Consider the following 117,956-nt stretch of genomic DNA (forward strand, 5'->3'; position numbering starts at 1 on the left):
CAAAAGACTTAAATAATAGCTCAAGATAATGTTATAAAATAGTGCATATATGCCTAATTGCTCACTGAACTAGATAGTTGAAATGATACAGACAAAAATCCCTTCAGGAAAGAATGGAAGAAAAGACATTACATTATTGGCAAGTTGAGCCTTGGAAGTAGATAGGATTTGGACAAAGTGAGATTTGGTAAGTTTAAAAAGATATTAGGGAGTGTCTTTTTGCATAGTTTTCTGAGTGGTAACTCAGTAATCTTGGAATCTCTTGCCAATTCTAAATATAGGCAGTGAAAAGACAGTTATTGGCTTCCAATGGATTTGTAAACAAGGGCTCAAAGACTTGTGAGCAAATAAATCAGATTTCCACTTTGAAACCACTTTCTCTAGGAATTATTCTAGATTCTCTCTATTCTGAGCTTGTCTTCTACCATGCAGTTCCAAGTTGATATGTTTATTGATATTTTGCCTTTTAAAGTTCACTTCAGTTGTACATATCTGTACATTCTAGAAGGTGATAAATCTCTAAGCAGAATCTATGTCAACCAGCTGTTGTAAGAATCAGATTTAGGGGCGCCTGGGTGGCTCAGTCGGTTAAGCGTCCGACTTCGGCTCAGGTCACGATCTTGCGGTATGTGAGTTCGAGCCCCGCGTCGGGCTCTGGGCTAACTGCTCAGAGCCTGGAGCCTGTTTCAGATTCTGTGTCTCCCTCTCTCTCTGACCCTCCCCCGTTCATGCTATGTCTCTCTCTGTCTCAAAAATAAATAAATGTTAAAAAAAAATTTAAAAAAAACAAAAAACAAAAAAACAAAAAAAAAACAAACAAACAAAAAAAAAGAATCAGATTTAATAGTCTGTGGCTTGGGTGATGTCACAGCACATTGTAAACTGCAAAGGACGGTGAACATTAGATTTTTAGATTTAGAAGCAATCTGAAGGGTGTTCTAGTTTTGCAAACAAGATTAAATATGGTCCAGGATGACAGTGCTAGAACTAGAACCCAGGTCTTCTGATTATTAGCAGTGCCTGACATCTTTTCTCAATACATTTGTTAATATTTGAGTGTCTGCATGTATTAGGTACCTGGCTAAGGGCTAAGGAAATAACTACATTCAAGACAAATGATTCTTCCCCTTTACAAGCCTATACGGAGGACAGGACAAACAAATACAAACAAATCAAGCTATGACCATTTGTTATAATTAATATGACAAAATTAGTTTGCTTTAGATAAGTTAGTGAGGGAAGACTCCTCTGGACAATTATCATTTAAGCTCAAACCTGAGATTTAAATCAGCCAGAACTGAATAGGGAAGGAGGAGGGGAAGAGGAGAGCCTTCTGGGCAGAAGCAACATCAAATACCGAGCCCTAAGGAAGAAAAGAGCTTGACAATGTCCACCAGGAGTTGACCAAAGGCTGGGGTTAAGATGGTACCAAGTTGAAGCAGTAGAGAGGGGTTAGCTCATAGGTTACGACCTCAAATGCACAACTGGGCTGACAATGTAAGTGGAAACACTGGTGAGGTGTTAGCGCTTCCCCAAGTGATAAAGCCTGTGAAAGACCAGAGCACATCCTGCCCCATCTATAGGGTCATATGTCCTTGTTGCCCAGTTCTGCCAGATCTTCTATTTAAGAGACAGAAATCTAAATTCTTAAGGTGTCCTGATTTTTATAAGTTTGTTCAAATTTGTTTAAAAAAAACCAAAACACTGTAAGCCAAACAAAACACAATATGTTATCCCCAAAGTGTGCTCAATAGCCCAAGCCACCTCCCTGTGCTCACTTTTCCTTCCTTGCAGCAGATCCCAGGACCCAACCAGCGATCTTCATCTCTTGGTAACTACCCCCTCTTCCCACTGATGTTCTCTCCACCCTAAGCTTAGTTGCTAAGAGGGAAATCAACTCCTTAGCTCCTCTCATTATCTTGCTGTCACCAAAGACAGATGTGTGTGTGTGTGTGTGTGTACACACATATATATTTGGCATGTACACATATATACAAGTACATTAATTTTATTTCCCAAGATCCTACTGCAAATCACTGGGCAAACAAAGAAGGGACAAAAATGACTTGCTCCAGAGAAGTTAACCAGGGTACAGAATTCAGCTGTTAATTCTGGCCTCTGACTTTTGCTCAGATAGTAACTGGATGCAGACTAGACCGTTACAATCAGGCTCTTTTTCTTCAGTGGGGGGTTTTTGCAAAACTCAACCCTTCTTTTGAGTTTCCCTTCTCCAATTTAGAGGATGAGTTCAACTCCATGAAGGTGGAACTTCCCAAACAGTGCATATTCCAAGGTGGCAGGAAGAGAACTGGCATTCCTTAATTGTGTGACCTTGGGCACGTAACAACTTCTCACCGTTTTCTAATCTCTAAAGTGCTAATCACACCGTCCTCTGAGGGGCTGTTGTGATGTAAAAATGAGATAGAAGTCTGTAAGGTGAGTGGCACATAGTAGGTGGTCAGCTAACATTTGACTCAGTCCCATTCAGCAATGATCCCGTGGGCATTTCCTCACAAAGTTTCAGAAGATATTTCTGTGGTTCTCTATGCAGTTTTCTTCACTATTTGCTCCAGCACACACTAGGCCTCCCACAAAAGTTACTGAGTGAAAACTCCTGGCTGCGGAGGGGCCCCACCCCAACATAAACACCTTTTCGGAAAATGCTGCTACAGGCCTTGGGTTACTGGGCTGCGGTACCTTTCAGAACCCCCATGGCGCTCTCCCATCCTGCCTGGCTGGCCTGGTCCAAATGGGTCATTTAACCACGGTCAAATTCAAATCTTGGTTGCTCGGGCAGTGCGAGAAGAGACCTCTCTGAACAGCAGGAGCTGAAGGAGACAGTTGTTTAGTTTTAGAACTGGCACTGTTAGGGCCCCAAAGATCCCGCCTCTTTCCACGGGGCGAGCCTATCAGCGTTCCTTTGGCGATGAGCGGCAGCTCCTTAGGAGCCAATGAACTCAGCTCGCTGGAAGAAACTGCCCACCCCTTGTGTCGTCAGTTGGTCTCCAGTAAGATAGAAGCAGCACCTGCGCTTCCTCGTAGCAGGCTTGTTGGCGGGTGTTTGCGTTAAAGTTAACTGAGGCCGGACCTTAAAGGGGAGGGAGCAGAGGGGGCCAGGGCCCTTTAAAACCAGGCGCCTGGTGCCTGCCCCTTTAAGGCGTCCGGACGACTGAATCTGAGCTCCAGATTATCCCGAGTTTCCGTCGCAGGCTGCGAGGAAAGGCTCCCTGGCTGGGTCCGGGTGCGTGGCGGCGGCGGCTTCATCCCCGCTCGTCCTCCCCGGACCCGGAGACACCCCCGCCCCAGTCATGCTGAGCAGAGTATGGAAGCAGCTGACTACGAAGTGCTATCCGTGCGAGAGCAGCTATTCCACGAGAGGGTTCGCGAGTGCATTGTGAGTACGGGACCCGGGCAGGAAGGGTAGGACCAAGACGGGGAGAAGCACGGGTGTCGCGGGAGAGGGAGAAGTTCGGGTTGGAGTGCGACCACCTAGGCTCAGAGCCAGGTCCAGGGGCGAGCGACCAAGGGCCCCGGCCTGACAGAAGGAAGGACCGGTGCTCCGGCTGGTGAACCCCCAGATCGGATCAGTAGGGTAGCTGCGCGGTAAACAAAGCCGCGGGTCGGTTTCCGTTCCTCCCCTCTACACGCCCCTCCCCCCGCCCGCCCTCCTGCCTCCCCCCACCCCTGCTGGGGTTCAGGGCGTGGGCCTGCAAGGCTAGTGAGTTTTATCTTCGTAGTCGGATAGTCTGAGAGGGATGGCTTTAATTGAGGGAGGGCTTGTTTGCATTACCCGCAAACTCCACTGATGTTTCACGAAAAGGAGGACGTCCAAACGCTGAACTAGATTCCAAGAAAAACTTGGGAGGTGTAGGGGTGGCTTGTCAGAGGAACAGGGGACTTTGATGGGTCTCCCACTTCGGAAGAAAGGACTCTTGCTGGGAGGGATTCTGTGTAGAGATGGAGAACAATTAAGTTTTCCCCTTCTTTTCCTTCTCATTGGTGTTTGTTAGAAACCCCCACAAGCGTAGGTTCCTAGCTCTCCGGCCACGCCGGGATTTCCCCTGTGAATGTCCCTCTCCCTCCCCAGTGCTCCAGAGAGCCGCAGGCTGCGGTTCCCTACTCCCTCACTGCCACCTAGAGCAACAGCTGAACCTGCCACACTGTGATGGACGCCTCACTCCTGGGCCCCAGGGGAGACCGGTGGCACTTAGGGAGCTGCATCTTCCTCAGGCCTGCTTTCAATTCTCATCCCTCCTCTATCTCCTTCCTCAGACTTCCTGAGAGTAGCCCTCACCCCCAGATACTAAATAGAAAGCAAAAAGGGAAGGTCTGGAAGAACAGAAGCCTTAATGCGAAGGGAGACCCACTGATGGGGTCATCCTTTATTTTTCACAATCTGCCCTGGGCAGCCTCAGACTGGAGGAGAGGTAAAGTGAGCCATGACATAACTAGGTCTGCTCTTATCTGTGAGGACTGAAAAATAGGGAATGTATCAGTCCACGTGTGGAACTCCAGATCAGCTTTCCTTGGGTGATCCTTAGTGGATAGTCCCACGTGGTGAGGTTGGGCATATTGTGGAGACACGCCAGGCCTTGAAACAGTGTAGGGATAGAGGCCCACATTCCTAGAGAATGGGGAGGGATGAGACCTTGGACAGAGAAGCAGCCTGCTAAATATCTCCCCCACTCTTTAGTACTGTTAGCTGAGGACATCAGTGCTGGCCAAGGGCAGCCCGAAGGCTTCTCGTGCCTCCCCCACCTGGCTCCCATGCACTGCTCTAGAGAATGACCTAGCTTCTGCTGGAACTGCGTGGAACTCCAGCCTGACCTTTTGAGCCCTCCCACCTTCCTGGCTGTTACGCAAGCCCAAGGGCAGAAAGAGCACTAGGCAGTAGAAATCTTCAGTACAATCTGAGTAACTCATTCTACTCAGCTTCCCTAATATTAAAAGCTAAAATTTTATTCTAGATCCATTGCTCTCCTTGGGTCTCTTTGACTTCTTCCTTCCTTGTATAGGTCACTGTATGCAGATTCCCTGTAGGGTCAGCTCCTCTTGGGAACTGGAGGACCCACAAGACTGATCCTGCTTTCTTTGCTTACTTTAAATGCAATTAACATCTCATGGTGCCTGGTTGGCTCAGTGGGAAGAATGTGTAGCTCTTTTTGTTTTTAAGTTTATTTATTTTGCGAGAGACAGAGACAGTGCAAGTGGGGGAGGGGCAGAGAGAGAGAGAGGGAGAGAGAGAGGAGAGAGAGAGAGAGAGAGAGAGAGAGAGAGAGAGAGAGAGAGAGAGAGAGAGAGAGAGAGAGAGAATCCCAAGCAGGCTTCTCACTGCCAGCGCATACATAAGCCCCATGTGGGGCTTGAACCCACAAGGCCATGAGCTCATGACCTAAGCCAAAACCAAGATTCAGAGGCTTAATTGGCTGAGCCATCCAGATGCCTCAGAAGAGTGTGTAACTCTTAATCTCAGAGTTATGAGTTCAAGCCCCACATTGGGTATAGAGATTACTTAAATAAATTAATTTTAAAAAATGCAATAACATCTCTTCTCAAGACTCTAGCACTGATTGCAGAGCCAAGCTGACCAGTGGCTCCTTCCCTGGACAGCAGCAGATTACTTGGGGTACGGTAGGGATGCATGCATGTGCAGAGTTACCTGGCCAAGTCCTGCCATAACTGGTGATTGGAGGGCCAGTTGCCCAGGGGCACTGAGAGGCCTGGCTCCGGAGCTGGAAGTCACTTGAAGTAGGGACCAGGAATTAACAGCCTTTAAAGGGGCTGATGTGAGCCCTGGGTGTTGTATGTAAGCAATGAACCACAAGAATCTACCCCAAAAACCAAGAGCACACTTTACACATTGTATGTTAGCCAATTTGACAATAAATTATATTATAAATAAATACATACATACATACAGAGGAAAAAAATAAAATGATTATAAAAGAAAAAATAAGTAAAAAATCAAAATAAAAAAAACAAAGGGGGGGTGGTGTGGTTCTAGAAATGTAGATTTTAGATGTTGGGCCTCAACTAAGGTCTATTCTGAGGGACAGGGGATTAAATGAGGCTCTACTTTAGCCCAGAGCAGATCTGATCTTTCAGGTCCCCTGAATAAACACAGAGTAGAAATCCTGAAGTAGTTTAGGAACATGATTCCTACTTATTCTCTCCTGGAGCTTGGGCCAAAGTGGCAGCAGGGGAAGGGGAAGAGGGAGGAAGAGTGAAGTATCAGGACAATGCAGGCATCCCCTTCTTCCCTGAAAGCTGCTATTCTTTCCTGTAATGTACTAGGAGTAAATTCCCTCTGGTTCTGTGGCCCATTTCAGGCATGTGTGTACGTGGATCTCTAGGAGTTTTCTCTGCCCATTTACCAACCAGGGTTCAGCTGAAGCTATTTTCTCCCAGACAAAACTTCATAGGGCTGGACGTAGTACTGTCCCCCCATCCCCTTTCTGGTGCTTCTTAGAGGCCCCTGGGGCCCTGACCAGAAGAAAGTACTGGGGAGAAAAATGGAACCCCGGGAAGTATGGTGCCTTGTTTTGGGAAAGTGACCCCATAGAATTAACAGGCCGCAGGGGCTGTGGAATATGCTGGGGATTAGAGTTTCTCATCCCAGCTCACACTCTGCCACAGATCTCAACACTTCTGTTTGCGACACTCTACATTCTCTGCCACATCGCCCTGACCCACTTCAAGAAGCCTGCTGAGTTCACCACAGGTATGTGACTTTCCTCCCTCCTGCCTGTCCTCTGCCAGGGATCCTGTTGCCATGGGGCCATCCTCAGGGGAATGGGCCTATGGTGCCTGCTGGGAAAGGAGGGTCAACTGTTTCGGAGCCTTTGCCTGTTCTGCTTCCCTTCCACAGGCAGGGGCAAGGTGGTATAGTGGAAAGTCTAGACAGAAGGGCCTGCAACTGATAAAGCCACTGGGCAAGTCATGTAACTTTTCTGACATTCAGTTCCATCCCCTACAAAACAGGCCTAATAGTCTCTTACCAGCTCATTGACATTGTGTGGACCAAATGAGATGGTTAATATGAAAGCCCTCTGTGAACCTAAAATGGGTATTATGGTGAGTGTTACCATGGGTACAATCTGTTCTCTCCACTAGTGCATCCACACCCAGTAACAGAGACCTGCTGACCACTGGGACCCCAGGACCTGGTGAAGGTGGACTTTCTCTTTATAGAGAGCCTAAGTGTGCTCAGATTGGAGCTTTCCTTCCCGTAGGCATTGTGCGATTCGGGTGACACACTTGCCCCAGTTCCCTCCACCTGCCTGTCCGGATCATCCTGTCCCGGCCCTAGCCTTTCCTTCCCTCCAGAAGGCTTCATGAGCCCCCACCCTAGAAGACAGTTACTCCTCAGTGTAATGCTCCTGAGGGCTTTCTCTGTGACTCTCCCCTCCCCCTCCCCTGTTTTCCCTTTGCTTAATCCAGCCACTGATGTAACCAGCCTTACAGACCAGTTGTTTCTTACGTGTTCAGCTTGCAAAGAGGAACCTGCAATGAGAGATTGTGGGGAGGGAGGGAAGTGAGAGAATTTCTGGCCTGTATTCTCTCTGCCTGGGACCACAGATCTTAAAGCTGCCACCTTGGCCAGAGAATAGGTTGTGGGTTCATAGTGTGGACTCTGCCAGAGCCTCCTGTCCAGCTCTGCCTCCGGATAGGGAGGGGGTGGCAGGGCCCACTGCAGCACAGATGGTTCCCAGAGCTACCCACTGATGTCCTACCTCTTCCCCTTGCCCCCCGTCTCTCGTAGTGGATGATGAAGATGCCACAGTCAACAAGATTGCGTAAGTGTTGCTGCCTCAGCACCTGGCACCAGGAACCTTTAGAAGCTGGGATCTAGTGAGACTCCTGGAGCCAGGGGGAGAGTGAGGTGTTGTACAATGAAGAGAGGGCTTCTGCTTCCACTCCATTTCTGGCTTCTTCCGGCTTCACCCCACCCTGGAGACGCTTGGAAAAGCTGTTGTTCCTGTCTTCCTGGTTAGGCCAGGAGTTTCTGGGAGCCTCTTGGCCAGGGACTGTGATCTGGGGCCTGAGTCACCGGAAGTGGTTCCAGCTTGGCTTCACCTCCCAGTGGCCATCAGGGAGGGAGTACTGTGGGGATGTAAACCAATGGAAATAGAGCAGGGGATGTGGAAGGTGGAACCGTCAAGGGCAGGGCATGCTTGGTTCTGAGAGGATAACCCTTGCTCCAGGCTGTTATTATTCACCAGCACATATAGGGAAAATAGAGAGATGACCCCTCCAGGTCAACAGTTTAGAGGAAGGCAACCTTCCCCTCTTGGTGGACCAACTAGATAAAAAAGTATCTCTTCTTTTCAGCTGAGGCAGTCCTGGACACAGGCCTTGGCTATCAAGCTGGGTTTCAGCTCCTTATTTTCCTTTGCCTAGTGCCTTCATGCAGGGCATAGCCATATGGGGTGACCCTGCTCTTATTTGGGCTGGAGAAGGCAAGCTCAGAAATCCACATCTCTGAGCAGAGAAGAGAAGAGAAGACAAGCCCCTTAGCTTGGCATACCTGCCATACCCAGCAGGCATGTGTAGGAGGACCACATTCCTGGGGACAATCTGGGCAAGTGTCATGGCAGATGACATGAATGCCTAAGGTGTTCCCATTCTTTGTGCCAAGGCTTCCTTGGAGGGGGTGTTCAGGGGGGCAGTGGTAGTGCCCTAGCTGGATGGCTCCTTCCCTCAGTCTGTCACTGCTACATGTAGTTCACAGGTGCCCATGGGGACAAATAGGGCTTCTTGGGCCAAGGGGAGTAAGTGCCCGAGCTAAGCAAGGGCACCACCCATTCTCTGCCCAGGCTCGAGCTCTGCACCTTTACCCTGGCGGTCGCCCTGGGTGCTGTCCTGCTCCTGCCCTTCTCCATTATCAGCAATGAGGTGCTGCTCTCACTTCCTCGCAACTACTATATCCAGTGGCTCAACGGCTCCCTCATCCATGGTACGTTGCTCCTGGTTGCAACTTGGGGTGGGGATAGGAAACAGGTATGTTCAGACAGACACAGACAGCCTAGGCTAATTAGTTGTATATCACCCCACCCTTGCCCCCTCCTCTGCCACATGATCAGTCCCCAATGGGTCATTCCCATTCCCCCACTGACCACCTCTGCTTTTCCTTTTTTGCTCTAGGCCTCTGGAACCTCGTTTTTCTCTTCTCTAACCTGTCCCTCATCTTCCTCATGCCCTTTGCATACTTCTTCACTGAGTCTGAGGGCTTTGCTGGCTCCAGAAAGGTGAGTGGGGTTATACCCAGGCAGGAAACAGAATTCCACTCAGATGGTTCAACTGAAGAGATTTTAACAAAGACTATTGGCAGAGGTTTAGTCAGAGTTAAGGGGACCAACAAAGAGTTTGAAGTGCTACTGGCAGCAGGAAGTCATTACCACCTCTAGGCCTATGAGAGCAAAGGGAAATAGTTTCTGGAACCCACTGATACTTGAAGCTGGAAGGTGCTTCACAGCCACTGCCAAAACCATAAAGCCAAAGGTAGGAGGAAACAAGAAATACCCTGATCCCTCTCTTCCTATTTTCCACTCTCCTGCCTGTTCTTCCCAGAGGGCAAAGAGCTTACGTGATGCAGCCCTCAGGGGTCAGCCTCCCAGGGCAAGGCAGGATAGAGAAGGTACCTGAGGAGGGGGTTCCAGATGAAGCCTATCCTGTATAATGAATGTCCCTAGATGTTCCCTGTCTCCTGAACCCAGTCCTCTCTGGTTTCCCCAGCCAGGCTGCCATCCCCAGTGTCTCCTACCTTCCCCTGATGTTGAACCTGACCCTCATCTGTTGTCTCCTTCTATAGGGTGTCCTGGGCCGGGTCTATGAGACGGTGGTGATGTTGATGCTCCTCACCCTCCTAGTGCTAGGCATGGTGTGGGTGGCCTCGGCCATTGTGGACAACAACAAGGCCAGCAGGGAGTCACTCTATGGTGAGAGAGCCAGCTTCCTCCCCACCCTCCAGGCTGCGTGACTCTGCAGTTGGCTGATGTTCCTCTGCCTGGAACAACTGTATCCCTCTAAAGTGGAGAAGGTTGGGACCATGTTTCTTAGACTGAAGTTTCAAACAGATGGACTTCAGGCCAAGTCCAATTTGCAGGAATGATCCATTGGACCCATGCAATGATTAAAAATATAAAGGGGTCAGTTGCTGAAATGTAAAAGTTGGGAGATTTCACATTAAATATCTAGATTTATGGCTTTTTCTGACAAGGTTGAGGATCCAGCCACACTAGACCCCAGGGACTGGGTGGGCCTAATAGCAGTTGTGTTCTTTAGATATGGCTTAAGACCTCCAGTTTGGTCCTATGACTTAGGACCTGCTTCCTGTTCTGCTGGCACTAGGCCAGCTTTCCTCATTCGTATTACTTGCCTAACCCCTATAGGCTTGTATATGGTGTCCTTGCTAGTCTCCGAAGCTTGCTAGCCCTCAGGAAGCTGGAGGAGAGACGAGCTGACTTACTTCTTTTTTACCCTTAGACTTCTGGGAGTACTACCTCCCCTACCTCTACTCCTGCATCTCCTTGCTTGGGGTCCTGCTGCTCCTGGGTGAGTGTTCGGGGTCTTGGAGAGCATGGGTAAAGTCCATGGATCAGAGTAACCAGGATGGAAAGAGAGGGAATGGAAGGGTGGGTAGGGAAAGTGGTTGAGAGAAAGGTCTGGCAGGTAACTGGCTCCTGTCCCCACAGTGTGTACTCCACTAGGTCTCGCCCGCATGTTCTCAGTCACTGGGAAGCTACTGGTCAAGCCTCGGGTATGTAGTACTCTTTGCCCTTTGATTCCTGAAAAGCTGGGGCCAAACAGTGAGGCAGGCCTACAGTTGTGTGGTGCACACCTTGCAGAAGGTCCCAGCCTTTGCTGCCTTTGTGCCTTTCACTTCCATCATCTGGAGCTGGTCACCAGACATGCAAGGCAGAACACAGGCAGTTGGGAGGGACTAGATAAAGCCACTGGCTGCAGGGTGATGAATGAGGGTTAGGGGAAGGAATGAGACTATGGATCCTGGGATGAGCGGGGGGTCTCCTGGGCCTTTGGGACCAGGGAACCTCTGACAGTTTCCCCTTTCCCCTCCCCTCAGCTGCTGGAAGACCTGGAGGAGCAGCTGTACTGTTCAGCCTTTGAGGAGGCAGCTTTAACTCGCAGGATTTGCAGTGAGTCACGGTTCTCCCCAGATGGGATGGTGGGCATGGTTTGGGCAGGGCCCTCAGGACTGGGGGGCAGCACCATCTTCTCTGCCCTCAGATCCCACCTCCTGCTGGCTGCATTTGGATATGGAGCTGCTGCACAGACAGGTCCTGGCTCTGCAGACACAGAGGGTCCTCCTGGGTACGTAGGTTGGTAGGGATTGATACCTATGTGTCCCCAAGGAAGGTAGCCCTTCATTCTAGGCCCTTGCTAACAGCTTTCCATCCCTGTACAGAGAAGCGGCGGAAGGCTTCAGCCTGGCAGCGGAACCTGGGCTACCCCCTGGCCATGCTGTGCTTACTGGTACTGACGGTAGGTATTCCGTTCCTGGTGGAGGTGAGGAATAGTAGGCTCTTGAGTACTTTAGGTCTTCTCAGGGAAGGGGGAGGAGATTCAGGGACCTGGTTATCTTCAATAATAGTAATTGCCTCTCACTGATTGCTACTTTGTGCCCTGCCCTGTACCGAGCACATCAGCCCCATTTTGTAGATGAAGAAATAGAAGCGAAGGGGTTTGCCTAAGGTCATACATGGCCACTGAGTAGTAGTCACATGGGTTTTCTCTGGGATGAAAATAGGGGTTGAACTCTAGTCCATCCCCTCACTTACCATGTTCTGGACTTGGAAATAAGTCTTATCAGTCTGGAGGAAGAGGTACATTTTTCTCTTTGACCAGAAAGGTGTGTCTTATAATACCCTCAAAGGTGCTCTGTTGCTCGCAACAGCCTTGAACAGTCCTACACAGCTAATGGGAAACTGAAAATGTTGGGCCAGAGTATCTGCTCCTAACATTCAGCTCTGAATACAGCTGTGGGCTGAGGCAGGAATGGAAGTCCATGACCTTGCTTCACACAGGGCCTCTCTGTGCTCATTGTGGCCATCCACATCCTGGAGCTGCTCATCGATGAGGCTGCCATGCCCCGAGGCATGCAGGTACTGGGCCACCCTCCCACCATATCTTTTGGGGAGAGCCTAAGAAAGGCTAGGGGTGAGAGACAGAAGCTGAGGCCAGAGTGAAGGCTGGGTGCTGGGTGGTGCTCCTGGTAGGGAATACTCTATAGTGACACCACTCCTTCTCTCAGGATGCCTCCCTGGGCCAGGTCTCCTTCTCCAAGCTGGGCTCCTTTGGTGCCGTCATTCAGGTTGTACTCATTTTGTATCCTTCTGGAAGCCCACCATTGCCTCTGTTCACTGGACTTGTCTCCTGGGACTGTGGTGGGAAGGTGTGGTGGGAATGTTGGGGAAGGGGGCAAGTCTTCACCAACCTGGGGTTCAGAAAGAAGATTTACTTGAAAGGAGGGTTAGGGGAGAGGTCCATTTCCTTTGAGATGATGCTAATCCTTGGGAGCTGGCCAGTTCTTCCTTAACCCACTGGCAGTTACCTGATGATATCCTCAGTTGTGGGATTCTACAGCTCTCCACTCTTCCGGGGCCTGCGGCCCAGATGGCACGACACAGCCATGACGCAGGTAGCTGGAGGCGGGGTATAGTGGAAGCCTCCCGGGGGCATGCATGGGTGCTAGGTGCTAGCAGCTCTGCTACCCTCACCTCCCCTTTTCCTTACTCCCACCCAGATAATTGGGAACTGTGTCTGTCTCCTGGTCCTAAGCTCAGCACTTCCTGTCTTTTCTCGAACCCTGGGTAAGTAGCAAAAGGAAGTAAAGGAATTAATTGGCTTTTTCTGAGTACCTACTCATGCTAAGCTTATACTTTCTATACATGCTGTCTCTAATTCCCACAACAAACCTTCAAGGAGGTATTACCCCCATTATACAGATGGAGAAATTGAGGCCCTGTAAAATGCCTCTGTTGAGCTTCAGAGTAGTGTTGCTTCAAAGCTCATACTTCTCCCATTAGCTACACCCCATATTCTCTCCCTTTTACTTCCATTTTTTGGTGGAGAAGCACCACTTTTCCCCAAATCTTCCTTTGGGCTGGATCCACTAATAAACATTCTCATTTTGTAAAGACAAGAAACAGAGAAACTAATTGACTTAGCGAGTTAGACAACTAGTTTGAAGCAAGGCCAAGTCAGGCTAGAACCCTTGTCTGTTTATTATTATTATTATTATTATTATTATTATTATTAATGTTTATTTCTGAGAGAGAGAGACAGTGAGACCGAGCATGAGCAGGGAGGGGCAGAGAGAAGGAGGCTCCAGGCTCTAGGCTCTGAGCTGTCAGCACAGAACCCGACGTGGGGCTCAAACACACGAACTGCAAGATCATGACCTGAGCTGAAGTCAGATGCTTAATCGACTGAGCCACCCAGGGGCCCCAAGAACCCTTGTTTCTTAAACCCCAGTCCAGTGCTTTTCCCCACACACTGGGGCATCAGATAATACACTCAATCCTTCTCCCATCTTTAGAGCTATGATCTAGAATTACCTGGTAAGAAGTGTTCAAAAGTATAATAGTTCCCCCCAGGGTAGTATGGGAGTTGCATAGGTCATCCCCCCATCCATCATACTGTCATCCGTGTCTCCTAAATGATTTAGTATTTACATCAGTTCTGTTTGGTTCTTCAGTTTGTGTTGTCTCCATTACACCCTTTGTACTACTAATGCCATGGGGATTTAGTAGGACACTAGACTTGTGGCCCACTAGTTAATTCCTTACGTGGGTTGGATGCAGGTAAGAATATGTTTTTAGGTAGGAGAGGGCCCCAATATTTGGACTTATGATGACACTATTATGATGGTTATGGCTCAGTAAGTGTTTGAATAGTGCCTGGCATATATGTAGTGCCTTATGTGTGTTGTCCCATTTAATTCTCACAATCCCGTTATTTTCTGTATTTCTGATAGTTAAGGACACCGAGGCACAGAAATTTAAAGAATTTGATCCTGATCACACAATTAGCTAGGGGTGGAGTTTGGATATGAACCAAAACAGCTCTGAGCCTCCACACTGCTCTGTCCCCCAAAAAAGCACTGAGTGACCAGCTTTTAGGTTCCTGGCCCAGGAACAAGTAGCAGGCCCAGGGAGCTCCTAGGGACATGTGGAGCCAGAGGGGGGCCCCATTGGAGGAGAAGATGCCAAACTCTGGAAGGGAGGTTGGAGCAAGCCTAGCTGCTGACATTTTCTTCAACATCCATGAACTCCCTCTGAGACAAGTTGAGAGTGGGAGTCATTAACGCATAGGGGAGTCCAACCTATGAATTGCAGTGTTGAGATGTGGCCACCAGGAGGCAGCAGAAAGCTGGGCTCTGAGCCAGGGAGGAGCTGGGGAGCCCACTCCCATCCTGGCCTTTGTACTTCAGGGCTCACTCGCTTTGACCTGCTGGGTGACTTTGGACGCTTCAACTGGCTGGGCAATTTCTACATCGTGTTCCTCTACAATGCAGCCTTCGCGGGCCTCACCACTCTCTGTCTGGTGAAGACCTTTACCGCAGCTGTGCGGGCAGAGCTGATCCGGGCCTTTGGTGAGAGGGAGTGTGGGGGCAGGCTAGTGGGGTGGTTGTGAGGTGGGGCCCTCTGGAACCATGATCACTCATGCAGGAGAGATGGCATGCTCTCTGCTTTGTTTGTAACATGCCTCAGACACCCATTCTGTGGCTCGGTTTCCTTACCCCCAAGACTGGACCTATGTCCCGCTTTTGACCGCCCACCCTCCCTCTTCTCCAGGGCTGGACAGATTGCCTTTGCCTGTCTCCGGTTTCCCCCGGGCATCTAGGAAGACCCAGCACCAGTGACGTCCAGCTGGGGGTGGGAGGGAGAAAACTGGACGCTGCCATCTGCTGCCCAGGCCTGGAGGGGCGCCCAGGAGTGGGTGGACCTCAGGACCTGGAATCTGAGAGGGTGGGTGGTAGAGGGGAGCTGGACCGTCTGCACTGTTGCATAATCTGAGCCAGAGTTTGGGACCAGGCCCCCCTGCTTTTCCAGATTTAACTGTGGGCCTCAGCATGGGATGGGGCTGGGTGACTGGGTCTGGCTCCTGGTCCCAAATCTGTTTACACATCAATCTGCCTCACTGCTGTTCAGGGCCATGCCCGTAGCCATGTTTACATGATTTGATGTGCAATAGGGTAGGGTGGGTTTAGGGGAGGGACTGAGTTGGGGGCAGACTTGGGAGGCAGATTGTCTCCTTTGCCTCTGGCCCAGCAGAGCCTAAGCACTGTGCTATCCTGGAGGGGCTTTGGACCATCAGAGAGAGGAGGGCATAGGGAAGAAGAGACCACAACCATCAGCAATAAAGTTGATTCCAGGGTTTGCTTTGGTTTTTCAAATGGCCTGTCTCTGTGTCTGTCTCTGTGTCTGTTGAACAGCCTTATTCCCACCAGTTCTGAATCTACCAACTGAGAAAAACAGATATCCTGCCCACCATCCTTTCTCTTCCCCCTCCTTCTGCATTCTTAGTATCTTTTAGAGACTTGGGTCTAGTATTAGGCCATACAATTAAGCAGTGGGAAGCTCCTCCTCCCTTAGCCTTGCTTAAAGCTGACTGGTCCCTTGACTCTTTCTTGTTTTCGTGGTTTGTTTCTGGGCCTTGGTTATTGGGGGGTAAGTGAGCATGGGTGTAGAAATAGGGTAATTTCCCCCTATATGCACATGTCCTCAGCCCTGTCCTCCCTGACTTGACTTGGATATAAAGTAAAAGAAGTGGCTGACTAACCAGGGTTTGCAGTTCTCAGGAAATAATGTAACTCCATCTTTCCGGAGGTTATCAGTGCCTAGAATACGATGCAAGGCCCCTGATATGTTGGGGGGTAGGGACAAAGTTTCTGCTCAGGATGATACAGATTGTGCATTGTACAACTTCCAGGGGCACCATTCACCTCATAGTCTTTATGTGACTACAGCCATTTTCTTGCAAGTGGCAGTCAGGTGTCTTGAGGAAGGAACACTTTTTTCTAATGTACAGAGTTGCACTGAGTGCTCGTCTTGGAGCTGAGGGAGGGGGGAGTATAGAACACACACGAAAAGTGTAGATTCCACGAAAATTTGCTGAGTGCCCTACTCTAGGCCAGGTACTTAGCCACGGGGATTCATGGTAAACAGTTTTGTACTTAAGAACTGCTTTGTCTAGTAAGGGTGACATAATTCTAATACATACCACAAAGGTTGACAGTTAATCACTGGTTCTCAGGGAAACAGATGGGCAGTGTCAGGACATCAGGCAAGGCTTCTTAGAGACAGTGGTTTCTAAACAATAATAGATTGGTGGGTGAAGTGTTGCAGGCTCAAAGCCTCTGAGATGAACCTAGATGGCTGGAACCAGAGCCCTAGGGGGTCCAGAGAGGGAGAAAGCTATAGAGAGATGCCTAGATGGAAGGTGAAGGGAAGCATCCATTAGCCTGTTAGAGAGACTGTACCTGTACTCACTTTACCTTCCAGCAGCTTCCACCTGACAACGTTATGCATTAGAAGAGAAGCAGCCTTTGGGTGTTTGACAGGGTGGAAGTTTGAAGTCCAGAGCTAGATAATAACTACAAAACTCTGTCCCTGATTCTGGGGGAAGCTCTCAGAAAAAAGCTGCAGAGTTACCAGAGAAAATGGTCCGCTGGTACCCACCTCTTCCAGTCCTAGTTACTGCTGAGGAGAGATGAAAAGTGGGGGACGTTTGGGGAGGACCAGTGAGAAGAAAGGCTCTGGTTGTATGCCCAAAGGGCTTGGCTGGCCTTGGGTAGAAACTGGAACCCATACTTCCTGGATGATAGCAGAGGACAATGGCCTGCCAGGATAGGCTTTGGGACAGTAAAGATCCAATTCAAGTATCAGAGGAGGGTGGTTTGGTGCCAAGCTTAGGTTTGGGAGTAGAAGGATGCTTATTCAGGCAGCTACGGACTGAAAAGCTGCTAGGAATTCTTAGACAGGTGCCTGCCCAGTTTCCAGGATGGGACACACTTCAATGGGCCAGCGGTGACCGACTAGAGCCCCCGCCCCGGTGGGAGGGGGAGGGACGGTCCTGGGAGAAGGGCGGGGGGCGGGGCCAGGGGCCACTTAAGGCGGGGCCGGGGAGTTCTGGCAGCGCAGGAGCCGGGCAGCAGAGCCAGGCTGGGCTGGCACTCACCCACGACCCCCCTTTCCTGCTATGATGGCCCATCAGTAGCAGGTTCCAGACCCCCCGGGGGCATGTGGGCAGAGCCAGCGGCAGCCAGGTGCGCAGAGCCACAAGAGCTCTAGGGCACTCTGGGGGCAGCTCTGCCTGCTGGGCTCTCTGGTGCCTAGGGAAATGCCCAACTGACGGGCGAGCTAGTGAGGACAAGAACGTTCCCTGTGGCCTGAGTCCTCTGCATCCATGGCGCTGCCGGCCAGGCTGGTGCCCCTGTGCTGCTTGGCACTTCTGGCGCTGCCTGCCCAGAGCTGCGGACCCGGCCGGGGACCAGTTGGCCGGCGCCGCTACGTGCGCAAGCAGCTCGTGCCATTGCTCTACAAGCAATTTGTGCCCAGCATGCCCGAGCGGACCCTAGGCGCCAGTGGGCCGGCAGAGGGGAGAGTGGCAAGGGGCTCCGAGCGCTTCCGGGACCTGGTGCCCAACTACAACCCGGATATCATCTTCAAGGATGAGGAGAACAGTGGTGCAGACCGCCTGATGACCGAGGTAAGGAGGACCTCTCCCCACCTGCGCCCAGGGCACTGCCAGTTCCTGCGGCAGCCCCGGAAGGGTGAGCTGGGTTTCATCTATAGGGACCTTAAACTCAAAATCTCTCCCCACCATTCCACCACCCCCCCCCCACCAAGAAAAAAAAAAACAACCCACCTTTGCTCACTGGACTAAGTAATCTGGAGGGATCCCAATAGGGAGAGGCTCGAATGGGGAGGGGAGGAGGGACTAGTGAGAGTGAAGCTGGGAGAGACAGAGAGGGCGGGGAAAGGAGGATGGCGGCAGGCGAGACGGGAAATGGCTGAGGCGTGGACCGGGGGTCAGCTACCGAGCCAGGCAGGAAGGGCTGGGGTGAGCTGGGGGCCAGGAGCTGGCTAGGCAGCAGACAGAAAGCTCTACCCTTAGCCTGGCTCCTGACCTGATTGTGGAAAAGATCTGTGGGCTTTGAAGAGATTGAAGAGGTTGAAGGAGAAAGGGGTGGTGAAGGGTTAGGTCACCAGGTCATCTACCTGAGAAGGGGGTGAGCAGGAATTGTCTTCAGCATGGGAGAGGCACCCTAGAACCAAGGCAAGGCTATTCTAGAGTCTAAACGACTGTCTTGGGTGAAAAGTAGTCCTCAATGGGAAGAAGAGATGGGCCCACCTGAGAATCAAAGTGTTCCAGGCATCCCTCAAGCTCAGCTTAGCTCAGGGGTTTTCCTTGAAATTGAAGATTAAATTCAACTACCATGCAGCAAGCATCTGCTGCAGACTGGAATCTAACTGACCTAGGATGAGGTGAGCAATACCTTAGGGGTGAAGGACCACCTCTGGCCAGTGATCTTAAATGTCAGAACTGGAAGGAAACTTGGAAGTCACATTTTTCCACCTCCCCGCCTCAATTTTGCAGCTGAGAACTGGGCCCCAAGAGGAAAAGCGATTTAATCAAAGTCTTAAAAACTAATTAGTGGCATGGCTGGGACTAGAATTCAGGACTCCTGATTCTAAGTCCTATACACTTTCCATTACACCACCTAATTGTGTATGGAGTGGGGAGGTGGGGGGAGAGGGAGGGGTACGGATTTCCTCCGATTAATTGCCATAGTTTTCCAGGTTACTTTGTTAGGAAAACCTGTCCAGGGGAGAAAGAATTCCTTCTACTTCTACTCAGAGATTGGGAAGGGGACACTCCTTCCCTCCTTGGTCATGGAATATTGTGGCCTGTTCCTCTGGCTGCCACCTGCAGCAGAGGGGCCAGAGCAAGGGACAGGCCCCAGGAGGGGCTCTGACGGGCCTAGGAACCCCTCAGTCCTGCTTATCTCCCACACCCTGGCTGCAAAAGGCCTCCATTGAGTTGGCTCTGCACTGGGCTGCTGCCCCCGCAGGTCAAGGCCTCAGGGCCTCCTTAGGGGACAGAACGACAAAAAGTTGGAAGGAGTTACCACTTTTCCTGTCTTCCCCTCCCCTGCTCTCCAACCCTGCGGAGGTGTAGAAAAGTCGGGAAGAAGGGAAGGGGGAAAGTGCCCCTCTGGCACTTAGGAGAAAACCAAGTCCGAGGTGAGAGGTCGGAGCGAGGAGAAGAAAAGGAAGCTGTCCTCTCCGAGCCTCCTCCCGCCGCGTCCGTGCTATGGTGCGTGCCAAGGTCTCCGGCTCCCAGACTAGAGCCGCCCAGATAACCGTGGTCTCACTCCCCCGGGTGCAGGCTTCCAGCCACTGATGCTTTCCCACCTCTCCACTCCCACCCTGCAGGGGGCCCCCCAGTTCCGCGCAAGGGCAGCTCCTGCTAATCTCAGGTGCTACTCCCACGCCTTTCTGGGATGCATCTGGAACAGAGATGGAAAGACGGGGCTCTCCGGGCTGGCAGAGCCTGAGTTGGAATTGGGAGGGCTGGTCGCGCTGGGGGAGGGGGCCCGGCGGGCGGGAGCAGGGATGGGGGGCGCGGCTTTCTGCCCTTTCCTCTCCCTGAGCCCGGGCGGCTGAAAAGCGCCTTTGTGGATGGAGCTGCTGAGTCCGCTTCTCCCGGCGCGTCCCCGGCCTCGGCCCGGGATTCTCGCTCGGTTAAGTCATCCCGGAGAATGGCCATTGTACTTCGCGCAGCCCCCGCCACCCAAACCCTTTTTCCAGCAGCCTTGATCCCCCACGGCTCCGCTTGGGCACCTCTGTGGGGGGCACTCGCACCACGAAGGGGTTAATGCTAGGGGCCGAAAGGAGGAGGAGGAAGGAAGGAAGGAAGCGATGCCCGGTGCCAGGGAAGGCAACGAAACAAAAGATGAATCAGGCGGAGGGAGGGCAGCCGGGGCTTGGGGCGGGGGCCAGGCTCAAACAGGGGCTCCTCTCCGGGAGCCAGGCTGCTCAACCCCTCCCTGACCGAGCTTCCACCCGCCCTCTCAACTCTTGCCCTCTTCCAGGTTGAGCCGAGGTCCCATAACGAGTGAGGGGCGGGCGTCGAAAGTGGGGAAAGAGCTAGGTATAGGCACCCCCTATCAGTCTCCGAGGGCACCCCACAGTTCTCCCATAACGCTCTGGAAAGGGAGTGCTTACTGACGACTGCACCTATTCGGATTCTCACCTCTCCGGGACACTCAAAACCTGGGAGGGAGTGGAGTGAGGCCAGGAAAACAATCGACCCTCCCGTCCAGGTCCCTTTTGCCCCTAAGGTGAGAGTGGTAGTGAGGAGACTGACTCCTTTATTCCCCGCCAGCGCTGTAAGGAGCGGGTGAACGCGCTGGCCATTGCCGTGATGAACATGTGGCCCGGAGTGCGCCTACGGGTGACCGAGGGCTGGGACGAAGATGGCCACCATGCTCAGGACTCACTCCACTACGAAGGTCGTGCCTTGGACATCACCACGTCCGACCGCGACCGCAATAAGTATGGGTTGCTGGCGCGGCTGGCAGTGGAAGCCGGCTTCGACTGGGTCTACTACGAGTCCCGCAACCACGTCCACGTGTCGGTCAAAGCCGGTACAGTAGGGGGTGGGTGGTGAGGTCCACCCAAAGGGGGCTCCTGCCGGGAAACTGAGGCTGCACCTCTCCGGTGCGACCCTAGGGGAGACCAAGTGGGCGTTAGGGTTGTAAACCATCCTTCCATTTCTGCCCAGGTTGGGGCCAGATCCATGGGAAATTACATTCTGTCCCAGGACGGGTTGAGGTCTGCGGCTGGGCTCGACCCGTGTCTTTGAGAATCTGTACATCCTGGAACCGCTGGTCTTGATTCAGTCATCTCTGTGCATGTTCCCTGCAGATAACTCACTGGCGGTCAGGGCAGGCGGCTGCTTTCCGGGAAATGCCACCGTGCGCCTGCGAAGCGGAGAGCGGAAGGGCCTGCGGGAACTGCACCGCGGCGACTGGGTGCTGGCTGCAGACGCGGCAGGCCGGGTGGTGCCCACGCCCGTGCTGCTCTTCCTGGACCGGGACTTGCAGCGCCGGGCCTCTTTCGTGGCTGTGGAGACCGAGCGGCCCCCGCGCAAGCTGTTGCTCACGCCCTGGCACCTGGTGTTCGCCGCTCGGGGGCCAGCGCCCGCACCGGGCGACTTTGCGCCGGTGTTCGCGCGCCGGCTGCGGGCGGGGGACTCGGTGCTGGCGCCCGGCGGGGACGCGCTTCGGCCGGCACGCATAGCCCGCGTGGCGCGCGAGGAAGCAGTTGGCGTGTTCGCGCCGCTCACAGCACACGGCACGCTGCTGGTCAACGACGTCCTGGCCTCGTGCTACGCGGTTCTGGAGAGTCATCAGTGGGCGCACCGCGCTTTCGCTCCTTTGCGCCTGCTACACGCGCTGGGGGCGCTGCTTCCCGGCGGGGCCGTCCAGCCGACTGGCATGCACTGGTACTCTCGGTTCCTCTATCGCTTGGCGGAGGAGCTGCTGGGCTGAGCGCGGCGGACCCAGAAACCCAGAGGCGCCTGCTGAAACCGGGGCGTTCGGGCTGAGATCTGGGGATGTGGGCAGCAGAGGAGGCTGACTGCGGGGGGAGGAAGGGATAGGGGAAAAAAATGGAGTCGAGACTGGACTGCTTGGTTTAGGGGCAACCTCCAGCTGAGAGGAGATCTCTGGTCCTAGGTAGACGGGGTTGATGGTGGGTACTCCCTGACGAGGACTATTTCACCTCTTCCCGAGTGCCTCGGCCCCACCCGATTATTTTATTTTATTTTCTATTTATAAATTGTAATATAATGATCTGCTTGCCCCGCCTGGCAAGGTGAGGGGCCAGGGCACGGCGTTAACACTGTCTGACACAGCCAGCCAATCTGACGTCTGACATTTTCCTACAGGTGGGCTAATAAAGGGAAGGCTTGCAGGAGCTTATTGGAAAATATCTCTATTCAGAGAGTAATTCACCTCCAGAGTGGAGAAAGGGAACTCCGAGGCAATACCTTCCTTCTGACTCCTCCTACCCCACCCCAGCAGGTCTTCCCACCTGCTTCCTCCCCTCAGAGGGTGGGGCCCAATTGATCAGCTCCGGAGACCAGGAGACCAGATGAGTCATACCCTTTTCTAGACTGTTGGTCCCTTCTCTCACCATCCTTCTGCCCCGACGGTTCCATACAGAATGTTGGAGGGGACAGGGTTGTTGAAGGAGCAAGAGGGTCCAGGAACGTCCTTTCTCATTCATAGGGGTTCCAGCAAGGTCTCTGGCCATTGAGTTACTGATGCCCAGAGAATTCTGGTCCCTGATTGTTAGCCTGCAATCCTGGTCCCTTCCCAAAGGCCATGAATCAACCTCATTCCCAGTCTACCCTAGTGTCAGGGTCTGGATGGGTCCCGTGTTTTATTCTGGGATGCCACTGGACCAACTGATGGCCCTTGGGAATCCCTGGCTAATTTATAACTGATAGTTCCCACACACTCTTGGTCAAGAGAAAGAACAGGCGCAGAGGGCTGGAACCTACCTCTCCTGAAGGGCTGTGGGCAGAGAACAGCTTCAAGCCCTGGTGTATGTGTTTGGGGGTACAAGGGGAGGCTCTCCAAGCAAGAGCATATAGGTATTACAACCTGAGTCCCCTTCTTTTTTAATCTTATTTATTATTAGTAGTAGTAGTAATCTCTACACCCAAAGTTGGGCTGGAACTTGTGGCCCTGAGATCGAGAGTCTCATGCTCTTCCGACGGAACCAGCCAGGCACCCCCCCCCCAAGTTCCCTTCTTGATCACCTGTCCTAGTTGTTTCTACTGGCTTCCTTCACCATCTCCTCTTCCTCCCCCTGTTTTCTCTCTCTCTTGGCTTTCTTCCCTGACCTGGGTGTTCCTGGAAACTTCAGGTTCCAATGCAGCAGACAGGCAGGAATTCAGGTGCCCCTGAGTTAAGAATGGAAGCTCTGAGGAAGCTGGGCCTCAGTGGAAGGGTAATGTCTGGGGTTTGGGGGATGGAGGGGTTTGGTGGTACCACTGAGGAGCCAGCCCTTGCCTGTCTCAGCTGTGCACTCACAGTCCACAGGGTCCCTGCTTTATACCGCCCCCTGGTGGCTTTCAGGATCAGTTCTCTTCCAGACCACAGGAAAGAGAATTATATACTGCAGGGATGGGTGGACTGACATGCGCAGAGGAGCCTTATCTCGGGAGGTGAAAGATGGTGTGCAGGGCTTGGTAAGTTGCCAGGGTTGAGCCACAGGTGTCAAGGGCTGGTGAGGAGTCCACACGCCTCACCTTTTGAAAAGTCTTCCAAGCCTGGCATTTTTGCATCCCTTGTGCCTGGTTTAGCTCTGTGGCTCCCAGTTGCTGAAGGTATAGTTGTAGCCAGATTCTGTGAAGATCCAAGTAGCCAGCTCATCTCCCTCACCTTGTGACACTTGAATTCAATGTCTGGAGGTCAAAGCATACTTAGGGTTCCAGGTAGTGCTTGAGAAAGGCAACATTTGGAAGCAGAATACGTTTACTTTTAATGTCCTTCCACTCAGTATTTCCTTCAATCCATACCAGGTACCCGTTGCCACCTTCCCCTCCCTTTTCCTGATCTCAGAAACATAATCCAAGCTGTGGATCTTTCCCCAGAGCATGGCCTCGAAGTCAGGCAGACCTGCAGGTAATGATACCACCCCGAGAGGATTGTTGACAAGATGAGTGTATGTGCCAATGTGGAATAGGCACTCAGTCCATGTTTTCCATGATCTGCTCCATTTCTCACTGCCTTTGCTGCTTTCTATTCTCTGTCTACTTCTCTACTCACCACTCCACCAGAAGCAGGATTTATCCATGATTCCCAAATATTTTGGGGGTCGTGTTGCCCCTATAATGGTTTCATTTCATAACATTCTTTCAGAAGGTGCTGTGTGAAAGATTTGGGTTTGCTTTAAAACTAAAGTATAATTGGCTCGGTCAGTTAAGCGCCCAGCTTTGGCTCAGGTCATGATCTCTCAGTCTGTGAGTTGGAGCCTCACATCGGGCTCTGTGCTGACAGCTCAGAGCCTGGAGCCTGCTTTGGAGTCTGTGTCTCCCTCTCTCTCTCTGCCCCTCCCCTGCTCACACTCTGTCTGTCTCTGTCTCTCTCCAAAATAAATAAACATTTTTAAGAAATTAAAAAAAAAAACTAAAGTATAATTAAAAGTAATCTTGTTTTGAGAATTTACAGAGCATTTTGTAACCTTGGCAAGACCTCTCTGCGTACTGGGAAACCAGAGTTGAGAACCACTGTTTCAAGGTTCAGATGACCTTTATAAGCCCTCAAATCCAGACATTTCACACCCCCCCTTTCTTCAAGCAGGAGTTACTTAACATCTACAGTGTAGTGCTGTATTACGCATGAAAAACACACAAAATATTAAGAAACAGCTTCCTCCATGGAGGAGTACACTTAAAGGTATAAGATGGTTAACTACCAAATCAACATTGTTACTTAATCAGGATGAATTGAATGGGTGGGAAATGTCATCAAAGTACAGGGAAGACCTTGTGAAGACAGCGAGGCCTGGATAGAACGTTAAAGCGTGTAGGTGGTAGAGACCAGAAAGGGCATTCCAGGCAGAAGTAACAACTTGAGCAGCTACTCGGAATCTGGAAGGAAGATGTGCAAGCTGGCTACATGTAGTTCCAGTTGGGGAGTGGAACTACGGGTAGCAAATGTTTCTTGAGAACTTACCATGCATCAGGCCCTGTTCTAGCCCTTTACATGCATTCTCATTCCATCCTTAAGATAACCCTGTGGGGTTATATCACAGATGAGGACACCGAGGCAAAGAGAGGTTTAAGTCACTTGCTCAAGTTACCACAGCTGGTAAGTAGTAGAACGGGAGCAGGAATAACAAGAAATAAGGTTGCCTTGATGGATGGGGCCACCTCCTATAGGCTCTTAAGAAGTTGTTGACTCCTGGGGCGCCTGGGTGGCACAGTCGGTTAAGCGTCCGACTTCAGCCAGGTCACGATCTCGCGGTCCGTGAGTTCGAGCCCCGCGTCAGGCTCTGGGCTGATGGCTCGGAGCCTGGAGCCTGTTTCCGATTCTGTGTCTCCCTCTCTCTCTGCCCCTCCCCCGTTCATGCTCTGTCTCTCTCTGTCCCAAAAATAAATAAATAAATAAATAAATAAAAAAAAAAAAAAAAAAAGAAGTTGTTGACTCTTGGGGCGCCTGGGTGGCTCAGTTGGTTAAGCGTCGGACTTCAGCTCAGGTCATGACCTCTCGGTCCACGAGTTCGAGCCCAGCATCGGGCTCTGGGCTGATGGCTCTGATGGCTCTGATGGCTCTGATGGCTCGGAGCCTGGAGCCTGGAGCCTGCTTCTGATTCTGTGTCTCCCTCTCTCTCTGCCCCTCCCCCGTTCATGCTCTGTCTCTCTCTGTCTCAAATATAAATAAACGTTAAAAAAAATTAAAAAAAAAAGAAGTTTTTGACTCTCATTCCCTTCCCTGAGTGACTAGTAAGTCCTAGCATATTGACAGTTCTATTTTCCTCTCATTTTCATTGGCTCTTCTTTCTCCTGCCTGGATGGCTGGCTTCCTTAAACAAATTTTTTTAATGTTTATTTTTGAGAGAGAGAGAGAGCACGTGCCCATGCGTGTGTGTATGTGTGTGTGTGTGTGTGTGCATGCACATGTGAACGGAGGGGAAGTAGAAGAGAGGAAGACAGAGGATCCCAAGTGGGCTCCAACACTGAGGGCACGCTGGGCTTGAACTCATGAACCCAGAGAGATCATGACCTGAGCGGAAGTTGGATGCTTAACCCACTGAGTGGCTGGCTGGCTTCCTTAACTAAAGTTACCTAGCCAGTAAACCAGTAAAGGATATTTATTTATTTATTTAAAAAAATATATATATATATTTTAAAGTATATATTTAATTAGAGGAGAAGGGAGACTGAGTTTTGTTATAGACTGAATGTACACATCCCCCTCCAAATTCATATGCTCAAACTCTAATGCCTGTGTGACTGTTTTTGGAGATGGGGCCTCTAAGGAAGTAACTGAGGTCAAATGAAGTCATAGGAGTAGGGTCCAGATCTGATGGGATTAGTGTCCTTATATGAAGAGACACCGGAAAGTTACTATCTCTCTCTTTGCATGCACCAAGGAAAGGTCCTGTAAAGACATAGTGAAAAGGCAGCCACCTGCAGGCCAGGAAGAGAGTTCTCACCAGAGACCAAATTGTCCAGAACCTTGATCTTGGACTTTTCCAGCCTCCAAAACAGTGAGAAAATAAATGTTTGATGTCTAAGCCACCCAGTTTATGGTATTTTGTTATGGCAGCCCCGACAGACTAAATACAATCCTTCAGAAATGTTGGCAGTAAGAAGAGGCCAGTGCTAAGATGGGGTCTTAGTGAAAACAATGTACTCTGCTTGAAAAGCGAACATTTCTGACCTAGAGCTCTGACTGCTTTCGTGGTGTCCACCATATTGGAGGAAGCTTTCTTCTCTGTCTGGGAGACTGAAGCAGCTGTCTGTGGGAAGAAGGCTATGGCTGGTCAGGGTATCTCCCTGTGGGAATTGTGTGGCCAGTTAGCACATGCAGACTCTCTTCTCCCTGTGATTGTCTCTATATGTGGTTTGATTGATGTATACAAATGAACATCAGAGGGGGAATATCTTGTCAGGTTTTACTGAGTGCCTGCTTTGTGCCAAATACTGTGCTGTGCCATGGGGGGGGGGGGGGGGGGAGGACAGTGAGTCAGGCATGGCTCTTATAGTTCACCTGGCAAGACAGACACGGTGGTCAGAATTTTGTTGGTGAGTGCAGTGAGATAGATGAGGAGTGACTTTCAAGCTGAGACCTGAGGATGGGTAAGAGTTGTTCGAGCAGGGAGAATGGCATATACAAAGGTCTGGAGTTGGGGAGCAAGAGTAAATTGAACCCAAGGAGCATCAGTAAGTTCAGTTTAGTAGAAGGGAAATGTGAACTATTTAAAGATTTTTCAATTTTGTCCTAAAGATGAAAAGCAGTTGTAGGATTTGAAGCAGATGGGGGGGGGGGGTGTCAAACTTCAATTAAAAAAATTTTTTTAACGTTTATTTATTTTTGAGACAGAGACAGAGCATGAACGGGGGAGGGGTAGAGAGAGAGGGAGACACAGAATCTGAAGCAGGCTCCAGGCTCTGAGCCATTAGCCCAGAGCCCGATGTGGGGCTCGAACTCACGGACCGCGAGATCGTGACCTGAGCTGAAGTTGGACGCTTAACCGACTGAGCCACCCAGGCGCCCCAAACTTCAATTTTAAACAAGAAATTGGAAATCAGATGGGCTTTTTAGGTCATCTTTATCCTTCAGTATGTTGGTCATCCTCTGTGCATGTGAGTGTTGCTAGGTTTTTAAAAAATTTTTTAAAAACGTTTATTCATTTTTGAGAGAGAGAGAGAGATAGAGTGCAAGCGGGGAAGGGGCAGAGAGAGAGGGAGACACAGAATCTGAAGCAGGCTGCAGGCTCCAAGCTGTCAGCACAGATCTGTCAGCACAGAGCCTGACGCGGGGCTCGAACCCATGATCCACAAGATCATGACCTGAGTGGACACTTAACCGACTGAGCCACCCAGGAGCCCAAGTGTTGTTAGTTCTGATTGCAAGTGGCAAATGCCCCCATCCCCGTACAGAATGTGTTATGGGAGCAGATGGTGGGGGGCAGTGGAGGGATGCTGGAGCAGGGCAGGAGAGGATAGGGACAGATCTGAAGGTGATACCTCCATCCCTGGCTTTGCTTCTCTCTGAAACCTAAACCCAAACTGTCTCTCAACTTGTCTCCTTGGGACCACATAACCTAAGAACACAGTTATCTGACTCCAAACCACATGGTGTCCAAACGGAAGTCCTTGGAACTGGGGGCTCCTTTTCTGCTATTCTCTTTTACTTTCTAGCCATTCTTTCAGCAGAGTTTGGCTTAGCTAGGAGCTGATGGCCCTAAACTGAGACAGAGCTGCCATCCTGAGAGCCAGGTCTGGGATGAACATTGCAGCTGCCCAGGGAACAGCTGGTTAAGCCCTCAGCAGCTGCAGCAGCTGGGATTCCACCCAACATTTGAGCTGGGATTAATCCCATTTCCTCCACACACATCCCTTCCCTGTTCTAGTCCCTGGCCAGTCTACAGTATCTCGTAGAATTTTTGAGACTAAATTCATGCGCCTCTCCCTGAACTAAGTGAAAGCCAAAGTCATCCACCTTCCTCCTCTTGGGGGCAGGTGACCCAAAGCACTTCTGGACCATTGCAGGAATGAGAGCCTCCTTGCTCTCATTCCCTCAATCCCTTGATAAACTGGCTAGGATGGATTATTCTTTGAAATGTCTGATTTTCAATAACCATTAGAATTGGTGGGGTGAGGAGGTAGATTTCCTTTATCTTTGAAAGACTCTATACCAAGGCCTGGAAACTTGGTGGGAGTGTTACAGGAGGATCAAACATCATATGGGTATTTGTCACTTTTCAACCATGATTGCTTCTCCCTTAACTGTGATTCTACAGTTGTGAACAACAGGGCTGTTTATTCCATTTGGTGCTTATGCACCAGCTGTGTGACCTTGAGGAAATCACTTTGTAAGAGATGCCAGAGGCTACAACGAGGTGCTTCCAAGAAGTTGGAAAGAAGGGGGTGCCCTGAGATTTGAACAAGGCAAATTAACAAAGAAAGGAACAAGGCATTTCCTCCCAGGCCTGGAGAGTTGACTCCCTCCTTTCCACAAATATTTATCAGGCCCCTGCAAGTACTAACAGGTATTTTACTATGCTGAGGATTTCTAACATTTTTCTAGGGAAACAGACAATCATTTTAATAGATTAAATTAATTTAATTAGGTTTTAGCTTGGTGAAGCGGCCTGACCAAATTTGGATTTTAGAAAGATCACTCTACTTGCCGAGTGGAGAGTGAACTAGAAAGGAGTTAGTGAGTCCAGGGAGGAGAGCAAAAGCAAAAAGGATAGTGCAGTGGTGCAGACGAGAGATGGTGTTGGTAAGGTAAAGAAGTGGCAATGGAGATGGAAAGAAAGGACAGTTCTAGGAAATATTTGTATTCGTGGGATTGATAGGACTTGGTGGTTGATTGAATGAAGTAGGGAGCAAAGAGTAAGTAGGAGGAGAAAAGGCTTTCTCTCAGTTTTCGCTGTGTGATATTAATGTGCCTGAAATGAAAGAGAAAGAGTAATTGACCAGCCAATATCAATCTATAATCCAAAATGGAATGTGGCAGATGGGCCATTCAGTCAACGAGAGTTGTTACTGTGTGCCCAGGGAGGTGCCATATGTAGTCACTGGTGGGGCAGGAATGGTTCTTCAGGCCTCCAGACAATTGGCTGAAATCCCTCATAGAGATGTAATTTTCTGCTCTTCGGGCAACAGTCTGGTACCTCAAAGGGAGTGCCCTAGATAGAGGACACAGGGATCCTGGGTGGTGGGAAGGGAGCGTGATGGGTCCGTTGGAATGGTAGGACCCAGATCAGGCACTCAGGACTGCTTGTAAGGCTTCTCTAGCATATGAGGATTTGGAGGTGTCCTGAGCAAGTCCAGTTCCCAAGTTGGCTAGACTGAGTGTTCTTCCTAGGATCTTCTTTCTCAGTGGTGTTCAAGGAGGGAGCCAGACCATCTGCCTTCCTCTAGGCATACCTCTCTGGCCAAACTGTCAATTCACTTTCAAACCAATAATGATAATTATTCTGATGGCTTCAATTCACTGAGTACCAGCTCTTTCTTTTCTTCTTTAATGTTTATTTAATTTTGAAAGAGAGAGAGAGAGAGAGAGCAAGAAAGGGGCAGAGAGCAAGGGGGACAGAGGATCTGAAGTGGGCTCCACCTTGACAGCAGAGAGCCTCATATGGGGCTCAAACTCACTAACTGTGAGATCATGACCTGAGCCGAAGTCAGACAACTCACTGAACCACCCAGGTGCCCCTCGTACCAGCTCTTTCTTAATAGAGTACCTGGGATATCACACACATTATTGCATTTATTTCTTGCGACAGTTATGCAAAAATGAGTATTTGGTTCTAGAAGGACTTAAGCAAGTGACAGGGACTGCTGGAGACCTGGGTTTTGAGGCTATGCAGCCAGAAACATTGCCTCAAATCACAGAACCAAGCCAGTGCACCGTGGCACCTGCCACTGAACACTAGACACTGCAATTTGCAGACCAATGCTGACACTGACATGGATACGGGAAGTCACTGCTGACACGGCCGCCACGGGCCACCCTGGAACTCGATCTTTCTGCCAGCAGCCAGAAACAATGTCAGACATCTGCTACCATGTTGTTCCAACCATTTCATAGAGGAGAAACTGAGGCTCAGAGTAGTGAAATAACCTGCTTAAAATCACACAGTGAATAAGCTAGGGGTTGACACCAGGTCTGGTTGACTGCAAAGTCCATGCTCTTTCCTCTGTGTTTTGCAGTTGTGACTCACTTTACTTCTCCAGGCTGTGGCTTCTCCACCTGTAGTCTGGAGAAAAAGTCTGGACCAGGTGATCACCAAGGTCCTCCGTCTCTCATAGGTTATAATTCAATTATTTCGTACATTGCTGTTTATGGTCCCTGGATTGGGAAAGGTCCCCCAAGAGGAACTAAGTACTTCCCATTCTTCTGAAATGGATTGGTGTTTATCATCTCCATACTAACAGAAATCAAGAGTAGGTGTAGGAGCGAGAGGGAGGACCGGACGAAGGGAACATGCAAGGAAGATGCCTGCAAGTATATTGTGGTTATTTTTCTGTGGAGTGCCTAGAGACACATATCCTTCAGTTGCCCATCAACATGCGAATACCTGGGGAGTGCCCCCAAATCCACATGTCACAAATAAATGCATTCATTCAGTACTTTTCCTTAACCCCACTAAAAAATTCCTGTTCTTCCTCCCATGTCTTCTAATCCTACACATGGAATTGCCGTCTTCCTTCACTCTGCTTTAATCAGGTCATCAACTTCACTTCCGTCTGGAGTGCCCTCCCTAAGAGTCCTCGCTATCCTCTCTGTTGTGACCTGGTCCAGGCCCTCATCTTCTCCTTTCTGGGTATTGGCTTCCTATTAGGGCTTCCCCTCCAGCCCCAACATCTCTTGGTACTACCTTCTCTAAAGGGCCACCAGTGTGACCCTCATAAAGCTTCCCCCCCACACCCACCAAGTTAACAGCAAAGATTCCACTGTTTACTGCAGTGCTACCCAAACCTTGTACTGTTTTCATGACTATGGCCATAGTCTCTTTCTACCCGTATAAGGGTTTAGTATTCTTCTTGAATTCCATTGGCTTTTCTTACTACCAGCTTTAGCTTCTGTGCAAGAATATTTGTGAAGTCATAGCTTTGGCATTATCGCTATTGTTTTTCCCACCACATATTAAAAATCACATAACAAAACAGAATTTTAGGTGTGTATGTTACCTAAGTCATCTTACATACCGCCAATGGTATATTTTGAGAACGCTGGATACTGAACAAATGTCAAATTCTTTTTAGTAAACTCTACCCCCAACAGGGGGGCTCAAGCTCATGGCTCTGAGATCAAGGGTTGCATGCTCTAGACTCTGAGGTCAAGAGTCCCGTGCTCTACTGACTGAGCCAACCAAGCACCCTAAAGGTCAAATTCATTTATTTTGTTTTGTTTTATTTTATTTTACTTTATTTTTATTTGTTTTTTAATGTTTATTTATTGTTGAGAGAGAGTGAGAGAGACAGCACCAGCAGGAGAGAGGCAGAGAGAGGGGGACAGAGAATCTGAAGCAGGCTCTGTGCTGACAGCAGACAGCCTGAGATGGGGCTCAAACTCATGAACCTCAAGATCATGACCCGAGCCGAAGCTGGATGCTAAACCCACCGAGCCACCTAGTGTTGCTCCCTCAAAGCTCAAATTCTTATAACTTTTTAAAAAAATATTTATTTATTTTTGAGAGAGAGACAGAAACAGAGCGTGAGCAGGGGAGGGGCAGAGAGAGAGAGAGAGACACACACACACACACACACCCAGAATCCGAAGCAGGACTCCAAGCTCTGAGCTGTCAACATAGAGCCTGACGTGGGGCTCGAACTCGTGAACCGTGAGCTCAGGACATGAGCCAGTCAGACATTTAACCGACTGAGTCACCCAGGCACCCCAAAGGTCAAATTCTTAAAGCTGGCATTCAGAGCCCTCCCTGATCTGATCCCAGTCTAATTTCCAGCCTTAATTCACAGACAGCCCACATTCATAGAGTGCTGCAGGTACAGGGTCCACTCTGTATTTCCAGACATGCTGTGTTTTCAATTCTCTTAACTTTTTGCTATTTTCCCCAGGGCTTTCTCAAGCTGTAAGGCCCAGCTACTTCATCAATTAGCATGTGAAACCTCTGATCCTTCCAGACAGAATCAAGCTCCTTCCTTCCTCCTTTCCTGCCTTCCTCTCTTCCTTTTCTCTTTTTCTCCCTTGAGAATAATTCCTTCCTCTATGCTTCCAGCTATTCATACTCTGCTGTGAGACTTAAATATAATTTTGCCTTCTAATCTCTTACTTGACAATTTTCCCTACCATAATTCAGAGGTGTATCATTCAGAGTCCTTGGGGGAAACATTGCACAAATGGGGAACTGAGGAGAATATAATGAAAGGGCTGTTCATAACGTTGTAGGAAAGGGTTAAAGACTATCTTGGAGAGGGGGGAAATATTGAGTCTGCTTCAGAGAGGAGCCACTAGAAGCGGTGATCCCTAGGCCTAAAGGGGCAAGGGAAGGAAAGGTTATGAGAACCCAGAAAGACTGTAACTGCAGTTGTGGTTGAAGGAAAGGTCCGCTCAGCAGGGTCTGTGGCCTCTGGTAACCACATGTGTGAGTCCAGGACAGATAACCGAAGAGTTGCCAGTTCAACCCACAGAATCAGAAGAAAGAATACGTTGTTGTTTTAAACCATCAAGTTTGTTGTTGTTGTTGTTGTTGTTTAAGTCATCTTTACTCCCAGCGTGGGGCTCAAACTCACAACCCTGAGGTCAAGAGTCATATGCTCTGCCGACTGAGCCAACCAGGTGTCCCTGGAACCCCATACTTTTGATACAAACATAGTAAACATGTTTTCACTTTTTATAGAGATACTTAAAACAGTTTTCTGGCAGCAGCTGATCTTTATTTTGTCTCAGTTGTTTGAGACGTAACAAAAGATATGATGCTGTCACTGTAAATTTTATTCCAAGCCCATTTATCTACCATTAGAATAGTTTACTTCCTTTTTTTTTTTTTTTTAACGTTTATTTATTTTTGAGACAGAGAGAGACAGAGCATGAATGGGGGAGGGGCAGAGAGAGAGGGAGACACAGAACCGGAAGCAGGCTCCAGGCTCTGAGCCATCAGCCCAGAGCCCGACGCGGGGCTCGAACTCACAGACTGCGAGATCGTGACCTGAGCTGAAGTCGGACGCTTAACCGACTGAGCCACCCAGGCGCCCCTAGAATAGTTACTTCCTTTAGGTGATCCTATATTGGTGATCTTTGTATATCTTTGATCTTTACAAAGTAACTGTGCATGCATTACTCTTTAAGGTGATTGATATTTAATAAACAAATATCTTGGTCCCGAGGTGTGCAGGTCTTGTGGATTGGCTCACTGAACATTTATTCCTAATCACATTCTCTTTTGCCTTCCTTTACTAGAGAGGGTAGAAAAGAAAATGCTAAAATTTCCAGGCTCCCTTGCAGCTAGAGATGGCTATACAATAGTTTGGTTTAAGGAGATGGGGGTGAAAATCTGCTGTGAGACCTTCTCTTCCTGTTTAAAAAGAAAAAACCAGGGGCGCCTGGGTGGCGCAGTCAGTTGAGCGTCCGACTTCAGCCAGGTCACGATCTTGCGGTCCGTGAGTTCGAGCCCCGCGTCAGGCTCTGGGCTGATGGCTCAGAGCCTGGAGCCTGTTTCCGCTTCTGTGTCTCCCTCTCTCTCTGCCCCTCCCCCGTTCATGCTCTGTCTCTCTCTGTCCCAAAAATAAAAAAATTAAAAAAAAAAAAAAAAAAAAGAAAAAACCAGGGGCTCCTGAGTGGCTCAGTCTGTTAAGCATCTGACTTTGGCTCAGGTCATGAACTCGCTGTTTGTGAGTTCGAGCGCTGCATCGGGCTCTGTGCTGACAGCTTGGAGTGTGGAGCCTGCTTTGGATTCTGTGTGTCTCTCTCTGCCCCTCCACCATTCACACTCTGTCTCTTTTTCTTTCTCTCTAAAAAATGAATAAACATGGGGCACCTGGGTGGCTCAGTCGGTTAAGCGTCGACTTCGGCTCAGGTCACGATCTCATAGTTCGTGAGTTCGAGCCCCACGTCGGGCTCTGTGCTGACCGCTCAGAGCCTGGAGCCTGCCTCAGATTCTGTGTCTCCCTCTCTCTCTGCCCCTTCCCTGCTCATGCTGTGTCTCTCTCTGTCTCAAAAAATAAAATAAACATTAAAAAAAAATGAATAAACATTAATAAAATTTTTAAAAGAGCCATAGGAAGAGAAAGCCTTTGTCTTAGGCCTTTTGCTTTCTTCCTGATTGAAAACAAGAGAATGTGAGAATGATTTAATAAAGAGACTGTTTACAAAGGTGTGAGCAGGGTATAGGGAAACCACACAGGGTAGAATAGTACCCTGGGGTGAGTATCAAAGAAACTGTTACCACTGTAGGCCTGAAGGGGAGAGAGCAACTAGAAACAGAAAACAGAACAAAAGAGGTAGGTGCGGTGGGGGGGGGGGGGGAGAGTTGGAGGAGTGACTTGAGGGGTGCTGGGAACTTTGAGGGGTGCTGGGAACTTCCAAAGGGGACATAGATACTCTCTTCCATCCATGTGATTTTCTGTGAGGGCTTCTCATAGGCTGAACTCCACTGATATCCAGGGGGTAAGGTGTGCCTTCTGGAAACAAACCTGGGTGGAAAAGAATAGAGAGTTAATCTGGAAAGACAAACAGCATAAAAGCCATCTCATTTATCTTTATGCCCATATTGTGCAACACTTTGTGAGAGTGTCTGGTACAAAGTAGGAGATGAATCAATTTTTGTAAGTTTATTTATTTTTGAGAGAGAGAGAGAGACAGAGAGAGAGGGAGAGATACAGAGCTCTAGCAGGGGAGGGGCAGAGAGAAAGGGAGACACAGAATCCCAAGCAGGCTCCAGGCCCCTAGCTGTCAGCACAGAGCCCAATGCAGGCTCAAACCCATGAACCTTGAGATCATGACCTGAGCCGAAGTCGGGCGCTTAACTGAATGAGCCACCGGGGCGCATCAGAGATGAATAAATTTTTGTTGACTTTCACTGAATCCAGATCTTTGTTCTACCCTGCAGTGCTTAAGACCCAATTTGGAATCTCCACCAACCTCACTCAGGCCAAATAATCCAACATAAAGTTGCTGGTCTGCAAGGAACTCCCGTTACCCAGCTGAAAAGGTATTTGGGTCCCTTTCTGAGGCCAGATTAACTAGCTCTTTGAAACAACTTTTGTAGATCTGAACTCTTTAAAGCATTAGATAGTTCCACAGTTATACAAAGCCAGTCCTCCAGTACAATTTGGCTGCTAAATACCAATTTGTCAGGACCTTCCAAAAGAAATAACTTCTGTGTGCTATCTATATGGCTCAGTCTCAGTTTGCACATCTGTAAGATAAGGGTGATAACAGCTACCCATCATTCAAGTCTCAGGTACAAATGTCTTTGAAATCCTCAGGATTTCTAGGATATCATATAAAAGGAGTACCACACCCCATTACTGTCTAGTCCATTAATATCTTGGGCTCCCCCCACCGCTACAGATCTTATTTTTTTATTTTAGCTTATTTATGGTTTCCTCTTAGATTGTTGGTTTTCCCCCAAAAAGAATACTTGCTCCTTATGAGCAAAGACCTTGTGTGTGTTGTTTGCTGCTGTATGCCCAGCACCTAGATAGGACATGGTGATTGTTTGATAAATATGGTTGATAAATGGATAAGTAATACCAATGACCGACTTTAGGGCTGTTGTGGATATTAAATGAGATAACAAAGAAATGCATCTGGTACAAAGTAGAACTCTCTATAAATCTAGCCATTTTCTTTCTTTCCCCCTCCCTCACCTCCTATGGCTAGCCCTTTAGCAAGTCAGGTTGACCTCAGCCTCAAAATGTAGCGTGAATTCTCTACTTCACTCACCTCTACCACTCTAGTCAAGCCACCTTCACCTCTCACCTGGACTACAAGTAACAGTCTCCTAGCTGATCTCCCTGCTTCCCCTTCTGCTTCTGTCCCCCTCATTCTTCACAACCAGAGGTATACTTTTTTTTTTTTTTTTAAACCAGGGAAATATTTTAGAAACACTATTCAGATCATGGCGTGCCCCAGCTTAAACATGATCAACTGCCTTCTGGGTGCTTAGAATTAGACCAAACTTCTTCTTTTCAAAAAATTTTTTGATGTTTATTTACTTTTGAGAGAGAGAGAGAGAGAGCAGAGGAGGGACAGAGAGAGAGGGAGACACAGAATCTGAAGCAGGTTCCAGGTTCCAAGCTGTCAGCAGAGAGCCTGACACGAGGCTTGAACCCACAAACGGCGAGATCATGATCTGAGCCAAAGTGGGGGCCTAACCAATTGAGCCATCCAGGCGCCCTTAGACCAAATTTCTTTACATAGCCTGGCCCCTGCCATTCTCTTGGATTTTGTCTGTTTTGGGCTGACTCACTTTCTCTCTCTCTCTCTCTCTCCCCTCTTCTTCTCCTGGAATTTAACAAATTTATTTTCATTGTAACACCTGTAGCACTGATGGATTCTTCTGTCAGAATTTTGTTCTAGCTAGCTCTTTTTTTTTTTTTTTTTTTAAATTTTTTTTTTCAACGTTTTTTATTTATTTTTGGGACAGAGAGAGACAGAGCATGAACGGGGGAGGGGCAGAGAGAGAGGGAGACACAGAATTGGAAACAGGCTCCAGGCTCCGAGCCATCAGCCCAGAGCCTGACGCGGGGCTCGAACTCACGGACCACGAGATCGTGACCTGGCTGAAGTCGGACGCTTAACCGACTGCGCCACCCAGGCGCCCCTCTAGCTAGCTCTTTATTGTCTTTCAGATCTCAGTTTAAATGGGGCTTCGTTTGAGAGGAAGCTTTACTATCTAATGTGGTCATTTCTTATTATGCTGCCTTTTATAGCACTTAATACTATCTAATATTTCCTTGTTTATATGTTTGTTTCTTCCACTAGGTTTTAAGCTTTATGCGCACAAAGACCTTGTCTGTCATGTTCACTGCTCTATCCCCAAAGCTAGAACAATGTCTGAAACATACAGTAAGTGCTGGATAAATATTTGAATAAATGAATGTGATGATTACGTTGATAACAACAAAACTTCAGATGACCTAGCCACAAATTCAATAACTTTTTCAAGAATAAGAGTTGCATTTCCGAAGATACTGATAGACTATGGAAATTGACAATAAAAGATCTGAGGCTGAAGTCTGGGGGGGAAGAAGAGATAATGTATTGGAACTTGGGCCTTTTTTTTCCCTATCCAAGGATCTCAGAGACCTTGCAAAACGGAGGCCTAGAATCTTTTGACCAGAAATTCCAGCCAAGCCATAACGGGTATCTTCCATCCACGATTCTTGATTCTTCTTGATTCTTCGCAGCCAATTGTGTCGGGTTGCAAATGCGCAAACACCTCTAGGACCCCGGCTTCCTTTCTGTTTCTTTATGAATGAACCGGCTTTAGTCTGCGCAGGCGCAGCTCCTGGTTCTCTGGCTCCACGTGAGGCCCACCCTTCCCTCCTGCTGGCGGCCCCGCCCTTATCCTTTCCAATGAACCAATGGCGAGCGGCCTGGGGGGCGGAGCCCGGAGCGGCGCGGCACTGTAGATCCCCCGGCGTCCGGCTCCCTCGCGTTAGTCTTGCTGTGTTGTGATCACGTGGCCAGCTCCGGGCGCGGCGCTTGTTTTGGTTTTCCTCTAGCTTGCCCCTGGCAGCTTCAGGGTGAGCGACTTTCCTGTGCCGGTTGCTGCGCCTGCCTTGCACTCTGATCTCCCTTTCTTAGGGCTCTTTCAGCCCGCAGTTCTGCAAGCCCCTTGGGGCCGGCTACTGCCATGCCGTTAGTTCGCTACAGGAAGGTGGTCATTCTCGGGTACCGCTCTGTAGGTGAGTCTCCGCCTTGGGGAGAGCACCGACGCACCGCGGCTTTGTGGCCAGAGGAGGCGCGCTGTCGCGGGAACGCGACCCAGACAGGAATGGTGGCATCGATAGAACGGGGTTGTAGGGCGAGGATTGAAAGGATGGAGGAGGAAAGGCTGGGGTGGTGATAGTGTGTGGAGGGTTGCAGGAAGCAGGAGAACGTAAGGGTTAATGTGGGCTTGGTTGCCAGAACACCAGACTGGTCCCCAGTGTTACCCTGGGGACGGGGGGGTGGGGGGGGTGGGAGGGGGGGGAGGATGGGGTCAGGATTTGATGGATGGGGGCGCGGTCTGTGTGGGGCAAGTCGCAGGTGTCCGGGCGCGAGGCGACTTGATCCTAGGGGAATCCCGGATCTTTCCAGGGGTGGGGTGGGGAAAGTCTGCAGGAAAGGCTTCCTGCGGCGCTACTGAATGCATCCGGTGGCCAGGGTGCAGAGACCCAAGGCGAAGAGGGTGAGGGTAGGCTAAGGAAAAACATTGCATGGCACCCACAGGCTAGGGTGCTAATTTGGGGTCCTCTTTAGCCCTGGGCCACAGCCCCCGAAAGGGCAGAGGATGTAAATGTGGATGGATGATTTGGATACAACTACCACTGCTTCCCACAGGGAAGACATCTTTGGCACATCAGTTTGTGGAAGGCGAGTTCCTGGAAGGCTACGATCCTACAGTGGAGAATAGTGAGTAGATGTCTCCCCTAGGGGTGGGGCAGGGAGGTCTTTGTTGCCCCATCCAATTCCGTAATTAGGGAGTTTCCTGGTGCCAAGGGGCTGATTTGATTAGACCTTAAATCTAATCTTTTCTCTAGTAATCCTGTTCTATGAGTGGAGCTAGAGAGTGGATTTTGCAAGATACTGCGTCCAGGATGGTGTAGATGTAGACAATGAGAACCTTAACATTGTCCCTCTAGCTGCCTGGAGAGCTCCCTAGACCTGGTCCATCTATATCACCCCTAGGGTTAAGAATGTATGGGGGCACACATTGCTAGCCCTACAAGCACCTCACAGTCAAGTTTTCTTTTCTTTTCAGCTTACAGCAAGATAGTGACTCTTGGCAAAGATGAGTTTCACCTACACCTGGTGGACACAGCAGGGCAGGTACCAGTTTGGGGTAGGGTATCTAAACATGTCAGTTCAGTTGTGGGAGATGAAGTCTGGTTGCCTCTGTGGCTCATCTGTAAAGTAGTATTAAAAGAAAAGCATTTTAGCAGAGGGTAGTGTGCAGTGCACAATGGAGCTACTCTGTAAATTCTTGTTGAATAGAAATGACTGGAATATTGAGTGCCCTAGGGAGGGTCCCCAGGATGCAACCCACAAACCTTTGCCAGCTGAGTGTTATGTATCTAGGTACTGATGTTTCTGTTTCTTGTCAGGATGAGTACAGCATTCTGCCCTATTCATTCATCATTGGGGTCCATGGTTATGTGCTTGTGTATTCTGTCACCTCTCTGCATAGGTAAGTGACCATGGTTATGAGTGGGGAACTTGGGAGGATCTGAGGGCTGTCTCAGAATAAGTTTATAGCTCCATTTCTTGTGTTTAAAGCTTCCAAGTCATTGAGAGTCTGTACCAAAAGCTACATGAAGGTCACGGGAAAACTCGGTGAGTGGCTCTGGGAGATAGAGACATAGTATGGACTTAAGGGGATGGAAGAGAGCAGGGGGTCCAAGTTAGGGAGGAGGCCAGGACAGATCCTGTCTGATCTGATGGGGAGTTGTCCAGCCTTGATGTGAAGGAGGTTGGGGTCCATGCAGAGTACGAGGGGATCCTATAGTAACTGGTATTTCTTCACAGGCTGCCAGTGGTGCTAGTGGGGAACAAGGCAGATCTCTCTCCAGACAGGTACGAAGATCTCTATACCTCAAGGCAGAGGAAAGTGAGATAGACTAGGAATCAGTCAAGGCTCTAGTCCTGGTTCTGCCACTGACCTTAACAGTCATTTCACCTCTTTTTTTTCTAACTTGAAGGTTAACACAGGATAACCCTTCTTTGTTTTTTAAATTTTAAAAATGTTTATTTATTTTTGCAAGGGGCGGGGGGAAAGGAGGAGCAGAGAGAGCAGATGACACAGAATCCGAAGCAAGCTCCAGGCTCTGAGCTACCAACACGGGGCTTGAACTCATGAACTATGAGATCATGACCTGAGCTGAAGTCGTATGCTCAACTGACTGAGCCACCCAGGTGCCCCTACAAGATAACCCTTCTATTGCAAAAGCTGTAATTTCATATTTCAAGCCTCCATCCTAGGCTTCTTTGTTTTCCTTGATTTTCTCCTTCCTCAAGCCTCCTCCCAAACCTTGGAAGTGGGATGGGTAAGAGGAAGTCTAGATTCTATAAAGATTTTGCAGAGAACATGGGGACATTGCTGTCCTCCTTCTTCACGTCGCAAATCTGTTTCTAGGGAAGTCCAGGCAGTTGAAGGGAAGAAGCTGGCAGAGTCCTGGGGTGCGACATTTATGGAGTCATCTGCTCGAGAGAATCAGGTGCTTGGCCTGAATATTAGGAAGGTGGTCGGGTAGCAGTGTTTTTCTTATGGCACTTCTTGGATATGGGGATGGTGGGGGAGTGGGGTATACACCTCAGAGCTGGGTCATATTGGTGGCAGTAACTAACTTTGTTGCTCTGATTCTCTGTCCCTTGCAGCTGACTCGAGGTATCTTCACCAAAGTCATCCAGGAAATTGCCCGGGTAGAGAATTCCTATGGGCAAGAGCGCCGCTGCCGTCTCATGTGAGCCCTCAGGCATTGGGTAGCTGCCTTGATTCTGCCCCTGGCACTTGCCAGGCTCCAGCGGGTGTAGGCCCTTAGGACTTCACGGGTATGGTTGCCAGCTGTGTTCCCAGTCCTCTGGTCACACAGTGTGGTACCCTCATGTTTGCACACTTTTCCCAGGCTCCAGTGGCCTGGTTGTCAATGTTTACAACGGGGCAAGGATGTCTCATGGGCACTGGCCTCTCGTCTTCTGTTTTTGCTAAATGAGTTGTTACAACCTGCAGGGTTGGGATATGAGTCCTAAGCATTCTTTATTCAGGACCCAGTCTTCTGTGCAGGTTTTGGGTGTTGGCTGTGTGAAGGGAGCTGGGGACTCCTGAAGTGGAGCTGACTCCCTAGGGTAACAATGTATATATGCAAATAAACTGAGAAATCTTTTCGTCTTGGCTTCTCTGTATGTGGGGAGAGCTCACAGCCAGTATCTCCTTTTCCAAGGAATGGTGACTATGGCCTTTGGTGGGGAATAAGGGCTAACTCTTTCCTCCTACCTCATTGCTATTCCTTACTCCTCACTCATTCAGGAGGACCATTACCCTAAGACTTATTACTTATTTTTTCCCACCTTCTTTTCTCCTAGGTTCTCCTGTACAGGTACCAGTTGGCTGCCACTCCCATCCAAGTTTATAGGCTCTCAAGATCCCCTTAACTACAGAAACACCACCCTCTAGTGGCCAGCTGCCACATGCTGACCTAGCTTCCCTCCTGGGGGAAGCTGGCACTCAGCATTTGATGACACTCAGAGAGAGGGTAGGGTTTGGGGAGGAAGGAAACCCCTCATCCTAGTGATGTAATAATTAAGAAGGAGGGTAGAGGCAGGGACGGAGTAAAGTGTTGGTGAAGATTTTGGCCTTCCAGAAGAGTCGAGTGAAGTAAGAAATAACGCTCCTGGTGTATATCAATCCTTCCATTCCCCATGTCCCCAGAGCCTTTCATTAAGTGGATGTTCTCTGGTCTTTTCATTACCTTTGGTGACCTTTTCACACCCTTCACACCTTTGGAATCATGTCACTTTTTTTAGGTGTCAAAAGGTATTGCTTTCTACTCTTTCTTATTGACCGGCCATCTCAGTAGGAGGATGGACATTTTAGCTAGGAAGGATCAGTCCTATCTGCCTCTAGTTTTTCTGCTCACCCCCCATCCCCACCAGACCTAGGGTCTAACTGGCATAATACTTCTGCCAAGGATTTACAAGGGTTACTGGAATAGTACCATTAACAGGGAGAACACAGACTACTCTTGCCAACTGAGGGAGTCTGAGGTACCCTGTCAATGCACTTAGTTGGGAACGATGGGCAAAATCTTAGCTGTGACCTTGCTAGTGCTTGAGTCTAGGCTAGTTGGGCTTACAGCTGGGGTGACTGTTTGTCATACTGGTTTTTAAAAGTTCTGCCAGCTGCTTTTGCATCTCTAATCCAGAATCTAAAATATAAAGGCTGCTGGAAGGAGCATTCTCCAAAGGACAAGCTCAGTGGTTAAGGATTCTCTTTAGGGTGGTCACCACTCTCTTTCCTTATATTAAAATTAGGTCCTTTTACATACCTGACCTGGAATATTCAATATAGGTCATCTATTGCCCTGTTGCCATTGCCATGAGGTCTGGGATAGACTTATAAATGTTTGAAGTTTTCTAAAAGTGTATCAAGCAATCTTAAAGTCCTGACAAAAATAATGAATAGCAGTTAATAGCTAGGTTAGAATACTTTTCCACTTAGCCGTGTGACCTTGCACAGTCACTTAACCTCTCTGAGCCTCAATTTCTCATTTATGAAGTGTAGTTAAATCTGCATAGAGTTGAGGTGAGTTAAGTTGTGGTGATATTTGAAATGCTTAGAACAGTTTCTCTTACATAATAAATTCTTGAGAAAGGTGGCTCTTGTGTTATTGGAGGTCTTTTTGGTGAAGGTCAGCCTCCCTGGCTCTGGATGTAGAGAGTAGGGAGGGACCTTTCATTTTCCAACTTCTGTCTCTTGGCTAATTTATTCACTATAGCTGGGACAAGTGTGGAGTTGCTGCTGGCTTTTTTTTTTTTTTTTTTCTGAAATAGACCCGAATGGTCAGTGCAGGGTACAAGGTACCAGTGTGTGGCTAACACAGGGCATGCCTAGTTCTAATCCTTCTTATGAACCTGGCTAGCAGAGATTTAAAGGTTTTCTGCTCTGTTAATATGGAAGCCACAAGTCACATATGGCTATTTAAGTTTAATTTAGTATTAAAATTAAACATAAAGTTCCTCAGTTGCACCACCTACATTTCAAAGTGCTCAATAGCTACATGTGGCTGAGTCGAATTAGTGTAGCTGTAACCCATTTCCATCACTGCAGAAAGTTCTATTGGACGGCATTGTAAATAAACCCTTTTCCACAAAACCAGCCCTGCACCTGATTTACCTTTCTTCGCATCCTCCTTAAAAATAGTTGTGTTTTTTTTTATTATCTAGATATATACAATCCTAGGAAAAACATGGCCATTGGCTTGAATCATGGATGTCACTAGATGTAATTCGTTGGGAAATTTTACCTATTTTATTTAGCCTCAATCTCATCATCATAGAAACATAATTCTACGTAGTTCATAAGGAGGGTGAGGAATAACTAAGAATATATAAAGTATCTAGCACATAGTTAGTGTGTCTCTTTCTGTTCATCCCGTGGTTACAGCTAATGCAGAAAAGGCTTTCCAATCCTTTCTCACCCAGACTTACGGGGGTGTGTGGGGGAATGCCTGCAAGTAGTGTTTTGGGATCTTGTCTAGAGTAACAGCACTCCGGCCAGGTAGCAGAAAGGCTCCAAGGTACATCCCCTCTGTTTCCTAAAAAAGGGGACACAGGCCCTGAGGGTCCGGGGAGAAAGACTAGGGGTGGGGGTGGGAGCACCCGGGGAAAGGAAGGAAACTCCACATTTGTTTTGATGGGGGAGGTGTGTGTGGTGATTGTGGTAGCACTGAGTCTTCTTTCCTCACGGAGGGGTTTGAGAGCCACAAGGAACGACTAGGCACTCGTACCGCTTTCCTTAGGGCCCCCGAACGTGGCAAGAACCCACCCTTTGCAGCGCCAGGCGCCGTGCCTCACTTTCTCCATTTGCGGACTCCAGTTCCCAGGATGCAGAGCAGCGGCCAATCTCCTGGCTCTTCTTCCATCCCCCTCCCGGGAAAGATTGCCCCTGGCCAAGGCAAGGGGGCTGGTGGAGCTTCTGGGACTGAAAACTGCAAGGGAACGGAACTAGAAAGTGGCCGCAGTCCTAGTTTCACGAGCCGGTCAGTGAAGGAGGCAGGTCCAGGGCCGGGGCGCAGAGGAGGGGGGCTTCATTCCCACGTGTCTGCACAGCGGCCGGCCCGGCGCAGTCGGGGTTAACCCGAGGCGGAGGGATCCCACAGCGTGTGCGTAGAACTGCAGAGTCACAGCCTTTCCTCCGAGAGGGCCGTATCCCTCCGCCGCTCCGCTCCAACACAAAATAGGGCCGCGTCTTCTCCTTTCTCCGCTTCTCGAGTGGGGTTCCCCAGGCAAAAGAGCCCCCCGGATCTTGCGCCGGAGGCTTCCTGAATCTCTACGACCGCTGCCGAGATCTCGGGCCAGGAAATAGCCCCTTCGCAGGAACCACCCTACCGGCCGAACAGGAGGCGGAGGGGGGGGAGGCGGAGCGGCGCCGCGCTGCACTACTTTCCTCTCCGGTTGCAAATGGCTGCCTCGTTCCCCACTTTCCGCTCAGTTTCCTGACCCCCCGGTGCCGGGAGCCGGGGTTGGGCCATGCACCTCTAGGCCCCCCGCGATCACAGCCAGCCGGGGGTCGAGGGGGTGCCGCCGATCAGAGCCGGCCAGGCCGGGGGCGGGGCAGCTCCCGAGGCCAGAGGGGAAGGGAGGCGAGCGCAGGGCCTGGAGCGGCCGGAGGGGAGCGGGCAGAGGGCTCGCACCGCCCGCCCCTTCCTCTTCCTCGCCCACCTACCCTCCTCCCTTCCCCGGGGGGGAGCAGAAGGTGGGGGGCTCGAAGCCTCAGAGGGTGAGCGCTCGGGGTCGAGGAGCCCGGCGCTGGGTGTGTGTCAGGTTCAGCCCCGCGGCCCCGCCGGCTCCGCGTCGCCGTAGCTTGCGCGGCCCCGGGGCGCCGGCCCGGGCGGGGAGAGGGGCTCGGCGCTCCAGCGAGGGTCTCACGTTCCATCCGGGCCCGGCGCGGGGCGGCGCGGCATTCCTTCCGGGCTGCTGGGGAGGCGCCTCGACGTTCCATCTGGAGAGCCTCGACGTTCCGCCCGAGCCCGGCGCGGGCGGCCGGGGCGCTGGCCCGGCCCTAGGACTGAGAGGCCGCCCGGCGACGCGGATGCGGAGCCTGCTCGCCCAAGATCAAAGCCACCGGTGCTCTCTTTGTGTCCGCTCGGGATTCGCCGCCCTGGGGCTGTCCATGGAAACCTAAACTGCTGGAACCCGAGGCAGAGAACCCTTCTTTGGCTTCTTGCGTTTTTTTGGGGGAGGAGGGTGGCCACTCCGACCTGGATTTACCGTTCTTGGCCCCCCTAAGCCCCCCCGTGCGGGGGGCGGCTGTGATCGCTCTGGCGGTTGGAGGTCGGGGAGCGGCCCGGGCTCTGGCCATGTTCTCGGATGAGGATTTCTGGATCGCCCTGTGAAGAGGTGAGTGAAGTCTGCCCGGCCAGGGCCCAGAAAGGGTTGGACTGGGGGCATAGCCAGATGGACTATCTTGGCCGGAGCTGGCCTTTAGGTTGGAGAAAGGGGTGCCAGAGCTGAGGAGGGTTCCTTTGGCAGTGTCTGTCAAGGCAACCTGAGCCAGTCGCCGGGGCAGAACCGAGGCCTGGTGTCTTGGGGTGTGCCTCTTTAAAGACTGGGGGTTCAGGGAACCACGGGAGTTTGGGAACCTGGCCAGATCGCCTTTCTGCCTGTTTATTTTTGTGTTGGGGGGAGCTCTGCTAAACTAGGACCCAGGCCCTGATGCCAGCACCAATCCCAGTTGGCTGCTTCTCCCTCAGGGTTCCTTGTGGGCCTTGGGAACAGAACAACTTTGGGAGGGAGGATAGAGTGCCACTGCCAGGTCAGACTTACTGCCAGGTTGGACTTTAAGGTTGTTCTTGCCCATCCGGGCACCCAGAGCAGTCTCTGGGAGACTCCAGGAACCCTAGATATTTCACCAGGCCTTATTTCACTGTGCAAAGGGAGAGTGTGTGGAAATTAACTAGTGTGATGAAGGGGGTGGCTGGGGCAAGAAGGAGGCGGGGCTGGGGGCAGCTCTGGCCTTGCTGTTCAACTTTAAACTGCCCCTGCCTGACAAAGTGACCCCAGCAAGGCCTAGTGCTGTCTTAGCCTGCTCTGCCTCCCCTCCTCTGGGGATGGACATAATCTCTAGGGGATTATAGAGTAGGCCGTTGAGATTTGCTCCCTGCGAATGTGGGCTGCAAAAAAATGGCTTTTGTCTCCCGCTTTCTCTGGGCCTAGTGTGGAGAGCTGGTTGCCCATAAGTCCTGGCCAATCCCATAGGCCCCTCCCCAGACCTCTCCAAACCCTTTTCAATTAGGGAATGTTAACTGGTCCTCACATCCTGTCCTAAGCCTACAGAATAGGGTGGCCTGTCCCTCTTTGGAGGAGAAATGACCTGATCAAGAGCTGTTTCAGCCAAAGCCTGTGTTTCCAACCCTGGCAGGAGGTGTTGGGGAGAAGGGGTGTGTATGTGAGTGCATGAAGGTGCAGCATGAGCCTCATGCCTCTGAGCCCTGGGCTGGGACAGCCCCTCTCACAGCTGTCATGCTGCCCAGCAGGGATTTGGCTGGTGTGTTTTGCTCCCTCACTCCACCCTCTCCAACATACATAGGTTAGATCTCTTCCAGTCTGATCTTGGAGAAAATAGGGGTTTTGCCCTTGAAAGATTTCTGGGTGGTAACCCTGAGGTGAGAGGTGCTACAGGGGTGGTAGAGTGAGGCTAGCTGTCACCCATGCTCTCTGCCACTGCTGCTTCTGAAGGGTCCCTCCTGTTGTCTGTCCCCAAAGAGCTTCCTTAGGAGGGACCTCTCCTTGTTAGCTGTGGCTGACCCCAGGATGACCCAAAGACCGTCCGGAGGGTCTACGGGCCCAGTGTTGCCATTTGGATTCTTCCTGGAGGGCTGGCCCAAAATGGGGGTGGGGAGAGGTGTGGTTTGATTCTCAGGCTGGGAACCAGGAAGTCCTGAGTCCTACAGAAGAGCTGTTCACTCAAGGGCCTACTTCAGCCTTTCACCTCTCCAAGCTTCCATTTCCCCTCTGGCTGGGAAAATAGAGTTAAAACTATTGGTCTGGGATGGTGTCAGGGAGGAGAGTGGGTTGAGATGAATCCCTGTCTTCTTCTTTGCTGTTTTGCGCCTCTTAGGCCTGGGGCTAAGGGAAGCCAGCACAATTTTACCTCCTAGATCTGTACTTCTTTGGGATCTCTCGTTCCCCAGAGGAAGCCTGGCTAGGTATTAACCCAATTTAGATCCAGGGAAAAACCCTTGGTGTATACGTATGTGTGTGTGTGATTTCTGGCTGTGAATGATGGGATGGGGGAACCTGTGGTCTTTATTTGTTTAGCTGTGTTCAGGGGCCTGGCAACTGGGACTTGGCATTGGGGCACAGGTGCTAGATTGCAGGGGGAGAGAAATGGAGCCCCAGCTTCTTGGAGGTGCCCCTAGATTGTTTTTGGCACAGTTTGGAGGATACTCTACTGTGTGCTACTTGGTCTATCTTCCATGTCCCCATGAATGAGGCTGTGGCTCTGGAAGATGTTGATACTCTGTCTTCCAAGGCTGACGAAGGTGGTTTCTGTATCTCCCCAAGCAGTGCCAGCCTTACCAGCTCGAGAGGGCTGCGCTCGGGGGAGGGCAGAGGAATTTGTCCCTCTGGCCTTGTGTGAAGCACTCCTCCTCCCACCCGCTGTATTATCACTGTTGCTTTTTATTTCTTACTGTTTGTGACTCCTTTGGCCTCAACTTTTGAGAGCAGAGCTGGTAGAGGATCTTTGCGGGTATGTAGTGGTAAGGAACACATTTAGGAAACTTTGAAGTCTTTGGGTGTGGTCGGGCCTTGAACGACTGCTTGGGAAGAGGGGGCTGGCTGGTACCCTGACTTCCAACCCCTACTTCCCAACAGTGGCTTCTAAGAGCCCCTTGAAGTTCCAGACCAGCTTTTCTGTGGGCCGGCCAGATGACCACCCGACTTTCCTTTCAGGTGTGGTTGTGTGGCAGGTTTGGGAAAGCGATGACCAGGGAATGGAGGTAACAGGTATCAGGTGATACTTCACTTTCCCAATCTGGTAGATTCTGAGAGTATGAAGGGAAAAAAGTAAAACAAAATTTATTTTCCGGTGATATGTCACAGAAGGTGCATTGCTAGTCTCTGAAAATGGAGTGTGAGCTCAGGGGAAGAGAACTGATATTGTGGTTCTTAGGTAATTGATTCGTCAGTCCTAGGCACTTTTGAGGGTTCCCCCATCTCATTTGCCCCAGTCACACAATCCCAGTGGCTGACCACTGGGGTAGTTGATTTGGGAAGAGAGGCTTATCCTTACTAAGGTTGGTGTGGTCCCTCTGGTTAAATAAGAGTGGAAAAGGTGGGAGAGAGAAATTTCTCAAACTTTTATTTAGAGTTCTGTTTTAGGGATTCCCTCCTCCCATGCCCCCAGCTTCCTTAAGAACATACTTTCTTTTCTCTGCTTAAGCCCCTATCCCTCCCATTTAGAGCTGCTGGCACCTATCTCTTTCTCCCTTTTTCTTTTTTTAATTTTTTTTAATGTTTATTTATTTTTGAGAGAGAGTGTGTGTGAGTGAGAGTGGGGGAGGGGGGCAGAGAGAGCCAGAGACACAGAATCCAAAGCAGGCTCCAGGCCCCGAGCTGTCAGCACAGAGCCCAACACAGGGCTCAAACCCACAAACCATGAGATCATGACCTGAGCCGAAGTTGGACGCTTAACCGACTGAGCCACCCAGGCACCCCTCTCCCTTTTTCTATAAGATGACTTTCTTCTTCCTCACCTCTACAACTTTGCTTTTCTCTTTTCTGTACTCTGCTTAGTTCTCTCTGAGGTTTAGGAAAATATGTTCAACGGGTGGGTCTCAACCTTCTTAGGTGTAACTTTAGATTGTTTCATTTGGCTCTGGTATAGTCAGGCGTATCTTAGAAGAGGGGACCGTTACCCCCCCACCCCCATAGTGTGTGTGGAAACCCTGCTTTACCGAAGAGGAAGGAAGCTACTCTGCTATGCTGTGTCCTCCCGGGTTTAGAACTCCTCTAAGTGGCAGTGTGCTTCCTGAGACTACAACTCCCAGCATGCCTAGCTTCAAGCCTAGCTACACATGCTCAGTAACTCTTAAGGCCCACTTCTGTTAACTACTAGGGACCTCTGAGGAGGAAGGGCAGTTAGTGTTGCTAAGGGCAACGACCTGAGGCCTTCAGGCTGGGTGAGATCCTGAGCTCAGTCACAGCAGGGGAGGGGAGATGGGAGGGGGCCTGAGCTGGATTTGGATGGGCTGTGGGTAGAAATTGGGGAGTTTCTTCTTTTGTGTTTGGGATCTCCTGTTTGAAACTGGTGGAAGTGGAAGTGGAGGAGATCCATCCATAGCTAGGCTTTAGTCCCAGTAATGTATTCTATACCTTGTAAGACCCCAGACTCTGTCTCTGGGAGAGGGATTTTGACTGGATTCAGACTTCTTGGGTTATGGCTACCCCTGGGTTGGCACTGATGTACCTCTGGGATGGTAGCTGACTTGAGATCTGAAGGAAAAGGCCAGGGAATAGGGCACAGCAGAAACCAAGAACTCAGACATGAAGCAAAGGGCAGTACTAGATATAGCTTGGATGCGCTTCTAGTTGGATGCTCCTGCCCTGGGAACTCTGACACAGGAGGTAGGAAGCGGGAAAGGGGAGAGGACCTCCTGAGAATCCAGAGTGGGAGAATAGGGTATGTGTTTATCTGGGGAGGAAGTAGGCAGTGGGTAAGGGTTAGGGAGAAAGTTTTTCCTTGTTATTAGAACAGGAGTTTGTAGGTATGGCTTTGCTCTGCTTTCTGTAAAGTAGTTACCAATAGCTGCCTTCCTCCTAGGATGCTAAGGAAAGTGTTTAGTGGGGAGACTTACTAGACATGTAGATCTTTCTTTCTGCTCTGACAGGTCTCCCCGAGAGGGCCCTGCCCAGTCGGAGAGAGGGATGGACAGCCAGAAGCCGCCTGGTGAGGATAAAGATTCAGAACCGGCAGGTGAGTAGGGCAAATTCTGGGTTTGCTGGCAGCTTTCTACCCTTCCCAGGCAACCTTAGATTTCTGGTGCTGGCACAAAGACAGGAGGTAAGTCTGTCTAATAGGTAATTGAAGGACTTTGTTCTTTGGAGCAAAAGTCAAATTGCCATCACTGTAATTCACCAAGGGTTTTGGTTAATCTCATGGGTCTGATCAGTGGGCTAGTATTTTTACTTATTTATTTATTTTTTTAATTTAAGTTAGTTAACATACATTGTAGTATCGGTTCCAGGAGTAGAAATTAGTGATTCATTATTTACATATGACACCCAGTGCTCATCCCAACAACCGCCCTCTTTAATGCCCATCACCCATTTAGCCCATCCCTGTCCCCCCAGCTCTCCTCCATCAACCCCTAGTTTGTTCTGTGCATTTAAGAGTCTCTTATGGTTTGCCTAGACTAGTACTATATAGAAGATGATGGCTGATGCTTGCTTCTCTGTTCATTCAGCTGATGGACCTGCAGCCTCTGAGGAGTCAGGCACCACTGAGCCAGACCTTCCCAACCCACATGTGGGGGAGGTCTCTGTGCCCAGTTCTGGAGGTCCTAGGCTTCAGGAGCCTCCCCAGGACTGCAGGTAACTTGGGGAAATGAGGATGTAAAGCCACACAAAGATTTGATTTGAGAGTCTGGACTTTCAAGGAAGAAGATTTAGGAAGATGAGTGTTTGGGAATCATAGGCATGCCAAATCATGGGGATGTTAGGGGTGCCTTTGGGCAGCGGTCCGGCGTGGTACTAACACTTGTGTGTCCACAGTGGGGGTCCGGTGCGGCGTTGTGCTCTCTGTAACTGCGGGGAGCCCAGTCTACATGGGCAGCGGGAGCTACGGCGCTTTGAGTTGCCATTTGACTGGCCCCAGTGCCCAGTGGCGTCCCCTGGGGGGAATCCAGGGCCCAACGAGGCAGCGCTGCCCTGTGAGGACCTGTCACAGATTGGTTTCCCTGAGGGCCTGACACCTGCCCACCTAGGAGAACCTGGCGGTAAGTGAGGACAGGTGGGGTAGCTGACTTGGGCAGGAAAAGGGGGTAGGGACTGGGTGGTCCTGAGCCAGTCATTACCTTTCTGCTAACTCTTTCCTTTCTGTTTATCCTTTTCCATTATAAAGGGTCCTGCTGGGCTCACCATTGGTGTGCTGCGTGGTCGGCAGGCGTATGGGGGCAGGAGGGCCCAGAACTATGTGGTGTGGACAAGGCCATCTTCTCAGGGATCTCACAGGTGGGGCTGGGGCCAAGGGATTGCATAGGCACAGGGTAGAGCGAGCAGGGCTGGTGGGCTTCTGAGAGGCTAGAATGAGAAGGGCAGTGGTTAGACAGAGGCAGAGCCAGTGCCTGACCTATTGCTTTGGGGAGAGCGGCTGGCACTGACACTTTGTCTTCACCCTGGCAGCGCTGTTCCCACTGCACCAGGCGCGGTGCCTCCATCCCTTGCCGCTCACCCGGATGTCCACGGCTTTACCACTTCCCCTGTGCGACTGCCAGCGGTTCCTTCTTATCCATGAAAACACTGCAGCTGCTATGCCCGGAGCACAGTGAGGGGGCTGCACATCTGGGTAAGAAGTCCTGCCCTCTGGACACAGGGCAAATAAGGGGCCAAGTGTGCCTGGGGTTTTTGTGTGAACTTATGTCCCCCTAAAATAGATGTGAACTTTGTGAGCACAGGGACTTTTCCTTGTTTACCACGGTGTCTGCAGTGCCTAGAAGAGTGTCTCCCGTATATTGGGCAAATACCCAGTAACTATTTGTTGTTTGTTCGTTCTGTGTCTGTGGAATGCCTGTTACGTAGAGAGCACTGTGCTGAGTCCTGCAAGGAATCCATAGCTGACCCATCTTCTTTGTCTCTTCCCACGCTAGAGGAGGCTCGTTGTGCAGTATGTGAGGGACCAGGGGAATTGTGTGACCTGTTCTTCTGTACCAGCTGTGGGCATCACTATCACGGGGCCTGCCTGGACACTGCTCTGACTGCCCGCAAACGTGCTGGCTGGCAGTGCCCTGAATGCAAAGTGTGCCAAGCCTGCAGGTAAGAATAGGAGGGCAAGAGAGAAGCCTTAGGTGAAGCACAGGTTAGGGTTGAAAATGAGGGCAGGAAGGATCTGTTATGTGCCCTATGTGCCTGCAGGAAACCTGGGAATGACTCTAAGATGTTGGTCTGTGAGACATGTGACAAAGGATACCACACCTTCTGCCTAAAACCACCAATGGAGGAATTGCCAGCTCACTCTTGGAAGTGCAAGGTGATTATCCCTCTGATTCTGCCTTACTCTCCCTAATTCTACCACCTATCACATCTCATTTCCCCATTGTGATGAGTCCTGTGCTCTCCTCCAGTCTGCTCTCTGACCAGTGCCTGTTTTGCCTGCTTACTTCCTCTAGGCATGCCGGGTATGCCGGGCCTGTGGGGCAGGCTCAGCAGAGCTGAATCCCAACTCTGAGTGGTTTGAGAATTACTCGCTCTGTCACCGCTGTCACAAAGCCCAAGGAGGACAGCCTGTCAGTTCTGTGGCTGAGCAGCATCCCCCTGTCTGTAGCAGGTAAGTAACATGGACTGAAGGAGATTGGGAAGTTACGCAGTTTGGAGGTATTGAGACTGGCAGGGGCCGTGTTAAAGCAAGTTGACTTTAAGAGGGGAGCCCCAAGGTGGGCAGTACGATCCGTAGCATTCGTGCCTCACCTCAGCACGCTGTCTAGGAGCTGATAGCTGATGAGAGCCCTGGTGCCTGCTCCCCTGTACCCTCTGCAGGTTCTCACCCCCAGAGCCTGGTGATACTCCCACTGATGAGCCCGAAGCTCTGTACGTTGCATGCCAAGGGCAGCCAAAGGGTGGGCACGTGACCTCTATGCAACCCAAGGAACCGGGGCCCCTGCAATGTGAAGCCAAACCACTAGGTGAGTAGGGTTTGAGGGTTCCTGAAAATAATTCCTGTCTGTTCTGTGACAAGGGACAGTTTCTGCTTTGCCTTAAACCCTGTACTTTTGATGGAGTAGAGCTGGGCTAGGTGGGAGCATAGTGTGTTATGTCTGCAGGGAGAGCAGGGGCCCAACTTGAGCCCCAGTTGGAGGCCCCCCTAAATGAGGAGATGCCACTGCTGCCCCCACCTGAGGAGTCGCCCCTGTCCCCACCACCTGAGGAATCGCCCACATCCCCGCCGCCTGAGGCATCGCGCCTGTCCCCACCACCTGAGGAATCACCCCTCTCTCCACCGCCTGAGGAGTCTCCTCTGTCTCCTCCACCTGAGTCATCACCCTTTTCTCCACTGGAGGAGTCACCGTTCTCTCCACCAGAGGAGTCCCCCCCATCTCCCCCACTCGAGACACCCCTGTCTCCACCGCCTGAAGCATCACCCCTGTCCCCACCATTTGAAGAGTCTCCCCTGTCCCCCCCACCTGAGGAGTTGCCTACTTCCCCACCTCCTGAAGCATCTCGCCTGTCTCCACCACCTGAGGAGTCACCTATGTCCCCTCCACCTGAAGAATCACCCATGTCTCCACCACCTGAGGCATCTCGTCTGTTCCCACCATTTGAAGAATCACCCCTATCCCCTCCACCAGAGGAGTCTCCTCTCTCCCCACCACCAGAGGCATCACGTCTGTCCCCACCACCTGAGGACTCGCCCATGTCCCCACCACCTGAAGACTCGCCTATGTCCCCCCCGCCTGAGGTATCATGCCTGTCCCCCCTGCCTGAGGTGTCACGCCTGTCCCCACCGCCTGAGGAATCTCCCCTGTCCCCACCACCCGAGGAGTCTCCCACGTCTCCTCCACCTGAGGCTTCACGCCTATTCCCACCGCCTGAGGACTCACCCGCTTCCCCACCACCCGAAGACTCACCTGCTTCTCCGCCCCCGGAGGAGCTGCTCATGACCCTACCGCTAGAGGAGTCATCCTTGTTGCCACTGCCTGAGGAGCCACGACTCTGCCCCCGACCTGAGGAGCTGTGCCTGTCCCCTCGGCCTGAGGAGCCGCGCCTGTCCCCTCGGCCTGAGGAGCCGCGCCTGTCCCCTCGGCCTGAGGAGCCCTGTCTGTCCCCCCGGCCTGAGGAGCCGCGCCTGTCCCCCGCACTTGAGGAACCGCGCCTGTCCCCTGCGCCTGAGAAGCTGCATTTATCCCCTCCGCTTGAGGAGCCACATCTGTCCCCCCGGCCTGAGAAGCCATGCCTGTCCCCTGCCCCTGAGGAGCTGTGTCTGTCTTCCCGGCCTGAGGAGCCCTGTCTGTCCCCCCGGCCTGAGGAGCCACGCCTGTCCCCCCGGCCTGAGGAGCCACGCCTGTCCCCCCAGCCTGAGGAGCCATGCCTGTCCCCCCTGCCTGAGGAGCCGCAGCTGTCCCCCGTGCCTGAGGAGCTACGCCTGTCCCCCGGGCCTGAGGAGCCGCGCCTGTCCCCCCAGCCTGAGGAGCCGCCCCTGTCCCCCCGGCCTGAGGAGTTGCGCTTGTCCCCCCAGCCTGAGGAACCGCGCCTGTCCCCTCGACCTGAAGAGCCCCCTGAGGAGCCAGGCCTATGCCCTGCACCTGAGGAATTGCCCTTGTTCCTCCCACCTGGGGAGCCACCTTTATCCCCCTTGCTTGGAGAGCCGGCCCTGTCTGAGCCTGGGGAACCACCTCTGTCCCCTCTACCTGAGGAGTTGCCGTTGTCCCCATCCGGGGAGCCATCCTTGTCACCTCAGCTGATGCCACCAGGTAAGGGGATGTTAGTCCCCCTTTGTCTGGGACAGTCTTAATTCTTTATGGTGCATCTAATCTAAGAGCCTCCCTTTTTCTATTTCCAGATCCTCTTCCTCCTCCACTCTCACCTATTATTACAGCTGTGGCCCCGCCGGCCCTGTCTCCTTTGGGGGAGTTAGAATACCCCTTTGGTGCCAAAGGGGACAGTGATCCTGAGTCGCCATTGGCTGCCCCCATCCTAGAGACACCCATCAGCCCTCCACCAGAAGCTAACTGCACTGACCCTGAGCCTGTACCTCCTATGATCCTTCCCCCATCTCCAGGCTCCCCAATGGGACCAGCTTCTCCCATCCTGATGGAACCCCTTCCCCCTCAGTGTTCTCCACTCCTGCAGCATTCCCTGCCTCCCCAAAACTCCCCTCCTTCCCAGTGCTCTCCTCCTGCTCTGCCACTGTCCATTCCCTCCCCACTGAGTCCCATGGAGAAGGCAGTGGAGGTCTCAGATGAGGCTGAGCCACATGAGATGGAGACTGAGAAAGTCCCAGAACCTGAGTGCCCAGCCTTGGAACCCAGCCCTACTAGTCCTCTCCCCTCCCCCATGGGTAACCTTTCCTGCCCTGCACCTAGTCCTGCCCCAGCTCTGGATGACTTCTCCGGTCTGGGGGAAGATACAGCCCCTCTGGATGGGACTGACACTCCTGGTTCACAGCCAGAGGCTGGACAGACCCCTGGCAGTTTGGCTAGTGAACTTAAGGGTTCCCCTGTGCTCCTGGACCCCGAGGAGCTGGCCCCTGTGACCCCTATGGAGGTCTATGGCCCAGAATGCAAGCAGGCAGGGCAGAGTTCACCCTGTGAAGAGCAAGAGGAGCCACGTGCACCAGTGGCCCCTACCCCACCCACTCTCATCAAATCCGACATCGTTAATGAGATCTCCAATCTGAGCCAGGGTGATGCCAGTGCCAGTTTTCCTGGCTCCGAGCCCCTGCTAGGCTCTCCCGACCCCGAGGGGGGCGGCTCCTTGTCCATGGAGCTGGGGGTATCTACAGACGTTAGTCCAGCCCGAGATGAGGGCTCCCTGCGACTCTGTACTGACTCGCTGCCAGAGACTGACGACTCGCTACTGTGTGATGCTGGGACAGCTATTGGCGGAGGCAAAGCTGAGGGGGACAAGGGGAGGCGGCGTAGCTCCCCAGCTCGTTCCCGCATCAAACAGGTGAGAGGCCATCCAGCCACTGGTTGTGGTCAATGTGATGTCAGTGTCAGATGTGTGATCCTATGCCACGGATAGCTTTCTTCCTGGTTTACTGAATCCTAGACTCTTCAGGGATCCTTTGTTCATCTTCTTTGTTAAGGGAAATACTGATACATAGAGAGGGAAGTGAAGTGCCCGGGTTCGTAGTTACCCAGTAAGAGAATGAGGACTAGAAAGTCAGGTCTCTCTAGCCAGTGTTTTTCTCATTGTGCCGTGTTGGTCACTTTCTCCTTGGGATGGGGGCATGGTTTGAGTCGGAGCTATCTACTTGTCACGGAGAGCTTGGCTTTTCCCCTGCCTGAGTAGGACTCCTGGGCCTTATCACCTGTCATGCTCTGTCCGTTCATCCTTCCCTTTCCCCCTGAGCCTGTAGACCCAGTACACTACAGGATTACAAACTCCTGACTTGCTGTTGTAATCGTCCTCTTCCCTCACTTAGGGTCGCAGCAGTAGTTTCCCAGGAAGACGCCGGCCACGTGGAGGAGCACATGGAGGACGCGGGAGAGGACGGGCCCGGCTAAAATCAACTACTTCTTCCATTGAGACTCTGGTAGTAAGGAGAGGCTTCCCATTTCCCAAACATGCTTCAGCTGGCCCTTTAAAGATTAAACACTCTTTAAATCCTGCCAGTCCCCTGCACGCCCACCTACCTGCTTGCTAGCCTAGGGCCTGTCCAGCTATGTCTGTGCTTCTGTCCACCTGGCTGGCCCCCAGGCTTCTCTGAAATCTCTGTTGTTGGGCTGAGGCCAAGTTTGGGAGCTGGGGTGTTCTTCTGCTTCTTAGTCCTGGCTCCTGGCCTTCATCTTAGCCAGGGGTTCACGCCTCCTTCCCCCCAGCACCAAAGAGGAAAGCGGCTTAGTGGGGGCAGATTTAGCTGCCTCACTTGCCACAACTCTCTGCCTGTAAGGTTGCTGATATCGATAGCTCTCCCAGCAAAGAGGAAGAAGACGACGATGACGACACCATGCAAAATACTGTGGTTCTCTTCTCCAACACAGACAAGTTTGTCCTAATGCAGGTACTGTACTTGCCTGTGGTATAGTTCCATCCTCAGCACTGAGACCTGGCAGACCCAATGTTGGCTGGGCATATTTTGGTGGGAGGGTAAATGGGGAAGACCAAACTGAGGACCTGCTTCTGGGGATACCCAGCTAATGAGAAAACACAGTGAATCAGGATCATGTTGTTTGTTTGTTTGTCCATCCATCAAATTTCTCTTTAGTGTCTCCTCTGGGCTGGGCAGTGAGCTAGGAGCAAGGGGTATAGCCGTAAAAAAGGCAAAAATGATCTCTGCCCTATTGAAGCTTATAGCCTGGGGAATTTAATGTATGTTCCCACCTGAATCATCTCAAAGCTGATAGAATTTTGTCAGATATGTTACTCTCTCATCCTGACCAGTCTTTATCCTTCTTACCTTCCTTTCACTTCTCCTTCCTTTTACCCATGTCAGGATGTACCAATTCAGATTCCCTGGTCAGATGAGCAAGGCATGATAGGAAGGAACAGGCCCGTGATAGCTAAGTGTCCTGACAATGGGGGGTGGGTTTTTGGTTCCTTGACTCCCCCCTTTCAGATTAGTGTTGTAGTTGGTTGCTGGGACTGAGTGGGATTGAAGAGGCCTGGTTGGACATTCGGGTTTCTCTGTGTTTCTCTAGGACATGTGCGTGGTATGTGGCAGCTTTGGACGGGGAGCAGAGGGCCACCTCCTCGCCTGTTCCCAGTGTTCTCAGTGCTATCACCCTTATTGTGTCAACAGCAAGGTGAGTTCAAGGCCCAAGAGGCCTGGACTGGGAAATGGGGTCAGTTATTTCTTACATTAGGCCCCCGTTCTAGTCACACTATTTAAAAAATTTTAATTTGAGTATAATTGATATTGTTTGCTTAAAATGGCCATTGGTCAGGGAAGTTACTTGTCAGTCACTAGTGGTTACAAACTCATCTTGGGGCAAAGTACTTTGGAAATCATGGCGGTCTTTATTAAGTTTCTTTGTCGTAGATCATGATTGGTATAATTTAATCCATCGTCTGAGTTGTGAAAACTTTACATGGCCTGGAGATAAAATATAAAATCAAGATCATAAGCACAAGTCTGCAAAGAGAAAGCAGTGTTTTTGACCCAAGTGTGGTCACTTGTTTTGGGGTTTTCATTAATGCTGATTTAGAACTCACTGCTGACATTCACTAATTTGTAGCGATAGCAGGTTCTAAACGTTCAAGAAATGTTGGGGGAGGTACAACCTAATTCTATCCACAGTCTTTTGGGGACTTGGCTAGCAAAAGATTGTAATGAGGTAGTGGCTGGGTGAGGCCATTCTCTGATCAGCAGAGATCCCTGGGAGCCTAAGTTTAGAGTCACTACTTTTGGGGATGGAGGTGCTCTGCGTAGCCTTCCTGTGTTCAGATGGAGGTCTGGCCTGAGCACTGAGGTCCTCCAGCCCTACCCACGTAAGTCCCACCCTCCCCTAAGAAGTCTTCCCTCTCCTGTACGTCACACCCTGAAGAATTGCCATCTTCTGCCCCAGATCACCAAGGTGATGCTGCTAAAGGGCTGGCGTTGTGTGGAGTGCATCGTGTGTGAGGTGTGCGGCCAGGCCTCGGACCCCTCACGCCTCCTGCTCTGTGATGACTGTGACATTAGCTACCACACATACTGCCTGGACCCGCCACTGCTCACCGTGCCCAAGGGTGGCTGGAAGTGCAAATGGTAGGGAGACCTGGGATCTTGAGCGGCCTGGGCAGGAGATGTTGGAGGGATGTGATGTTGCTGACGTGACAGAGGCTGGGTTTAGAAGGCTGGGCTGGGTGCTTGCTTCTCAATGAAGACGTCTCTGGATGCCTTGGGGAGGCTAGGTACTGAGGGTCTGTCTTTCTGCCCCCACCAGGTGTGTGTCTTGTATGCAGTGTGGGGCTGCCTCCCCTGGCTTCCACTGTGAATGGCAGAATAGTTACACACACTGCGGGCCCTGCGCTAGCCTGGTGACCTGCCCTGTCTGTCATGCCCCATATGTGGAAGAGGACCTCCTGATTCAGTGCCGCCACTGTGAACGGTGAGGGTGTCCTCCCCTTATATGGGTCTCCTCTTCCCTGTTCTTAGCCTTGCACTGTCTGGGTTTATTTCTTCCTGTTTCCCTTCTTCCAGGTGGATGCATGCTGGCTGCGAGAGCCTCTTCACAGAGGATGACGTGGAACAGGCGGCCGACGAGGGCTTTGACTGTGTCTCCTGCCAGCCTTATGTGGTAAAACCTGCTGGTGAGTACCAGGTGCTGGGGACAGGGGAGCAGGGGTCAGGGCAGGGCTGTCTTACTTTGGGACAGGGCCTCAAGCTGCCTTGGTTTGCCCATCTCTTCCATAGCGCCTGTTGCTCCTCCAGAGTTGGTGCCTATGAAGGTGAAAGAGCCAGGTGAGTCACAGAAATCCCGAATGCCAAGTCTGGAAGAGACCTTAGACGCTGTCTAGTCCAGCTCCAACCCAACTTCATCTCCTCATTTTCAGAGGAGGAAACTAAGATCCTCAGAGGTTGAGTGGCCTGCTCAAGGTCACCCCCAGTAGGTTAGTGATAAAGTTATAACGAGAACCAAGGCCTCCATTTTCCCAGGCAGAGTTCATTCCACTAGGCAATGTGGCCTTTGCAGAATCTCATCTCCAGAGAGCACAGAACAAAGATTTTTCTTCTCAGTGAAGGGGGCCTCAGTGAAGGGGCCTCTCCTCCTCCATCATGATGTGGGCACTGTACGCTGGCATTGGCAAGTAGGGGCCTTCTTAGGCCTGGGTAGCTAGAGAATTCTTTGGGTGAACTAGTGTGAGTCCTGAGCAAAGTCAGGCTTCTGTAGTAGCGGTCTCTGTGAACCCCTCTGGGTCACTGATGGAGAACTCAGGCCTCAGCTAGCACCTACTCGTGGCCTGTCCCCTCCAGCCCTCCCTCCCCAGCGTTCACCTCGGTCCATCTTTTGCTGCTTTTGTCCCAGCTGGGGACTTAGGCTGAAACTTGGAGTTCTGGTTTCTCTGGGGCCTCCATCCAGGGGCTACGTGCTCTTCTCCTTTGTGCAGAGCCTCAATACTTTCGCTTTGAGGGTGTGTGGCTGACAGAAACTGGCATGGCCGTGCTGCGTAACCTGACCATGTCACCCCTGCACAAGCGGCGCCAGCGGCGAGGACGGCTTGGCCTCCCAGGGGAGGCAGGGCTAGAGGGTTCTGAGCCCTCAGATGCCCTTGGCCCTGATGACAAGAAGGATGGGGACCTGGATGCTGACGAGCTGCTCAAGGGTGAAGGTCAGGCTGGGGAATCTCAGGGAGTGCCCAAGTAGTGGGAGCACTCCCGTGAGAGTGGGGCGTTGGGTGGGGCAGCAGTGCCACTCCCAGTCCCCCTCAAACCACGGTTGGGCTTGTCCAGATGGCTCTGTGGCAAAGCACTGGGCTCTCTGTTCTCGTCATCCTGCTTAAAAGGGCGCGTGCTTCTGATCTTCCTCCCTCTCTCTCTTGTCTCTGTACACAGGTGGCGTGGAGCACATGGAATGCGAAATGAAACTGGAGGGGCCTATCAGTCCTGATGTAGAGCCTGGCAGAGAGGAGACCGAGGAAAGCAAGAAACGCAAACGCAAACCCTATCGGCCTGGTGAGGCCCTGGAATGGGGAGGTGGGTGGTGAGGGACAGTTCACCAGGTCCCTGGCAGCTTCTCAGTCTCACTCTCTCTCTTCCTAGGCATTGGTGGTTTCATGGTGCGACAGCGGAAATCCCACACACGTGTGAAAAAGGGGCCTGCTGCACAGGCGGAGGTGTTGAGTGGGGATGGGCAGCCCGACGAGGGTGAGACGGGTGAGGGCTCCAGTGGGGCCTGGGAGAAGGTGGGGATTCCAGGACCTATGGGGCACTGCCAGGGAGGCCTGGGAGGTGAGGGCTCACTCATAGGGCCATGAGGGTGGTGGGCCCAATTGGTGCTGGGGAGAGAGTGGGCAGAAAGTATCCCTTGAGTGAGTTGGGAGCAGCACGCCCAGTGTCCCCTGAGAGGGGCTGACACCTCCCCTTCTGTCCCCAGTGATGCCTGCAGACCTACCTGCAGAGGGCCCCGTGGACCAGAGCTTAGCTGATGGGGATGAGAAGAAGAAGCAGCAGCGGCGTGGGCGCAAGAAGAGCAAACTGGAAGACATGTTTCCTGCTTATCTGCAGGTGGGTCTTTGGCTCTCTGCAGGGTGACGGTGCGTCTGCCCTGCGGAGCATGAAGAGGCCTATTTCTCTTACTCCTCCTGCAGGAAGCCTTCTTTGGGAAGGAGCTGCTGGACCTGAGCCGGAAGGCCCTTTTTGCCGTTGGGGTGGGCCGGCCCAGTTTTGGACTAGGAGCCCCAAAAGCCAAGGGGGATAGTGGCTCAGATAGGAAGGAGCTCCCCACGTCACAGAAAGGTCAGTTATGTGGGGGTGAGGTGGTCTGAAAGGATCCAACTTCCCCTCTGTGCTTAGAGGCTGGTGAAGGGATTTGGTGGGGGACAGGCTGGCCTCCCACAATTGAGGGTGGGCCAAGGCCCTGGCCTGTGGAGCTGGGGGCCCATTCTGGGCATCAAGTGTAGGGCATCTCTGACTAGAGTGGGGACTGTTGGTCATAGGAGATGATGCTCCAGATGTTGCAGATGAAGAATCTCGTGGCCTGGAGGGCAAAGCAGATACACCAGGTGAGGGCTGCTGAGAGGACTGTGTCTTCTCTTGGTTTTGCTTCTGTCAACATGTTTTGCCCCTGAGCACCATCTGGTTGGCGGCTGGAAACTGTTTCGTGCCCTCTGGGGTCCAGGGTGGCTAGTGTGGTGCCTCTGCACTGTCCTTGGTTGACGGGTTTCTCTTGGCAATTGCAGGACCTGAGGATGGAGGCATAAAGGCATCCCCAGTGCCCAGTGACCCCGAGAAGCCTGGCACTCCGGGTGAAGGGATGCTTAGCTCTGACTTAGATAGGATTCCCACTGAAGGTGAGGCTGTGGCCTACCCTTGTCGTGTGTAAGGGTCCTCTGTGGGAGAAGGAGAAGGTCCTACCTGTGGGACTGCCATCTGTACAGCTAGCTTCTTTGGTGGGGAGTCCTGGGCACCTTCCCTGGCCATGGCCATTTGTGGCCCTGCAGTGTCCCGTCGAATCCCCAGTCTTCCTTAGCGGCATCCTTCATCAATCCCCCACAGAACTGCCCAAGATGGAATCTAAAGACCTGCAGCAGCTCTTCAAGGATGTTCTGGGTTCTGAACGAGAGCAACACCTGGGTTGTGGAACCCCTGGCTCGGACGGCAGCCGTACACCGCTGCAGAGGCCCTTTCTTCAAGGTGATACGGATGGCAGTGGCATCAAGCCTGGGTGTCCAGATTTGACCAAGCTCACTCCCAGGATGGGCCTCTTGCTCTCGTTCTCTGATCCTGTGCCTCTTGTAGGTGGACTCCCTTTGGGCAATCTCCCCTCCAGCAGCCCAATGGACTCCTACCCGGGCCTCTGCCAGTCCCCATTCCTGGATTCTAGGTTGGTATCTATGCTTAACCTCTGTGGACAGTCCCTGCTGTCCCTTCCACTGGGGCCACGCCAAGGGAGGGGACCTTGGACTCCGGGGTGCTGCTGTAGAAACACTTGTCTCTGCTCCTTTGTTAGTGGCCCTCCTTATGGGGGCAGGGCAGTGGCCTGGGAACTCTAGGCAGTTTGTCTGGGGTGGGGCTTGGCTTCCTTGCCCTCCGTGACTCTCTGCCCCTGCGCCCCAGGGAGCGCGGGGGCTTCTTTAGCCCGGAACCCGGTGAGCCAGACAGCCCCTGGACAGGCTCAGGGGGCACCACGCCCTCCACCCCCACCACCCCCACCACGGAGGGAGAGGGCGACGGGCTCTCCTATAACCAGCGGAGCCTTCAGCGTTGGGAGAAGGATGAGGAGTTGGGCCAGCTCTCCACCATCTCACCTGTGCTCTATGCCAACATTAACTTTCCCAATCTCAAGCAAGATTACCCAGGTACCCATGGAACGGAGGCAAGGGAAACAACCTGGGAATGTGGTGGGCACAGGGGTCACCTGCCAAGTTTCCTCTAACGAAATACCTCTGCCCTCCAGACTGGTCTAGCCGTTGCAAACAAATCATGAAACTCTGGAGAAAAGTTCCAGCTACTGACAAAGCCCCCTACCTGGTGAGCCGGAAGAGAGCCTAGGTCAGGGTGGGAACTGGGGCTCGAGGGTGTTTTTGGGAAATTCACCTCAGTTCTTTCCATTACCCACTCCCAAAGCAACTGGGCCAGAAGGGATCAGCTTCTGGGTAGGGAGTGAGTGACGTGAGGGATGGGGGCTGGGCATGAAACTGAGCCCTAGGCCTAAGGCTGTGTCCTGTATCCCTCAGCAAAAGGCCAAAGATAACCGGGCAGCTCACCGCATCAACAAGGTGCAAAAGGTGAGTGGGGGCCAGGCTGGTTCGCGCCATCCAGATCCTATAGCTGGGGGCCTCTCGAGGGTGTGGGGGACATAGGGCTTGCCACAGCAGCCTGACTGCTCTGTGCCTGGTCTCCCCCTATAGCAGGCTGAGAGCCAGATCAACAAGCAGACCAAGGTGGGCGACATGGCCCGTAAGACTGACCGACCGGCCCTACATCTTCGCATTCCCCCCCAGCCAGGGGCACTGGGCAGTCCGCCCCCCGCTGCTGCCCCCACCATTTTCATTGGCAGCCCCACTACCCCCGCCGGCTTGTCTACCTCTGCGGACGGGTTCCTGAAGCCGCCGGCGGGCACAGTGCCCGGCCCCGACTCGCCCGGTGAGCTCTTCCTCAAGCTCCCACCCCAGGTGCCCGCCCAAGTGCCTTCGCAGGACCCCTTTGGACTGGCCCCCGCCTACGCTCTGGAGCCCCGCTTCCCCACGGCACCACCTACTTATCCTCCCTATCCTAGTCCAACTGGGGCCCCTGCGCAGCCCCTGACGCTGGGCGCCTCATCCCGTCCTGGGACTGGCCAGCCAGGGGAATTCCACACTACCCCACCCGGCACCCCCCGGCACCAGCCCTCCACACCCGATCCGTTTCTCAAACCCCGCTGCCCCTCACTGGACAACCTGGCTGTGCCTGAGAGCCCAGGGATAGGGGGAGGCAAGGCTGCCGAGCCCCTGCTGTCACCCCCGCCTTTTGGGGAGTCTCGGAAGGCCCTAGAGGTGAAGAAGGAAGAGCTTGGGGCATCCTCTCCTAGCTACGGGCCCCCAAACCTAGGCTTTGTTGACTCACCTTCCTCAGGCCCCCACCTGGGCAACCTGGAGTTAAAGGCACCTGATGTCTTTAAAGCCCCCCTGACCCCTCGGGCATCTCAGGTAGAGCCCCAGAGCCCGGGCTTGGGCCTAAGGCCCCAGGAGCCACCCCCTGCCCAGGCTTTGGCCCCTTCTTCTCCCAGCCACTCGGACATCTTTCGCCCTGGCCCCTATCCTGACCCCTATGCCCAGCCCCCGTTGACCCCTCGGCCCCAACCCCCACCCCCTGAAAGCTGCTGTGCCCTGCCCCCTCGCTCATTGCCCTCAGACCCTTTCTCCCGAGTACCTGCCAGTCCCCAGTCCCAGTCCAGCTCGCAGTCCCCATTAACACCCCGTCCTTTGTCTGCCGAGGCTTTTTGTCCATCCCCTGTTACCCCTCGCTTCCAGTCCCCTGACCCTTATTCCCGTCCACCCTCACGTCCTCAGTCCCGTGACCCATTTGCCCCCTTGCATAAGCCACCCCGACCCCAGCCCCCTGAAGTTGCCTTCAAGGCTGGGCCTCTAGCCCACACTCCACTGGGGGCTGGGGGCTTCCCAGCAGCCCTGCCCTCGGGACCGGCAGGTGAGCTCCATGCTAAGGTCCCAAGTGGGCAGCCCCCCAATTTTGCCCGGTCCCCTGGGACGGGTGCATTTGTGGGCACCCCCTCTCCCATGCGTTTCACTTTCCCTCAGGCGGTAGGGGAGCCTTCCCTAAAGCCCCCTGTCCCTCAGCCTGGTCTCCCTCCACCCCATGGGATCAACAGCCATTTTGGGCCTGGCCCTACTTTGGGCAAGCCTCAAAGCACAAACTACGCAGTAGCCACAGGGAACTTCCACCCATCAGGCAGCCCCCTGGGATCCAGCAGTGGGTCCACAGGAGAGGGCTTTGGGCTGTCCCCGCTACGCCCCCCATCAGTCCTACCACCACCTGCACCGGATGGATCCCTCCCCTACCTGTCGCATGGAGCCTCGCAGCGGGCAGGCATCACCTCTCCAGTCGATAAGCGAGAAGACCCCGGGGCTGGATTGGGTAGCTCTTTGGCGGCACCTGAACTTCCAGGTACCCAGGACCCAGGCATGTCCAGCCTCAGCCAGACAGAACTGGAGAAGCAGCGGCAGGTGAGTGGACATCCTGGAGTGAACCCCCATATCTTTGCTTTTCTTGTGCCAGCTCTGTGATTGGAGTAGAATGGACTTACCCCACTTCTCTGTTCTCTGCACAGCGCCAGCGACTACGGGAGCTCCTGATTCGGCAGCAGATCCAGCGCAACACCCTGCGGCAAGAGAAGGAAACAGCTGCGGCAGCTGCAGGAGCAGTGGGGCCTCCGGGCAGCTGGGGTGCCGAGCCCAGCAGCCCTGCCTTTGAGCAGCTGAATCGAGGCCAGACTCCCTTTGCTGGGACCCAGGTAGATAGAGTGGTGGCAAGGGGTGGCGGGTCCAGGATACTGAAGGTAACCCCTCCTTCATCCACCTCCATCTCTCCCAGGACAAGAGTAGCCTTGTGGGGCTGCCCCCAAGCAAATTGGGTGGCCCCATCATGGGGCCAGGGGCTTTCCCCAGTGATGACCGACTCTCCCGGCCACCTCCACCAGCCACCCCTTCCTCTATGGATGTGAGCAGCCGGTAAGCTCCAAAGCAAAGGGTAAAGCAAGGGAGGAGATCTCACCACTGTTGTGTGTTGCCCCAGGTTTTCCTGTGTCTGACCCTTGTCTAGTATCACTTATTCTTCTTCCTCATTCCCTCTTACTGTGTCAACTCCATCCTTCCTTAATGCCTTAAGCCCATGTTCTAGCACTTGATCCTGATTTCATCTTACTGACTACCGCATATTCTTCCAGGCAATTGGTGGGAGGCTCCCAAGCCTTCTATCAGCGAGCACCCTATCCTGGGTCCCTGCCCTTACAGCAGCAGCAGCAGCAGCAACAACTGTGGCAGCAGCAGCAGCAACAACAGCAGGCAACAGCAACCTCCATGCGCCTTGCCATGTCTACTCGCTTTCCATCAACTCCTGGGCCTGAACTTGGCCGCCAAACCCTAGCTTCCCCCTTGGCAGGAATTCCCGCCCGCCTCCCTGGCCCTGGAGAGCCAGTGCCTGGTCCAGCTGGTCCTGCCCAGTTCATTGAGTTGCGGCACAATGTACAAAAAGGACTAGGACCTGGGGGGACTCCGTTTCCTGGGCAGGGCCCCCCTCAGAGACCCCGTTTTTACCCAGTAAGTGAGGACTCCCACCGAATGGGTCCTGAAGGGCTTCGAGGCCTGGCAGTATCAGGCCTTCCCCCACAGAAACCCGCAGCACCTCCGGCCCCTGAACTGAACAGTAGTCTCCATCCAGTGCCCCACACCAAAGGTCCCTCCCTGCCCACTGGCTTGGAGCTGGTCAGCCGGCCCACCTCAAGCACTGAGCTTGGCCGCCCTCCTCCTCTGGCCCTGGAAGCTGGGAAGTTACCCTGTGAGGATCCTGAGCTGGATGATGACTTTGATGCCCACAAGGCCCTAGAGGATGATGAGGAGCTTGCTCACCTGGGCCTGGGTGTGGATGTGGCCAAGGGAGATGATGAGCTGGGCACCTTGGAAAACCTGGAGACCAATGACCCTCACCTGGATGACCTGCTCAATGGGGATGAGTTTGATCTGCTGGCCTATACTGACCCTGAGCTGGATACTGGGGACAAGAAGGACATCTTCAATGAGCACCTGAGGCTGGTAGAGTCGGCCAATGAAAAGGCTGAGCGGGAGGCCCTGCTGCGGGGGGTGGAGCCAGGACCCATGGGCCCTGATGAGCGCCCTCTGCCTGCTGCTGATGTCTCTGAGGCCCGTCTGGCATCGGTGCTCCCTGAGGTGAAGCCCAAGGTAGAGGAAGGTGGGCGCCACCCTTCCCCTTGCCAGTTCGCCATTACCACCCCCAAGGTAGAGCCAGCACCTGCCACCACTTCCCTAGGTCTGGGGCTGAAACCAGGACAGAGTGTGATGGGCACCCGGGACACCCGGATGGGCACAGGACCCTTTTCCGGCAGTGGGCACACAACTGAGAAGGGCCCCTTTGGGGCCACAGGAGGACCACCAGCTCACCTGCTGACACCCAGCCCGCTGAGTGGCCCAGGAGGGTCCTCCCTGCTGGAAAAGTTTGAGCTGGAGAGTGGGGCCCTGACCTTGCCCGGTGGACATGCAGCATCAGGGGATGAGCTGGACAAGATGGAGAGCTCGCTGGTAGCCAGTGAGTTACCCTTGCTCATCGAAGACCTGTTGGAGCATGAGAAGAAGGAGCTGCAGAAGAAGCAGCAGCTTTCAGCACAGCTGCAGCCTGCCCAGCAACAGCAGCAACAACAGCAGCAGCAGCAGCAGCAGCAGCAGCAGCAGCATTCCCTGCTGGCCACACCAGGCCCTGCCCAGGCCATGTCTTTGACACATGAAGGCTCTTCTCCCAGTTTGGCTGGGCCCCAACAGCAGCTTGCCCTAGGACTTGGGGGTTCCCGACAGCCAGGCTTGGCCCAACCACTGATGCCCACCCAGCCACCAGCACATGCCCTCCAGCAGCGCCTGGCCCCATCCATGGCCATGGTGTCCAGTCAAGGACATATGCTAAGTGGGCAGCACGGGGGGCAGGCAGGCTTGGTGCCCCAGCAGAGCCCACAGCCAGTGCTGGCACAGAAGCCCATGGGTACCATGCCACCTTCCATGTGTATGAAACCTCAGCAGCTGGCCATGCAGCAGCAGCTGGCTAACAGCTTCTTCCCTGATACAGGTAACTTGAGCCAGGGGCACTGGCTTAGTTACTCAGGGGTGATCACTGCTACCACCAAATGGGACACTGGAGCTAGAGACCTAAGATAATCCCCAGCTGAGGGAGGTGGGACACAAAGAGCATGGGCTAAACACCATACTAGCAGTGCAGGCAGAAGCACTGTAGCTTTTGCCAACGGAGGAATGGTGCCTGGCATAGAGCAGGCAGTTAGATACTTGAACAAATGGAATGAATGCATGAAGCCTGGTTGGCAAGGGCTTTGTAGCTGTGCGAGACCAGAAGATCGGGAACTGGAGAGAAGTAGTGCAGGAAACAGCAGTCCAGGCGGGCACAGGCCCTTGAGTGGGAAAGGTTGTGTGGGGAAGCAGGTGAGTGCGTTTGGAGACCATATTGAGGTGGCTAGGCCAGAGTGGACTCCATGTGGAGGAAGGTAAGTGGGTACTACCCTAATTTTGGAGACGTGAGAAGGGGGCCAGATTGAGGAAGATCTCAAATTCAATACTGTTTATTGGGATAACATTTGTTAAGCCGTGTGCCAAGGACTTTACCATCGTCGTCTAATTGAATCACAACAAACTCATTAAATAGGTACTGCCAGGGTCTTCAGTTAGGGAAGTAGGCATGGAGGGCGAGTAACTTGCCAAGATCATATGGCTAACAGCTAGAGTTTGAATCCTGCTCCTCTGGTCCTCTTGACTATTTTGTGGCCTTAAAATAGGAGGAAAGGGAGTTTGGGTAGTCCTTTAAAAAAATTTTTTTTTTAATTAGTTCTCTTTATTTTTGAGAGGCAGAGAGAGACAGAGCACGTGTGGGGGAGGGGCAGAGAGAGAGGGAGGGAGACACAGAATCCAAAGCAGGCTCCAGGCTCTGAGCTGTCAACACAGAGCCTGATGTGGGGCCTAAGCTCACGAACCGTGAGATCATAACCCGAGCCGAAGTTGGACGCTCAACTGACTGAGCCACCCAGGCACCCCAGGTTAGTCCTTTAAAAAGTGGAGAGTGAAGTTGTGAGAGCAGTGGAGAAATATAAAATGTGCAGGATTTTAGGAAGATGTAAGTTTTGGGTGGTTGCTTATTTCTCCTTTTTAACCCAGCATCCTGAATAGGCAAGAAATGGGCTGTAGGTGATGCATGTGGTGCCCAGAGCAGCACTGGCATCTAGGACTTTGGCACAGTGCCCACATCTAGGGTTCTTGGGCTGCACTAGTTGCCCTAAGAGTACTTCTGTTGAAGAATGCTTTCTAGGTCATAAGGTGTACTCACAGTCTTTGTTACATTTGATCCTCATGGTAGTTCTGTGAGGTCGGCAGAGTAGGGAATCACAAGATCTGTCAAATAGAGGAGGAAACTGAGGCTCAGAGAAGTCAAATGACGTTGATACATTAGCTCAGCAAATGTTTACTGAGTACCCTTTGGCACTGGGTGAGTAAAAACAGGGCCACTATCTTGTGAATAATAAAGCTGAGTCAGCCAGGCTCCCTGCCTCCTAGTCTTTCTAACACTTTCTTGCCATGCCATTGTTCTACTTGGTTTGGTGGAGGTCAAGGTGTTGGAAGGAACGGCAGATGCAAAGTGGAGTATTGAATCCAATGTCCAGCTGACTTGGCTCTTCCCTCTCCAGATCTGGACAAATTTGCAGCAGAAGATATCATTGATCCCATTGCAAAGGCCAAGATGGTGGCTTTGAAAGGCATCAAGAAAGTGATGGCTCAGGGCAGCATTGGAGTGGCACCTGGTATGAACAGGTAAGACGTGGGAGGTGGGGGTGGTTGGCTCTTTCCTTTCCCAGTCTTTTCCCTTTCCTTCCTGGTCCCCTTCCCTACTTGTCCCACCTCTTTGCCTTTCAACTTTCCCCATCAACTGTGCATCCCCTTTGCTTTGGTGGACTCCAGGCAGCAAGTATCTCTGCTAGCCCAGAGGCTCTCAGGGGGGCCCGGCAGTGATCTGCAGAACCACGTGGCAGCTGGGAGTGGCCAGGTAAGTGATCAGTTGGGAGTAGGCACTTGTGTCCTATACAATCAGGCCACCCTTTTTAGGGCCTAGTATGGAACAATGACCCTTTAGCAGTCTCTCTCATCACAGGAGCGGAGTGCTGGTGACCCTTCCCAGCCTCGTCCCAATCCACCCACCTTTGCCCAGGGAGTGATCAGTGAGTAGGGGGATGGGGAGGAGTGTGCAAGGGAGTGGGGTGTGTGGAAGAAGAGGGATTGGGATCACCCTTTTGCAGATCCTGACACCCTGTTTCCTTTCCCAGATGAGGCTGACCAGCGGCAGTATGAGGAATGGCTGTTTCATACCCAGCAGCTCCTACAGATGCAGCTGAAGGTGCTAGAGGAGCAGATCGGTGTGCATCGCAAGTCCCGGAAGGCTCTGTGTGCCAAACAGCGCACTGCCAAGAAGGCTGGCCGTGAGTTCCCAGAAGCTGATGCTGAGAAGCTCAAGCTGGTTACAGAGCAGCAGAGCAAGATCCAGAAACAGCTGGATCAGGTAGGGAAAGCAGACTTCAGCCTAGAAACCAGGAGCCCGGGGAACAGGGATGGCTCCAGTGGGCAGGCCCCAGGCTCACCTCCCAACCCTCCTGTGTTAGGTCCGGAAGCAGCAGAAGGAGCACACCAACCTCATGGCAGAATATCGGAATAAGCAGCAGCAACAGCAGCAACAGCAGCAACAGCAACACTCAGCTGTGCTGGCCCTCAGCCCTTCCCAGAGTCCCCGGCTACTCACCAAGCTCCCTGGTCAGCTGATCCCTGGCCATGGGCTGCAGCCACCACAGGGGCCTCCGGGTGGGCAAGCTGCAGGTCTTCGCCTGCCCCCAGGGGGCATGGCTCTCCCTGGACAGCCTGGTGGCCCTTTCCTCAACACCTCCCTGGCCCAGCAGCAGCAACAGCAACATTCTGGTGGGACTGGGGCCTTGGCTGGCCCCTCAGGGGGCTTTTTCCCTGGCAACCTTGCTCTTCGAGGCCTAGGACCTGATTCGAGACTTTTACAGGAGAGGCAGCTACAGCTCCAGCAGCAACGCATGCAACTAGCCCAGAAATTGCAGCAGCAGCAGCAACAGCAGCAGCACCTCCTAGGACAGGTGGCAATCCAGCAGCAACAGCAGCAGAGCTTGGGGGTACAGGCAAACCAGGCTCTCGGTCCCAAGCCCCCGGGGCTTCTGCCTCCCAGTAGCCATCAAGGCCTCTTGGTCCAGCAGCTGTCCCCGCAACCACCCCAGGGGCCCCAGGGCATGCTGGGCCCTGCCCAGGTGGCAGTGTTACAGCAGCAGCAGCACCCTGGAGCTTTGGGGCCCCAGGGTCCTCACAGACAGGTACTTCTTACCCAGTCCCGGGTGCTGAGTTCCCCCCAGCTGGCACAGCAGGGTCAGGGCCTTATGGGACACCGGCTGGTCACAGCCCAGCAGCAGCAGCAGCAGCAGCAGCAGCAGCAGCAACAGCACCAACAGCAGGGATCCATGGCAGGCCTTTCCCATCTTCAGCAGGGCCTGATGCCACACAGCGGGCAGCCCAAACTGAGTGCTCAGCCCATGGCTTCCTTACAGCAGCAGCAGCTTCAGCAGCAGCAGCTACAGCAGCAACAGCAGCAGCAGCAGCAGCAGCTACAGCAGCAACAACAGCAGCAGCAACAGCAGCTACAGCAGCAGCAGCAGCAGCTACAACAGCAGCAGCTGCAGCAGCAGCAACAACTACAACAACAGCAACTACAGCAGCAGCAGCTACAGCAGCAGCAGCAACAGCAACAATTGCAGCAGCAGCAGCAGCAGCAGCAGCAGATGGGCCTCTTGAACCAGAGTCGAACTTTATTGTCTCCCCAGCAGCAGCAGCAGCAGCAGCAACAGCAGCAGCAGCAACAGCAGCAGCAGCAGCAGCAGCAGCAGCAGCAGCAGCAGCAGGTGACCCTTGGCCCTGGCATACCAGCCAAGCCTGTGCAACACTTTTCTAACCCCGGAACCCTGGGCCCAACTGTCCTCTTGACGGGCAAGGAACAAAGCATTGTAGAGACAGCTCTTCCTCCAGAGGCCACTGAGGGGCCCTCCACACATCAGGGAGGGCCGTTAGCAATAGGGACTATACCTGAGTCAGTGGCGACCGAACCTGGGGAGGTAAAGCCTTCGCTCTCCGGGGACTCACAGCTCCTGCTTGTCCAGCCCCAGGCCCAGCCTCAGCCCAACCCTGTGCAGCTGCAGCCACCTCTGAGGGTCCCAGGGCAACAGCAGCAGCAAGTTAACTTGCTCCACACAGGAGGTGTGGGAAGCCATGGGCAAGCAGGCAGCGGATCATCTTCTGAGGCCTCATCTATGCCCCACCTGCTGGCCCAATCCTCTGTTCCTTTAGGGGAGCAGCCTGGGACCATGACCCAGAACCTTCTGGGTTCCCAACAGCCCCTTGGACTAGAGCGGCCAGTGCAGAATAATGCAGGGCCACAGCCTGCCAAATCAGGACCTGTCCCCCAGGCTGGGCAGGGCCTGCCCGGGGCTGGCGTCATGCCTACGGTGGGTCAGCTTCGAGCACAGCTCCAAGGAGTCCTGGCCAAAAACCCCCAGCTGCGGCACTTGAGTCCACAGCAGCAGCAGCAGCTACAGGCGCTCCTCATGCAGCGGCAGCTGCAGCAGAGTCAGTCAGTGCGCCATGCCCCACCCTACCAGGAGCCTGGGGCCCAGCCCTCTCCCCTCCAGGGCCTCCTAGGCCGCCAGCCTCAACTTGGGGGCTTCCCTGGATCCCAGACTGGCCCCCTCCAGGAGCTAGGGGCAGGGCTTCGACCTCAGGGCCCACCCCGGCTCCCTACCCCACAAGGAGCCTTATCCACAGGACCAGTCGTTGGCCCTGTCCATCCCACACCTCCACCATCCAGCCCCCAAGAGCCAAAGAGACCTTCCTCACAGCCCCCAGGAGCCAGCCCCCTGGTCCCATCCCAGCTCCCCTCTGAGGCCCAGCTCGCCCCCACCCAGCCAGGGACTCCAAAACCCCAGGGCCCATCCTTGGAGCTGCCTCCTGGGAGGGTCTCACCTGCTGCTGCCCAGCTTGCAGATACCTTCTTTGGCAAGGGGCTGGGACCTTGGGACCCCCCAGACAACCTAGTGGAAGCCCAGAAGCCAGAGCAGAGCATTCATCTGGAGCAGGTGAATGGGCAGGCAGTGCCTGAGCCACCCCATCTCAGCATCAAGCAGGAGCCTCGGGAAGAGCCATGTGCCCTGGGAGCCCAGGCGGTGAAGAGGGAGGCCAACGGGGAGCCAATAGGGGCACCAGGTACCAGCAACCACCTCCTGCTGGCAGGCCCCCGCTCAGAGGCCGGGCATCTGCTCTTGCAGAAGCTTCTACGGGCAAAGAATGTGCAACTCAGCACTGGGCGGGGGCCCGAGGGGCTGCGAGCTGAGATCAACGGGCACATTGACAGCAAGCTGGCTGGGCTGGAGCAGAAACTACAGGGTACCCCCAGCAACAAGGAGGTGAGTACTTTAGATGGATTGGAGCAGATAGAATTGGGGCTGCAACCTAGGGCAGCGTGAGCATGTCTGGTGCATACAGGAGGCGAGGGCTCTGAGGAAGACAGCAGCCTTCACTGTGGGTTTATCTGGCTTAGGATACAGCAGCAAGGAAGCCTTTGACACCAAAGCCCAAGCGGGTACAGAAGGCAAGCGACAGGTTGGTGAGCTCCCGAAAGAAGCTGCGGAAGGAGGACGGGGTCAGGGCCAGCGAGGCCTTGCTGAAACAGCTGAAACAGGTGACCCCCAGGAGCCAGCCCCCTGGTCCCATCCCAGGATAGGGGGCACTCTGGCCCCCAGCTGTGCAGTGGCAGAGATGTACACACTGTGGGTTTCCAACCTTGTCATCTTGCCCCTCTTAGGAGCTGTCCCTGCTGCCCCTAACGGAGCCTACCATCACCGCCAATTTTAGCCTCTTTGCTCCCTTCGGCAGTGGCTGCCCGGTCAATGGGCAATGCCAGCTGAGGGGGGCCTTTGGAAGTGGGGCGCTGTCCACGGGCCCTGACTACTATTCCCAGCTGCTTACCAAGGTCAGAAAAACGGCAATACCTCTTGGGGATGACGAGGTTCTTGGGGAGGTGGAGGTGGGAATGGAAGATGAGGAAATTGCTGATGTCGTGTGGGGCCAGGAGATTACATCAGTCTCCCTATGCCATCTTGCACACAACACCCCACCCCACCCCCAGAATAACCTGAGTAACCCGCCGACACCACCCTCGTCGCTGCCCCCCACCCCACCCCCATCGGTGCAGCAGAAGATGGTGAATGGCGTCACTCCATCTGAAGAGCTGGGGGAGCACCCCAAGGATGCTGCCTCTGCCCGGGATACTGAAGGGACACTGAGGGGTAAGTCAGGAGCAGAGTGGGCCTCTCCTTCTCTGGTAGGATTTAGTGCCGGGGGTCCAAGTTGGTTAGTGTCCCCTCTCATACAGTTTGAGAGGAATGGTTGCATGTTGCCCCGTGCGCACATATGACAGGATACCTGAGGTTAGGAAGGGCCTCTTCAGGGCTGATGAGTTGGAAGCAGGGAGTCCAGAGAACAGGCAACAGAGGAGGTAGATGGCAGGGAAAGAGGTAATGAGGCTTTTGTTGGTGAGGAACAATCCTGCTTGAGTGGTTATAGAACTACAGTGAAATCTGGATTTGAATTCAGGTTCCTGTATTAATTTAGTTGTGTCAGCACAGCTAAGTAACACGGTAGATTTGTGTGGGCCCCAATTTCCTCACTATAAAGAGGTGTGATATTACTCCTCTGCTGGAGTTGTTAAAAGATGATAAACAAAGCCCAGGGCCTGACATAGAGGAAAGGCTCAATAAATACAGCTCATCTGCCCCAGATTTGTAGGTCGGTGGGTAGATAGACAGCAGTTCGTAATAGCTAAGCTAGATCTTGTACTAGTTAGGCCTGAAATATGGGGGAGAAAGCCGTGTCAGCTCTGGTCACCAGCCTGACTTTTCTTCTCCCTTTCTACTCTTCAGATACTTCAGAGGTGAAGAGTCTAGACCTGCTGGCTGCCTTGCCTACACCCCCTCACAATCAGACTGAGGATGTCAGGTGGGGGCAGCCAGAAATGGGGATGAGGAATGGGAGTACGGGACCGGGGCAGGTTGTTTCATCTTTGGCCAATGGCAGATTTCAAATCCGGCTATGACATCGACTAATTTCTAGATTTGGGAGGGGGAGTCTGCAGGGCAGTACCAGCAAATGCCTACTTTTGGCCCACAGGATGGAGAGTGATGAGGACAGCGATTCTCCTGACAGCATTGTGCCGGCTTCGTCCCCCGAGAGCATCCTGGGGGAGGAGGCCCCTCGTTTCCCTCAGCTTGGCTCAGGCCGGTGGGAGCAGGATGACCGGGCTCTCTCCCCTGTCATCCCCATCATTCCTCGGGCCAGTATCCCAGGTAGAGGCTGCTCTGGGCGTGGGCCAGGCAGGGCTGGGTTGTCCGAGCTGGGGGGAGAGAGGCAGCTAGAGCTTACACAGGTCCCTCTCTCATTCAGTCTTCCCAGATACCAAACCTTATGGGGCCCTGGACCTGGAGGCCCCTGGAAAGCTGCCTGCCACAACTTGGGAAAAGGGCAAAGGAAGTGAGGTGTCAGTCATGCTGACGGTCTCTGCTGCTGCAGCCAAGGTGTGTCCTGGGGGTACCTTGGAGACCAAGGGGATCCTGGTCAGAAGGCAGTCCATGGAGCTTGTGTGGATAAGTTCAGTCACTCAGAACTATGTATTAGGACCTGCTGTGTGTGAGTGCCTGGGCCGGAGGCTTCAGGATTAGGGTAAATAAAGCATGAGAGGTCCCTGCCCTCAGGGGGGCTCCCTGTCCAGTGGTAGACCCAAGTCAACAAACGAGGAGAGTTGCACATGACGCGACAAATGCTGTAAGACAGCATGTCTTCAGTCACATTTGGTAGAACTCTTGTTATTTTATTGTTAATGTTGGCAGGGTTTTGTGGTCAAAGAAAATTGGAAATCCCGGTTGAAACCACAAAACAAGTTTCTTTACTACAAGGTTCCTCAGATCCTTTAATTTGCTAATGTGTATCGTGAGTCTCCAGGTCGTGGATATAGCCTGTGTCATTCCTAAACTCTGTTGGCACTGGTCCCTTTTGGTGGAGCGCCCATTCATGTCCGTAGCAGTCTCGGAAAGGTGCTCTGAAGGAAGCGTGTGAGAAGGGCAGGACTGACTGGCTGCTTGGGGAGTGGGCTTCTGGGTGTTGAAGGGTGTCCCCGTCAAACCGGTGGCAGGGCTCACTCCGCACTGCCGACACAGCCCTCCCATCCCCTTCCCTGCCCTGGTAGAACCTGAATGGTGTGATGGTGGCGGTGGCAGAGCTGCTGAGCATGAAGATCCCCAACTCCTATGAGGTGCTGTTCCCAGAGAGCCCTGCCCGGGCAGGCATTGAGCCTAAGAAGGGGGAAGCCGAGGGCCCTGGTGAGTGTGGCAGGAAAACTTGGGACCTGCGGGGAATGCTTCTGGCGGGAGGTTCTGACCCCTTCCTTCCTGCAGGAGGGAAAGAAAAGGGTCTGGGAGGCAAGAGCCCAGAAGCTGGCCCTGATTGGCTGAAACAGTTTGATGCAGTGTTGCCTGGCTATACCCTCAAGAGCCAGCTAGACATCTTGAGCCTCCTGAAACAGGTGGGTCTGGGGGAGAAAGGGAGGTGGGTATCTGGCTAGGGCAAAGAAGGCAGAGGGCTTTGGGGAGAATGGCATCCGGGTGAGAGGAGGGAGGGGGCTAGTTAAGTGAGGCGCTGGCACTAATGCTACCGGGCACGTGCCCTCCCATAGGAGAGCCCCGCCCCAGAGCCACCCACCCAACACAGCTACACCTACAACGTCTCCAACCTGGACGTGCGACAGCTCTCAGCCCCGCCTCCTGAGGAACCCTCCCCGCCCCCATCCCCCTTGGCACCCTCTCCTGCCAGCCCCCCTGCTGAACCCCTGGCTGAACTCCCGGCTGAACCCTCAGCTGAGCCACCTGTCCCCTCGCCTCTGCCACTGGCCTCATCCCCTGAATCAGCCCGACCCAAGCCCCGAGCCCGGCCCCCTGAAGAAGGTGAAGATTCCCGGCCCCCTCGCCTCAAGAAGTGGAAGGGGGTGCGTTGGAAGCGGCTGCGGCTGCTGCTGACCATTCAGAAGGCTGGTGGACGGCAGGAGGACGAGCGGGAAGTGGCAGAGTTTATGGAACAGCTCGGCACAGCCCTGCGACCCGACAAGGTGCCTCGCGACATGCGGCGCTGCTGCTTCTGTCACGAGGAGGGTGATGGGGCCACTGATGGACCTGCCCGCCTGCTGAACCTGGACCTGGACCTGTGGGTACACCTCAACTGCGCTCTGTGGTCCACGGAGGTATATGAGACCCAGGGCGGGGCACTGATGAACGTGGAGGTTGCCCTGCACCGAGGACTGCTCACCAAGTGCTCCCTGTGCCAGCGCACCGGTGCCACCAGCAGCTGCAATCGAATGCGTTGTCCCAACGTCTACCATTTTGCCTGTGCCATCCGCGCCAAGTGCATGTTCTTCAAGGACAAGACCATGCTGTGTCCAATGCATAAGATCAAGGGACCCTGTGAGCAGGAGCTGAGCTCTTTTGCTGTCTTCCGGCGGGTCTACATTGAGCGGGATGAGGTGAAGCAAATCGCCAGCATCATCCAGCGGGGAGAGCGGCTGCACATGTTCCGTGTAGGGGGCCTTGTGTTCCATGCCATTGGACAGCTGCTCCCTCACCAAATGGCCGACTTCCACAGTGCCACTGCCCTTTATCCTGTGGGCTATGAGGCCACACGCATCTACTGGAGCCTCCGCACCAACAACCGCCGCTGCTGCTACCGCTGCTCCATCGGCGAGAACAACGGAAGGCCCGAGTTCATAATCAAAGTCATCGAGCAGGGCCTGGAGGACCTGGTCTTCACCGACGCCTCCCCCCAGGGTGAGCACTGGGCCCTTGAAATGGTAATACGGAAATGGGAGAGATCCTCAGGGTCTTTGTGAGTGACCTTCCTCCCCTGACCTCGGGCAGGTAGAGGTCTTCTAGAGATCCCCAGAGAAAGTGTTTTAGCCTCTCTTGGTCACCTTAATTGCTCTTGTAATTGAAGATGTTTTGCTAGTCTACTTCGTGTATTCTAGGTTCTTTTCCTACCCGCAGTGGAACTAAAGAATATTCTGATTCTGAGACCGCATCATCTAGCTCACCCACCCTGTTCTTAACCACGTGTTCCTTATGGTTGCTTCGGCCTGGTCAAAATTCTGTTGATCTTAGTTTTAGCGTTAATGGTAAAAATAAGTGAGCATGTACCATGTGGCGCAAACTAATGTAAGTGACTGATACAGGTGATTTTGTTTATGCCAACCCTATGATGTAAATACTTCCATTTTGCCTAGTTTATACATAAAGAAACAGAGCCTTAGAGAAATTTGAGTATTTGGCTTAAGGGCCTAAAGCCTGTGCTGGAACTTGAACCCAGGTCTTCCCAAGTCCAGAGCATGCCTATTGTTCTGGCTCTCGGTTAGTCAGTGTTCCCTGTGCTGGGGCTTCTGGGCCTTGGGTCCATGTTTGTGTGTCATAGGGCTCTGTGATGCCCCTCCAGGGTAGGAAGCCTTCTGGCTTGTTGAGGGAGAGTGGGACTGGGAGGCCAGTGGAGGGTCCTGAAGAACCACACAGCCTCGTGACAGGGAGGTGTGCAGGCCGCAGGAAATGACCATAGCTCCAGATGGAGGTTAGGGCTGAGGTCAGTGAGCAGAAATCGCCTCTGAGGGCTGCTCTCTTTCTTTGCCTCTTAGCTGTGTGGAATCGCATCATTGAGCCTGTGGCTGCCATGAGAAAAGAGGCCGACATGCTGCGGCTCTTCCCTGAGTACCTGAAAGGCGAGGAGCTCTTTGGGCTGACGGTGCACGCCGTGCTGCGCATAGCTGAATCAGTAAGGAGGGGCTGGGGGCCAGGTGGGCACCGGGGACTCTGGTCCTGCCCCCAAAATGCTCAGGCTAAGGCAAGCACGGCCTGTGCCCACAGCTGCCTGGAGTGGAGAGCTGTCAAAACTATTTATTCCGCTATGGACGCCACCCCCTGATGGAGCTGCCACTCATGATCAATCCCACTGGTTGTGCCCGATCGGAGCCTAAAATCCTCACACACTACAAACGGTGAGCTTGTGTGGGGGGGGGGCCGTGGGATGTGGGAGTGGGTGGTTGGTAGGAACCCTCCGGCCAATTAGGAGGGTTTGGGGGTTCACTCTAGGCCTCCTGATTAGAGGGTATGCAGGTATCACTTAGGGTATCCCTTTCCTCTTCCTCCACCCTGCTCAGGTATCCTAGGTTGGCCTGGGGTCTGGGATAGTCTTATCTTGGGCACCCCGGGAATGGCTATTGGGGAGGTTCTGGGTAGACGGTGGTGAAATTTTATGAAATGTGTAAGGGGGCCAGTCACCTCCTTCCTCTTATTTTGCTTCTAGGGGGCCTGTGATTCTCCCAAACCTGAGACACCCTATAAGTGCTAGGGTCACCTTCCCTTCCCCAGGCTGAGTTGGTGTCAAAAATAATTAGAAATATAATGGAAAAATACTAAAACCTTACGTTTGTATAGCACTTTATACTTTTTTTTTCAAAGCGTTTTCACATCCATTATCTCATTTGATCCTCACAACAACCTTATGAGGTAGGTAGGGCAGGTGGTATGACCCCCATTTTACAGCTGAGAAAACTGAGGCCCAGAAAAGTTAAGTGACTAGACAAAGGTCACGCAGCTGGGACCAGAAACTTACCTCTTGACTTGCGGTTCACTGCTCTTTCTGTGTGCCACGGTAGCCTGACTTTGGTCCCTGGGTAGAGGGGAGGCAGAATTCACGTAACAGGGTTTTCTTGGAGGCCTTTTGTTGCTCCTTGGGCTGTTGTAGAGCATCAGGCTCTACTACCCCAGTCATCCCTAGTCCTCGATGCAACAGTGGTTTTCAAACTTTGTGTGTTTCAGAAAGTCCTGGAACACATAAATCGAGTAAGCCGAACTTGGCCCTCTTCGTGCATAACCCCCCCTTCCCCAAATTGGATTCATCCAGAAGCATTCTCTTTTCATCTAGGTTGTGTATTGGAATTCCAATGACATTTTGTTAAAGAAAAAAGAAAAACAGATTGCTGCTAAATAGAAAAGAATCAAAAACGTTTGAAAACCACTGCTCTGGGATGGGCAAGATTTTGGCTGGTGCCCTAGGGTGGTGAAGAGGCATCCTGCCAGGCAGCAGTCATTCCCCTGCACTGAGCCATCTGCACAGAGCCCAACCTTATATCAGAGAAGGGGACAGTCTGAAGAAAGGAAAGGATACCACTTTTTGGCTGTGAATTCAGAGCCACTTTTAATTCAAATCCAGCCCGATGTGGTAGACACGGCCCCCATTTTCAGGGCTTCCAGTATGTTCAGGAGGTAGAACTCGGATGTTTGAGCAAATCATGAGCTTAAATTCCAGGCCTCAGCTGCTTGGGGAAGACCTCCCAGAGGAGCATGGCCTTGTGTAATGTTTGGCAAGAGGGGGGTTTAAGGTGGGGAGATGGGAGAGCGGGCTCAGTGTAGGGGAATTGGTGCCCCCCTCTCCCTCCACACCCCACCCCCCATCCTGGGCTCTCTGTCCCACTCAGGGTGTCGGAAGGGTTCCCATAACTAGTGGCTACCTCACCAAAGCCAAGACCCACATGCCTCCGCTCCATTCCCAAGACAGCACATGCCCCTAACTGGCATGTTGTGCATCCCGGGGAGGAGGCGGGTGGTGTGTGTTTGGTCTGAGGGAGAGCTGTCTTGTCATGGCCTGTGTCACCTCCCAGGCCTCACACCCTGAACAGCACCAGCATGTCCAAGGCGTATCAGAGCACCTTCACAGGCGAGACCAACACCCCATACAGCAAGCAGTTTGTGCACTCCAAGTCATCACAGTACCGGCGTCTGCGCACTGAGTGGAAGAACAATGTGTATCTGGCTCGCTCCCGTATCCAGGGCCTGGGGCTCTATGCCGCCAAGGACCTAGAAAAGCACACGATGGTCATTGAGTATATTGGCACCATCATTCGCAACGAGGTGGCCAACCGGCGGGAGAAAATCTACGAGGAGCAGGTATGGACTGGCAGAGGGGCCATCTTGGTATATGGTCTGCACTCAGCGGAGGAGCGAGGGGCAGAATCGGGGTCAGGGGAGCAGGTGGAGAGCCGCGGGAGGAAGAGGTAAGTGATAGGAGAAAGGCAGAGTAAGAAATGAAGATAAGCCCACTGCCCGCGTCTGCTACCTGATCTCACCACCAGCACCGCTACCATTCTCTGATACTCTCCTCACTTGTACAACTTCTTCCTTTCCAGAATCGAGGCATCTACATGTTCCGAATAAACAACGAACATGTGATTGATGCTACGTTGACCGGAGGTCCTGCCAGGTGAGAGAGGAATGAGGAAGGAGGGATTTAGGGGTCCCTGGGTGACACTCAGGGTGGGCCAACAAGGAACCAAAGCCATCCCAACTCAGTTGCCTGGCATCCCCGACTCTGGCCCGCTGCTTAGGTACATTAACCATTCCTGTGCCCCTAACTGTGTGGCGGAAGTTGTGACGTTTGACAAGGAGGATAAAATCATCATCATCTCCAGCCGGCGAATCCCCAAAGGAGAGGAGGTGAGAGGAAGTGTCGTGTGTGAGTGACAAAGCAGCTCCCTCTTCTCTGCCATTCCCCAGAGCCAAGCTCCAAGGCCACTGCCCTCAGATCAGATCTCTGCCCTCCCCTACTCCCTCTGGGGGGGCTGGCATTGATTTCTACCCTCTTCTCTTTCCAGCTGACCTATGACTATCAGTTTGACTTTGAGGACGATCAGCACAAGATCCCCTGCCACTGTGGAGCCTGGAATTGTCGAAAATGGATGAACTAAGAAGCTTAGAGGCTACCAGGCAGGGGAGTCCCCCCACCCCCAACCTCTTCCCTGAAAGGGATGAGGGGGAAGAGAGGTAGCAGCCAGAGCCAGGACCCAGGGCTGGGGCTGCCGGCTGACCGGAGCCCCTGGAGCAGGAGGCTGGGGCAGAGGGCCCTAGGCCAAGCCCACCCTGGGCACCAGGGGCAACCCTCTTCCCCGCCACCGGCCCCCAGGCTGGCATCTCTGCCCCCAGCTCCAGGAGGGGCCAGACAGAAGCAGCCATTGGGCATCTCAGGTTTGAGGGGGATATGGGCCGGGAACTACCCAGAAGCAACTGGGAGGCAGCAGGGAGGGGGGAGGAGGATGTGTGGCCGGGCCTCACAGCCCTGCTGCTCCCACCGACCTCTCCGGCCCAACTCAAGGCTGCAAAGAGACTTGACTAAGCTTGACAATCCCAAAGGCCGGGTCCCACACCTGGCCCTGCCTGCCGGGTCCTGCCCCCACCCTCACTCCCATCCCCTTCCCTCTCAATCTGTCTCTGTCTCCCTCTTCTCCTCTGTGTTTCTGTCTCTCTATGGGTTGTGTTTCCTTGTTTTCCACTCTGACAAATGCAACATGAACGGGAAAGAGGCGCCCAGCTGCCCAGGAGGGCGAGCCAGGCAAGCCGGGCAAGGAGACCCCGCACCCACACCTACCTCATTTAAGTGTTGGATTTTTTGCTGTTTTGAAATGTGAGACCCTCTCCAAGCCCCCTACTGCCCCGATCCTCTCTTCCACCTCACTGCCCTCTTCTGAGTGGGTGGAAGGGGGGTAGGAAGAGGAAGAAAAACAACAACAAAAAATCCATCTTTGTTTTTAATTATGGGCATGGGATGGTGGTTGAGGCTAATGATGATGAAGATTGGGGATAACTGGCCCCGAGTTGCTCTAGGACTTCCTTCTCCATCTAGACATGGGGGCAGGAGGGGGTGCTAAACCTAGGACCAGGATATCTCCCTCCTGTTTTCCCAACCCCATCATGAGCCCATTTGCCCTCCAGCCCCTGGATGGGGTGGGTGGGTGGTAGGGTGAGGGCTATCCCTGAGTGGCATGCCCATACCCAGTGAGGCAGGGTGTGGCCCGGAGCTCCCACTTTCCCTCAGTCACCAAACTGCTGCTGGTCTGGTGGGAAGGGGTGGTGATGTGGGGGTGGGGAGCTTAGTGTCAGCGCGGGGAGGGTGGGGGGTATTTATCTATTTATACATGGGATTGTACATAGTCTTGTGGGGAATGGGGGAGCCGGCTGGAGGTGAGAACCCTCCCCTCTCCCCCCACCCCCGGGGAGAGCAAATGTAAAACTACTAATTTTTGTGCTTTATATATTCTATATAAATATATCTATTTTCTTTTTACAAAACCAGTTTATAAATGGTAGGGGGGCGTGGGGCGGACACATGGAGCTCCCCTTGTGGGGGGGCCCTCTCCATAACCCAACCTACCGCCCTTTTCCTCACCCCCTCCTTCCCACCCCCTGGCTGTGACTGCTGTAAGGTGGGGGTATAGAGGCTGGGCAATTCTCACCCCCTTTGTATAGTCGGACTATGTTATAACGCACAAAAGAGAGCTGGCCCCAGGGGGAGCCAGAGGGTGATGGGTTCCCTGCCTCCCTTTCCTTCCCCTTTCTGCCCAAGCTTGTGCTGCAGTTGAACCTCTTCCTGGGGGGTAGGGGTAGGTTGGGGGTGGGTGAGGCCCCAGACCCGTCTCTAGTAGGGAGCGCGTGGGGATGAAGATGAAGCTTATATGCAGTTCTCTCCTAGGGGCTGTGGGCAAAGGACATTTTGTAATTAATATTTTCAAAAATCAAATGTCTGGAGTGTAGGGGTGGGCTTGGTGGCGGTGGATGGGCAGGCCTGCTGGAGGGGGAGCACGGTCGCTGTTGTGATTTTAGGTTTGTTTTGTTTTGTTTTTGAATTTGGGGGGTTGCGGATTGATGGGGGTAGGGAGAATTTTTTTTTTTAAGCTGCTTCCTCAACTGTTTCAAGCTGCAAATGTTTAAGAGAATAACATCCCCCCACCCCCACAGAAACCACTGTAATTAAATCAGACAGTGGGGAGACTGGGCTGCTGCCCCCAAAGCCATTGGATATTCCTTTTCCAAGAGCAAAAGGTCTAGGCTACAGGGAGGGGGAGATTGACTCCTGTGAGTCAGGCTCTGGTTGGGGCTTGGGCCCTGGGATTGGGAAAAGGGGATGGGGCAGACTTTGTAAGCATATGCTAGGTATCCGATAGTCCTGTAGAATTTAGTGAAGAAACCTTATACAGTTTTTAATTTTTATATAAACTAACTCAGACCCAAGCTACAAGGTTGGAATTTTGGTTGTTGGTTTTTTTTTTTTTTTTTTTTTTTTTTTTTTTTTTTAAAGTATCCCGCCTGTATAATTGCATCTGAATTCCCTTCCCGCCCGCCCCCCCCCCCCCCCCGTGTTTGTATTTTGGGTTGGTTTACACTTGCACATATTCAATTTTCAGTTTTTCCCTTTTACAGTCTTCTCCCCTCACCTCCAGGACCCTCCCCCTTTTTAAAAAATAAATCGCTGACAAGTGTGAATCCCGTGAAGACTTTATTTTGTGTTGTGTGTATCCTGTACAGCAAGGTTGGTCCTTCGTAACAACGGATGAAATGATTCCCTTTTTTAAAGCGCCCTCTCTCCCTCCACCCCCAGCGCCCTGTCCTTGGCATGTTTTGTATCAGCGATCATTCTGAACTGTACATAATTTATGTTGCAAGAGGCAAAGGGCAAGTTTTGGATTTTGCTTCTTCCAAGTTTGTTTTTAAACGACAAATAAAAAAAGAACATTTTAAATACAAGCGGCTCGGTCCAGTCACCCTCGCCGTCGGCGGATCCGTGAGGTCCGAGAGGACCCGGGGGAGGGCGGTTACTCAGGCCAGGCCACGCCGGAAGAGTGAACTCCCCGCCTTCCGCCCTTGGCTTGCGTCTGTCTGACGTAGGCGGAAGTGGTGTAGCGGTACCGGACATGGGGCGGGACCTGTCCGCCCTCCACCCCTCCCGCCCGGCTCCCAGAGAGCTTCCTAAAGCGAGCGAGCCCAGTCTGCGCCTCTTGAAATGGAGACGGTGAGGAGCACGGGAGGGCGGCGGGGGGCGCTGTGGAGCCTGAGACCCCCCGTTAGGGGACAGGGAGGCCTGGGCAGGGACCGGCGCTGCTGCCCAGTAAACGAGAAGCCGGTGCCTGTCCTATCCCGTGACTGTGCCCCTCCGCTCCTTCGCTGGGCGCATCTCCTAGAACTGGGCCGCGCGGTGCATACTTTCCGTCCGCGGTGGTCTCGGCCCAAGCTGGCAGTGTTTGCTCTCCGCTAGGAACCCGCGCACACCCTAGCGATTTGGGGCCTCCTCTTCTCATAGCACCTCAAACCTTCAGAGGTTTGCCAGAGAGCAGGGTTGTGACCCGGCTTTCCTGGGTGAGGCGGGGGAGGGGGGGCTTCCAAGGGACTGCCACTTGCAGGTAGCACCTGGCCCTCAGTTGTCTGAGTGTGAGCCTTGCCATCACAAAGACCTCTGCTTCGAGGTGTCCAGCGAACTCACACTGCCTTAGTAAGACTGAAAAGTGGGCTTTCTCTGAAGGAGGAATCTTTTGTTAGAGGCCGCCCTGTCCACGGACAAGTTTAGGTTATGCCCTGCTCTGCGACTGTAAGCAGGCGGCATGGATCATTCTTGGCTAGCAGGCATTGCCCAATTGTGGCAGGCCCCTGTCATCCTCCCAGAGATGCTGCAGGTAGCCCGCTGCATGTTTGGACCCACCCTCACTCTCCGGAGCCGCCTTCTAGCATCTGGAACCATGTATTCTCTGTCAAGCAGAGTAACCCTTCATGTCTTCGTTTTTATCATGTTACTGGCAGGTTCACCTTTCTCTGGGTCAGTCCCATGCCCATAGTAATTCCTTTACCACACCCTTTCTCTGCCTGCAGAGAGGTCATGGCCCTCGAGTTATAAATGAAAAAACAGACGGAAGTGTGGTAAAGTTGATTTGCAGTTGGTCACCCAGGCAAGGGAATTAGCTCTTACAGATTAAGAGGATTTTGCACAAGAATAAAGAGTTTGGGGCGCCTGGCTGGCTCAGGCAGCAGAGCATGCAACTCTTGATCTCAGGGCTGTGAGTTCTAGCCCCAGGTTGGGCAGTAGAGTTTACTTAAAAAAAAAAAAAAATTAAATTAAAATAAATAAATAAATAAATAAATAAATAAATAAATAAATAAAATAAAAGGTCTGATTCCATTAAATTGAAAACATATCAATTTTTATTTTACTTACTCATAAATGTGTTATAGTTTACAAAACATTTTTATATAGATTTTCTAATTTGGCCCTCACATTTTATGTCCTGATTAGGTTCTTGGGATAGAAATTGTTTTAAAAAGAAAAGAAAACCCTTGCTTTGAAAATGCTCAGCCTGCCTAGAGTGGGGGTGAGGGCAAGCCAATGACAGTTGTTACTGAATGTAGACTGTAATAAATGCTATCATCAACATGCAAACAAAGAACTGTGGAAGCATGGGGAGGGAGAAATTATTGTAAACCTAAGAGAGGGCTTTGCAGGTTGAGAGAACAGTGTGAGCACGGGCATAGAAATCGGGGTATGTAAAGATTAATTGGGGGTGAGCCAGTGGCATGATGTTGCTGGAGGTTTGGATTTTGCTTGCACTGGGAGAAAAAATTGGAAAAGTAGGCCGAGGTCAGGTTGAAGGTATTGCATGCCACACTACGTTTGAACTTTGTTTTGTAATAAGGGGAGCCATGAAGATCTATAAGCAAGGCAGTAAGTGTGCTTTAGGAATGTTCTCAACAGCTTCTGCAAATGGATGGAGCTACTTCAGAAAGTATTGAGCTCCTGGTTGCTGGAGATAAGAGTCCCTTACAAACCTGAGATGCTTAGTGAGAGAACTTGGAGACAGCATGAAAGATGAAAAGGAGATAGATTTAGGGCAGGGAGACCAATTGAGAGAATGCTGCAGAAGTGAGAGGTAAAAGCTATAGTTAAAACTGTAAAAGTGGAAAGGATAGAAAGGGACTTGAGGCATTTCTTACATATCAGCTTAGCTGATAGATGTTAAGGACAAGTTTAGGTCATGCCCTGCCCTGCGATCCTAAGCAGACATGTTGGCGTGGCCCATTCTAGGAGGAATCAAAACTACAATTCTAGGCACCTACGAGAGCAATGCAAAAAACAAAGATGGGAACCACAGTAAGAATAACAGGGTGGAAGGACAGATACTGTTTTGTATTGAAGCATTTGAGGAGTCTGTGTGACATCTGTGGTTGTCCAGCAAACAATTAGAAATGTGGATCAGGAGTTCAGAAGAAACTGTGAGTCCATGTGTCAGATCTAGCCTGCGTCTGTATAATAATATTTTGTATTCATGTATTACAGTGGTACTTTCTCAGGTCTCCTGTGTTATTAAAAGCAGAGAAGAGTGGACATAATTATCCTCCTCTGTGGATAAATAGGCAGAAAGATAAAGTCATATTCAGTTGTGGTTGACTGTTGTGTAGGTTTCTGTATCTCCAGCTGTACATCTGTTTTCTCCCTCTGTAACTTAATCATAGGTCTCTCTGTTCATATCGGTGTGCATCATTATCGTTATTAATTTGAGAGTTAAAAAACAAAGCAATTGAGATTTATATGCAAAACCCCATGCTAGATGTTATGGGTGATACAGAGAAATACAAAATAGTTCTAGGCTTCCAGGAATTTAAAACCTGCTTGGATAGATAATGAACCAACAAAACAAAACACTGTAGCACAGTGCAGTATGTAAGTATTATATAATGGGTACAATAATTTCTACAGAAGCAACTGTTTCTGTGTCTTTGTATAGATCTTTGTGAGACTGTGTTATACTATGTGTGTATCTTTACTGCTGAACAGCCCTCTCTCCCACTTATAAGTGATGAGGCTGTTGTTCCGATAGCCTTGCCAAAATGCCAGGCCAAGCTGATAGTCGTATGCCGCCCAGAGAGAAGAGAAGGAGATTATTCCCCTCCCCCTCTGCCCCCACCCTGGCCCATTAGGGGAGGGACGTTTAGGGCTGTCCTGCCAACTTGACCCTGTTTACCAGCCAACTTACCAGGCTCAAGCCGAGGCTTTTAATTTCATGTTACTACAGCAGCTATGTAGGTGAAGTATGACTTTAAGTTAGTTTGGGTATATTACCCAGAACAAATGGAGCCAAACTTGTTCATTCCAGTAGATTGAAATTATCATGACCCCTCCTGCGTTCCTAGATAACAATGAAATTTCCAAATGTTCCCACTTGAGGGAGCACAGACATGGTTCTGAAGGTTTCTCTGTATTCAAAGACTGTCAGGGGCAAAGAAACTTAGAAAACCAGCATCCTCTGGGCTGTAGCAGCCTTTGACTCACAAGGGTGCTGAGGAGTCAGGTCTTCAGTTTCAGAGCATTGACAGTCCTCATCTACCCCTCAGTCATTTAAGCTTTACCTCTCTGTGACAGTCAACTGCCGGGATCCTCCCCAGATGTGGTCCTCTCTTAGGGTAAAGGGGTATGTCTGTGATTCTAGTGTCTACATTTAGGCTTAGTATTGAGGGGAAGCAGTATTGTCTCTCTGGCTTCCGTGTTTTTATAAAGTACATCTGTGAGAACCTTGTGGGACTGGCCTTAAGCACAGATTTTCTAGTCTTGGCTTTTAAGATCTAATATTTCATTAGGCAGTGTAGTAAACCACACAGATGTGTGTTCAAATTCCTATTCTACCTCTGACCAGCCACGTGACCTTGGGTAGGCTGCTTAATATTTCTTGAACCTCGGTTTCCTAATGTGTGAAAATAAGGCTAATAGGAGTATTTACCTCAGGGTGGTTCTGATGATTAAATGAGATAATATTTCTAGAGGGCCTTATGGTGCTTTAAATGAAGTCATTAGTTCACCAGCCCTTCCCAATGTTAGGCTAAAATGGATGGAATCAAGGATAGGCTGAATCTTTGTTTCTTTTGTCTCTCCAGGTTGCTTCTTCAGATTGCTCCCCAGCTCTGGAAAATGAGCATTCTCAAGGTAAGTTTACTAAAGAAAGGAGACCGGCTATGAAAGCAATAGCTGAACCATACCTTGTCTTCAGCAGTGTTTTCAAATCTTCTCAGGATGCCCCCTGGGAAAAATCAAAACTGGGCCAGATAATGTGCCAAACCATACAAATCAGGAATAGTAATTTGGCAGGAGCACCCAGGAGTAAATCTTGGGCAGGGTGGGGATGACTAAGATTTTCAATTATCAAACCACTTAAAGGAAATTTTTGAGGAAAAACTTCCATAGGCAACTCTGGGCTGCCTAACCATGAATCAAGGTCCCTAGTACTTTTGAATTAGCCCAGAAACAATGCCACTAGGCTTTTATCATCCAGTGAGCTCACTAAAGCCACTGAGTGTACACAAGAAATTATAGAAAGGCCTTGAAAGCCCTTAAAACTAATCTAGAAATCGAGACACTAAACCATAAAATCCAGGGCACAGGAGAAGGCAATTCCAGCACCTTCCCGAATAACTGGTGAGAAGGAAATGGTTAACCGTAGACCATCTAGAAAGAAGCAGAACTTATAGGCACCCCCCTTAAAGGATTTTGCCCAGGAACACTCCTGGGGCTTCCCAGGACATATTTATGGTATCAGGAGTACATACTTTCTCAGAGAATTGAAATACGGGGTGAGGTCTTAGGACAGATTATTAAGGGTCTCGTGAGTTCTCCACAAGACTTTTTAAATGTTCTGTTTTCATTTTGTTGGTATCCAGAAAAGTTAATATGGTCATATTTGAATGATCTGGATGATATTCTTCATAACTGAGACTGCCACATGATAGCAGTGCCTATTTTATGTATCCGAGTACATTTGCAGTAGCACCAAGGCAAGGGTCAAAAACTCAAACTGTCTGCATGAACCAGGCAGTGCTGGAGGCTGCATATTCCTGACAACCTGTAGATCTCGTCACATGTAAAAGGAGGCAGCAACAATCCAGGTCTTGTCAGTTTTGTCACTGTTTAGGAATTCAAGCCTGGTTTGGTCAGATCTAATTTTGAAAGAAATTGAGAATTTGGATCTTTATGTTAATCTCCAGATTTTTAAAATTGGGGAACTGATTTAAATTACTTTTAAACTACTGAGACAGCCAAATCAAATATGCTTGTAATTCTGTAGCCTAAAATGATATTATTTAACTATCAATGAAGTATGCCTTAAACTGACATCAAAAGACATGTTCTTGGGAACTCCTTTAGCCCATCCGCCTCAGGCAAGGCAGGGGAGTCCCAGGATGGGGGACACTTGGAATACTGGAGTCCCACAGGGGCCAGCAGCACAGGCCACAGTTTTCCCCTACACGACCTTGAAAAAAAAGACGTGTTCTTGGGAGTCTGCGAGTTGTCAAATTTGAAAAACAACAGTGGGCTTCCAGTTACAGATGATGGATTGAATACACACATCTACTCTTGTTCTTCTACAAAGAGCGACTAAAACCACCATAAAAATTTTTTTTTCAAAAGGTACAAACCCGGCAGAATAGGGAGAATAAAAGAAGAGACAATAGTAATTGGGAGCTGGAAAACAGAGACAAGACCCGAGAAAACTGAATTATAAACTAGCAATGGGGAAAGGGGAGACGCATTGAAGATCTAAGAAGCAGGCAGAATCTGAGACTCCCTGCTCCACTGAGTGCAGCTAGGAAGCTGCCCCTCCCAACTTTGGCAAAGACTGAAGGTCTGGAGAGGGGCTCAGGCCTAGTTGAGGGCTGAAGTACTATAGCAAATGCAGGAGCACAAAGTGAACTACTCTGGATGCTGAAATTCCAGTCCTTTTTCCAATCCAGTTTCCAGAATGCTGACAGAAAAGACTTCATACTCCCAAGCGTGGAACTGAATAAATAATCCTTCTCTCCAGAATCCCCTTGAAGAGAAAGCCCTAAAAATACGGACTGTTCCCCATCTAAACAGCTCACAGTTAACAAGACTCACGTGTACACTTGAGCTTCCAATCAGCTTTAAAGACTGCACTCTTAGAATATGGTTTGAATGCTCCTTTAAACCAAGGATTACCAGACATCTAAAGAAAGCCTCTAACATTAAAAAAGAAAAGAGATCCAAACTGCATCCCCCTCAAAAGAAACAAATAGGAGGGGCGCCTGGGAGGCTCATTCGGTTAAGCATCTGACTTCGGCTCAGGTCATGATCTCACGGTTCGGTTCGTGGATTTGTGCCCCGGATCGGGCTCTGTGCTGACAGCTCAGAGCCTGGAGCCTGTTTTGGCTTCTGTCTCTGTCTCTCTGTCTCTCTGTCTCTCTGTCTCTCTCTCTCTCTCTCTCTCTCTCTCTCTGCCCCTCCCCTGCTAGCACTCTGTCTGTCTCTCTCTCTCAAAAATAAACAAACATTTAAAAAAAAAAAAAAAAACTGTTTAAAAGAAAAATGATCCAAACTGCCCCTGCAAAAGAAATAAATAGGAGGGGCACCTGGGTGGCTCAGTTGCTTAAGCACCCAACTTTGGCTCAGGTCATGATCTCGCAGTCTGTGAGTTTGAGCCCCGTGTCTGGCTCTGTGCTAACAGCTCAGCTGTGTCTCCCTCTTTCACTGTCTCTCCCCCACTCATGCCATTTCTCTCTCTCTCTCTCTCTCCCTCTCTCAAAAATAAATAAACATTAAAAAAAATTTTTTTAAAGAAACAGGAAAAACAACAGAAGGAAAAATTCAATGCATAGAGAAGAAAACTTTAGAAATTAACATTAATTTCAGATAAAGAACATTTCCACTATGCAACAAGTACAGGAAACCATTTTTTAAAGGAAGTTTCAGAAAACAAAGAGGGGCTCTAGGATATTAGAAGTATAATAGCAAAAGTTCAAAACTAAGTAGAAGGTTTGGGAAATTAGGTTGAGGCAGTTTCCCAAAAAGTAGAATTAAATATCAGAGAAGTGGGGTGTCTGGCTGGCTCAGTCCAGACAGCATGTGATTCATGATCTCGAGGTTGTGAGTTTGAGTCCCATGTTGGGTGTAGAGATTACTTAAAAATAAAATCTTAAACAAAAACCCACAAAAATCAAAGAAGTGGGGGGAAAAAAACACACCCAAAACAAAGAAGCATAAAATAGGAGAGAAGATATTTTAACAACAGCAACATTTCACCAAACAAAAAACCAAAACAAATAAAAACAACCTTAAAGGGTCAGTCAAGGAACTCTTATAATCTACATAATAGCAGTTACATGGGGTGCCTGGGTGGCTTAGTGAGTGGAGCATCCCACTTCGGCTCAGTTCATGATCTCACATTCGTGAGTTCCAGCCCCGCATCCAGCTCTCTGCTGTCATCACAAAGCCCGCTTTGGATCCTCTGTCCCTCCCTTGCTTGCGGGCCCACACTCTTTCTCTCTCAAAAATAAACAAACATTTTAAAATAAATAAATAATAGGAATTACAGAAAGAGAAAAAGGACATTACAGAGGGAAGGACACGATCAAGGAAATAAGTCAAGAACATTTCCTGGAACTGAAGGACATTAGTTTTCATACTGAAAACACTCATTGAGTATTCAGCACAGTGGATGAAATTGACCCACCTAAAGCAGAATCATCATGAGATTTCAAAACACTGGAAACAAAGAGAAGATCCTGAGTCTTCAGAGAGGAAAAAAACAAGTTACATAAAAAGAATCAATTGCCTTAGACTCTCAACACACCAGAAGCTAGACAGCAATGGGGCAGTGCCTTCAGCATGCTGCAGGAAAATAAATTCAAACCTAGAATTCTATATCCAGCCAAATTATACATCAAAGATGAAGGTAAAATAAAGAAAATAAAGATATCTGCAGGCTGCAAGGTCTCAAAAAATTTACCTCCCATGCACCCTTTCTCGGGAAGCTACAGGAAGATGTGCACTCCCAAAACAAGGGAGTAATAAAAAAAAAAAAAAAAAAAAAAAAAAAAAAAAAGATGAAATCATAGGATACAGGACACAGGAGTGCCAATACAGGAGAGACGTGAAAGGGGACCCCTGGATGGTGATGAAGGAAGATCTCAGGATGACAGCTGTGCACAGCAGCAAACCAGCCCAGATTTGGGCAGGTCAGAATAGACTGGGCTCTGGATAGACTTCTTTGGGTTGTTTAAATTGATAGACTAGTGCTTCTGAACCTCTTGAAAAGGAGATTTAAACAATTGGTGAAGAGTTTGGGGTTGAATTAGTTATAAATACTTCAATTAGTTATTAAAAACAAAAAGACGACAATTACTAACGCCAGGGAAAACAAGGTTGCAAAAGAAAAAAAATAAATGAAGGGGTGCCTGGCTGGCTTGGTCAGTGGAGCATACGACTCTTGATTTCAGGATTGTGAGTTCAAGCCCCACATTGGGTGTAGAAATTACTTTAAACAAATAAAATCTTTAGAAAAAAGGGGGAAAAGAAAAAAAAAAGTCAAGAGTTTACAATTGGGCTTAGCTCTGAATAATAATATTTAGTCAAAATTATTTAAATACTAATGTAACCAACATTATAGTTTAACTTCTGGAAGAATGGGGAGATGGGAGGTTCATGTTTGTGTTGGGGTCTTAGTATGAAGGAGAACTAAAAATTCTCATATTCCTTGGATGATAATAGATAATGCCCAAAAGTGGAAAAATCAGAAAAGAGCAATATAAGCTTGTTACTTCATACACACAGAAATAAGTGCCAAAATAATCAGCTAAAAGAGGTCTCATCTCTGGGGAGGGCTAGTACAGGGCAGTAGGTGCCAGGGACTAGTTTTTCTTAACAAAATTTGTAGAACTATTTGATTCTTTAAACCGTGTATCTGTATGACTGGTTAAAAATTAAAAACAAACAACTGGCATAGGATTTAAGATCATGAACTTTGGCATCAGGTAGGTCTGTGTTTAAGTCTTTCTTGTCACTTACTAATGGTGTGACCTTGAACAGTTTATTTAACTGCTTCCTACCTGTTTTCTCATCTGAAAAATGAGGACAGTATTTGCTTTCCAGATTTACTGTAAATCTGTGAGGATTAAATGATGTTATATTTTTAAAGTACACATAGCATAGTACATAGCACATTCAGGTTATTATTTTGTGGGTTGCTTCTCCAGTTTAAAGCAAGCAATTAAAATCCGAGGAATAGACAAGTAAACACATCCAGGGTCTCCGATTGGCCTAGAGTAGGTGAGATGATTTCTGATTCACAGGGTCATCCCAAGATGGACTCTCGGGGTGTTTTGGGCCAGGTTAATTGAGCACTGGGCTCCAACTGAATGTTGATCTAAAATGGCCCAACTTGGACCAGGACTTTCTCATCTGTAGGTCTTAGAAGAATTTTAAGAAGCTTACTTGAATTTTAAGAAGCTTAATTACATCTTCACTGAGAAAAGAGAACAAGTGAAAATGCGCTTAAACATATGAAAGGGAAAATTTGAGTTAAAGATGAGAAAAAAACCTTTTAGACTAAACAGGTTAATGATAGATATTATAGACTTTCTGTTTTAGTCAGCCATCTTTTGCATAAGGAGCCAATAAATATAGCCCTACCTGGAGTCGGGGGTTGAATGAAATGGTTTCTAACAGGTTTATCCAGGTTTTGTGGGAATAGGAACAAAATAGATAGACAAGGGGGCCTTATAAAAAAAATCAGCCTCTAAATATTTGAACAACTACACTTTTATTTTCTGCCTCTTTTGATTGTGAGTTGATGCATGGAAGGAAGCTTCTAACTATCCCACCCTATGCAGAGACCCCAGAATCCAACAATAGTGTGTATACTTCCTTCATGAAGTCTCATCGCTGCTATGACCTGATTCCCACAAGCTCCAAATTGGTTGTATTTGATACTTCCCTGCAGGTGGGTGAAATCCTCTTCTCCCATCCCCCTTCCTAGGAGCCTCTGGTTCAAAAACTTTCATCCTGTCTCATCCCAAGGGTAATATCCCTGTCCTTATATGGGTTTAGTCTCATGTTTTCCCCAGCATACCCAACCCCTTTCTTTTGAAGTCCTGCACCCTGTGAATTTTCCTTTGTGATTGTTACTCTTTTTGACTACAGGTGAAGAAAGCTTTCTTTGCTTTGGTGACTAATGGTGTACGGGCTGCCCCTTTGTGGGATAGTAAGAAGCAAAGTTTTGTGGGTAAGCAAAAGTTTCTGGAGCACAGTATTATTGGCATCTTGTGCTGGGCAGGGAGAGAAGCTTTGAACAGTGCTGAGGGATCTTGTCTTGGCTTCTAGGCATGCTGACCATCACCGATTTCATCAATATCCTGCATCGCTACTATAAATCAGCCTTGGTAAGGAACCTTAGCGCAATGACCAAAACCACTTTCCCTACCCAGAGTCCCCCATTCTCAGTTCCTTTCTCCCAAGGAAACTACAAGGGGTTAATGCAGCAGAGAGATCAAGTCTCAAGTTCTGTTGCTTCTGCTTCCAGGTACAGATCTATGAGCTGGAAGAACACAAGATAGAAACTTGGAGAGGTATGTAGAGAATTGGGGGTTGTAAAAAGAAAATGGGATGGAGAGTTTAGTGGGAAGTGGTTTTCCATACTGGTATTTTGTGAACCTCCCTTTTCCCTTCAGAGGTGTACCTACAGGACTCCTTCAAACCACTTGTCTGCATTTCTCCTAATGCCAGGTGAGTTCCAGCTACCCATTTGTCCAGAAAGGGAAGAGCCTTGCCACCAGCGTAGCTAAAGCTTTAGATACCCAGAGATCTAGAGGCAGAAGAGAGAAAAGATGCTCCTCACAAACACACATACACAAATGCGCACACACACACACACACACACATTCACACACTCTTTAGGTCTGGTTTGAACACTGCTCTCCTCTCCCAGTCACCAGTTTTCCCTCTTTGTAAATATGTTCTTAAAAGCTGTTTACCCACCTTGGGCTCAGCACTGTGGGATTTATCATTATTCCCCACCTTCCCACAGCTTGTTTGATGCTGTTTCTTCATTAATTCGAAACAAGATCCACAGGCTGCCAGTTATTGACCCAGAATCAGGCAACACCTTGTACATCCTTACCCACAAGCGTATCCTCAAGTTCCTCAAACTGTTTGTAAGTGTCCTCAGCCTGGTTTTTACTCCTTATATACAAGGTTGGAGGGGTAACCAGGGGTGGTTTGGGGAGCCTTCAAGATCAAGCTGATGGTTCTCTCCTCAGATCACTGAGTTCCCCAAGCCAGAGTTCATGTCTAAGTCTCTGGAAGAGCTACAGATTGGCACCTATGCTAACATTGCTATGGTCCGCACCACCACCCCTGTCTACGTGGCTCTGGGCATCTTTGTACAACACCGAGTTTCAGCACTGCCAGTAGTAGATGAGAAAGGTGAGAGATTTCACAGAAGAAGAGGGAGGGCTCCAGGGAAGCCAGGGTGGTTCTGGGAAAATCCGTCCGTCAGCTCAGCCCGGAGGGTGATGCTATAGGCAGGGGGAGCCTTGGATGCCAGATCCTCCTTGCTGAGCTGCCTCTGTCCCCCTAGGGCGTGTGGTGGACATCTACTCCAAGTTTGATGTTATCGTGAGTGATTGTGGAGGGGCTGGGAGGTAGGGAAAGGGGTGGGGTATTGAATGTGGAGAGGGAGTAGAAGAGAGTCTCTTCTGGGACCTCAGGGTTTTAGAAGCTTCCAAACTTTTGAATCCTATTTGAAAAGGAATTGAATGAGTTGGGTGTGGCTTGTGGGCATGGCTGACAACTACCCTAAATCCCTCTGGTGTAGGTGGGTGGGGTCAGGGGTTGGGGGCTGGCTCCCTTGCTTCCTGCAAGCACCTTCCTCTCTCTCCCCAGAATCTGGCAGCAGAAAAGACCTACAACAACTTAGATGTGTCTGTGACGAAAGCCCTCCAACATCGATCACATTACTTTGAGGGTGTCCTCAAGTGTTACCTGCATGAGACTCTGGAGACCATCATCAACAGGCTGGTGGAAGCAGAGGTAGGGAGGCCGGGGACCCAGAAGGAGCTGGGGGAAGCAGCTTTGAGTGTGGGGTTTGGCAAGGAGAGTCGGGGTTGAAGGGCTCATCCTAACAGAGGCCGTCACTAAAATCCCTTTTCTCCTGTGTTGCTTCACGCAGGTTCACCGGCTTGTAGTGGTAGATGAGAATGATGTGGTCAAGGGGATTGTATCACTGTCTGACATCCTGCAGGCCCTGGTGCTCACAGGAGGAGAGAAGCCCTGAGCTGGGGAACGGGTCAGGCAGCACCAGGGGACATACCCCACTCACTGCCTGCCCACAGTTCTAGGAACCACAGATGAAACCTTAAGAGAATTGTAACTCTGTTCTCTGCTTGGGAGCCCCCTACCTGGGACTCCCTGGGAGCTGGGGAAGGTGTGGGGGGAGGAAGGAGAATGGATTTTTAGCTGTCCTTATCCTCACACATACAGCCTAGCCCATCTTAGCCCCTGCCTTCTTAGACATATCCCCCTTACTGGGTGAATGATGGGCTGTGTGCCCCTCAAGCAAATTCTGATCTCTAAGAGATCCCCAGACCTCACCCAGCCTTTGCCTCTACCTTTGCCCCTGACTCCACCCTGAGATAATAGCACAACAAACCCCTTCTAAAGGTATTTTTATTTATCCTGTTAAATGCTGTATGGAGGAGGCTGAGTCCATTTAGTGACATTTCTTCCCATAATGGCAGTGGGGAGGATTGTGGGGAGGAGGGCCTTTGGGTTCCTGTGCTGTGTGCATATGAAGGGAGGTGGGGGTTAGGAAGAGGAGGAGGGCAGAGTGATTAGCTGAGGTTATTGCTTTTCATGGCAAACGTAATTAAAATGACAGGAACCTCTTCATGGTATTGCAGTGTTTTTGATTCTTGTAGTTGATAGACACTATGCTCAAACGTCCTACTTCATATGGCTTCTTTAACTCATTATTGACAACAACAGAATAATGGCACATGTATACACACACACACACACATACACACACACAGATAATTGTGTCAGGCACCATTCTCTGTTCCTTACATATATTAATTCATTTAATCCTCAGAACAATGGTAGGCATGATTCCAGTTTTACAGATTGTTCAAAAAAACTGAGGCACAGAAGACTAAGAACCAGCTCAAGGCCACACATCTAATAAAATGTAGAGCTAGGATTTGAACCCAACAGTCTGGCCCCAGAGCTCCTGCTCTTTACTACTGTGCTAGACTTACTACCTTTCCCAGCCTATTCCCGGAAATTCTCCTTGTTACCTCACTTTCCCCTCTGCCTGAACCATAGCTGGACCCCAGGAAAATCTCATAATAGTATTTTGTCTCCAGAGAGTAGAGAGACTGAGGTCTCCTTTAGGCAGTCATCAACTTTTCTCAGGGAAGGTTGGACTCTGTGTTTGAATTTTGCTGAGCTGGCACTGTCTTTGAACCCACAAAATGCCTTGCCATTCCGCCAACGTGCGAATGAGCTGGAGGGTGAGGGTTGTGGGGAGCAGGCTCTTTACCTGTGCTGAAACCGTGTGGGCCAAAATAGTCAACACCAAATACCATAAGGACTGCTAGACTGTTGGGCATGAGCCAGATTTTGGGTGCCATCTCACCACTGACTTGTAGGTTTGATACCGTTTCCTGCTCAAGACCAGAAGCAATCTTGGAGTAATTCCTTGCCCTACGCACAGTGTACCTAAGACCTCTGATGAACCCTGACATACCATATTGGTTCCTCCAAAGTAGGTTTCCTGACGGCACATGTGCAAGAGTTTCAAGGCATCTGTCAGGGCCCCCATCTTGGCTCTGGAGAAAGTCCCTGCTTTTCATTCTCTTCTTCACAGCTTACAGCACATTCCCAGACCTGGGGGAGGGAGGCTTCCAAGTTATTAGAATTAGGGTATGTTTATGTGGGGGGGTGGTGAGTGCATGATGGAAAGGACAGATGTCTCCTTATGTCACATTCCATCATGGAGAGTTTGTCTAGGGAGGAGGCAAGGGCTTTAAAAAGCCTTAGGACTCGTGGGACCTAGGTGGAAGGAAGCACTGTGGAGCAAAGAGCCACCAGTGTGCAGAGCTGGTAGGTGTGTGAAGGGTCTGGGGAGGGGGGAGGGGCCTCCAATGGTTAGAATAGGGGCTGTTTGGGTTATCTTAAAGGTCCATACTGGGGAGCAGGGGGCCTGGGTTTGATTGTTCTGGTTCTCAGTAAGTCCATCTCTGCCCCACAACACCCTTCTGGCTCCATCTTCGTAAAAGGAAGGGTCTGTACCCAAAGGGCTGCCTGATCTTTTGCCTCTCCCATTCTCCCCTAAAACCCAACCAATCAGTCTCAGAATCTGAGAATGGAATAGAAGGAAAGATAAGGGACAAAATTGAGGAGCCTCATAGCTTATTCTTACTTAGTCCTCTTAGAAGAGGCAAATTATCCCTTCTTCCTCAGCAACCATTGCCATACACACTCTTCTCCCACCTCCCTGCACCCGTCTCCTCCACTGGAGCTGCTGCCATGGTTGCCAGGCATGGTTGCTAAGTCTCTGCATGGAAGGGTTGGCGTGGGCTGTGCTGCCACTAACATTACCATGGTGAATCAGGGGACACCTGGTATAGGCTTGGGGGGAGGGATCATGTAGATGTAAGCAACACCTTCTGCCCCTGGGACAGAATGATCCTAAAAGGTGACCATCTTAAGCACCACTAAAGGCGGGAGGGGGGGGGGGGAGTGAGCCAGGGATTGTGGCAGTGGTGAGGGGGAGCTCTACCCTGGGAAGTGGGGGCCACTTTTATCATTTCAGTTGCTAGGGGGTTGGTTTTGCCAAGAGAGCACAGTATTCCTCCTCCATCCCTTCTGAAAGGGTGCAAATGCATAACCACCGTGGTCTGTCCTCCATAAGGCTCAGCAGAGCTGCGTGGGCACAGAACAGTATGACCCCCAAGTCCTGGCTCCTGGATTGGGGGAGAGAGCCTGCTGCGGGGAGAGGGCTCCATAGGTCCCCAAGGACAAACATGTGGAACAGGAGTGTGGGACAGTTAGGATGGCCAAGACAGACTCCTGTGTGCAGCTGTACAAGCAGCCCTGGGCTGCAACACTGAGAGGGTAAGGAGTTAAGGGTGTGGAGGTTACCCTTTCTGGGCTTGGGGGAGGCAGCTCTCCCCCAGAGTCACATAAAAGCTGTGTGAAAACCACCGCCTCCTCCCTCCACCGCATGGAAGCTGGTTACTCATCTCTCTGCACCCGAACAGCCACTGCCGCTAAAAATAGACCCCCTGCACCCCAACCCCATGGAAACCAGCGGAGAGTGGCAGGCAGAGACCTTGACTTCCATTCCCATCACCTCCCTGTCCGGGAAACTGAAAACCGAGGCAGGAAGTCAGAGGCAGAACCCTGGTGGTCAGGCACCCCGACAAGCAGAAGAAGGAAGGATTAAAACGACAGGAAGCTTGAAGAAATGGGGGTGGGGGAGGGGCACCGTCAGTTTGGCAAGAATTAGAAGTCCCCTGCCCACTCACGCAGGTCCCATCAGGCTTGGGGGACATGAGCAATGGGAAGGGGCGCCCAATCCCGGGCCCCAGGGGGCGGCCGTGCACATGGGGGAGGTAACAGCGCTGTGCCGTCCGCGCCGCGCCGTGTCACATGCGCGCGCGCACACACACACAGACAGGCACACACGTGTGCCCGGGTATATATAGTCCCCAGTCTCTGGCCCCGTTCGCTCTGCAGTGGGCGCCGGCTCCTCGAGCTGGGAGGGGGCTCTCGGGGCGGGTGGGAGGGTGGGGGGCCGGGGTGGGGTGGGGCAGGATGCTGGATGGCCAGCTATTCTCCGAGGGGCCCGACAGCCCCCGGGAGCCCCAGGATGAGGAGTCTGGCAGCTGCCTCTGGGTGCAGAAATCCAAGCTGCTGGTGATCGAAGTGAAGACAATTTCCTGTCATTATAGTCGCCGCGCCCCTCCTCGACAGCCCATGGACTTCCAAGCCAGCCACTGGGCCCGTGGGCCCCAGAGCCGCACGTGAGTGAAGGAGGGGTGACGGGAAGAGAGTGGTGGGGCGGGGAGTGGGGTCCGGACCTCCCCGCAGGCACCAGCCAGTGCTGCTGGTCCCCCTTCTCTTTCCCACACCTCCCCCCACCCCATCCCGAGGGCTGGGGCCTGACTCGTCCCGCATTGTTTTGGGGGGCAGGAGTGGGTGTGAGGAAGGGCAAGAGGTGAGATGGGGCAGACGCTGTTAAAGTGTGCATGGAGAGATGGTGAGGAGTCCGGCTTCGACTTCAGCCCTAACGTATACGCACGTGCACACGCACACACACTCACACACACCCCTCCACACACCTGCCCCAAATGGTCTCCAGTGCTCCCAGCTCCCCGGATTTCGGCCCCCTTCCCCCACAAACTGCTCACCTGGGTTCCTGCTCATTGTCCCAGGTGTGGGCCGCGCTCGGGATCCCCTGAACCGCCGCCCCGCCGTCCCTGGGCCTCCAGGGTGCTGCAGGAGGCGACCAACTGGCGGGCGGGGCCCCCGGCCGAGGCCCGAGCCCGGGAGCAAGAGAAAAGGAAAGCGGCATCGCAAGAGCGGGAGGCCAAGGAGACCGAGCGAAAAAGGCGCAAGGCTGGTGGGGCCCGAAGGAGCCCCCTCGGTCGGCCCCGCCCGGAACCTCGGAACGCCCCTCGGGTGGCCCAGCCTGTAGGGCCCTCAGCTCCTTCACGACCCGAGCGCCTGGGGCTGGCGGGGCGACCGCCCCGTCCATCCGCGCAGCCTCAGAGCGACCCAGGGGCGGCGTGGGCGGGGCCCTGGGGAGGTAGGCGGTCAGGGCCCCCCAGCTACGAGGCACACCTGCTGCTAAGGGGCGCAGCCGGGACGGCCCTGCGACGACGCTGGGACCGCCCGCCACCCTACGTGGCTCCACCTTCTTACGAAGGCCCCCACAGGACCTTGGGGTCTAAGCGAGGCCCCGAGCCCTCCCAGGCGCCCGCCTCAGCAGCCTGTGCTCCGACTCCGGCCAGGACAGAGGGAGGGTTCACAAAGAAGAGGCTGGATCCTCGGATCTATCGGGACGTCCTCGGGGCTTGGGGTCTCCGACAGGGACGGGGTCTCCTGGGGGGATCCCCAGGCTGTGGAACAGCCAGGCCAAGGCTGGAGTCCGGCAAAGGGGCCGTGGAGAAAAGCCTGGGGCTGGCTAGTGCCGGCCCGAATAGTGGTAGTGACAGCCATCCCCAAGCCAAAGCTGCTGGGAGCCCAAGCTCGGAGACAGCTCCTGCGGGGTTGGCCGCTGCGACTCCCAGCCCACCGCGTCCCGCTCCCAGGTCCAGGCCCCGTCTCAAGGGCCCCGGGGAAGGGAAAGAAAGTAGGGAACAGAGCTGGCTCCCCAAATGCTGGATTCCCTCCCTTAAAAGGCAGCCACCGCGACATAGCCAGACCCTCCCCAGACCCTGGGCTCCAGGAGGCACTGGATGGAGAGAGTCCCTGGGTCATAGAGAGGGGGCAGGACCTGAGACCTTGGAGGGTTGGAAAGGGGCCCGCCGCGCCCACACCCTGCCCCGCAGCTCCCGCGGCCCTGCTCGGGGAGAAGGCGTCTTTGTCATTGACGCCACGTGCGTGGTGATACGCTCCCAGTACGTTCCAACCCCTCGAACCCAGCATGTACAGCTTCTGCCCAATGGGGTGCCGCGCGTCGGGGGGGATGCCCCTAACCAACCGAAGCCCAACAAGGAAGAGGTCGAGGGAGTCGCGGCCTTTCCCTCCCCATGCCAAAAACTGCTGTTGAGCAGTCGCCTTTCACACCAGCTCGGTGGGGGGCGAGGGTTCGAAGCTGAGGGCGGGAAGCCCCCGGACTCCTCCTTGGAGGAGCGCGCCTCCCGCATCTTGGGGCTCCCGGTTGGCGAAGTAAACCTGCAGGACGCCCCCACGCAGCCAGGTAGCCCAGAGCGCTCAGTCTTAGGCCCACCGGCTTCGGGAGGCGCGGGCAGTGCCGAGGGCTCGGAGGAAGTGGCGGCTGTCCCGCGGCGCGCGGGCCGGAGCTGGGCGCGGACCCCAGGGCCCTACGCCGGGGCCCTGCGGGAAGCCGTGTCCCGCATCCGGCGTCACACTGCCCCGGACTCGGACTCAGACGAAGCTGCGGAGCTCAGCGTCCACAGCGGCTCTTCTGATGGAAGCGACACCGAAGCCTCGGGCGCCTCCTCGCGAAATGAGCGGCCCCGGCCCGGGGAAGGCGGGAAGACGGCAGAGCTGAGCGACAGTATCCGAGAGATTCTAGATGTCATCAACCGAACCGAGGAGGCCTTCTTCGGAGAAAGGGACACTAAGGGGATGCCACAGGGAAATAGGGAGCAGCAGTGAGAGGCCCTTTCTTGTATTTGTGTCCCCCAACCTTTCCATCTTTGGGCCCACTGGTCCTCTTTCTTCCTCACAGACTTCCTTGTACCCCTTACCCATAGCCGTTCCCACACTTGAAACAGCAGCCGCCCGATTGAAAGGAAAGGGAGCATGTGGCAATTCATGGTTTCTTTTTTTTCTTTTCTTTGTCCTTTCCTTTCTTACTTTCCTTTCCCTTCCTTTCCTTTCCGGGAGAGGCGAGGATGAGCAGTTGACTTTAATCCCTGCTCCATTCAGGGCACTGGGGTAAAATCTTCACCAAGGGCAGATGAACTAGTTGTGGAGCTGAGCAGAGAGACCTAGCCAGGACCAGGAGGGAGGGCAGGGATGGTATAGTCATAGGAGGGCAACTTAGGGTGGAGTCTCTGGGCTGGAGGGAGAAAGTGATGGAAGAGGCTTCTGAGTGCGGTGACCAGGTGACATAGAGGCCTTTGGCAGAAGAGGAAGGGACCCAGAAGCAGCCAGCAAAACAGGAGGAGGGCTTACTTTGGTGTCACAAGGCCCCAAACAAGGTTCCAATCCCAACTCTGACACTGACTGCTGGGTGACCTAAGGCAAGTCACTTCCCTTCTCCAGGCCTACTAATATGTAAAATGAGGGAGTCCTAACATCATCTCTGATGTTTTGGATCCTTGGGGGAGGATTTGTATCTTATCCTCTCCTCCACCGGCTGAGAAAGAGAATTAGGAATAAATGTACAGAGTCTGAGTGTCCCTGGGTGGCTTCATTTTCACCTGCACTCGTTCACAACTCAAGAGATTGTCCAAGGTTTGCAGAAGATCTGAGTGAGTGGCTGAGGGCTTCTATCCCAGTATCTTAGGTTTAGTTGAGGGCTCCCCAAAGCAGAGCAGGAGTGTGGCCTTGTCACTGTCCCTGGCCTGCAGTGGTCTGAGCTGGGGAGGGAAGGCAGCCAGTGAATCAGCTTGGGACCTCTTTAGGCCTTCCCCTTTTCCTCCTCCCCAGTGTTCCTTAGTGATGCTATGAATTGTTACCACAATTTCACACCCGGGTGGTATCACTCATCTGAAAGAACCCTGAAAATGTCTTGCATCTCTGCCTCTTCCAGAAACCTTGGCCAGGGAAGGAAGAGGGAGGCTGGTCCCCAAAAGCCTGTAGGTGTGGGGTGTGATACTCGCTGTAGCCACTATGGGGCGCGCGCAGGTCGCGGATTTCCCCAGTAGCTAATTCCCGAGTCCCCCGCCCCGTACCCAGGCACTGCTAGTTAACCAGTTGATTCCCAGTTACTGCGCGCAGGTCCCCCGCCTTCCAGCCGTGTGAGGTCGGGGGCAGTCCTCTGGCCTTCTAGACTTCTGGAGCGCGCGGAGCCCCTCTTTGTACTCACCCACGCCAAGTGGCTTGGGACCCAGACACTGAAGTCTTTTTTCTCTACCATCTTGGAGAGCTCTGTCTCTATTTACTAGCCATGCGAATTTGGCCAAATCACTTCACCTCCCTGAGCCTCAGTTTCCTCATCTGTCAAATGGGGGTTTATAAACACCTACCTCGCAGGGTTGTTGTGAGGATTTTACGCGATAATGTATGTAAAGCGCCTTGCACAGTGCCTGGCACACAGTAGGCGCTCAATAAATCTAAGCTTCCCTTTGTCCAATCTTGGCATGTTCTTCCTTTCACCGACCTACTCCCTCCCTCCGTTGTCCTTCCCCCAGGGTTCCAGTTTCTTCCCACTTGGGGGGGGGCTGGGGGGACTCCTTTCTTTGATGGAAACTCCCGGCTCAACCCTGTCTCCCCTAGTCCGGACTCTTCCTTCCTTGCCCCCCACCCCACCCCCGCTGGCTCTTCCCACTGCCCTGGCGCACTCCCCCCACCCCCCATTCCGGGCAAGGGCTGAGTCAGCCTGGGTAAATTTAGCCGCCGACTCGGCGGGCGCGGGGGCTTCGCCCAGACTCAGTCGCAGAGTCCTGGCCCGCCCGCCTCTGCCCCCATCCCTACCGAGTCCACCAGCTCGAACTCTGCGTTCAGAGCCCCAGCCCCATTCTCAAACCACTTCTGATTTGGGTCTCCCGTTATCTCCATGTCACTCCCTACCCTCACCAGACAGACTAGGCAGGGCAGTTTGGGAGGTCGCGCTGGACCACAGCCTGTGGCAAGCTGACCTTGGTTCAGTGAAGGGGGGAGTGTCTCCTTGGGCTTCTGAACCTGAAGGGAGAGCATTGATCGGAATCACCCTGGAGAGCTCATCCCAGAACCTGCCCGAGACCCATAAAGTCAGGTTTCAAGTTAGCTCTTGCTGGGGAGGAGGTAAAGGAAGTGAGGTTCACCTCACTTTGGGCAGAGATCAGTTTCCTAAGGTCAGTCTACCTTCTACCTACAAGTCGATTCTAACTATTGAGCACTTACTGAGCACCTGAGAGGAACCGGGCGCTGGGTTGGGCTCCAGGAAAGAGAGGAGTAAGTAAGGCCTGCCTTACTGCCTTCACAATGGGGTGAAGATGAAAACACACAAATAACGATAGTAGTGAGCAGGGAGTGGTAAGTACTACAAGGAGTCAAACCAGGGAGATTGTATGGATTTTACGAGCTCAGGAAAGGCTCCCCGAAGGAGGAGACATCTGAAATAGAATCTGGGGAAAGGGGTTCCAAGCAGAGGGAAGAGCAAAAATGGGAGCACGGATGTGGGGAAACAGTATGTGTAGGAAATTACCAAACGGTCTGCTTAGACTGGAGTGGAGGGAACATTCGGAGCACTTGCGGAAGATAAAGGCAGGAGTGGAAACTGAGGCACGCTGGGGTGAGGCTGGCCCACTAGGGACAATGGGCCTTGGGCCTCTGGGCTTGAGAAGAGAATGGCCTTCAGGCCAGGAGGAAGACCGAGGAAGGCCAGGGCAGTGGTGAGAGCATCTGCCTGGAGTTTGCTACAGCCCAGGGGCTCCAGGCTCTTAGGCTAGTAGAAGAGGTGAGCCGTGGAGGATAGTGGGAGGTAGACTCCGCCATGCTGCGAAAGCCTCTTCGGGGCTGAACACCCAGGAGGCCAGGCTCTCAGAGCTCACCCACACTACTACCGTTACCAGAGAAATGGTGTCGTGTGGTGTTTAGCGCATGGACTCGGGGGCCTGGCAGCATGGCTTTAGATCTTGCCCCTACCTCACACCAGCTGTGTGACCTTGGGCAATTACTCAACCTCCCTGCGTCTTGGGGTCCTCAGTTATAAGATGGGGTTATTAATAGTGCCTTTCTCATAGGCCTGCGGGGAGGATTAAATGATTCAATATGTAAAAGCACTTAGAACCATGCCCGGTACATAGGAAGTAATACATAAGCGTTAAGCTCTGATTATGATTTACCTCTAGAGCTATTTCATTAGTATTTGGGGGTTTAGGAACAGGAGGATGGGGAAGTAGAGATAGGGCAAGAGGTGGGACAGGCAGCAGAGGCCAGGTCAAGAGGAGCGGGGAGGTCTGGGATGGAGAGAGTCCCTTGAATGGGTGAATGGTGTACATGGAACCTCTGGGTAGTTAGAGCCGCGATGCAACCCACACCCCTTCCCCAGGACTTCCTCCATCTTTGCCTAAGGGTGGAGTCAGCGCCAGCTGCTAAAGATCTGGGGAGAAAGGGATAGAGAGGAGGAGAGGAGTGACTGCAGGTCTGGGGGCCAGCCCTTGGTGAGCCATATCTCAGACTGGCCCTGCGTGGCACTGTGGGTGGGAGGCTGGAGGCTCCCTGCTGCGAAAATGACTTCTAAATCTGGCTGCGTCTGCCAGCTGGTCAGCCTTGAGACGGAGGCCACAACCACCCCCAACCTTGGGACAGCCTCACAGGTCAGGTGTAGGGACAGCAGACGCAGGAGGGCGTGGTCAGGTTGGGGCAGCAGGACACTACCCTCCCAACAGCCAGGTTCTTCCCGGGAAGCCCTTTTCTGTTGTCCCAAACGGGGCCCAGTTAATATGGCCTTAAAGGCCCAGCGGGCCCCTTCCCCTTTCAGACTCTCTTGGGAGCCCTGGAACTTCCCTAGATCAGTCACAAATGGATAACAAAGAACCAGGCCGTAATTATGGGACTTTAGAGGATTCAGGGTCAGGAGTGTGCGTCTGGGGTATGAGGAGGAGAGAACCAGGAGAGTTCTGGCTGGACCTGAGTCTATAGGGAGTGTGCAAAGTGTGCCTGTGGGGAAAGGTGAGCATTCACTCATTCATTTGTTCACTCATTCATTAAACATGTGTGCCAGGCCCTAGGGACACACAAGAGACTCAGACCTGGTTCCTGTTTAAAGGGAGCTTCCGGTCTAGGGTGAGATCTCTATCTCTGTGTGAGATAGGGCGAGGGATGTGGGAGAGGAAACCCACAAAGGCATTACAGTGTAGACTGTATACATAATATATGTTAATGAAGGACTTCTTGAGGATCCAGGCAAGCACGAAGGAAGGAGAAGGTCCCTGACTATGACTTCTGGGAGTGGGAATATACCTAAGGACTCTGAGAGATGGGTTACTGAGGGTGAATTTGTTAGTGAAGGAAGACTCAGTCTGCCTACTGTCCTCTCCCTTGCATGTCTTGGCATGGGGTGGGGCTTCCTCCCTTGGAGCCCCGGATACTACATAGCTTTTTATGGGTACTTTTTTTTAAATTAATTAATTAATTAATTAATTTTTTTTTATAATTTTAGTTATTTTATTTTATTTTATTATTTTTTTTTTAATTTTATTTTTTTTAATGTTTTTATTTATTTTTGAGACAGAGAGAGACAGAGCATGAACGGGGGAGGGGCAGAGAGAGGGAGACACAGAATCCGAAACAGGCTTCAGGCTCTGAGCCGTCGGCCCAGAGCCCGACGCGGGGCTCGAACCCACGGACCGCGAGATCATGGCCTGAGCCGAAGTCGGCCGCTTAACCGACTGAGCCACCCAGGCGCCCCATTAATTTATTTATTTTGAGAGAGAGAGAACAAGAAGGGGAGGGGCAGAGGGAAGGAAAGACAGAATCCCAAGCAGGCTCTGCACCATCAGTGCAGAGCCCGATGTGGGGCTCGAACCCACGAACCATGAGATCATGAACTAAGCCAGGGTCAGGAGTCGGAGGCTTAACTGACTGTGCCACCCAGGTGCCCCTTTATGACTCCTTTTATTTTATTATTACTTTTAAAATGTTTGTTCATTTTTGACAGAAAGAGCACGAGCAGGGGAGGGGCGGAGAGAGAGGGGAACAGAGGAGCCGAGGCGAGCTCGAGCTCGAGCTCCATGCTGACAGCAGTGAGCCTGATATGACTCGAACTCACCAAACGTCAGATTGCGACCTGAGCCGAAATCAGACGCTTAACTGACTGAGCCACCCAGGTGCCCCTTTTTGTGTCCTTTTAAAGAATAGCTGCTTCCTGCATCCATCTATCCATCATGCATGCATGCATCCATCTATACATCTCACCTGTCCATTTATCCAGCCAGCTACCAATCCCTCTGTCATCCATTCACCCATTTATCCATCTGTTCGTTCATCCATTCACTCATCCATTCATCCATCCATCTCTTCTCTTAATGAGGACATATGATATGCCTAGCTCAGTGCTACAAGGAATGCCAAGCACAGAGCCCACAGTCCTCGGGAAGGTGGAAGCCTAGTAGGAGGACAGGAAACACGCAGATAACCATCCATGGGACAGCCAGTACATGCTGTTCATGAAAGCCCTACCCAGAAGCTGCTTCAGGAGGCAAGGCCACTTTGCCAAGGGGTATGAGAAGGGCTGAATGTAGGGAGGAACACCTGAGATGGGTTTCAACAGGGGGAGATGGGGAAGAGGTGCTTTCCAGGGCATGAGCAAAGGTAGAGAGGTGGGAAAGCCCAAAGCTTTCATGGGGAACAGAGTCAGTGGGGAATTCAGAGGAGCAAGGACCTTGGAATGATGTGTGTGAGCCAAATCATGAAGTGTCTCTGGAAAGCAAGGATAAAACGTTTGAGCTTTAGCGAGAGGGATTGAGGAAGAGGGGAGGGGCAGAGAGGTTTTGAGCTTCGAATGTCCCCGTTGCCTCCTCAACACCTATAGCATTGTTTTCTCTGCTGCTTGATCACGGCCTTCGTTGGTCTTGTTATGTTGTGGAATCTCCTGCTGGACCATAAGCTACTTAAGGGTAGTGCCTTTGACTTAGCTCTGTATCCACTACAAGCTGGGCCTGGAGCAGGCTCCCAGCAAATGCTGTCAGCAGGTAGGAAGAAATGATAAAACTGTGTAACAGGAACACTGGCACAGCAACTCAGGGTCAGATAAATGGGAGGAGAGGGGGCTGCTGCCTGGTGTCCTTCCGGCCCCCACTCCAGCATAGGGATAAACCCCCGCTTTCTTTGCTGGTCTCTCCAGGAGCTCTTCCAAGAGGCACCACAAGGTGGCGCTGTTCTGACTGTAGTTCTGTGTTCAGCCAACGTCCTTAAAATGTTTGCAGTTGGAGGAGTGCCCATCCAAGAACTGTCCCTGGATGGTCTAGACATTTCCTTCCAGCAAGTGCTGAGACAGAATGAAAAGGCTAAGTGCAGCTATGGAAAAGCAGAGCCAACAGACCCCCAACCCCACTGCAAGTACCAGCCTCATGTATCCATTCATTCATGTGACAGTACCTACTATGTGTCAGGTACAATGTTAGGCTCTTGGAAAAACAGCAGTGAACAATCATAGTCCCTGCCTTCAAGAGCTTGACATCTAGTCTTAACCAAAAACCAAATCTTTTTTTTTTTTTTTTTTTGCTATCGTTCTCTTTCTTTTACACACACACACACACACACACACACACTCGCCAAGCCAATCCCCTTGACCTGGGAAGCCATCTCCATGAGAAGTCTACTCTTTGGCACTGTTCATCCCTCCAAATCCGAGTTTCTCCCTATGGTTGCTGCATGGCCACATGAGTGTGACCCTTAGATGCTGCCTCCTTGGATGACTCCTCTTGCCCTCTCGGAGCTCCCTGACCAGCCCTTTCCTAGTCTTTCTCCCAACCTCCCCCATCACATCCACAGCCACACTGTCAGCTTTAGAAGCTCTAGGGACCTCCTGAGAGTACGTCTGCTATGGATTAGGGCCTCCTAATATTCTAGACCTCTGGAGGTTATAGGAACATGACCACTCATGTGGATCCACAGAAGGACCCTATGAGATCCTGGTGTCACCAGCCCAGAGGTAAGGAGCTGGAGTGTCCAGAAAACCAAAGAGCTCAGAAACATGCCCCTCTGTGGCCTGGGGGCTCTGCCAGCCAAACCTGTCCCTAGACAGGCTGCCTTCTTTTTCTCATCTACTTTGGGGGGGTGGGGGGGGGCAGGCCTCTCCCTAGCTGTGACTCCATGGTGGTGGCTGTGGGAGACACTGGTTGAGAGGTGAAGCATTGTGGGACATTGTCCACTTTCCCAACATGCTCCAGGGCCCAACTTAGCCCTTGGCGGGTTTGGGAGAAGAGAGGAGGGAGGGTTGGTGCTGAGAGTGGGAGCCAGGCCCATCGAGGTCCCGGGAGTGAATGCCGCATTGTTGGCCAGGCCAGAGTCACAGATAATTACCTCAATTAGTGACAATGGGAGAGTAATAAATACAGGCTTAGTGTCTCCTACCCCACCAGGGCTCCGAAGATTAATCCAGGCTGACGGGCGGGCCCTGAAAGGCGTGATGGACAATTCATTAAACTCCCCAAATGCCGCACAACCTGGGCGTGAAGGCTGAGTTAGCCCCCTGGGGGCTGCGCCTTTGTCCTGATTGTGTGTCTCCGCCGCAGCAGAGCCGGGCAGCCCCCAGAGAGCGGGGAGGTGAGTGGGGCTCCCCCAGCCGGGCCAGGCGGCGGGAGGATTAGGCCTTGGTCCGGCCCTGGTTGCCCTGGCACACCAGCCCGGCCGGGCTGGAATGTCCGTGGGGGGGAGCAGGCCGAGCGGAGGGGCGGGGCCGACAAGGTGGGGTAAGGGGGGCACACAAAACCGGGGGCAGGAGGAGTTAATTAGACGCCAGCCGAGGAGGGCGAGGGGCCACAATAGGGCCGAGGGGCCGCCAGGGACGGCCCCTTCACTTCCGAGGATTAATAGGGAGGAGGGAGAGGGGAGGGGTTCGGCCCTGGGGGAGGAGAACTGGAAGCTTCCCAGGGTGGCACTGCCCCCTTTTGCCCAGCTTGGCACCTACTTGGCAAGTGACTGGGAGGCAGGAGGCTCTGGCAGCCTGGGCAGGTGGCCCCCAGCATCCCACAAAGTGGCTCTTTCTCCTGGCATGGCGCCTGCATTGGGAGATGATTGAGCAGGAGGAGAAAAAGGACCCTTCATTTATCTGGGGAGTAATGGAAGCAGGAATGTTTAGGGGCCCTGCTCTCAACACCCTCCACCTCCACCAACCTACTCTGAGGCAGAACCAGGAAGGAGCCTGAAGCTTTACCCTTTCTGATGAGGCTGCCGGGTTAAAGCCAAGAAGTCCGTAGAGGGACTGGTGCTGGTGTGAACACACGGGAGCCGGGCCACTGTGTGTGCGTGCACATACACGTGCAGACACTTGTGCTCACAGGTATTTTGATGCCCGGGCCTGGTGCTCAGCAGGCCGTCAGTCAATGCCTGTTGAATGAATGAATGAACGCTGGTTTTGCTGAGGGTAAGTGAGTGTGAGAAAGAGGAGTGATGCTGGGCTGCACCGTGACACAGGGTGGCCTTGGGCCCTTTCCTTCTGAGGTCCTCAGTGTGGCCCGGGAAGGATGGAACCCCACCTCTGAGCAGATGAGCAAATGCCCAGGAAAAATGAAGTGGTGGGGGTTCCTTCCCTTTGAAAAGGGCAAAAAAAAAAAAAAAAAAAAAAGTTCAGTAGCCTCTTGGAAGCCCCACTTCCTCCTGGGCCCCAGGAACAGCCCTGGCTCCTCCCTAGGAGCCACCCCACCCTATCCCCTCCCAGGGAATGACAAGGGAGCGAGTTGGCGGCAGTTCCCTGGGCATATTTATAACCTGCTGCTCGCTCACCAGCGTCTGCTTTTAGCCCAGACGGGGGAGGGGGCAGGGGGGTGGTCTGTCTCATGCTGGGCGCCCTGGCTGGGTGTGGAAAGAGTGAGTAAGGGTGAGTGGTGGGCAGCTCTGTATGGATATTCCTGCTCACACCACAGCCAAACAGCTTATTTTCTCCTCATTTTGTTATTTTTCTCCCTCTAGCCTGGAGAGGAGGACTGAGCCAGCCTGAGGTGGGGAGGGGGGGGTGCTAGACCCTGGGGTATTTGCAGCCCCACTGACAGGGTTTTTCCAGGGTGCGTGTGGCAGGGTGTGTGTGGTGCCGGCTTGCTGACCCCCTGGGGACTGCGCAGGCCTGCTGTCTCACTCCTCTCAGCTTTTCCGCTCCCCCCCCCCCAGGGTATTTCAGGACTAGTGCCTCCCTCACCCGCTGAGGCCAACCATGTGTCCGGGGTCCCTGGCAGCCTCAGATCCCCCTGGGTGTGTGGCACCTGGCACCTGAAGATCAGAAGTGGGTGGAAGGGTAGCCTGGGTGGATAGGGCAGAGCTGGGGCATCAGGCCCATTCCTGACAACACTTGCCTATGGTGATACCTTTCCAGGCACAGCCCTTCGTGAGAATGGCACAGGTGATCATAACATGAAAAAGAATTAGCTTCTACGTAATGCTTTGCAGAGATCCCACACCCCTTTTGCTTGCCCCCCGCCCTCCCCCCCCCACACACACCTTTTTTCTTGGTGCATGGCCCCTTGAGGGCCCAGCCTCATTCTGCACTTCCTTACCCACTTTGAAGTCCCTGCCCCTGGAAGCGAGGGCTCCCATGCAGAGGACTGATTCTGGGAGTCTTTCATCAAACCTCATGGGTGTGCAGAGGGCTTTACACTTCGCTGAGCCTTCACTGCACTCCCTTCTTCGTCTGACAATACCAGTCAATGTGCTTGATTCCCTGGCCACCCTATAAACTTCTCCAAGTAGGCACGAGGGCTCACGCATCCCTGTATCCCCAGCCTTTGGCACACGCCTGGTACAGAAGAGGCGTCAGCAAGTGTTCAAGTGACCAGAGTTTTCACATACATGACGCTCATCTGAACCTCACCACCTTCTTGAAGGAGAGGACTAAGCACTGGCAACCATCCCTGTTCAATCGACAAGGTAACTGAGGCTGAGAAAACAACAGATTTGTTGAAAGGCTAATTAGGGCCAGAACAGGATTCGTTGCTTCCCTTTACCCTTCTTCAGCCCTTGTGTGTCAGTTCAACTCAGAGGCCCCAGCTTCTAGGCCTGAAAGCTGATACCCATTCCAGCTCTTGGAGTTAGGAATCAGGTGAGAGTGCTTGGGGACAGCTGCCAACCCTTCAGCTCCCCAAACGCTGCCTCTCCCCAACTCTGGGCATCGTCCAGTAGGGGCCCAAGCCCCCTCTCCTGCCTCTGGCATCCCATTCACTTCTTGCTTTGGGAGCTGGGGGATCTAATAATTCATTGGATTATAGACTGGACATTCTCTGCAGGGGGTTCTTTACTGGAAACCCAAGGCTTATAAGAGGTGCCTTCTACCCCGGATCAATAAGGTTTCTACTCCTCCCCCTCTGCTGCCCATGAGAGCTAAGCTGGTGCTGGCTTGGCAGATGGAGAAAAAGGGAAAGGGATGTCATTGCAGGGTTGAGCAGCTCCTGGCTCCACTCCCCTACCCCCACACATACCCCAAAGGCCAACAGGGGTCAGAGTTCACACATCCAGGGAGAGGTGGGAGGCAGCTACCACAGCAAAAGAATCCTAGGGAGAGGGGGAAATTCTCCAGCCATCTGGGATCAGTTGTTGCCCTTGGGGGGTGGGGTGCTTCATAGCTCCCCTGCCCTTTAGGTCCTCCCCTGGGGGGAAGTCTTAGGATTAGGGACAAGCGTTAGAGCTTAGGAAGGGGTTAGTGTTGTCTGAAGTTAGGGTTAAGGCTAAGGTTAGACCTAGATCTAGGGACGGGCAGAGGATTAGGGTTAGAGATAGGTTCAGGGCGTGGGCAGGATTAGTACTCCTGCCGACTCTGGTGAATGTGCACATGGAGGTATGAGCGTTATTAGTAACAGTGCTCTTTCAGGCTCTTTATGGGAATGACTAACTTAATGGTGTGGTTATGGACCACACTTGGGTTTCCTTCTGGTCACATTGGTTTAAGCCCTAGCCTCTAGTTGGATTCTAGCCCTCCAGCTCCCTTCTTCTCCCCCACTGTCATCTCTGAGCTTTTGGGTCCAGTGCTAGGACCCATCACCTGTCACCTGGATCCTCCTGAGCCCCAGGTTGGGAGCTGGGGTCCTAATAAGGACGTGATAAGGTCCTAATAAGCCGTGACCACAGCTGAAGCCAATAGGCTTCAGGGGCCGAAAGCTCTACAGCAGCACTCTTTCTGCTTGGCTTTCTCTTCTTTGGTTTCTTTTCAGAACAGGGTCATGGCTTCACTCAGGTGTAGCTATTTTCACAATTCCAGAAAGGAAAGGCAGGCTTAGAGTTTGTTTGCCTGTTTGTTTAATCCCCGTTCATCAAGGGAAGAAACTGAGGCAGTTATGGACTTGCCCAGTATCACACAGCCGGTTGGTGTTCAAATAGGAAGAAGAATCTTGCAGGGTGTCCTGGCTCCTGGCCAGGTTCTTCTGACGACCTAGGTCCCCAGGGGCCTCATTAAGGTCATGCAAGGGTCAGAATCTCAGGGTCTTCTTGCAGGGCGGGGAAACCAGTCCCCCGACAATGTAGCCTATTTAAGAGAGGCAAGCAATGGTGTGTTCTGGGTTCAAGGAGAAGCCACCAAGTCACTGATAAAAATAGAAATTTTATTCTGCGGAGGAAGATACTACATCGGTGGGGGTGGGGAGCCACTAATAGCTACAATGGAAGGAAATGCTGATTCCGGTAGGCAACGGCATCTTTGAGAAATTGGGGAGAGGAAGAGAGGGATCAGAAGAGGCTGGAGAGCAGAAGGAGAGGAGAAGGGAGAGGGATTGGGGTGGGGTGGAAGTGGTCTCTGCAAGCCAGGCCGGAACCCAGCACAATAAATAGTTTTATTTACAACAACCAAACTCGTGGCTTTGTATCCACGATTCAGTGCAAATTATTTACACACTGATGAGGAGGCAGGACAGGAAGGGGTAGGAGGTGGGTGAGGGAGGCATGGCTCACAGCTGTTCAATGGCTCCATGACAGAGGCTGGGAGAATGGGGGTATTTCTGCTGGGTCCCCCAACCTCCTTTCCCACATCACCACAGCTGCCCTTTCACCCTAGAACCTCCCGGTTCCGTTGTAGGTGGGGAGGAGAAAGGCCCTGCTGTCCAGGTGTGTGTTCAGCGTCTGCACCCTTGGCAGGAGAATGGGAAGGGCGTGAGAAGATCTGGAGAAAAAACGGAGGATAAAGGGGAGGAAGAGAGGCGGGGGGGGGGGGGGGGGTCACTGGCGCGGTGGAGGAAGCAGAGCCACATGGTCAGAAGCTGACCCCCACGGGGAAGGGAACAATCCTTCTCTCACCTCCTGGCCAAGCAGGGGGCAGTGCAACAAGGGGTCTCCCGGGAGAGGGAGGGAGGTAGGTCCGGGGCAGGTCCATCAGGATGGCAAGAGGGTTCATGCCGGCCCAGGCAAGTGGTTTCAGGAGTCCCCCGGTAGGAGGAGGTGGGAGAAATGATCGCGTACGTATGAATCGCGGGGGTTGTGGCTGGAGGGACTGGGTGGGCACGTATCCGGGTGGGCTAGAGGGGAACGCTCCTGGGGCGAGTCCGCGAAGCGTCTCACAGACACTCGTGCAGTACGCGCGTGTGCGTGCAGTTGCGGCAGCTGACGTGGCAGCACCAGTGGAAGGTGCAGTTGCAGCGCTCGGTGACGCGCTGTGTGCGCGTACGGTGGCCCCGGCCACAGCAGAGCAGCTCGCAGCCGTCCAGCGCGGGCGAGGAGCTGTTGCAGGCGCGCCCGGCAGTGCCCGCCGTTCCCAGGCGTCCGCTGTACGTGCAGAAATTGGGCGATTTCTCGAAGTAGACGAGGTCGTGGGGGGAGGGCGGCTTGTGCGCCGGGTCCTCGGGCTCCAGGCGCAGCAGTTCCGCCCTCGAGGCGCGGTTGCTGCCGCGGTTGCCATAGAGGACGCGCGAGGCGCCATCGAATCGGTCGCGCAGCACGTCGCCCACGGCGCGCAGCGTGGGCAGCCGCATCCAGCACGTGCGCACCGTGCACGAGCCCGACATCCCGTGGCACTTGCACTCCTGGCGCATCTCAGAGAACACAGTCTGGGGGGAAGGAGGAAGAAAGGGTGTCCCGGGGCACTGTCAGGGCCAGAGCCACCACCGTCCCAGATACCGCCCCCTCCCGGACCCTGCCAGGACCTCAGCAAAGGCCCAGGCTTAGCCCTCGCGCCGAGATTTGAACCCCAGGCCCAACTGCTCCACGCGGGATAGTGGTCTCGGCCTCCAAGCCTCGTTTTTTTAATCTGTACAACGGAGGGCTGCAGGCAATACATTCCACGGGCTCCATGACTTCTAATGTCTTCAGTTCTACCTGCCCTCAGCCACTATCTCTTCCATTCTCTGCCTTCCTTCCACATCTCCTGCATCCTCTGCATCCTCGGGACGTCCTCTCCTGATTCCCTACTCTGACGCCTGGCCTTATCACCGATCGTCACTCCCCAAGTTCGAGGTTAGCCCCTGCTCAGGGACTCGGAGATCCCTGCCACGCCACTCCGCTTCCGTGCGGAGCCCCTCAAGCCCGCTCACCGTGCGGCCAGCCTCGTTGTTGTGAAGGTTCATGAGGAAGCGCAGGTCCCGCCCCTTCTCCCCGGAGTCCACAAACTCCCTGCCGAAGAGGCGGCCGAAGTCGATGTTGTCGCTGCAGCCCCCCCAGTGCCAATCGGGGCCCCCAGGGCCGCGCCGCCGATAGTCGCACGTGCAAGACTCGATGGAGCCCTCTGAGCAGGAGCGCGCCACCGAATGGGTAACCCCGGCGGAGGTGATAGCGAAAATAAACGCCGTTTCCCGACAGCCTGTGAGAGAAGGGAGCGGGGATCAGCGAGGGGGTACGCGGGGTGCTGCCAGCCTCCTCGGTGGAGGGCTTGGGACCTTTGACTCCGCCCTTAGAGTCCCGAGAGCCGGCGGCCGGCTGGGTTGGGAAGCTGATCTCCTAGAGAAAGCACGTGCGTGGGCACGCAACCCTGTCCACGCTTGTAATCACGCGTTCCTGAGACTCAGGGCGCATTTGGCTCCTCAGTGGGAGTGGGGCAGGTCCAGAGGGAAAAACTGAAAAGAGGGGAGGGGAAGAACTCTGCACTTGCCGAGACCTCTCCGCGCCCCAAACTTTCGGCCCCTGTCGGCGATGCAAGCCTTGCTGGGCTGGAGGCAAGACACACTCGCGGAGATCAGCTTCCCAGGCGCCTTTGAGAGGGGCCGGGGAGACGGTGGCGAGCCGGCGTCCACGACTCAGAACTCGCTTTTGCTGGGGCAGTGGCGCAGGAAAGTTAAGCTTCGCGCCGGAGGTGCACGGCTTGCAAACGCCTGGTAGAGCTGGCGCTGGGCACGAAGCTCTTGACGGGTTGATCCTGGAACCCTGCAGGCGCCTGGGACATCTTCCCTGCACTCGCCCGCCCCTGCCCTGCGGGTGACCCTGCGTTCCCCTGGTCCCGGAAGTGTCGCTTTCCTGGGTACCCACCTCGGTTGACGATCTTGCCGAAGAGGTGGGGCCCCGTAGCCGTGGGGCAGTTCCAGCGGCGGTTGCGGAACTGCCACTTGCACTCTCGCACAGCGCTCTGCAGCCCCCCGCTCACGCTGTGCAGGATCCCCGGGTTCTGGCGGATCAGCCTCCTCTGTTTGCGGCTCAGCAGCTGAAGACTGGGCTCGAGCACCAGTTGTAGACT

General features: G+C 52.3%; 7 protein-coding genes and 1 long non-coding RNA gene across 20 annotated transcripts in view; 6 read left to right on the top strand and 2 right to left on the bottom strand.

Moving 5' to 3' along the window:
- Positions 1-1,992: 1,992 nt before the first annotated feature.
- On the bottom strand, positions 1,993-2,914 carry LOC131519655 (uncharacterized). The gene is made up of 2 exons (XR_009265733.1): positions 2,698-2,914; positions 1,993-2,400 (listed from the first exon to the last, which is right to left on the bottom strand). It is a non-coding gene; the product is annotated as an uncharacterized LOC131519655 (long non-coding RNA).
- A 139-nt stretch (positions 2,915-3,053) lies between these two features.
- On the top strand, positions 3,054-15,418 carry LMBR1L (limb development membrane protein 1 like). The gene is made up of 17 exons (XM_058742908.1): positions 3,054-3,394; positions 6,637-6,721; positions 7,763-7,796; positions 8,817-8,956; positions 9,145-9,248; positions 9,812-9,938; positions 10,486-10,554; positions 10,695-10,759; positions 11,084-11,156; positions 11,248-11,331; positions 11,426-11,502; positions 12,045-12,122; positions 12,272-12,345; positions 12,568-12,658; positions 12,764-12,830; positions 14,453-14,614; positions 14,817-15,418. Exons 1-17 carry the CDS (start codon positions 3,323-3,325, stop codon positions 14,882-14,884), a joined length of 1,470 nt encoding a protein of 489 aa, XP_058598891.1. The 5' UTR covers positions 3,054-3,322; the 3' UTR covers positions 14,885-15,418.
- A 1,721-nt stretch (positions 15,419-17,139) lies between these two features.
- DHH (desert hedgehog signaling molecule) lies at positions 17,140-22,023 on the top strand. Its single transcript, XM_058742915.1, has 3 exons — positions 17,140-17,733; positions 20,416-20,677; positions 20,958-22,023. Exons 1-3 carry the CDS (start codon positions 17,431-17,433, stop codon positions 21,581-21,583), a joined length of 1,191 nt encoding a protein of 396 aa, XP_058598898.1. The 5' UTR covers positions 17,140-17,430; the 3' UTR covers positions 21,584-22,023.
- Positions 22,024-37,902: 15,879 nt separating this feature from the next.
- Positions 37,903-41,336, top strand: RHEBL1 (RHEB like 1). 2 transcript variants are annotated; one of them, XM_058742928.1, is made up of 8 exons: positions 37,903-38,160; positions 38,798-38,869; positions 39,219-39,286; positions 39,562-39,644; positions 39,734-39,790; positions 39,983-40,030; positions 40,590-40,671; positions 40,832-41,336. In XM_058742928.1, exons 1-8 carry the CDS (start codon positions 38,109-38,111, stop codon positions 40,919-40,921), a joined length of 552 nt encoding a protein of 183 aa, XP_058598911.1. In that variant the 5' UTR covers positions 37,903-38,108; the 3' UTR covers positions 40,922-41,336. The 2 variants fall into 2 exon arrangements, with proteins under 2 accessions (XP_058598911.1, XP_058598912.1); XM_058742929.1 differs by lacking the exon at positions 37,903-38,160 and adding an exon at positions 38,206-38,354 and having other exon boundaries at positions 38,717-38,869.
- A 3,036-nt stretch (positions 41,337-44,372) lies between these two features.
- On the top strand, positions 44,373-84,735 carry KMT2D (lysine methyltransferase 2D). Of its 8 annotated transcripts, none has more exons than XM_058742916.1 (56): positions 44,373-45,571; positions 50,065-50,150; positions 50,641-50,767; positions 50,948-51,171; positions 51,297-51,406; positions 51,578-51,740; positions 52,042-52,207; positions 52,307-52,421; positions 52,561-52,718; positions 52,928-53,073; positions 53,212-54,858; positions 54,948-56,056; positions 56,535-56,648; positions 57,003-57,113; positions 57,751-57,855; positions 58,618-58,799; positions 58,978-59,142; positions 59,235-59,344; positions 59,448-59,495; positions 60,143-60,364; positions 60,588-60,707; positions 60,795-60,908; positions 61,129-61,259; positions 61,343-61,490; positions 61,691-61,756; positions 61,934-62,044; positions 62,250-62,387; positions 62,493-62,577; positions 62,811-63,052; positions 63,151-63,224; positions 63,431-63,481; positions 63,605-65,416; positions 65,521-65,703; positions 65,784-65,920; positions 66,136-68,039; positions 69,661-69,784; positions 69,932-70,016; positions 70,107-70,188; positions 70,294-70,526; positions 70,627-73,485; positions 73,620-73,760; positions 73,884-74,051; positions 74,208-74,367; positions 75,001-75,076; positions 75,248-75,423; positions 75,521-75,651; positions 76,320-76,452; positions 76,528-76,655; positions 76,806-77,946; positions 78,798-78,934; positions 79,027-79,157; positions 79,621-79,668; positions 80,823-81,108; positions 81,348-81,421; positions 81,546-81,654; positions 81,813-84,735. In XM_058742916.1, the coding sequence occupies exons 2-56, from the start codon at positions 50,102-50,104 to the stop codon at positions 81,903-81,905; spliced, it is 16,902 nt and encodes a 5,633-aa protein (XP_058598899.1). In that variant the 5' UTR covers positions 44,373-45,571; positions 50,065-50,101; the 3' UTR covers positions 81,906-84,735. The 8 variants fall into 8 exon arrangements, with proteins under 8 accessions (XP_058598899.1, XP_058598902.1, XP_058598906.1 ...); XM_058742919.1 differs by having other exon boundaries at positions 70,122-70,188; XM_058742923.1 differs by having other exon boundaries at positions 63,698-65,416.
- A 142-nt stretch (positions 84,736-84,877) lies between these two features.
- On the top strand, positions 84,878-97,707 carry PRKAG1 (protein kinase AMP-activated non-catalytic subunit gamma 1). Of its 4 annotated transcripts, none has more exons than XM_058742925.1 (12): positions 84,878-85,000; positions 88,903-88,951; positions 94,605-94,757; positions 94,958-95,039; positions 95,138-95,196; positions 95,337-95,382; positions 95,485-95,539; positions 95,841-95,967; positions 96,073-96,238; positions 96,393-96,430; positions 96,698-96,844; positions 96,984-97,707. In XM_058742925.1, the coding sequence occupies exons 1-12, from the start codon at positions 84,903-84,905 to the stop codon at positions 97,086-97,088; spliced, it is 1,125 nt and encodes a 374-aa protein (XP_058598908.1). In that variant the 5' UTR covers positions 84,878-84,902; the 3' UTR covers positions 97,089-97,707. The 4 variants fall into 4 exon arrangements, 3 of the variants coding, with proteins under 3 accessions (XP_058598908.1, XP_058598910.1, XP_058598909.1); XM_058742926.1 differs by having other exon boundaries at positions 84,890-85,000; positions 94,648-94,757; XM_058742927.1 differs by lacking the exon at positions 94,605-94,757 and having other exon boundaries at positions 84,879-85,000.
- Positions 97,708-100,608: 2,901 nt separating this feature from the next.
- Positions 100,609-104,810, top strand: DDN (dendrin). The gene is made up of 2 exons (XM_058742924.1): positions 100,609-100,842; positions 101,254-104,810. The coding sequence occupies exons 1-2, from the start codon at positions 100,634-100,636 to the stop codon at positions 103,163-103,165; spliced, it is 2,121 nt and encodes a 706-aa protein (XP_058598907.1). The 5' UTR covers positions 100,609-100,633; the 3' UTR covers positions 103,166-104,810.
- Positions 104,811-114,885: 10,075 nt separating this feature from the next.
- The window catches only part of WNT1 (Wnt family member 1), a 4,315-nt gene continuing 1,244 nt past the window's right edge, over positions 114,886-117,956 (bottom strand). Inside the window, exons 2-5 of one of the 2 annotated variants that reach the window (XR_009265736.1) lie at positions 117,752-117,956; positions 116,824-117,089; positions 115,595-116,340; positions 114,886-115,460 (exon numbers count right to left, since the gene is read on the bottom strand). The exon at positions 117,752-117,956 is cut by the window's right edge and continues 49 nt beyond it. Coding sequence is in view for 1 of the 2 variants with exons in the window: in XM_058742930.1 (XP_058598913.1) it covers positions 115,852-116,340; positions 116,824-117,089; positions 117,752-117,956 (960 nt within the window). In the remaining variant the exon portion in view is untranslated. Of the gene's footprint in view, positions 116,341-116,823; positions 117,090-117,751 lie in introns of both variants that reach the window. The other variant, XM_058742930.1, reaches the window with a different exon arrangement.

This window comes from Neofelis nebulosa, chromosome 8 (genome assembly GCF_028018385.1).
Source record: "Neofelis nebulosa isolate mNeoNeb1 chromosome 8, mNeoNeb1.pri, whole genome shotgun sequence".
NCBI lineage: Eukaryota > Metazoa > Chordata > Mammalia > Carnivora > Felidae > Neofelis > Neofelis nebulosa.

What these genes read in the sequence shown, in the direction of transcription:
- RHEBL1 (XM_058742928.1), top strand. Translation starts at nt 38,109, where the DNA reads ATGCCGTTAGTTCGCTACAGGAAGGTGGTCATTCTCGGGTACCGCTCT. An exon ending in GCAGATCTCTCTCCAGACAG is followed by an intron (nt 40,031 to 40,589) that starts GTACGAAGATCT and finishes ATCTGTTTCTAG; the next exon opens with GGAAGTCCAGGCAGTTGAAG. An exon ending in CATCTGCTCGAGAGAATCAG is followed by an intron (nt 40,672 to 40,831) that starts GTGCTTGGCCTG and finishes TGTCCCTTGCAG; the next exon opens with CTGACTCGAGGTATCTTCAC.
- DHH (XM_058742915.1), top strand. Translation starts at nt 17,431, where the DNA reads ATGGCGCTGCCGGCCAGGCTGGTGCCCCTGTGCTGCTTGGCACTTCTG. An exon ending in CAGACCGCCTGATGACCGAG is followed by an intron (nt 17,734 to 20,415) that starts GTAAGGAGGACC and finishes ATTCCCCGCCAG; the next exon opens with CGCTGTAAGGAGCGGGTGAA. An exon ending in CCACGTGTCGGTCAAAGCCG is followed by an intron (nt 20,678 to 20,957) that starts GTACAGTAGGGG and finishes TGTTCCCTGCAG; the next exon opens with ATAACTCACTGGCGGTCAGG.
- LMBR1L (XM_058742908.1), top strand. Translation starts at nt 3,323, where the DNA reads ATGGAAGCAGCTGACTACGAAGTGCTATCCGTGCGAGAGCAGCTATTC. An exon ending in CAACGGCTCCCTCATCCATG is followed by an intron (nt 8,957 to 9,144) that starts GTACGTTGCTCC and finishes TTTTTGCTCTAG; the next exon opens with GCCTCTGGAACCTCGTTTTT. An exon ending in AGCTACTGGTCAAGCCTCGG is followed by an intron (nt 10,760 to 11,083) that starts GTATGTAGTACT and finishes CCCTCCCCTCAG; the next exon opens with CTGCTGGAAGACCTGGAGGA.
- PRKAG1 (XM_058742925.1), top strand. Translation starts at nt 84,903, where the DNA reads ATGGGGCGGGACCTGTCCGCCCTCCACCCCTCCCGCCCGGCTCCCAGA. An exon ending in GGAAAATGAGCATTCTCAAG is followed by an intron (nt 88,952 to 94,604) that starts GTAAGTTTACTA and finishes TTTGATTGTGAG; the next exon opens with TTGATGCATGGAAGGAAGCT. An exon ending in GCTACTATAAATCAGCCTTG is followed by an intron (nt 95,197 to 95,336) that starts GTAAGGAACCTT and finishes TTCTGCTTCCAG; the next exon opens with GTACAGATCTATGAGCTGGA.
- KMT2D (XM_058742916.1), top strand. Translation starts at nt 50,102, where the DNA reads ATGGACAGCCAGAAGCCGCCTGGTGAGGATAAAGATTCAGAACCGGCA. An exon ending in GGTGGCTGGAAGTGCAAATG is followed by an intron (nt 58,800 to 58,977) that starts GTAGGGAGACCT and finishes TGCCCCCACCAG; the next exon opens with GTGTGTGTCTTGTATGCAGT. An exon ending in ATCCTCACACACTACAAACG is followed by an intron (nt 79,158 to 79,620) that starts GTGAGCTTGTGT and finishes TTTTTTTCAAAG; the next exon opens with CGTTTTCACATCCATTATCT.
- DDN (XM_058742924.1), top strand. Translation starts at nt 100,634, where the DNA reads ATGCTGGATGGCCAGCTATTCTCCGAGGGGCCCGACAGCCCCCGGGAG. An exon ending in CGTGGGCCCCAGAGCCGCAC is followed by an intron (nt 100,843 to 101,253) that starts GTGAGTGAAGGA and finishes TCATTGTCCCAG; the next exon opens with GTGTGGGCCGCGCTCGGGAT.